Here is a 144,179-nt window from a genome sequence, read left to right as displayed (position 1 = left end):
ACATTCATTTTGTTTCTGAATGCAACCGAATGTATATAGGAATATATTAGAAAGCGCCCCCCCCCTCCAAGCCCATTTTAAGTATATCTCTATACAAATTCGGTATAAAATTGTCCGGGGACGACTCTGTTTGGACTCAACCATGACGTCATTTTAATATAGTGGAATGTGTATAGAAATAGCCGGAAAAAGGACTCGAACGCCCGTTTTCAGCATATTCTAATGCAAAATTGATTGTCCACAACATAAAAAAAGACATCATTTTTTTCTTGGATGGAGCTCCATTTGTATTAGAATATACTGAAAACCGACGCGAACGGGCGTTTTCAGTATATTCCAATACAAAATAGGGCAATCCACAACATAAAAAAAAGACATCATTTTTTTCTTGGATGGAGCTCCATTTGTATTAGAATATACTGAAAACCAACGTGAACGCCCGTTTTCAGTATACTCCAATACAAATTTGGCTGTCCACAACATAAAAAAAAGACATCATTTTTTTCTTGGATCGAGCTCCATTTGTATTGGAATATACTGAAAACCGATGTGAACGCCCGTTTTCAGTATATTCCAATACAAAATTGGCAGTCCACAAAATAAAAAAAAGACATCATTTTTTTCTTGGATCGAGCTCCACTTGTATTGGAATATACTGAAAACCGACGTGAACGCCCGTTTTCAGTATATTCGAATACAAATAGAGCTGTCCACAAAATAAAAAAAAGACATCATTTCTTTCTTGGATCGAGCTCCATTTGTATTGAAATATACTGAAAACCGACGTGAACGCCCGTTTTCAATATACTCCAATACAAAATTGGCTGTCCACAACATAAAAAAAGACATCATTTTTTTTCTTGGATGGAGCTCCATTTGTATTGAAATATACTGAAAACCAACGTGAACACCCGTTTTCAGTATATTCCAATACAAAATTGGCTGTCCACAAAATAATAAAAAGACATCATTTTTTTCTTGGATCGAGCTCCACTTGTATTGTAATATACTGAAAACCGACGTGAACGTCCGTTTTCAGTATATTCCAATACAAAATTGGCAGTCCACAAAATAAAAAAAAGACATCATTTTTTTCTTGGATCGAGCTCCACTTGTATTGGAATATACTGAAAACCGACGTGAACGCCCGTTTTCAGTATATTCCAATACAAATTTGGCAGTCCACAAAATAAAAATGACATCATTTTTTTTCTTGGATCGAGCTCCACTTGTATTGGAATATACTGAAAACCGACGTGAACACCCATTTTCAGTATATTCCAATACAAAATTGGCAGTCCACAAAATAAAAAAAAGACATCATTTCTTTCTTGGATCGAGCTCCATTTGTATTGAAATATACTGAAAACCGACGTGAACGCCCGTTTTCAGTATATTCCAATACAAATTGGCAGTCCACAAAATAAAAAAAAGACATCATTTCTTTCTTGGATCGAGCTCTATTTGTATTGAAATATACTGAAAACCGACTCAAACACCCGTTTTCAGTATATTCCAATACAAATTGGCAGTCCACAAAATAAAAAAAGACATCATTTCTTTCTTGGATCGAGCTCTATTTGTATTGAAATATACTGAAAACCGACTCAAACACCCGTTTTCAGTATATTCCAATACAAATTGGCAGTCCACAAAATAAAAAAAAGACATCATTTCTTTCTTGGATCGAGCTCTATTTGTATTGAAATATACTGAAAACCGACTCAAACACCCGTTTTCAGTATATTCCAATACAAATTGGCAGTCCACAAAATAAAAAAAAAGACATCATTTCTTTCTTGGATCGAGCTCCATTTGTATTGAAATATCCTAGAAATCAGTTCGAACGCCCGTTTTCAGTATATTGTAATACAAATGAAATGACATGAAAAATGCAAAAAGAGGAAAATTAGCCTACCTTGACGGAAATTCTATTCCAAAAGGGGAAAACTTGTATCCAGGTCGGCCCACAGCACGGCCTGAACTCAAGCGAAACTCGATAGGTTGAAATCGATCCATTAAATAACATTCTTAACAAACAGTAAAGTTTTATTCACATCGAGTCGGCTGGGAAAAGTTTCTGAAAAATAAATTACCCCCCTTTTTAGTCTGAAAATTTGAAAATTGATGTCTTCAATTTTTGAAAAATTGAAGACATCAATTTTCAGACTAAAAGGGGGGTATTTTTTTTTCTTTTTTTTTTTTTCAGTCAGAGAAATTTTTCTCCGGCTCTCAGAAATTTTTCCGCACTCGACTGGATGAATAAAACATCCCCGTTTCTTTAAGAATGGGCTCACTGTTAACTATTTCAGCATTAGACGTTTCGCGTCCAATAATAACACATCCGGGTGTTCAAGAATGCAGATGCACCTACTAGATTTTCTACAGAGAAGCTTGACTGGATGGAGAGTGGATGACTTTTTCCAAGATTCTCGACTTTGGACCGTCAAGAGGTAAAGGATCTTTTTGTTTTTTTTTTCTTTTAAGAAAATTTATGGATAGATTTATTTCTTTTTAAATGGACCTAGAAAAATAGGACAAAGTTCTTCTCCAAGATTGGATGAGAGAGGGACCCAAAAAAATGGGTCTTGGAAGGAATCGAATGCATTTGCACTCATTCCTTCCAAGACCAATTTTTTTTTTGGTCTCCTGATTCGTCTCTCTCTTCTCAGTCCATTTCCATAAATATAGGGAAAGCGGAGAACCTTTCCCTACTTATTTCTAAAAATCTTTTCTTTATTTTTTTTCTCCTGAGTTTATGTATATATCAATTCAAATATTTTTGAGAGCGGTCATCCCAATTCTCTGTCGTCTTTTCGGTTTCATCGTCCCAGCATTCAGTGGACATAGTCTCAGTCGATTTTGGAGCATGGGTCGTCCGTTCATTGTCCCAACATTCAGTGGACATAGTCTCAGTAGATTTTGGAGCATGAGTCGTCTGTTCATTGTCCCAACACTCAGTGGACATAGTCTTAGTGTATTTTGGAGCATGAGTTGTGCGTTCTTTGTCCCAACACTCAGTGGATTTTGTCTTTGGATCCTCTGAAGATATTTTGGGGGTCTCATGAGATTCTTTGGAAGGTTCGTCCCAACAGGCTGCTGGATCGTAATGGGGAATATTTTCAGGTATGTCTCCCCAACCCTCCGTCTTCCTCGAGTTATTGGAGGAAGTTGACGACAAAGAAGAAGTAGAAGAGCCCATCAAGTGGAAAGGCGTATGCTCATCCGGATGTTCCATCACTTGGAAACAGGACAGATTATCCCATTTCTGGATGAGGTTATCGTACGCTTTTGGGGACGGATCCTTCTCTAACTGATCGTAGGCCTTATCAAAAGCTTGCAGAGGATTGTCTGCTTCCTCCTGAATCCTCTCCTCTTTCTCCGTTCCGTCTGGATAGACGTGATTGATATGAAAATCTCCTTCCGTAATATGCCATCGATAGTTGCGCACTTTGTTTTCGGCACAATGGAAATATTTCCTGCTTTGATGATGTCGGGCACATTTTTCCCGATACTTCCAAATGATTCCATCTGGCACATAAATTTCCGTCACGGGTTTTTGATAATCCAAGGCTTTAGCAAAGAATTTAGCTTTCTGGCATCCCACCACATAAATCGTGGAGAAGCTGTGAGTGAGCGATTGGAGAATGCGTCCTAAATGGTTGTAGGGAATATGACCCTCGTTCCAACGAAGTCCGTGCCGGTTTCTCGTCAGCCAGGCATTCGTCTTTTGGTTTTTTTCACTCAGTTGGTGGAAGGGGTAAGGAGGAGCAAACGTCAACGATCCCACGGTCAAAAATCTTTTGTCGCATAGCCCAATTCTTTTAAAACGTAGGTAAATTCACCCTTCTTGTGGTTGTAGGACTGGAAACCCTCTAGATCGAGCACGATAAAGTTTTCTGAACACGCCATGGCGATGAATACGGTGATGTCTCCCACAAACAGGAGCAAAAGAAGAATCGAAAAGGTATATATGTATAACAGGGAAGATCTAGAAAGGGAAAAAAACAATAAAACGTTTTAGAGTCGTCGTCTTGAAAGAGACATTTTTCTTTTCAAAGGTTTAAGAAGAGAGTGCTTTTTAAATGAAGTTAAGATTATTATGATTATTAAAAAAAACAAAGAATCAAATCGAGTTTATAGATAACCATATTCATAGGACCAAAGGGACTTACCAGCTCAGTTCACGTCTTCTTCTGTTCTCTGAAGAAATCTCGCGGAGGACACACATATTTATACTCGCGCGACATTTGTCGGGATCGCGACCCCATCTAAATGTCAGGGTCATTCCAAGCTCTTAAAAGGATCGGAATGAAAGAAACACTTTGATAAAAAATATATTTATGAAAAGATATCTGAGGGTCATGAGAACATTTTCTCTCCCTACCCCCCGCCTATTTCAAAAAAAAAAATAAAAAGTCTTTCTTGGATCGCGTCAAGATTACAAAACAACTCACAGGACTTGTTTATCTCGATCTCGTCAGGGTCACCGTTTCACATAACAAGATGGATGGACCCTGAACTTTAGACATGATAAAAATTAATTCTACCCGCCTTTTGTCTGGGAATAGGGTCTCACCGTCTCTAAAAATAGACCAGATCCCATTCTTGGAAGTGTATTCTTTAGGAAAGGAGGAGTGATGGTCTATTTTTAGAAAGTGTGAGACAACATTCCCAGACAAAAGGGGGGTAGAGTTAATTTTTATCATGACTAAGACATGATAAAAATTAACAAAAAGTTTTTTTTTTTTTTAAGGCTGAAAAATTTTTCTGAGAGAGCTGAGAAAGATTTTTCTTCCCAATCTTTTTCGACGATGAAAAGGGAAAAACTACTGATCCGATCTCCCTACGCTTTAGGGAAAAAAACAAAAAAAAATACTTATGAAATATTCATGTGTTGAAATTGACTATTCAAATAAGTGACATTTTGTTTCTCATTGCAACTGTTCAACGGCGAGTCCATTCGTCTCATTCTTTGGGGTAGGGGATGAAAGTACAGCGGTTTGTTGAAATCGATGATAGTTTCCTCTTTAGTCGGCGGAACTGTAAATCTATCCCGTCTTAACTCTTCTAATCTCTTTGAAAGTCTTTCCACTTGCTCTGCTAAGGTTTCCTCGGTACTCATGATCTCTCTTAGTTTAGGGAAGTCTTGACGTATTGGCTAGAGAACAGAGGGTCTTTTTCTCTCTATACATATATCATGTGGGAGCGTGTGATTTATAAATCCTTGTGAAATCTTTCTACGTCTTGTGTAACTTGGAAGATTCGTCTTGTGTATCTTGGAAAATTCTTCTTCTTCTCGTCGATTGGGGTGGAGTTATGGAAAAGAAATGGGATTGGAAAGAAATCAACATATTACAAAAAAAAAGGAACTTTTTTTTCTATTTTTTTCTCTAGGGATTTACATACCATTTTATTCATGAACATTCAAGGGCTCTCTCCAAGACCAAATTTTAGAAGAGGACCACAAAGAGTACACTTAAGGATCCTCTTTCAGGTCTAGGTGAGATAAGGGTTGAGACCAATATTCTTGGGTCTCTAAAGCATCCCAACTTAGACATTTATTATTATTATTATTATTATTATTATTAGAAAGTTCATCCTCCTCCTCCTCTTCATCGTCGTACGAGTTCTCCTGGGGAGATTCTTCCGCCTCCTCTTCGTCTTCGACAGCTTTGCTCTCGGAGGGGTAACAATGTAATTTCCGGAAAACGTAACTACCCTCCATCAAATGGTATCGAAAATTTCTCACCTTGTTCTCGGCACAATGAATCATCTTTTGGAAATATTGGTGTCGCGTGCATTTCGACTTGTTCCGCCACTCGGTTTTCCCTGGGATGTAAAACTCGTAAACGGATCGCTGGCAGAGCTTGCTGAAAAATTCGGCTTTATCGTATCCATTGACGTAGATCGCCTCCACATTTTCGGTCAGTATTTTCAGGATCGTAGGAAGATGCTCGTAGGAAAGACGACCCTCGGTCCATTGCAGGCCGTGTCGATTATTTGTAGTCTGGTTGACCACAGCTTGATTGCGGGACGATAAGTCATCGTAATGGACAGGAGGGAGAAAAATCATGGATCCGCATAAGGTTAAATCGCAAGTGATGTAGCCCAGTTCTTTCAAGATGAAACATATATCTCCCGTCTTTGGATCATAACAGTGAAAGTATTCCATGTCCAGAACAATGTAGGAATCTTTGAGAGGTTTGGCACTCAAAATGTCCATCTTGTTCAATTGAGGAAAAAAAGAAAACAAAATTCTCTCTCTCTCTCTCGCTGTGTGTCCTGAAGGAAAAAATGGATAGCGTTCTCTCGCCGTCTCCTCTTTTATAGAGAGAGAGAGAAGGTTGCACGTGACAGGTCGTATGAATTCTGGGAAAGGTCACATTCGTATATATATTTGTTTTTGAATAATATCGTGCGTATCTCAATACACATCCATCATAATAATAATAAAGGTCACCATGGAAAGAAAAAGAAATAAAAAACATGGAACTCATGTACGACTTTGAAGGTTTCTACGATTCTCAAGGAGCCTTTATTGTGAAAGAATTGGCTTACGTCACATTGGACGGTATTCTCGAGGGGTATTTGTTTTTAAATCCCCGTTTCCATGGCAAATGCTCACCGAGAAAGAAAAACGAACCGCTGTGTGGGCGAGTGATTATAATCATGGCTTGTCGTGGTACGAAGGAGAAATTCCGTACAGTTATTTTCCATGGGTGTTAACGATGTTGACGGAACCTTTTTCCATGATTTGGGTGCGAGGAGAAATGAAACGGTGGTTTTTAGAGAAATGGTTGCAAAGATCCATTTATTGCATTTCGGGATCGACGCAAGAGATTCTCAAATACAATGGGATCGAACACATGAATTGTCCTAACCATACAAAAGGTTTTTTCCATTGTGCTCTACAAAAAGCGGTTCGGTATCATTATTATTTAAAGACACAGAGAAGAAATTCGCAAGGTCGATCCTGCACAATTCAATCTTGACAGAACTCATTAAAAAAATACGTATATCACGTTACTTCTTCAACAGCACAGATGGTTCTGAAGCGAAACTTGGAATTTTGAAATAATAGATCAGGGAGAAATCATTCTTAATAAAATGGTAAAGTCTCGAATCGGCTGGGAGAAAAAAAATTTCTCAGAGCTGAGATAAAATTCTCTAATGAAAAAAAAAAAAAAATTTTGGTTAATTTTTATCATGTCTTTAGACATGATAAAAATTAATGACCCTCCCTTTTTGTCTGGGAAGGATGTCTCACCCTTTCTAAAAATAGACCATGACTCATCCTTTCTCTAATGGCAATCATTCCATGAATGAATCACGATTTGTTTTTCAAAAGAGTGAGAAAACATTCCCAGACGAAAAGGGAAGAGGGTCGTTAATTTTTATCATGTCTAAGACATGATAAAAGTTAACAAAAAGTTTTTTTTTTTTTTTTTTTTTTTTTTTTTTTTTTTTTGAGTTGTAGAATTTTTCTCAGCTCTGAAAATTTTTTTCCAGCCGACTCGAGACTTTACCATTTATATTTACGAATAGTCTTTGGATTATTTATTTATTTTCTTTTAAAAAGAAAAATTCTGAGCTAGACCTATCTATTGGCTTAACATTCTGGTCATAGAAACAGTCTAGAATCTCATTTTATTTTTCGACGCTAATGCACGGATTCTCCAATCAAAAGGGTTACTATAAAGGGATTGGTTTGAATGCATTTATCTGCAAATGTTGAAGAATTCTGTTGTTGAGAAGGGGGTATATTATTATTATTATTATTATTATTATGATTATGATTGTGGCAGATTCGTTTTCTACATGGAAGTCTAATCTCCTCCGAAGACCTTTTCTGGGGATCGTCGACAGATGGTTTTTCAATAGGAATCGTTTCCCTCGGATCCTCAAGAGATAGAGAGGGGTCCTGTCTTGAGACATGGAGCGGTCTCTCCTCCTCCTCCTCCTCCTCGAGAAGTCTTGAGAAAGGGAGAGGATTTTCGGTTCCCTTATTCTTGAGGGGTCTTGACAAATTGAGAGGTCCCTCCTCTTCGAAAGAGAGAGAAGTTTTGGTTCCCTTATCCTCGAGGGGTTTTGACAAATCGAGAGGTCCCTCATTTTCGAGGGGTCTTGATAAATGGAGAGGTTTTTCATCTTCGAGGGGGTTTGATAAAGGAAGAGGTCCCTCCTTCTCGAGGGGTCTTGAGAAAGGGAGAGGTTTTTTATCTTCGAGGAGTTTTGACAATTGGAGAGATTTCTCCTTCTCGAGGGGTCTCTCTTCCTCAAGGGGTTTTGAGGAAGGGAGAGGTTTTTCATCCTCGACGGGTTTTGACAAACGGAGAGGAATCTGAACAGGCTTCTCCTCATCCCTATCATTATCGAGGAGGATGAGGATAGGCTTTTGGAAAGGTTTTTTCTTTTTCTTCTGAACAGGCTCCTCTTGATGCTCGGGGAGAGGGATGGGGTAGTTGTTCCACCATTCTATTTTTTATTGCTCGAGGATTTTTTCAAAAGTCGTGGCCTCTTTAAGATGAGACGAAGGAGGAGAGTCCTCGAGAAGAATATAATAGGTATTCTTCCCAGTCTTCTCGATCGAGAGAGGTTCGTGCAAACATTTGTGCAACCATTCACTAAAATGAACGAGAATCCCTTTTGTCTTCTCAAGACGATCCATAATCCTATTCATTTGCGAGACGGTTAGAAAGTGGGACGTGTAAAGATATTTGGCTCGTTTCATTAACAAAATTTGTGCATCCAAAGGTGGAATGTCACGAGCCATCAACACGTTTTCGTCGGATAAAAATTCGTCCCGCATCTTTTGATAACTCCCCACGGTATGATAACCCGCACATTTTGAAAAATCGGAGGCTTTCAAGTAAACGACTCCTTGGATGATATAAAAGGAAAGATCAACATATTTATATTTGAAAGGAATACACGTAGTGAGCTGGGGATGCCTCCTCATGATCCACTTGGACAAAAATACGACTTTGGGGCTCTCCCCTTTTATTTATAGAGAGAAAGAGAGTATGACCTTCCCTTCCCTCCTCCTCCTCTCTCCCTGCTTCCTCTATCTCTGGACGTCCTTGGATTGGAAAGGATGACTTTGAAAAAAAAGAGAAGGTCATGGTTGGATAATTTTTTGTTTATTAAATTATAACTTTCACTTCCTCATTCCCACACACATTCATCTTTTAAGAAAAGAAAAAGAGGTCATGGAGATAAGATTTCTTGGAAAGAAGAGAGAGAGAAACAAAAAAAACAAACAAAACGGCCGTCATAGAGCCTCCATGTGTGTCTGTGTGTGTCTATATATATATAAAAAGACGAGAGTACTGGGCGAGATCATTTCTTTTTCATTGGGAACCATGTCGCTATTAGACGTTTTTCCAACTCAACGGATTTCGAACGGGGACGATTTGAAGACGCTAAAGCAAATCTCCAACTTGAAAATGTTTTTGGCGTGTCATTGTGCGACATTTATTCCGCATTTACCACCTCATCAAGCGATCGTTTCTTTCAACCAAGATGTCGAATCCTCCAACCTGCTCGTTCAGAATATATACAGAAATTTATTCGAATCGCAACAAACGAAAGAGGAATCTCCCTTCTCTTGGAATCGGATGGATCGAGCTTTGAGACGGCCCATTCAAACAGACAGGTGATATACGGATCCGCGCACGAGTTTTCGGTGGAAGAATATTTTTCTCACGAAACGATATTTTACGTTTGGAGTGAGAACGACGGCTGAGGACGAACTTCATATTGTTCAAACCACAGCCGCTCCTCTCGCCTATTACGAATCATCGTCCCCCAATCTGAAGGAAAGAAGTTTTAAAGTCAGCGACAGGATGAAATATAAGAAATATATTCTAAGACCTTTTCAAAACTATGTCGTTCCCCCGAAAACGCAATATCTCATCGTCACAACCCAGAAGAGTCTCTTTCTCGTCGATCGGTGCTCGTACTCGCTTTGGAAACAATTGAAAGAGGAGATTTCTTTCCAGTTGCCGATGATGTTTCAAGAGAAAGAAGAGGAGAACCCTCCGCCACCTTTACCCATCCCTTCCTTATATGATAAGAGGAGCTGGACCAAACCGTCACGGCCCGAAACAAAATCGACCCGGCAACGGAATGAAATTGAAGTCATCACAATTGAAGATGAGGAGGAAGAAAAAAAATTACCTCTTAAAAAACGGTCGACTTACCGGAACCTACCTGGCGTGCAAGATCCGCTTCAGAATCCAGAAGCTTCTTCTACTTCTTCTTCCCCGACTTGTTCAAACAGGCAGCCTCTTTCGGACTCCTCACAGACAGAACCTCTTCCAGTATCCTCTTCTTCTTCTTCTTCTCAAACCTATCCCGACATCGTAGAGGTAGAATGTCAGACGGGTCCACAAGCTTCAAAAAGTCCCGACATCGTAGAGGTAGAATGTCAGCCGGGTCCACAAGTTCCAACAGGTCCAGAAATCATGGAGGCAGAATCACATCCGGGTTCACAAGTTCCAACGGGTCCAGAAATCATAGAGGTAGAATTGCAGCCGGGTAAACAAGTTCCAACGGGTCCAGAAATCATGGTGGTAAAATCGCAGCCGGGTCCAGACATCCTAGATCCCTCCACTCATCCCAAAGAGACTCCAAGTGTTTCAAGACAGCCTTGTGAGGATCCAGCCCTTCCCGTATGGAATGATTATATGGACTTACAAAATTTGGTGCAACAGGAAGGGGAAGAAAATAATCATACGGATGGGTGGGTCAAAGACTGTTTAGATCATTTAACCTCGAATGAAATTGAACTGTTATGGAATTGCATTTCTGAAATCACATCGGAAATGGGATAAAAACCAAAACAAAAAAAACTTTTTTTAATAACAAATTGGAGGAGGGTCATGATGTCAATTAAAAAAAATATTATATAGAGTCCAATCTTGGTGGTTCACATCAGTTTTCCAGCATGAGGTGATCCACGTTTCCCGAAATATGGATCCCATTCCAAGAGAGATTGTGTAGAGCCTTCACTTCAGTTCTTTATTTTTCCTACCAAGAGGAGAGGGTCCCCAAAGGGCTACTCATGTCCAAAGAGAGAAAGTGTAGAGCGTTCATTTCAGTTTTTTTTCCAATTTTAGGGGAGGGAGGTCTCAAAATGTCACCCCCATTTTCAAAGAGAGATGGTGTAGAGCGTTCATTTCTGTTTTTTCCAAAGTTAGGGTGTTTTCAAATGGTTACCCATTTCAGAGAAAGAGAGAGAGAGAGAGACGGTGTAGAGCGTTCATTTCAGTTTTCCAAGGTTAGGATGGTGGTGGAGAATCCTCCAAAATGGCTACTCATGTCAAAGAGAGAGAGAGAAAATGCGTAGAGCGTTCATTTCAGTTTTCCAACATTAGAAGGTTCCAAAATACCTTCTGAATTCAAAGAGAGATCGTGTAGAGCGTTCATTTCCAGTTCTCCAAGATCAGAAGAAGAGGGTCCGCTTTTCCCAAAAGGGCTTTCCGTATTCAGAGACAGCGAAATGCAGACTTCAGTTTTCTCCCTCCCCGAGAATAGAGGGTCCCAAAATGGCTTCCCATTTCAAAGAGAGAGGGAGAGGCGTTCATTTCCATTCTCTAAGATAGGGTCGTCTGCATTTTTCCCAAAATGGCTTCCCGATTCATAGAGAGAGAGAGAGAGAGAGTAAAAGGGTGTGTAGAGCGGTCATGTTCATTCTCCAAGATAGGGTCGTCAGCTTTTTCTCAAAATGGCATCCCCCCATTCAAAAAGAGATCGTAACCAATTTTTTCCAGTTTTTTCCAAGATGGGGGGGGGAGAAGAAAACCTAGGATGGAATAACACGACACACAGAGAGAAAGAGAAAAAAAACGCCATCTTGTCATTTTCTGATAGGGTACCGGTGTTCGAATACTTTTGTGACCGACTGTACATCTTCGATTACATCGTAAAGATCCTCCTTTATTATTAGCATTTGCATTTTGAATTTCCATGTTGAGTAATTGCTGGAATTCAGTTTTCAATTTGTATTTGACTTGAATTCAACATTTTTGTATCGTCGAAAAATTTATTTTCGGTTTTAATATGAAACTACAGTTTAGGTTTTACCTTTTTTTTTTTTTTTTTTTTTATTTAATTAGCTATGATCTTTTCATCAGTCTCATAATCTTTTTTGTAAAACATTTCATAGCCTCGAAATTTCACAACAAATTAATAAAAATAGAGAGCAAAATGATTCTTCTTACCTTGTATCCAGCGCAGCATCAAGCGAGATCATACCTAATTAACTTGTAATCCAAAATAGGTGTAGACGGAAATTGTAAGATCACAAAACGCATTCTTTATTATTACATGAAAAATAGATAAAAATTCGTTAGTATTCCAAATACATATTGAAAAAGGAGTTATGTTATAGAGAGTATCATATCACTGTCCTATACAGAAGGAGTGAGAAAAGTAAGTATATAAAGAATAAGAGAGTTACACAGTTAACTCTTTTGCAGGGTTTCCAGTTCATACAGTTTATCGTGCTATTGGCGACAGTCCATCACTATATGCATACCAACACCCCTACTTGATGGGCAGAATCGCCATTTGCAGCGATTGTGGAACACAGGCTTGCCTAGTGGTTTGGTGAGTAGATCCGCAATCATGTCGAAGCTTCTGCAGTAGTCTAGGCACAGGATCCCGTTTTGTTGAAGTTCACGCAGGTAGTGGTATTTCACGTCTATATGTTTTGTTCTGGAGCTATTTTTCTCCGTTTGTGATAGTTTGATGCACGATTTGTTATCTTCATAAAGAGTAATCGGCAGATTTTGTTTTAGTCCTAGATCTTTAAGCAAATTTAACAGCCATTGTGCTTCTTGTGCTGTATTAGCTGCTGCAATATATTCTGCTTCAGTTGAGGATAGTGCAATTGCAGTTTTGACGTTTGCTGCTCCATGAAATGCAGTTATTTCCTAGTTTGAATATGTATCCGCTAATGGATTTTCTTGATGTTCTGTCATTTGCCCAATCTGCATCCGAATATGCAGTTAGTATAGGTTCTTGAATTCTGTTAGAGACCAACTTAAAGTCTTTAGTTGTGTGCAAGTATCGAATGAGTTTCTTGACAGTATTCCAATCGGTGTTTCGAGGTTTTTCGTTTCTTCTACTCAGTAGATTGACTGCACATGCTATATCTGGTCTGCTGATTGTTGCAATATATAATAATGCCCCTACTGCTTGTCTGTATTCTGTATTATCCTCTAGAAGATCATCTTCAGCTTCTAGTTTGCAGTAATTTGTTTCCATTGGCGTATATGTTGGTTTTTTGTTCTGAAGTCCAAACTTTTGAACTATTTCTTCGATTTTATTCTTTTGGTTTATGGCAAAAGTTCCATCTTTAAATCTTTCAATGTTTATGCCGAGATAGTAGGTGACTTCTCCTAGGTTTTTGATTTCGAATTTAGCGTTCAATTGTTGGATTGTTTCTATTACATCTTCTTCTCTTTCACTTCCTACAAGCATATCATCTACATATAATATTATATATGTGAAGTTTCTATTGATATTTTTGTAAAACAAGCATGGGTCTGCTTTACTTTGTTTAAATGACATGTTTAGAAGTATTTTTCCAATTTTCAGATTCCAAGCTCTAGCGGCTTGTTTTAAACCATATATAGATTTCTTCAGCTTGCAAACTTTATTTTCATTTCCAGCTTTTGAGTATCCTTCGGGTTGAGTCATGTAAATTTCTTCTTCTAGTTCTCCATGAAGGAAAGCTGTTTTGACATCGATATGTCTGACAGACATATTCTTATACGAAGCTGCACATAGGAAGGCTCGTAGAGTTGTGTATGTTACTACAGGAGCAAAGGTTTCATCATAGTCAGATCCAAACTTCTGGCTAAATCCTTTTGCGACTAATCTGGCTTTGTATCTTTCAATTTTTCCTTCTGCATTGAGCTTTGTCTTGAAAGACCATTTGCATCCTATTGGTAAATCAACTAATTCCCAAGTGTTGTTTCCTCTAGTGAATTAATTTCTTCTCGAACAGCTGTTAGCCATTTTTGTTTTTCATTTTATTCCAAACTTTGAATTTCCTTCCAGGTTTTGGGTTCGGAGGAGATTGGATATTTGGCATGGAATCCGTAGCGATCAGGAGGTTTACCTTTTGTGAATCTGTTCGATCTTCTGAGTTCCAAAGGTTCTTCTTCGTGTTCTGATATTTCTTCCTCTTCGGGTTCTTCTATTTTTATTTCCCGTTTTGAGCTTTCTTCCTTAGAATTTTCTTCATCCTGATTTAAAGAGATGCATACAGGCTCATTAGCTTCAGTGTCTACAATAAATCGTACAGATCGACTTAATATAATTTTGTCTCCAGGAATTAAAATTCTGTAGCCTTTACTTCTGCTGTCGTAGCCGACGAGTATGCCTTCTACAGCAGTGTCATTCAGTTTAACTCTTTTAGATTTCTGGATGTAAGCAAAAGCCTTCCACCCCAAAGTCCTCAGATGAGAGAGGTTGGGTTTCTTGTTATTCCATAATTCGTATGGAGTTTTTGCATTTGGTTTTGTAGCCATACGATTCTGTAAATAATTTGCAGTCAGCACTGCTTCGACCCAGTATCTGTGAGGTTGACCTGAGTCAGCTAAAAGACATCTTGTCATCTCCATCAAAGACCTATTTTTGCGCTCACTTACTCCATTTTGTGCTGGACAATACGGTACAGTAAGCTGGTGATTTATAGCATGTTTTATAAGATATTCTTCAAGTTCCTTACTTGTGTACTCACCACCGTTATCACTTCTTAGCGTTTTTACCTTTCTCCCGAATTTATTGTTTGTAAGAGCAATAAATTGTTTTAGTTTAGAAATTACTTCATTTTTCTTTTTCATTAGGTAAATCATTGTGAACCTGCTGTAATCATCAATAAAAGTTACGAAGTGTAGGTATTCACTGACAGACGGTGTTTGTACTGGTCCTAAAACATCAAGTGTGAACGAGTTCTAGCGGTTTAGATGCTCTGAATTTTGATTGTTTGGGAGACGGAAAATCAGTTAGTTTACATTTTATGCACTGAATGCATTTGGTATCATGTTTACAATTATCTAGTTTAATTCCTTCAGCGAGTTCTTTGTTTACAAGTTGTTTGATTGCGTCATCGTTTCTGTGGCTGTCGCGTCTATGCCAAAGTTGAACACAGTTCTCATTTTTGCACTGAAATGCTATATGAACTGATGGTTCATTATTCCTGTCTATTGGTTTAATTTGGTAAAGATTATTAGTTGCGTGACATTCTAAACTGATCTCCTTTCGCGATCATACGTTTATTTCCTTCAAACAGAACGGAAAGTCCTTTTTCTGTTATTTAACTGAGATTAAATTCGTTTTTAATTCAGGAGCGTATAAAATTTACGATAATAGAATTTCAGTTATTTTTTGTTTAGCATTTAATGTTTTAAAACGGACAGTTCCTATCGCCGTTGATTTAATACATTGCCCATTCGCAGTTATAATATCTGACGGATTTTATGTGTTTACATTCCGTGAAATATTTCTTATTATTTGCCAGGTGATTACTTGCTCCGCTGTCGAAAATAAAACCCTCGGATGATTGATGTACGGTGTAGTTAATAGACATAGCGACGCTGTCACATCTGGATTCGATTTCCGGTGTTTTAATTTTTGTTTGTTGTTGATTCATCGCGAGGTTACCGACATGCTTTGCTTGGCGTGTTTTAGAATCCGCGTATGTTTTCTTTGAGCTTTGGCGCGGTTCATTTCTTTGTTTCGATTTTAGATGATAACACTCTGATCTAAAATGATTATTTTTATGACAATATGAGCAAAACTTTTCTCTCTTTGTCTTGTTTTGAAATGAGGCTTTAAATGCCTTTGAATCTGATGAATTATTTTCAACTCTCTTGTTAAATTCGTCAATTAATTTCCCTTTTAAGAATTCTGGATTCAGTTCCGATTCTGCTCTGGCTTCAAGAGCCGTAATGAGCGTATCGTAAGAACTAGGCATTGAACAAAGCAAAAGTGCCGAAACGTGTTCGTCTTTTATGTTCTCACCTATTGAATTGAGTTTATCGACTAACTCCAGTAATGTGTTTATATGTGTTTGCATATTTCCGTCTTCTTCAAGCTTCAAACTGTAAAGCTTTCGCAAAAGAAATAGTTTAGTTGAAAGATTAGACCTTTCATGTACTTGTCTAAGCTTTTCTCAGGTGGCTTTAGCAGTAGTTTCATGTTTAATGTGAATTATTTGGCTGTATTCGATAAATAAATTTATCATCGCACGACATTGCCGATCCCGCTTACTCCATTGTTCTATAATGGGGCTAGGAGGTACATCTTCGATTACATCGTAAAGATCCTCCTTTATTATTAGCATTTGCATTTTGAATTTCCATGTTGAGTAATTGCTGGAATTCAGTTTTGCAATTTGTATTTGACTTGAATTCAACATTTTTGTATCGTCGAAAAATTTATTTTCGGTTTTAATATCAAACTACAGTTTAGGCTTTACCTTTTTTTTTTTTTTTTTCTTTTTTTTTTTTTTTATTTAATTAGCTATGATTTTTTCATCAGTCTCATAATCTTTTGTTGTAAAAGATTTCATAGCCTCGAAATTTCACAACAAATTAATAAAAATAGAGAGCAAAATGATTCTTCTTACCTTGTATCCAGCGCAGCATCAAGCGAGATCATACCTAATTAACTTGTAATCCAAAATAGGTGTAGACGGAAATTGTAAGATCACAAAACGCATTCCTTATTATTACATGAAAAATAGATAAAAATTCGTTAGTATTCCAAATACATATTGAAAAAGGAGTTATGTTATAGAGAGTATCATATCACTGTCCTATACAGAAGGAGTGAGAAAAGTAAGTATATAAAGAATAAGAGAGTTACACAGTTAACTCTTTTGCAGGGTTTCCAGTTCATACAGTTTATCGTGCTATTGGCGACAGTCCATCACTATATGCATACCAACACCCCTACTTGATGGGCAGAATCGCCATTTGCAGCGATTGTGGAACATAGGCTTGCCTAGTGGTTTGGTGAGTAGATCCGCAATCATGTCGAAGCTTCTGCAGTAGTCTACGCACAGGATCCCGTTTTGTTGAAGTTCACGCAGGTAGTGGTATTTCACGTCTATATGTTTTGTTCTGGAGCTATTTTTCTCCGTTTGTGGTAGTTTGATGCACGATTTGTTATCTTCATAAAGAGTAATCGGCAGATTTTGTTTCAGTCCTAGATCTTTAAGCAAATTTAACAGCCATTGTGCTTCTTGTGCTGTATTAGCTGCTGCAATATATTCTGCTTCAGTTGAGGATAGTGCAATTGCAGTTTTGAAGTTTGCTGCTCCATGAAATGCAGTTATTTCCTAGTATGAATATGTATCCGCTAATGGATTTTCTTGATGTTCTGTCATTTGCCCAATCTGCATCCGAATATGCAGTTAGTATAGGTTCTTGAATTCTGTTAGAGACCAACTTAAAGTCTTTAGTTGTGTGCAAGTATCGAATGAGTTTCTTGACAGCATTCCAATCGGTGTTTCGAGGTTTTTCGTTTCTTCTACTCAGTAGATTGACTGCACATGCTATATCTGGTCTGCTGTTTGTTGCAATATATAATAATGCCCCTACTGCTTGTCTGTATTCTGTATTATCCTCTAGAAGATCATCTTCAGCTTCTAGTTTGCAGTAATTTGTTTCCATTGGCGTATATGTTGGTTTTTCGTTCTGAAGTCCAAACTTTTGAACTATTTCTTTGATTTTATTCTTTTGGTTTATGGCAAAAGTTCCATCTTTAAATCTTTCAATGTTTATGCCGAGATAGTAGGTGACTTCTCCTAGGTTTTTGATTTCGAATTTAGCGTTCAATTGTTGGATTGTTTCCATTACATCTTCTTCTCTTTCACTTCCTACAAGCATATCATCTACATATAATATTATATATGTGAATTTTCCATTGATATTTTTGTAAAACAAGCATGGGTCTGCTTTACTTTGTTTAAATGACATGTTTAGAAGTATTTTTCCAATTTTCAGATTCCAAGCTCTAGCGTTTTGTTTTAAACCATATATAGATTTCTTCAGCTTGCAAACTTTATTTTCATTTCCAGCTTTTAAGTATCCTTCGGGTTGAGTCATGTAAATTTCTTCTTCTAGTTCTCCATGAAGGAAAGCTGTTTTGACATCGATATGTCTGACAGACATATTCTTATACGAAGCTGCACATCGGAAGGCTCGTAGCGTTGTGTATGTTACTACAGGAGCAAAGGTTTCATCATAGTCAGATCCAAACTTCTGGCTAAATCCTTTTGTGACTAATCTGGCTTTGTATCTTTCAATTTTTCCTTCTGCATTGAGCTTTGTCTTGAAAGACCATTTGCATCCTATTGGTAAATCAACTAATTCCCAAGTGTTGTTTTCTCTAGTGAATTAATTTCTTCTCGAACAGCTGTTAGCCATTTTTGTTTTTCATTTTCTTCCAAACTTTGAATTTCCTTCCAGGTTTTGGGTTCGGAGGAGATTGGATATTTGGCATGGAATCCGTAGCGATCAGGAGGTTTACCTGTTGTGAATCTGTTCGATCTTCTGAGTTCCAAAGGTTCTTCTTCGTGTTCTGATATTTCTTCCTCTTCGGGTTCTTCTATTTTTATTTCCCGTTTTGAGCTTTCTTCCTTAGAATTTTCTTCATCCTGATTTAAAGAGATGCATACAGGCTCATTAGCTTCAGTGTCTTCAATAAATCGTACAGATCGACTTATTATAATTTTGTCTCCAGGAATTAAAATTCTGTAGCCTTTACTTCTGCTGTCGTAGCCGACGAGTATGCCTTCTACAGCAGTGTCATTCAGTTTAACTCTTTTAGATTTCTGGATGTAAGCAAAAGCCTTGCACCCCAAAGTCCTCAGATGAGAGAGGTTGGGTTTCTTCTTATTCCATAATTCGTATGGAGTTTTTGCATTTGGTTTTGTAGCCATACGATTCTGTAAATAATTTGCAGTCAGCACTGCTTCGACCCAGTATCTGTGAGGTTGACCTGAGTCAGCTAAAAGACATCTTGTCATCTCCATCAAAGACCTATTTTTGCGCTCACTTACTCCATTTTGTGCTGGACAATACGGTACAGTAAGCTGGTGATTTATAGCATGTTTTATAAGATATTCTTCAAGTTCCTTACTTGTGTACTCACCACCGTTATCACTTCTTAGCGTTTTTACCTTTCTCCCGAATTTATTGTTTGTAAGAGCAATAAATTGTTTTAGTTTAGAAATTACTTCATTTTTCTTTTTCATTAGGTAAATCATTGTGAACCTGCTGTAATCATCAATAAAAGTTACGAAGTGTAGGTATTCACTGACAGACGGTGTTTGTACTGGTCCTAAAACATCAAGTGTGAACGAGTTCTAGCGGTTTAGATGCTCTGAATTTTGATTGTTTGGGAGACGGAAAATCAGTTAGTTTACATTTTATGCACTGAATGCATTTGGTATCATGTTTACAATTATCTAGTTTAATTCCTTCAGCGAGTTCTTTGTTTACAAGTTGTTTGATTGCGTCATCGTTTCTGTGGCTGTCGCGTCTATGCCAAAGTTGAACACAGTTCTCATTTTTGCACTGAAATGCTATATGAACTGATGGTTCATTATTCCTGTCTATTGGTTTAATTTGGTAAAGATTATTAGTTGCGTGACATTCTAGACTAAACTGATCTCCTTTCGCGATCATACGTTTATTTCCTTCAAACAGAACGGAAAGTCCTTTTTCTGTTATTTAACTGAGATTAAATTCGTTTTTAATTCAGGAGCGTATAAAATTTACGATAATAGAATTTCAGTTATTTTTTGTTTAGCATTTAATGTTTTAAAACGGACAGTTCCTATCGCCGTTGATTTAATACATTGCCCATTCGCAGTTATAATATCTGACGGATTTTATGTGTTTACATTCCGTGAAATATTTCTTATTATTTGCCAGGTGATTACTTGCTCCGCTGTCGAAAATAAAACCCTCGGATGATTGATGTACGGTGTAGTTAATAGACATAGCGACGCTGTCACATCTGGATTCGATTTCCGGTGTTTTAATTTTTGTTTGTTGTTGATTCATCGCGAGGTTACCGACATGCTTTGCTTGGCGTGTTTTAGAATCCGCGTATGTTTTCTTTGAGCTTTGGCGCGGTTCATTTCTTTGTTTCGATTTTAGATGATAACACTCTGATCTAAAATGATTATTTTTATGACAATATGAGCAAAACTTTTCTCTCTTTGTCTTGTTTTGAAATGAGGCTTTAAATGCCTTTGAATCTGATGAATTATTTTCAACTCTCTTGTTAAATTCGTCAATTAATTTCCCTTTTAAGAATTCTGGATTCAGTTCCGATTCTGCTCTGGCTTCAAGAGCCGTAATGAGCGTATCGTAAGAACTAGGCATTGAACAAAGCAAAAGTGCCGAAACGTGTTCGTCTTTTATGTTCTCACCTATTGAATTGAGTTTATCGACTAACTCCAGTAATGTGTTTATATGTGTTTGCATATTTCCGTCTTCATCAAGCTTCAAACTGTAAAGCTTTCGCAAAAGAAATAGTTTAGTTGAAAGATTAGACCTTTCATGTACTTGTCTAAGCTTTTCTCAGGTGGCTTTAGCAGTAGTTTCATGTTTAATGTGAATTATTTGGCTGTATTCGATAAATAAATTTATCATCGCACGACATTGCCGATCCCGCTTACTCCATTGTTCTGTAATGGGGCTAGGAGGTACATCTTCGATTACATCGTAAAGATCCTCCTTTATTATTAGCATTTGCATTTTGAATTTCCATGTTGAGTAATTGCTGGAATTCAGTTTTGCAATTTGTATTTGACTTGAATTCAACATTTTTGTATCGTCGAAAAATTTATTTTCGGTTTTAATATCAAACTACAGTTTAGGCTTTACCTTTTTTTTTTTTTTCTTTTTTTTTTTTTTATTTAATTAGCTATGATTTTTTCATCAGTCTCATAATCTTTTGTTGTAAAAGATTTCATAGCCTCGAAATTTCACAACAAATTAATAAAAATAGAGAGCAAAATGATTCTTCTTACCTTGTATCCAGCGCAGCATCAAGCGAGATCATACCTAATTAACTTGTAATCCAAAATAGGTGTAGACGGAAATTGTAAGATCACAAAACGCATTCCTTATTATTACATGAAAAATAGATAAAAATTCGTTAGTATTCCAAATACATATTGAAAAGGAGTTATGTTATAGAGAGTATCATATCACTGTCCTATACAGAACGAGTGAGAAAAGTAAGTATATAAAGAATAAGATAGTTACACAGTTAACTCTTTTGCAGGGTTTCCAGTTCATACAGTTTATCGTGCTATTGGCGACAGTCCATCACTATATGCATACCAACACCCCTACTTGATGGGCAGAATCGCCATTTGCAGCGATTGTGGAACATAGGCTTGCCTAGTGGTTTGGTGAGTAGATCCGCAATCATGTCGAAGCTTCTGCAGTAGTCTAAGCACAGAATCCCGTTTTGTTGAAGTTCACGCAGGTAGTGGTATTTCACGTCTATATGTTTTGTTCTGGAGCTATTTTTCTCCGTTTGTGGTAGTTTGATGCACGATTTGTTATCTTCATAAAGAGTAATCGGCAGATTTTGTTTCAGTCCTAGATCTTTAAGCAAATTTAACAGCCATTGTGCTTCTTGTGCTGTATTAGCTGCTGCAATATATTCTGCTTCAGTTGAGGATAGTGCAATTGCAGTTTTGAAGTTTGCTGCTCCATGAAATGCAGTTATTTCCTAGTATGAATATGTATCCGCTAATGGATTTTCTTGATGTTCTGTCATTTGCCCAATCTGCATCCGAATATGCAGTTAGTATAGGTTCTTGAATTCTGTTAGAGACCAACTTAAAGTCTTTAGTTGTGTGCAAGTATCGAATGAGTTTCTTGACAGCATTCCAATCGGTGTTTCGAGGTTTTTCGTTTCTTCTACTCAGTAGATTGACTGCACATGCTATATCTGGTCTGCTGTTTGTTGCAATATATAATAATGCCCCTACTGCTTGTCTGTATTCTGTATTATCCTCTAGAAGATCATCTTCAGCTTCTAGTTTGCAGTAATTTGTTTCCATTGGCGTATATGTTGGTTTTTCGTTCTGAAGTCCAAACTTTTGAACTATTTCTTTGATTTTATTCTTTTGGTTTATGGCAAAAGTTCCATCTTTAAATCTTTCAATGTTTATGCCGAGATAGTAGGTGACTTCTCCTAGGTTTTTGATTTCGAATTTAGCGTTCAATTGTTGGATTGTTTCCATTACATCTTCTTCTCTTTCACTTCCTACAAGCATATCATCTACATATAATATTATATATGTGAATTTTCCATTGATATTTTTGTAAAACAAGCATGGGTCTGCTTTACTTTGTTTAAATGACATGTTTAGAAGTATTTTTCCAATTTTCAGATTCCAAGCTCTAGCGTTTTGTTTTAAACCATATATAGATTTCTTCAGCTTGCAAACTTTATTTTCATTTCCAGCTTTTAAGTATCCTTCGGGTTGAGTCATGTAAATTTCTTCTTCTAGTTCTCCATGAAGGAAAGCTGTTTTGACATCGATATGTCTGACAGACATATTCTTATACGAAGCTGCACATCGGAAGGCTCGTAGCGTTGTGTATGTTACTACAGGAGCAAAGGTTTCATCATAGTCAGATCCAAACTTCTGGCTAAATCCTTTTGTGACTAATCTGGCTTTGTATCTTTCAATTTTTCCTTCTGCATTGAGCTTTGTCTTGAAAGACCATTTGCATCCTATTGGTAAATCAACTAATTCCCAAGTGTTGTTTTCTCTAGTGAATTAATTTCTTCTCGAACAGCTGTTAGCCATTTTTGTTTTTCATTTTCTTCCAAACTTTGAATTTCCTTCCAGGTTTTGGGTTCGGAGGAGATTGGATATTTGGCATGGAATCCGTAGCGATCAGGAGGTTTACCTGTTGTGAATCTGTTCGATCTTCTGAGTTCCAAAGGTTCTTCTTCGTGTTCTGATATTTCTTCCTCTTCGGGTTCTTCTATTTTTATTTCCCGTTTTGAGCTTTCTTCCTTAGAATTTTCTTCATCCTGATTTAAAGAGATGCATACAGGCTCATTAGCTTCAGTGTCTTCAATAAATCGTACAGATCGACTTATTATAATTTTGTCTCCAGGAATTAAAATTCTGTAGCCTTTACTTCTGCTGTCGTAGCCGACGAGTATGCCTTCTACAGCAGTGTCATTCAGTTTAACTCTTTTAGATTTCTGGATGTAAGCAAAAGCCTTGCACCCCAAAGTCCTCAGATGAGAGAGGTTGGGTTTCTTCTTATTCCATAATTCGTATGGAGTTTTTGCATTTGGTTTTGTAGCCATACGATTCTGTAAATAATTTGCAGTCAGCACTGCTTCGACCCAGTATATGTGAGGTTGACCTGAGTCAGCTAAAAGACATCTTGTCATCTCCATCAAAGACCTATTTTTGCGCTCACTTACTCCATTTTGTGCTGGACAATACGGTACAGTAAGCTGGTGATTTATAGCATGTTTTATAAGATATTCTTCAAGTTCCTTACTTGTGTACTCACCACCGTTATCACTTCTTAGCGTTTTTACCTTTCTCCCGAATTTATTGTTTGTAAGAGCAATAAATTGTTTTAGTTTAGAAATTACTTCATTTTTCTTTTTCATTAGGTAAATCATTGTGAACCTGCTGTAATCATCAATAAAAGTTACGAAGGTGAAGGTATTCACTGACAGACGGTGTTTGTACTGGTCCTAAAACATCAAGTGTGAACGAGTTCTAGCGGTTTAGATGCTCTGAATTTCGATTCTTTGGGAGACGGAAAATCAGTTAGTTTACATTTTATGCACTGAATGCATTTGGTATCATGTTTACAATTATCTAGTTTAATTCCTTCAGCGAGTTCTTTGTTTACAAGTTGTTTGATTGCGTCATCGTTAATGTGGCCGTCGCGTCTATGCCAAAGTTGAACACAGTTCTCATTTTTGCACTGAAATGCTACATGAACTGATGGTTCATTATTCCTGTCTATTGGTTTAATTTGGTAAAGATTATTAGTTGCGTGACATTCTAGACTAATATGATCTCCTTTCGCGATCATACGTTTATTTCCTTCAAACAGAACGGAAAGTCCTTTTTTCTGTTATTTAACTGAGATTAAATTCGTTTCTAATTCAGGAGCGTATAAAATTTCCGATAATAGAATTTCAGTTATTTTTTGTTTAGCATTTAATGTTTTAAAACGGACAGTTCCTATCGCCGTTGATTTAATACATTGCCCATTCGCAGTTATAATATCTGACGGATTTTATGTGTTTACATTCCATGAAATATTTCTTATTATTTACCAGGTGATTACTTGCTCCGCTGTCGAAAATAAAACTCTCGGATGATTGAAGTACGGTGTAGTTAATAGACATAGCGACGCTGTCACATCTGGATTCGATTTCCGGTGTTTTAATTTTTGTTTGTTGTTGATTCATCGCGAGGTTACCGACATGCTTTGCTTGGCGTGTTTTAGAATCCGCGTATGTTTTCTTTGAGCTTTGGCGCGGTTCATTTCTTTGTTTCGATTTTAGATGATAACACTCTGATCTAAAATGATTATTTTTATGACAATATGAGCAAAACTTTTCTCTCTTTGTCTTGTTTTGAAATGAGGCTTTAAATGCCTTTGAATCTGATGAATTATTTTCAACTCTCTTGTTAAATTCGTCAATTAATTTCCCTTTTAAGAATTCTGGATTCAGTTCCGATTCTGCTCTGGCTTCAAGAGCCGTAATGAGCGTATCGTACGAACTAGGCATTGAAGAAAGCAAAAGTGCCGAAAAGTGTTTGTCCTTTATGTTCTCACCTATTGAATTGAGTTTATCGACTAACTCCAGTAATGTGTTTATATGTGTTTGCATATTTCCGTCTTCTTCAAGCTTCAAACTGTAAAGCTTTCGCAAAAGAAATAGTTTAGTTGAAAGATTAGACCTTTCATGTACTTGTCTAAGCTTTTCTCAGGTGGCTTTAGCAGTAGTTTCATGTTTAATGTGAATTATTTGGCTGTCTTCGATAAATAAATTTTTCATCGCACGACATTGCCGATCCCGCTTACTGCATTGTTCTGTAATGGGGCTAGGAGGTACATCATCGATTACATCGTAAAGATCCTCCTTTATTATTAGCATTTGCATTTTGAATTTCCATGTTGAGTAATTGCTGGAATTCAGTTTTGCAATTTGTATTTGACTTGAATTCAACATTTTTGTATATTCGAAAAATTTATTTTCGGTTTTAATATGAAACTACAGTTTAGGTTTTACCTTTTTTTTTTTTTTTTTTTTTTTTTTTTTTTTTTTTTTTTATTTAATTAGCTATGATCTTTTCATCAGTCTCATAATCTTTTGTTGTAAAACATTTCATAGCCTCGAAATTTCACAACAAAGTAATAAAAATAGAGAGCAAAATGATTCTTCTTACCTTGTATCCAGCGCAGCATCAATACCTAATTAACTTGTAATCCAAAATAGGTGTAGACGGAAATTGTAAGATCACAAAACGCATTGTTTATTATTACATGAAAAATAGATAAAAATTCGTTAGTATTCCAAATACATATTGAAAAAGGAGTTATGTTATCATATCACTGTCCTAAACAGAAGGAGTGAGAAAAGTAAGTATATAAAGAATAAGAGAGTTACACAGTTAACTCTTTTGCAGGGTTTCCAGTTCATACAGTTTATCGTGCTATTGGCGACAGTCCATCACTATATGCATACCAACACCCCTACTTGATGGGCAGAATCGCCATTTGCAGCGATTGTGGAACATAGGCTTGCCTAGTGGTTGGGTGAGTAGATCCGCAATCATGTCGAAGCTTCTGCAGTAGTCTAAGCACAGGATCCCGTTTTGTTGAAGTTCACGCAGGTAGTGGTATTTCACGTCTATATGTTTTGTTCTGGAGCTATTTTTCTCCGTTTGTTATAGTTTGATGCACGATTTGTTATCTTCATAAAGAGTAATCGGCAGATTTTGTTTTAGTCCTAGATCTTTAAGCAAATTTAACAGCCATTGTGCTTCTTGTGCTGTATTAGCTGCTGCAATATATTCTGCTTCAGTTGAGGATAGTGCAATTGCAGTTTTGACGTTTGCTGCTCCATGAAATGCAGTTATTTCCTAGTATGAATATGTATCCGCTAATGGATTTTCTTGATGTTCTGTCATTTGCCCAATCTGCATCCGAATATGCAGTTAGTATAGGTTCTTGAATTCTGTTAGAGACCAACTTAAAGTCTTTAGTTGTGTGCAAGTATCGAATGAGTTTCTTGACAGCATTCCAATCGGTGTTTCGAGGTTTTTCGTTTCTTCTACTCAGTAGATTGACTGCACATGCTATATCTGGTCTGCTGATTGTTGCAATATATAATAATGCCCCTACTGCTTGTCTGTATTCTGTATTATCCCCTAGAAGATCATCTTCAGCTTCTAGTTTGCAGTAATTTGTTTCCATTGGCGTATATGTTGGTTTTTCGTTCTGAAGTCCAAACTTTTGAACTATTCCTTTGATTTTATTCTTTTGGTTTATGGCAAAAGTTCCATCTTTAAATCTTTCAATGTTTATGCCGAGATAGTAGGTGACTTCTCCTAGGTTTTTGATTTCGAATTTAGCGTTCAATTGTTGGACTGTTTCCATTACATCTTCTTCTCTTTCACTTCCTACAAGCATATCATCTACATATAATATTATATATGTGAATTTTCCATTGATATTTTTGTAAAACAAGCATGGGTCTGCTTTACTTTGTTTAAATGACATGTTTAGAAGTATTTTTCCAATTTTCAGATTCCAAGCTCTAGCGTCTTGTTTTAAACCATATATAGATTTCTTCAGCTTGCAAACTTTATTTTCATTTCAGGCTTTTGAGTATCCTTCGGGTTGAGTCATGTAAATTTCTTCTTCTAGTTCTCCATGAAGGAAAGCTGTTTTGACATCGATATGTCTGACAGACATATTCTTATACGAAGCTGCACATCGGAAGGCTCGTAGCGTTGTGTATGTTACTACAGGAGCAAAGGTTTCATCATAGTCAGATCCAAACTTCTGGCTAAATCCTTTTGCGACTAATCTGGCTTTGTATCTTTCAATTTTTCCTTCTGCATTGAGCTTTGTCTTGAAAGACCATTTGCATCCTATTGGTAAATCAACTAATTCCCAAGTGTTGTTTTCTCTAGTGAATTAATTTCTTCTCGAACAGCTGTTAGCCATTTTTGTTTTTCATTTTCTTCCAAACTTTGAATTTCCTTCCAGGTTTTGGGTTCGGAGGAGATTGGATATTTGGCATGGAATCCGTAGCGATCAGGAGGTTTACCTTTTGTGAATCTGTTCGATCTTCTGAGTTCCAAAGGTTCTTCTTCGTGTTCTGATATTTCTTCCTCTTCGGGTTCTTCTATTTTTATTTCCCGTTTTGAGCTTTCTTCCTTAGAATTTTCTTCATCCTGATTTAAAGAGATGCATACAGGCTCATTAGCTTCAGTGTCTTCAATAAATCGTACAGATCGACTTATTATAATTTTGTCTCCAGGAATTAAAATTCTGTAGCCTTTACTTCTGCTGTCGTAGCCGACGAGTATGCCTTCTACAGCAGTGTCATTCAGTTTAACTCTTTTAGATTTCTGGATGTAAGCAAAAGCCTTGCACCCCAAAGTCCTCAGATGAGAGAGGTTGGGTTTCTTCTTATTCCATAATTCGTATGGAGTTTTTGCATTTGGTTTTGTAGCCATACGATTCTGTAAATAATTTGCAGTCAGCACTGCTTCGACCCAGTATCTGTGAGGTTGACCTGAGTCAGCTAAAAGACATCTTGTCATCTCCATCAAAGACCTATTTTTGCGCTCACTTACTCCATTTTGTGCTGGACAATACGGTACAGTAAGCTGGTGATTTATAGCATGTTTTATAAGATATTCTTCAAGTTCCTTACTTGTGTACTCACCACCGTTATCACTTCTTAGCGTTTTTACCTTTCTCCCGAATTTATTGTTTGTAAGAGCAATAAATTGTTTTAGTTTAGAAATTACTTCATTTTTCTTTTTCATTAGGTAAATCATTGTGAACCTGCTGTAATCATCAATAAAAGTTACGAAGTGTAGGTATTCACTGACAGACGGTGTTTATACTGGTCCTAAAACATCAAGTGTGAACGAGTTCTATCGGTTTAGATGCTCTGAATTTCGATTCTTTGGGAGACGGAAAATCAGTTAGTTTACATTTTATGCACTGAATGCATTTGGTATCATGTTTACAATTATCTAGTTTAATTCCTTCAGCGAGTTCTTTGTTTACAAGTTGTTTGATTGCGTCATCGTTAATGTGGCCGTCGCGTCTATGCCAAAGTTGAACTCAGTTCTCATTTTTGCACTGAAATGCTACATGAACTGATGGTTCATTATTCCTGTCTATTGGTTTAATTTGGTAAAGATTATTAGTTGCGTGACATTCTAGACTAATCTGACCTCCTTTCGCGATCATACGTTTATTTCCTTCAAACAGAACGGAAAGTCCTTTTTCTGTTATTTTCTTAACTGAGATTAAATTCGTTTCTAATTCAGGAGCGTATAAAATTTCCGATAATAGAATTACAGTTATTTTTTGTTTAGCATTTAATGTTTTAAAACGGACAGTTCCTATCGCCGTTGATTTAATACATTGCCCATTCGCAGTTATAATATCTGACGGATTTTATGTGTTTACATTCCGTGAAATATTTCTTATTATTTACCAGGTGATTACTTGCTCCGCTGTCGAAAATAAAACTCTCGGATGCTTGAAGTACGGTGTAGTTAATAGACATAGCGACGCTGTCACATCTGGATTCGATTTCCGGTGTTTTAATTTTTGTTTGTTGTTGATTCATCGCGAGGTTACCGACATGCTTTGCTTGGCGTGTTTTAGAATCCGCGTATGTTTTCTTTGAGCTTTGGCGCGGTTCATTTCTTTGTTTCGATTTTAGATGATAACACTCTGATCTAAAATGATTATTTTTATGACAATATGAGCAAAACTTTTCTCTCTTTGTCTTGTTTTGAAATGAGGCTTTAAATGCCTTTGAATCTGATGAATTATTTTCAACTCTCTTGTTAAATTCGTCAATTAATTTCCCTTTTAAGAATTCTGGATTCAGTTCCGATTCTGCTCTGGCTTCAAGAGCCGTAATGAGCGTATCGTAAGAACTAGGCATTGAACAAAGCAAAAGTGCCGAAACGTGTTCGTCTTTTATGTTCTCACCTATTGAATTGAGTTTATCGACTAACTCCAGTAATGTGTTTATATGTGTTTGCATATTTCCGTCTTCTTCAAGCTTCAAACTGTAAAGCTTTCGCAAAAGAAATAGTTTAGTTGAAAGATTAGACCTTTCATCTACTTGTCTAAGCTTTTCCCAGGTGGCTTTAGCAGTAGTTTCATGTTTAATGTAAATTATTTGGCTGTCTTCGATAAATAAATTTATCATCGCACGACATTGCCGATCCCGTTTACTCCATTGTTCTGTAATGGGGCTAGGAGGTACATCTTCGATTACATCGTAAAGATCCTCCTTTATTATTAGCATTTGCATTTTGAATTTCCATGTTGAGTAATTGCTGGAATTCAGTTTTGCAATTTGCATTTGACTTGAATGCAACATTTTTGTTTCGTCGAAAAATTTATTTTCGGTTTTAATATGAAACTACAGTTTAGCTTTTACCTTTTTTTTTTTTTTTTTCTTATTTAATTAGCTATGATCTTTTCATCAGTCTCATAATCTTTTGTTGTAAAACATTTCATAGCCTCGAAATTTCACAACAAATTAATAAAAATAGAGAGCAAAATGATTCTTCTTACCTTGTATCCAGCGCAGCATCAAGCGAGATCATACCTAATTAACTTGAAATCCAAAATAGGTGTAGACGGAAATTGTAAGATCACAAAATGCATTCTTTATTATTACATGAAAAATAGATAAAAATTCGTTAGTATTCCAAATACATATTGAAAAAGGAGTTATGTTATAGAGAGTATCATATCACTGTCCTATACAGAAGGAGTGAGAAAAGTAAGTATATAAAGAATAAGAGAGTTACACAACTCTTTTGCAGGGTTTCCAGTTCATACAGTTTATCGTGCTATTGGCGACAGTCCATCACTATATGCATACCAACAGAAACGTCATTAAGATAAAGTAACAAGTGAAAGTTCGGGAAGTACCACTGCATTCCTTGAAAAAATTAAGACGATAATTATAATATTTTATATTAATATTTTATATATATATTTTTCAACGCATTCCTGAAAAGGTTTCTGACATTTTACCTGTAGACAATTGTTTTTTTGGTCTCTTGAGCTCTTTCTAAGCTCAAACCAGTAAGACTACTGGACTGTGGAAAGTAGTGGAAGAGGAATAGAAATCCATAGCCCTGGAAATTTTCCGAAAAGATCTTCTGTCATTTGAATCACTTTGGAGATTTATTGTCCAAAAAAAAAGGGTATCAGATAAAATATTAAAAAAGAATACTCTTTGCATATTAAACTTTAATTAAACAGCCCCGAAATCGTTCTAAAAATGTGTAAACACCCCCGGTACGTGATGGAGTTTCTTAAACTCAGGCTCTCACGTTTTATTTAACTAACAAAAGAACGTTTTAAAACGTGAGAGAAAAAATGCTTTGTATCTGGATTTTCAAGTGTGGTTCGCTTAAAGTTGTATCAGTTTTATGAGATTCATGATTTGAATCATAATGCAGTAATGATTCCATAACGCTCAAAAGAAACGCAAATAAAATAATTGAGGCTATTTTTGTTCTTGCAGGAGTTCCGCCTACTGATTTTGAAATTGCATATAAGAATAATATTTTCGAGCCATTGGCAACTGATACCTTGGACGGCTGCATAAATGGAATTGGTCTCCTACTGATCTTCTTCATCCCGCTACTTTATAGCCCATAAATTTCTGCGATTATAAAGAGACGACTGAAATGAGTTTTCATATGGTTTTCTTTACAGATGGCAGCAACATGAACAGCAAGGTTGGCCTTGCATTTGTTCTTTTTGAAGGCCATTACGAGATTTGTTACTTTAGACACCGCATATGGAATGAATGCACAGCTTCTCAAGCAGAACTTCTGTGTATTTATCTTGCCGTCAAAGGGATCAAGGATAATGGGACAACATCCTCAAGTTACCTTATTTGTTCTGATTCTCTTTCTTCTCTTCAACTTTTGAACAGTATTACCAGCTGCGACAAATTAGGTATCGAAACTCTGTTAACTGTCAGTTCTCTTAGAAATAGAGGAATTGATATCCGCTTTGCTTATGTGCGTGCTCATCACGGTTTCTATGGAATAAAAGAGCTGATTTCTTAGCTAAAGATGTCTTAAATTTACTCATTGATATGAACATTAGCATTCCAAAGAACTATTAGAAGTCCTTTCATTGTAAGAAGCTTTTAGCTAAGTGGAATGAGGAATATATTTCATCTTGTAATGCTGAGGTCACCAAAAAGTTCTTTCCTTCTATTTACCATAGACTGCATTCCGAGTTTATTTTAAAGTTTCTCAGTTTTTATCTGGTCACGATAAATTTGCAAGTTACCTGTTTCGTTTTAATATAAGATCAAAAAATTTATGTGAATGCTCAAAAAGAGTACCTCAGGATGTGGAATATTTGATTTTCTTATGCCCTACATTTGTTGGCCCTAGATTATGCTTGCAGAACGATTTGAAAATGTTCGGAGTGATTTGACCAGTTAACTTATCTGTTTGCGCTAAGTCCAGACTGTTGTTCTCTGCTTTTGTTCGTTTTATTTATGCATGTAAGTTTTAATGTTTTACTTAATTTACTTCTGTAAGCCCCGTGTTGTAGTACATATGGGGTGCACGGGGAGTCTGTATGTTTTCAAATTAAAAAATAAGAAAATTTTAATCACTATACATATTTATAATTCAGCTAGCTATATATACTTACGTTTACCGTGCATTGAGTAGATATACCAAATACATTATTACTTTTAAATACATTATTTTTTATTTAAATTTCCGAGCTAATCTAAGCCGTCGTGTTTCCCTTTGCAGATTTTGCATTTTAGGATCATTTTGAGTTTTCTTTAACTCGCAACAACAAATACACAAATGAAAATATCTTTTGCTGAATAAATATCTTTTGCTGAATTTTATAGTGATAAAAACATTTTAATGCTTCCCTTGTATTTTATTATATATTTTAAAAGCAAATTTAACATGAATGTATCCTCACTGAGGAAATCGTAAGAACTTCTTTGAAGTTGCGTTCATTGTAACTTTGTTGAAATTTTAGAATAAAAGCTACGGAGATGCATTGCTACTTAGTGTTGTGTTATAAAGCTAGATAGGGAACGACGAATAAGCGCACGAGTTCTCTTTAACGAAAGAATAAAAATCAGTGGTTGATTAATGCTTCCTACGCAATTTTTTTTTCCTACGAAGGCTCGTTTACTTTCACTTTGCTATTCGTGGCTTCTGTTTGAAACATTTATCATTCTTTTGGCGACTACTATTTCCACCAATATGTTCCTGTAATCATATCACCAATGTCGTATCGCATTAGATTATTTATCGGATTATCTATTGAAATTTTTTATCTTTACTGAATCATAGGGTAATAATCACTTCAAATTTAACCTTGGTTGTGGGATTGCATAAATTGTTTAAGCTGTATGAATGATATTTGCAAGACATGGACTCCAATTTGGAGTTAAGGTAAAATACACTACATATCTGGCATATATTACTAGTCTTCTAGTCTTCAAGCAACAGAAATTATCTCATTTTTGAAATATAACTTAGTGGTTTCAATTTAAACGTAAAATTAAAGCGTTATTGCACAGAAATTATGCATGGAATGTTAAAAAAGTTAGCTGCGACCTTCTACCTTTAAATATTGATTCTAGACATATTCTTATAATTGCAGGTTTTTAAAAATAAAGTGCAGAAATTTAAGACAACAATTTTAAGACTGTCTGTGGCAAAACTAAAAATTCTTTCGTAAAAATCGTGCATGTTAAGAAAAACTAATGTTACTACTACTAAAAAAATTACAAGTATATTATAAGATTCAGTTTCAGTTAGTAAAATTTCATCTACGCTTTCATTAACAAAAAATGAAAAATTACGTACTTTAGTAAACAAAATATAAGAAATACACGTTAATTAAAATCACAAAAAAGAGGATAATTTGCAAATTTAACTTTAGCTTTAAAGATTAATTTAGCCTTAGCTTAAAAGAGGATATTTAGTTAAATTTAGTCTAAGGGTTCCCAGGTCGGTATTATCCTTTCAATTCAGTAAAAAACAGATCATTCAAAATTCTAGATAAGCAAATAAAGAAAGGTTGCTTACCTTTATGATCCGCTTTCTTCGATTCTGGTCCGCCGCTTTAGTAGACTCCGATTTGGTTCCAAACTCATCTAAAATTGGCACTCTTTTGTATGAATCACTTTATTTGACATTTGACACAAAAGAGGAACAATATCTAAATCATTACACTATCAAAAAACACTTCTAACTACTTAGCATCATTGTTCTACATATCTAACAGCGTCATTAGTCTACTGCGTCACTGTTCTAAAAGCATACACTTATCGTTGCCAGTTCTCAAAAAACAAACTTTCTTTTTCAATTCTCGTCGGTCTGGAGGCTCAATCCGTTCCCCAAGAGCGGAGCGTGCGTCGTTCGCGACACACTTCCCCGATGAGTTTCACCAAGTTGAAACTCAGCCACAGTCTGGTTGGTTGAAAGTTCATTAGGTTTAATCGTTCAGGAGTTCGAATCACTCGTCCACATCTAGTTGTTTTGAGGGGATTCTGATTGAGTTCATCTGACTGATCTTTGTCAGTGGCACGAAACTCTGTAGATCCAATAGAAGTTGTAGGCTTATCACACATTTTTTGATCAGAACGCTTCTTTCTCAAACAGTCTCCTATATTATCCGTTTGTAAATGGACTTCCAACGGATAAATTCGTTGTATGGGTCGAAGGATTTCGTCACTTTTGGTGCGTAATTTTACTAAACGAACTACACCATCATTTCCTGGGATGAGTGTTATAATTTTTCCTAGAGGCCACTTAATTCTTTTCTCAGGTGTTTCTATTAACACAATGTCTCCAACCGATAGTTTAACATATTTCTCTGTTTTTAAAATATGGTTTTTCAGTTGTCCTAAGTATTCAGTTCTGAACCGTTTTCTTAGATCTTCTCTAACCTTCATCTGATATGCATACCGTTTTTGTAAGTATTTGGCATCAATAATATCTAGATCTGGAATGCCACTTTCTTTTAGATCACGAAAAAACATTGCAGGTGTCAAGGGTTCCAGTTCCAAGTCCTCGGAAATATAAGTTAATGGTCTGCAATTTAAGATATTTTCGCAATCACAGAGGATCGTATAGAGTTCTTCATATTTCAGTGAGGCATTACCTAAAACTTTTCTGAGAACGTTTTTCATCAGGCCAATCATTCTTTCCCAAAATCCACCCCACCAGGGAGAAGCTGGTGGGATAAATTTCCACTTAAACGGTTGACAACATGATTTTTAATGAGTTTATCCCAGTCAATCATTTTTAAGAGCGAATTTGTACCAATAAAATTACTACCGTTATCAGTGTAGACAATTTCAGGTCTTCCTCTGCGTGCTATGAAACGTCGGAAAGCCAATAAAAAGTTATCTGTTGACAAAGACGTTAAAAGTTCAAGATGAATTGCCCTGTATACAGCACATGTAAATAAAACGATCCACGTTTTCGATCCATTTTTTAAAAACAAAGGGCCAGCTAAGTCGATACCTGTCACTTCAAAAATAGAAGAATCTTTAACGGTTGACAACATGATTTTTAATGAGTTTATCCCAGTCAATCATTTTTAAGAGCGAATTTGTACCAATAAAATTACTACCGTTATCAGTGTAGACAATTTCAGGTCTTCCTCTGCGTGCTATGAAACGTCGGAAAGCCAATAAAAAGTTATCTGTTGACAAAGACGTTAAAAGTTCAAGATGAATTGCCCTGTATACAGCACATGTAAATAAAACGATCCACGTTTTCGATCCATTTTTTAAAAACAAAGGGCCAGCTAAGTCGATACCTGTCACTTCAAAAATAGAAGAATCTTTAACACGGTTCTTTGGCAAAGGTGCGGATTGTACCGTGGAGGGCCTCGAATCAAATCTTCTACATTTAGTGCAGTTTTTCAACACTTTACGAATAGTTTTACGACTTTTCAAAATCCAGAAATTTTCTCGTAGCATTACCATTAAAGTCTGAGTTCCGCAATTCATTTGTTGTTCATGTTTTTCCATAATCAGTTTAGAGACAACTGGATGTTCAGGAGGTAGGATTACAGGTGTTCTAAAATTTTCGAAGTCTTGTCTCATTAATATTCTTGACTTTACTCTTAAAAGACCAGATGAATCAACAAATGGTTTTAAATTTCGTAAGCGTTTATCCATTTCTGTTTTAAAGGAGACCCTTTGCACAGTTTTCCAAACAAGGATTTCAGCTGCATTCAATTCTTCGATTTCTAAGTTCTTTGACGTTGTTCTGTTTTTATCTCTGCAGTTATCAATATACCTTTTTATCCAGGCTGTAACTCTAATTATTTTCTCAAAAGAAGAAATTCGTGAGAAATGCGAAAATTCTTCATCTACATTTGTTAACGAGGATACAACTGTTTTTCTTCTTTCTCGATCAATCATATCTTTGTCAGGAGAAATATCACAAGTAGGCCAACACTCTGGATTCAACTTCAACCATGCTGGACCTTCATGCCATCTTTTGGCTTTAATAGTTTCAACAGAACATCCTCTTGACGGAATATCCGCAGGATTCAAGTTGCCAGGAACATAATTCCATGCATCAGGATTAGTAAGAGTCGTATTTCTTTCACTCTATTCATAACAAATACACCCCAATTTTCGTCATTCTTAATCGAGTACAATGTGTTCCTTGAATCTGTCCAATAAAACGTAGGTATATTTTCTTCCTTCAAATCTTGTTTTATAGATTTCATTAATCTTGCACCAACAACACAAGCTAATAATTCTAGTCTACAAATTGATGTGGGCTTTAGAGGAGCAACTCTAGATCGTGCTTGAACTAAATGACAAGAAACTTCATTTTCATTTTCATTTCTTAAATAAACGCAGGTTGCATATGCCATTCGGGATGCATCACAAAATATATGAAAGGATAATTTCAATTTAGAATCAATATTAAGCATCATCTGTCGAGGAATTTTTATTTCTGTTAAACGATTTGCATCATTTTTTCATTTCATGTATTTCCTTTGAATTTCTTCAGGAAGAGCTTCATCCCAAGTTACTTTTAATTCCCAGCAGTTTTGTAACAGAATTTTAGGAATTAAAATTATAGGGCAGGTGAATCCAATAGGGTCATAAATTTTATGAATTTCAGACAAAATTGTTCTTTTGGTAACAGGTTTGTTTTTTGATTCATTTAATCCCTTAATATCACAACTTAATGTGTCATCATGCAAATTCCAAAGAAGTCCCAAAATGTTGACCGTTTTAGCTTCACAAGGATCATCGAAAAACTCATTCTCATTTAATTTATCAAGCTTCGACTGTTCTAAAATGGGTTCAACAACAAATGCATCCCTTTTATTTTGAGGATAGTTATATGCCCACTCTTGTAATTCAAATTTAGCACTTGCCAAAATTTCAGTGGCATCATTTTTTAACTTCTTTAATTCTGATTCATCATTCACACTTGTAACTAAATTATCAACGTACCAGGATTCTACTAATTTATTAGCACTCGCACGATAATTTTCTGGTACTTCATTCATTAATTTCGTTAGTGTTGCATTTAAGAATGGACTGCTGGTTATTCCAAAGACCACTCTTCTATGCCTGTATATTTTCAAACGCTCAGAATTTCCCTGTTCCCACCATAAAAATCTTAAATAATCTCTGTCTTTAGGATTAAGTGCTATCTGCAGAAAAGCCTTCTTAATATCAGCGCTCACGCCAATTTTTCCTTTCGAAATCTATTTATTATAGCTGGAACAGTATCAATCAAATGTGGACCCTTTTCCAAACAGTCATTTATGGAGGGTGATCCTTTAGTTCTTACGGATCCATCGAAAACCGGTCTTATTTTTGTCGTGGTGGAATTCATTCGAATAACAGCACGATGGGGTAAATAATGAGAGGGGTTATTAACTTCTTCCTCAGGAACAATCTCTATTATTTTATCATCTTCCCAAGATTTAAAAATTGCGTTATAATCTTCTAAAAATTCCCCATCCCTTAAATTCTTCACTGTGCTCTTTAATCTCTTTTCTGCTATTTCTCGATAGTTTGGAAGTAGGGAACGATTTTCAATCCAAGGTAAACAAACTTGAAACCTTCCTTCTTCATCTCTTTTCACATTGGAAAGAAAATGTGTCATTGTTTGTTTTTCTAATTCCCTTTTAGTTTGACTTTCTGAAGGGTCTAATATCCCAAGAGTATCAAGTTTCCATAAATCAGAAATTTTACTATCTGATACTAACATAGAAAATGCATAAGAACAATCATATTAATTTCCATTTCTACGGGAATTTTCCCCATGATACTCCAGCCTAAATAAGTTTCAATGCAAACTAATCCACATTCTAACTTCTTTATTTTCCCTGTAAGCAATTTTCCCGCTATGTCTGCGCCTATGAGGATATGAATTTCAGAAGGAGAATGCTCGAACAACAATTTTTATGCCTACCTTCAACATCATTCAAAAATATGTTATGGGTTTTTAACTCATTTAAATAAGGCTCAATTGTGGAATATCAGAACAAATATTCGCTTGATCAAAAGCTTTGAAGTTACACTGATAATCGTTTTTGATACTACTTAAACGTACAACGAACTGTTTATGAGTTTCAACCACTTCAGTTCCTCCGAACAGACTATGAATCACACTGCTTTCGTTAATACATTCGTACCGCATAGCATTAGCTAAGAATTTAGATACATAGCTTCGTTGACTCCCAGAATCAATTAAACAGCGGCAGTATTTTTATGGACCATTGCCACGCACTCTTACAACTAAAGTTTGTAATAAAACTTTCTCTAAACATGATTTGTTCGTCAAAATTGAGATCCTTCTTATTTGATTTTTTCTCATCTAAACTATTTCTGTCACAGATTAAACTGTTGTGTTTCCACCCACATGAATCACACTTTATCTTTGAAAAGCAATTTTTTGCCAAATGGTTACCCCTTTTAAGGCATAAATAACACATTCCGAGTTTCCGAAGTGACGCCTTTCTGTCTGTTACAGACTTCGGGCAAGCTTCGGAAGTATGTTTTTCTTTTTCTGAATCCTCGCAAAATATGCAGCTGTTAATTGAAACCTTTAACACAGCAGCCGTTAGAATAGAAATTTTATTTATTCTTTTTTCTTTAGGAAATTGGCTCGAATTATGGTTTTTATTTTATCTTGAATTTGTAGCATGGATTCGCGGCACTCAATTTCCGTTTTCAAGAACTCTAATAATTCGTTTACATCGAAATTATTTTTCGATTTTCTTTTTCTTTGGAAATCAAGATTCAGTTCATTCGGAATTAATTTTAATAAAACTGGTGGCAATAACGTGCCATATGTGCCAGAAGTTACATTAAGTGATTTTAAACTTCTTATCTGTATTTCGATATCATCATACAACTTACGTAATGCAAATATGTTGTTAGCATTCCTAACAGGTTCTAAATTTAACAGTTTTCCCAATATGTGCATTTATAATTAAATCTGTTCGACCAAAGCGTGTTTTAAGTAACTCGATTGAGGCAAAATAATTTTCACTTGATAATGCAAAACCACTAACAGCATTACAAGCAGCACCTGATAAAAATGATATCAAATAATTAAATTTGTCTGTATCTGTTAAATCACTATTCTGATGCATCGCATTGTCAAACTGGTTCCAAAATGATAACCAATTAACAGGATCGCCATTAAATTTATTGATCGATAATTTAGGCAATTTAATTTTTGAATGAGATACAGAAATATTTGAAATATCATTATTCACAATATTACCAATTGTATTCGAAACAAGAATTTCAGGTTTCCTATTCTCTTTTAACATAAATGTTAGTTTTGATTTCATGGAAATTATTTTCTCGGAATAAACTTCACAAGTTTCAAATTCCGATTCATATTCAGTAGCCTCAATTAATTCTTGTATTTGTTTATCTAATTCTTTTAGGCTGTTATGTTTTGAATCTAATAAATCAATATTTTCATTAAGAATACACAAATCGTGTTCTGTTTCTTGGAAGTATTCTTTACAATTATTTATCAACTTTGTTGTCATACTCCTAACTACAGTTCGTCTTTTCTTTAATTCTTCTATTTTAGTAGACATGTTTAAATATTTCAGATAGAAAATATTTCAAATCAAAAATCAGTACTCTCAAATCATAAATAAACTTCTCAAATCAAAAGGAGATATTTTTTAAACATTCCTAAATCTTTCACTTCAATATAGTCTACATCGGCGGTCCCTGTTCGGGCGCCAAAAAATTTATATCGTTTCAATTCAGTAAAAAACAGATCATTCAAAATTCTAGATAAGCAAATAAAGAAAGGTTGCTTACCTTTATGATCCGCTTCCTTCGATTCTGGTCCGCCGCTTTAGTAGACTCCGATTTGGTTCCAAACTCATCTAAAATTGGCACTCTTTTGTATGAATCACTTTATTTGACATTTGACACAAAAGAGAAACAATATCTAAATCATTACACTATCAAAAAAACACTTCTAACTACTTAGCATCATTGTTCTACATATCTAACGGCGTCATTAGTCTAGTGCGTCACTGTTCTAAAAGCATACACTTATCGTTGCCAGTTCTCAAAAAACAAACTTTCTTTTTCAATTCTCGTCGGTCTGGAGGCTCAATCCGTTCCCCAAGAGCGGAGCGTGCGTCGTTCGCGACAGGTATGGACTTCTTGGAGGTCGATGAAATTTGACAGGGTGTCAGTGATGATCAAGGGGTCGATAACCGAATACGCATCTGTAATTGATCGGCATAGTCAAGATTCCATTCATTACAAAATATTGTTTATAAAATTAATAATTAATTATTTATTGATACAATTTATTGATCATGTAGTAAGGAAGAAATTCAATAAAATTAATATAATGGGAAAAAATACACTAAAATACTTCAATAAGTTTTTTAAATTAATAACTTTTTTAAATATATAAATTTTTTTACGCAACAAGTGTATTATTTTTTATTTCCAATGGTAGTGAATAAAACAAACATTATGCAAATAGAACAGAACTCTGTGAATATATAACGTAAAAGTCAGTATCTTATCATTTGATCTCTAGCTCTCCAATACAGTCAAAAGTGGTTAATTCGGACACCCATAATCCGTATCTATAATCCGGACCTCAAAGCTACAAACTTTCTGCGCATGCGTCGCGCTGACGCATGCGCGTAAGACCTTTGCGGCTGCGAATTTGCGTGTGCGCGTGCGCAAAATACGTTTACGAATGCGCGTTTAATGTATAACGGACGGGACAAGCTAAGCTAAAATTATCTAATTATCTATTTCAAGTAATGTTGCAGATTGCGTTGTTCCTTAATCTTGGAATTGGATCCGGCTTATTATTTTTTGCAGACTGTTAGAGCAATTTTATAACAGTAAGCTTGAACTTTCGTTTATTTCAAATAGAATTTCCGATATATATTTACTAATATGTAAAGGATATACAAAGCGAAAGTATCTTTCGGAGTCCATTAAACAAAAAGTGGAATTGCTGCAAAAAATGGATAAAGGCATATCCTTTGTTTATCTTTAACTCCGCGGAGCGCAATGAATTGGAAGTTGATCTGTCAACACTATCCTTATCTTAAGGGCAGATGTTTTTATTTTATTTGGCTTATAATTGCTTACTAAATGTGGTATTACCTCTCGATGTACTCCGTCTTTGATATGATTTAAATCAAATGCCTCGTCATTATAATTCGCTTCCGATAGCGAAGAAAGTGACATAGGTTATTGAAAACGAAATAATTTCGATTGACAAATTAGTCGGTATTCTCGACACAGCAATTATAGGACTTGAACAGCGGAACTTTGTAACTGAACAAGAAATTATGTCTGTTTATGGAATTAAAGAGAATGTATTATCACATAAAAAACGAAGCAACTTAAACAACTTACATTGAAAGAAATGTTTAATAAAGTAAACAAATAAATATTAAGCTTTTTTTTTTTTTTTTTTTTTTTGTAAATTTTGATACCCTTTAGATCATAATTGTTCTTTATTTCGTAAATTACGGTTTCATATTTTTTTTTAATTTTATAATTTCTGCATGCCATTTTACCAGATTTAAACTGATGATCGATAATCCGGAATCGCCGAAGTCCCGACGAGTGCGGATTAACGACTTTTGACTGTACCTCTCTTTCTCAAATGCTCCATGCAGCGCCGGGCACCTTCTTTGAGTAGATCCTGCCCATTTCTTCATTTAACTCTTAGAACAGCGGTGGGTAACTACAATAACCACCTTTTCTATTGAACGTCTTACTCACTCGTGTGAGTGGCTTTCAAGACTGACCGTTTCTCGAGTTCCCTTGTAGCTCACTAGATGGCAATCAAGAAACATAAGCCAATAGTTGATGCAGCAATTCGTCTTCAAGAAAATAAGCATCAGCCATCGAATACAACATCACGACGATGTGCATCCTGCAGCACTAAGTATGGTGGTGTATTTAATTATGGCAAAGCACACTAGAGCTATCTGCCTAAGGGGATGGATGCCTTCGTGGAGGACTTTCTAAGGGAAACTGGCTCGTATACACGTTACACATGGGGAAAACCACGAAAACACCCATGCAGCCAGCTCGTTCGCGGGATTCGAACCTGGGACCGAACTACCACCTGCAGCATTAAGAAAAAGCTCGTAAGAACAGTATGGGAATGCAGCGCATGCAAAGATGCACTGCTTGAAAAAGAAAAACTGTTTCCATGAGTAGCATAGAGACTGATTTGTAAGGATGTGTTTCGTGGGCTGTGGTCATTGATACTAATCACCAGGAGTGGTCATTTTTTTCACGCGTCTTGGACAAAATATGTGTAATTGTCGCAAATAATTTCATCGTAACACCTAATATAGTAAATAAAACAAGAGTTTTGCTGAAAAAAGTTAATTTGCCTTTTCCTGCCTTTCAAAGAGTTAAGCCACAAAGTGGGCACTTTGAGATAGGAATGCCAAAACGGTGCAAATGGCTCTCCAAGCAATCGTGACCAGTTTCAGATCTAAAACTGGCCACAGCTAATGCTCGTGATTTGTCTGGTAATTTCCTTTCTAAGATGTCCCTCCAGGTTTCGGTTGAGACAAGTATCATTAGGTTCACTTCTCCAGTTTTTTCAAACATTTATGAATGTATAGTTTTGCAGAATGGTAAGAACAATTTGTAGGTATCTTTTGAACAATTTGAGCACCTTTTTTTTTTCTGCAAGTTTGTCGGCCTGATCGTTACCATAAAGTCCACAATGTCTGATAATCCATTGTAGAACAAGTGAACAAGTTCTTTACGCCCTAGTCTTAGTTTCTCCAAAAGAATCTAGCGTTTAATAATTTCCTCAAAGATTGGATAGGTTCCTGATCTAATAGCCTGTAACGCCACACTGGTGACCACTTTGACCGAGATGAGGACCACTTTGTCATAGTTGAAATTTGGGGCATTAATCTCATTACAAATAGCTATTTCCGCGCCATTGAAAGTTACAGCGTGCTAATGTAGTAGACCTTTTATCCAGTTTAAGAAACATCGCCAGGCTGCTACGCAAGAAGGTACGCTCAACAACGTACGCATATGTAAAACAAACATTATTGTAACAATGTATTCTTAGTGTTTAAACCTAGATGTAGATAAAATGCACCATGGTGTTTAATTAGTGCATAATATTTATGTAAAAGCTACAGTGCGTGCATCAGTTGTAGAGACATTAGGTATTTTTTTGGAAACAGGCAAGATGAAAAATTAACAAAGACTTCGACGGGAATCGAACTGCGGACCTCTGGAATACCGGCCCAGTGTGCAGACCACCACATCACGAAGGTACGTCAAGAAGGTGGGAGAAATACTTTATGTATTTCCCCTTTTAATGAGCGACTGGGGTTTTTAGGGGACTCAATCGCCAAATCCTGGGCGGGGAGAAATCATCATCCACCACCCTTTTAGTTCGGGCGCCACTGTAGAGACCTTAGATTTTTTTGGGGGGAAGCAGAAAAGATGAAAAATGAACAAAGCCTTCAACGGGAATCGAATCGCGGACCTCTGGAATACCGGCCCAGTGTGCAGAGCACCACACCACGAAGGCACGTTAAGAAGGTGGGAGAAATACTTTATAGTATGCAATTATTGTATTGTGTAAAATGCTTAAATATTAGTTTTAAATGCTCAGATATCAGTATAAGCATCAACAGAAGTATTAAACTCCTGACGCCGCGCTTCTGGGGCGCGAAAGAGTTCTCGCGTTGTACAGTTGCGGATTCCGGAGGGTATCCGAATAGTCCTAGTAAGCCTCCCGGGTGTCCGGACCCGTTCTCACCTTCACCTGCAATATAAAAAACGTAAGATATAAGAACAGGACAAGAAAATACGATCAAAAGAGCAAAAAGAAGGCAAAACTGGAATGTAAAACAAGAAATGGAGATAAATATTTTTAAGGAGGTAATTTAAAAATTAAATAAAGCAATTTTATACTAAATATAAAAAAATTGCATCAGTACATAAGCGCAGCTGTCACATTAATTTAAATCGAACTTTCGTGAAATCAGAATCTGCGATATTTTGTTTATGAAAACTTGTTTATATCTGTAAAACTGAAAATAATAATAATCCACAAATAATTAAACATAAATCTAATAAACCATTTATAAGAATCTTAGTTTTACTAACGTTTATTTTATTTTAAAACTTTACTGTCCTCTCACATTTTTCACTTCCGGTCAGAATAAACGCGTTAATCTGTTTATGCAAATTGTGCTTGCTAACGCTTAAATATTTAAGTTGGGGCTTTTCCCTGAGAACAGAGTTAGGAGAGAGAGAGTGAGCTTTCTTGCCACTTTATTTCACGCGTGCTTTCAGTCAGTTGCTGTCCGCCATTAAGGCCAGAGGTTTAGTCCTCTTGATATCTAAGACGTACTGTAGTTTTCCGCAGTTTGCGTACTAAATACGTAATAATCTGAAAGGCCAATCTTAGTGTTATTCATCTAAAGTTCGAGTTTAGCTCTTATTTAAATTTAGTTAGCTAGTAGTTCTTATTTTCTCACCTTCAGACCACAAGTGATTGGTCTTTGCATCCCGAAGTGCGGGAGCACCTGTAAAATGTGGAAAATAAAGGGTAATTAATTCATTCTCATCTTTTTTATTCCTTCTACAATTTGCAAAACATAGTCTTCAGTAGATTCACTGTTCTTTTCAGGACACCTACATGTTCCCTAAACAGATTAGAAGGAATAGTAGTCCTGATACATTTTCTTCAGATTTTTGCACATATTCTTAATATAATTGCTATCTTTTACGTGTTGAATTATAATCTTCTATAGATGGACAATTATTTGTATTATGATTATGTTTTATACGATATATTTCTGAGAAATACCTCAAAATGAAGAATTCCTTTAGAAGAAAAAGGAACTCCATTATATTAAGAAAATAAATAATGAAAGATCTTCTCAAATGTATGTATACTTCTCACATTGCGATAAAACAACAGTACATAGAGCTATCGAATTTTGAATGACTTAATCCTCCTACGAATATGGGCATGTGGAGGACAAAATTTGGAATTTGTTTTATTGTCGATTTCATATTTTGTAAAAATTTAACAAATTTTTGAATAACAAACTCAACGATTTAAAAGCGAGCAATGGCAACACTCTACGGGGAGGGGGAAATATTTTTATTTCCAACGCGCGGAACTGTGCATCGGAAATTCCAAAGATATGCTCATTTTAAAACTATTTTGCGACATTGCTATTGAACTGAATTTTATGATTTAAGTGCAAAGAACATGATATTTAATAAATAAAGGTAACACACAAAACGTTAAAAAAAACGCCTCTTTGGAACGTAATTTAAAATCTGAAACTTTTTTTTAAAATATTACTTGTTGAGATTAACTGGAAAGAACGAAAACAAACAAAGCCAAAGTTTAAGTTACACAGATGTGAACAGAGGGCACAAAGCTTTGATTTAGTGAAGCAAAATACTGAAGCATAAATAAAATTTCACGTTTGAAAACGGGTGGTTGTTAGAATATGTTCACAGTGTTTATAATACATTTTGAAATAAAAAGCTTTTAGGATTCTTTCAGTCTAAATAAAACAGACTCAAAATGTTCGACCATAAGACGTGAATGTCTGTTCAGAACTGAAACTACTATCTCAATATATCTACAAAATTCCAAAACATTACTTTTTTATATTTTGTTAAAATTCCGTACAAATATTCTGTATTAAATTCCAAAGGTTACTTATTTATATAGTATATAAGTCAGTATTTTTTCTCTTTCTTACGCTAATTATTTCTTACGTTAATTATTTAGGCTGACCTATACAAATAAATTAAGGATATAAATCTGATGTGGACACCACAAGATTTTCTTGTACCGCCTATTAAATTATGCACATTTTCCGGTGCACTTCCTTTAAGCCCTTGACTACGAATTTAAAAAAAAATATCCCGACTTCTATCCAAGCGAAGAAAATATGTCATAAATAAGATAAATTTAGCATTTGGGATTTGTTTGACAAACGGTTTTTAGCCAAACGCTGAGACACATGTATCCCAGCCGTAGTTAATAGTGGGATACATATGTCCCACAAGTAGCGATCGACTTACTATAAACAGCACCTATTACTCTGGAAGAACTTTTATATGAAATAGATTTCCATCGTGTGGTGCATGGTAAAGCATTCTTTGCATAACCCAACATTAAACACTAGGCAACTCATATTTGTTCTTTCCTCTACGTTCATTTGTGTACAAAGAGTACAGCGGTGTCTTGATTTTCCAACTATTGGGAAGATGATCCCCAACATTCAGGAGTCTCTCCTTCTCCTGAATACATTTTGATTCTCTCCCAGTGGCGTAGCGAGTATAACTGGCGCCCGGGGCAAAATAGCTTTTTAGTGCCCCCCTCCAGAAAAAAACACTTACTGTAATATAATGTATAGAATATATTTGTAGTAAGAAAATAATGCAAACAATAATAAAATGCTGAATCTGCCATAAAATACTCTAAAATATATTAAGAATAGTCACTACCTAACTAGCTACACTAGCTCGGAAATGTATTTGCGTCGACGGAAAAATCAGACATACGATGATCTAGAATTAGTTAAAAAGGTATTATTTATTTTACATAGTTATATAATTGTTTTTAAAAAAAGTACAATTTTTAAACAATTAAAAGATAAATATATATTATAGATAAGTAGGTACATTTATTAATAATAATATAATATTATAATACAATTAATTACTATGTGTACATTTTTCTTGCCTTGGATGAAGCAAATTTATCAATTACTTCATCAAAGTCGATCATTTCAAATTTTTCTCTTTCCGCATTTAAGGGGACTCGTACACCTTAAAACGCATAAGATGTTCGAATAGGAGACTGTTGCAAGTAAAAGCAATTACTACCAACGTTTTACAGATGACTACATAATATAGATGCTTTCTGAAATAGTAATCAAAAAGTTTGTGTTGCCACAAATATTTTTATAATTTAATCCGCTTTGTGACAACATTTTTCGTCATGTTTCCAACTTGCGCGCGCAGTTTAAAACAATCTGTTTCATAATTTAATTCCATATTTAATATATAGCTTTTATAACATTTGGAAACTACTGTGAACCTAAAATTCTAAAAATTTCATGTTAAATTTTTATTTTATTTGCAGTTGAGTTTATAAAATGTATTTTATTAACAAAATTTGTAATGTTTTCGTCCATAAAATTTTTCAATATTAAAATATTCATCAGATTGTTGGTTCAGTTAGAAAATAGTGCCCATATAAAGAAGTTCATCAAATTTCAAGTATGAACCATTAGCCATTTTTAAAATATCATGCGCGCAAGGTGGAAACATGGCGAAATATTTTGTCACAAAGCGGATTAAATTACAAAAATATTTGTGGCAACACAAACTTTCTGGTTACTAGTTTCCAAAGCAGCTATATTATGTAGTCAGCTGTAAAAAGTTGGAAATAATTGGTTTTAAAATAAATAAAATATCCCAATTTTTGCAACAGTCACATATTCGAAGATCATGAGGGGTTTAAGGTGTATGAGTCCCCTTAAAAATGTTACATGACTTAAGCGATCTCGTCCCATCGTTGACTGTAAATATGTCAAAATTTATTTTATTTGCTGAACGAACGTTCATAACTAGCACTTGATAATGAAATAGTAAGGAGTATTTGAAGTGCGACTCTTAGGTTTGGAAAAACATTTTCTCCAAAGATCTGTAATGGAGTTTTAGATTCAGTTTCTTTAATACTGCAGAGTAACATCTTGCAGTCACATTCACTACCGAAAACAATTAGGGGATATTATGAGTTCGGTATGAAATAACCATATAATCGACAAACTTTTTAGCAAAAGGAAATAGAAGAGATTATAAAGGAAAATTATAACGTTTACTAATTTGGGCCGTCAAACAAGTAGAGCTGCAGACATGCGAAATGGAAGAGCCCAAAGAACAGGAGAACAAATCCAGCAAGATAATACTGATATGCGTGTGAGCATGACGCAATTCCGTCAAGCAGAATTGGAAGATGCACGAATTGAACGAAATGAACAAACAAGATTAGAACAAAGACAAGCACGCCGTTTCATAGTTAACATATGCAGAGCAAATGAGCAACAACACCAACAGGTACACCGATCATTTACATCTGATTCATTCCTGCTTCTAAAATTAGAGTGTGAGTCCGATATTCAATATTATGCTCATTCAAAAGTGGTAATCGGTGCTATGGACAAGGAATGCCCTCATTGTAATGCTCTTAAATTAAACAATGAGCCAGCCGGGATGTGTTGCACATCAGGAAAGGTGCAACTACCTGAAATTGATACATCACTTGAACTATTGAACGGTTTACTTATCGGCACGGATCCAGAATCTAACCTGTTCCTGAAGTCGATTCGAATATTCAATTCATGTTTCCAAATGACATTGTTCGGAGCAACAGATATAGTTAAAAATAATGCTGCAAATTATCCACAATTCAATTAACTATTCAAAATCAAAGGCCAAATTTATCACAAAATGGGCCCATTTCTGCCAATGCCAAACGAACCACATAAATGTTTACAAATTTACTTTATAGGCGTTTAAATTCCGGAAGCGCACTTGCCAATCGCGTGGATCCACGTTGTGGATATAATAACCTCAATTCATTTTTTGCCAAACGCATCGTCGAAGAGCTGGACGCTCTATTGAATGAGCACAATAAACTGTTGAAAATATTCAAATCGCACATGCACAAATTACAAAGTGATAATCACGCTATTGTCATCAATCCTGATAAAACACCAGCTGGAGAGCACATTCGTAGATTTTCAATGCACCTGTACTTGACGGCGTTGCTGGAATCATGGTTGGCAATCGTACAGCTACACGAGAAATCGTGATTCGTAGAAGAAAAAATAATCTCCAGTTCATTGCTGATAGACACCGTTCATATGACTCTCTCCAATATCCGCTAATATTCTGGAAGAGACAAGACAGATATTGCATAAATATTAAACAACGAGATCCCGTAACAGGTACTTAATTCATTATGAACCTGATCATTACTCATTTAACAAAAAAAACTTAATTTATTTGAATTAATATTTATGAATATATTATTACAGGAGCCGAAAAAAACAAGAACGTTAGCGCGAAGGATTATTATGCGTATCAGTTGATGATTAGACAGACATCAGGACAACGTCAACACAGGACAACGTCATTCTACGATGTCGTGAGCGTTGTCAACAATTCATGGTCGACTTGTACGTGAAGATAGAGAGCGAACGACAACGATACTTGCGATATAATTAACAAAAGCTGCTTGCGGAAGAATACATTCACTTGCGAGACGCTATTGTCAAAAACGCCGACGCCGCCGAAATTGCCATCATCATCGTACATAAGGCAGTCCACGTCATATGCACAGGATGCTCTTACTTTTGTGCGCGAATATGGACGACCGTGTTTATTTATCACGTTCACATGTAATCCTTAAATGGGCGATGATTACATCTTTGCTATTGCCTGGCCAAAATGCAATACATCGTCATGACATTACAGCACGTGTGTTCAGACAAAAATTAAAGTCTTTAATAAGTTTCTTTACAAAATTGCATGTATTCGGCCCCACACTTTGCTGGATGTATTCGGTTAAATGGCAAGAGCGAGGATTACCTCATGTACACCTTTTGGTTTATTAATCGTTTTCCATCCTGAAGAAATCGATAGTATCCTTTTTGTGGAAATTCCAGATCCGTCTACTGATCAATTGCTGTTTGATATTGTTACAGCAAACATGATTCATGGCTCATGAGGTAATCTGAATCGTTTATCGCCTTGCATGGCAGATGGAAAATGTACCAAAAGTTTTCCTAACAATTTCACTAACGATGCGATCACAAATGTCAACGGATAACCAATATATCGTCCAAGAAATCCCGATAATGGAGGGCAATCATTTATTTAAAATATCAACAACACGGACATTGACAATTGTTGGGTGGTGCCCTATTCGCCTCTGCTGAGCAAAACATTCAGTGCTCATGTTAATGTTGAATTCTGCAGTTCAGTAAATAGCATCAAATACATTTGCAAATATGTGAATAAAGGCAGTGATATTGCTGTATTTCGAGTTGAAAATAGCAATGTGAATGCTCCTCCAGTGAATAACAACGATGAAATAACGCTCTACCAAATTAGCCGGTACATCAGCTTCAATGAAGCTGTTTAGAGTATCTTTGGTTTCCCAATTCATGAACGGGATCCATCAGTTATTCATTTAGCCGTCCATCTTGAAAACGGTCACGAACGAGACAGCGATTGATCATGCTATAAATCCATCAAAAACTACACTCACCTAATTTTTTGAATTGTGTAATCGTGCGGATGCTTTTGGTGTCGTTGCACGCACATTACTCTATTCAGAAGTACCACGCTATTTCACATGGGCTCAAACAAAAGAATGGCTGCCCAGCAAGCAAGGCACACCGATTGATGCATGTGCCAGTTTATTCAAATGAAACACCTTGGGGTGAGTATTTATAGTCAATCCAAGGAAGACTGAACGCTTTTATCTTCGACTGTTGTTGGTTAATATCACCGGCCCATTGTCATTTCAAGATATACGTAAAGTGAATGGACAACGAATGGATCTACCATGTTTTTCACACGGACAATTATACGTGCCATGCTCTCGAGTGGGCAAACCATCCAGTTTGTTTGTGTTAGCTAAAGATGGGCTAACAAAAAATGTTGTACACTCTATTGAATTAAGAGATTGATATTTTTAGTGATATATATAATTTTAAAGAATAAATTAAAAAAATAAATATTTGGTGTTTTGTTATTTTTATATTCCGTCATCGTTCACAGCGCTCCATGCCTCTTTCACTCATATATCACATCCTCACACACTTACAATAAATTGGTTATTCTTTTTTACCAAAATATTCCCTAGAGATAATTTATATGGCAAAACAACGTTTACCGGGTAATCTAGTTATATCTATAATTTCAAAATTGAAAATAAAAAACGATTGTAAAAGTCGTATTTGAGTTCCCTCCCTTTTGATCAAGGGCGATTTAAAAACTTTTTTTAACGTGTTGTATGGAAATATCGATAGATGGGCCAAATCCGTAAAATAATAGTATTAAAAGGAAAAATATTACAAAGAAGTGCAAAATAAATTTATGCGCCTTAAGGGGACGGTGGACTTTAAAATAGGTAAACATTAACCAAAATATTGATTTTTTTTACTCTCGTAATATTCCACATACGTAACTACATCATAAGCAAAAACCCGAGTTCAAATATTCTAATTTTTAAAGAAGTTACAAGCATTTAAAATGTGTAAACAGCGTAAACTTTGCCCTTTTAATTTTGGAGAAAATGTAAAAAAAAATTATTTCAACAGCTATTTACTGATGTTATAATTTATATATTTGATAAAAAGAAGTGTTTATTTCTTTAAAAAAGGCTAGAAATGTCAATATTGACAACTATTAATGAATTAATTATATAAATGCTATAGGAGTAGAACAGGAGGAAGTCAACTCGTTTTCCCTACATGTTGCAAAAAAGCGTGATCAACGTCGCTTGAACCAAAGCAAAAAGAGAAGTTTACCTACTTGGAAATAAACATAAATAGTAAAATTATTGTAAAACATTAAAAAATAACGTAAATATAACAAATGAAGGTAAAACATATGATGCGGGTGAATTTTAAAAGTTTCATTTGATATAATGCATGAATTGTTTCTTACCTCTAACTTCAAATCACATACCAATTTGCGATATGTTTATTTTTCTCAAATTTAATATTATGAGATTAAAAATAGTTCAATGATACGAAAAGTGTTATCCAGTCTCTATATATTCATATTTAAAGTTAATTTGCCGTTTCTCATGACCATGTATTAAAGGTAAGTTTGAAGAAAAATTTTAAATTCGGTTTTCTCAAAACAAATTTTTTCGCAGGTCGTATGCCTTAAAAATGCTCCATGTGTCTCATTTTTAGTTTAAAATGAATGATATTTGGAAGACACTATCTTGTTATACGTTAAAGTAGATCTGTGTATGCATTTTTTGGATATGAAGTTAATCTTGTGATAATGTTTAACAAAAGGTGACTTTTTTTCCCAAAACTAGTTTTAGTTCACAAAAACCCTTTTTAAAAATTTTTTATTCATCATATTTAATAACGGATAAGTTTGAAGAAAAATTTTAAATTCGGTTTTCTCAAAACAAATTTTTTCGCAGGTCGTATGCCTTAAAAATGCTCCATGTGTCTCATTTTTAGTTTAAAATGAATGATATTTGGAAGACACTATCTTGTTATACGTTAAAGTAGATCTGTGTATGCATTTTTTGGATATGAAGTTAATCTTGTGATAATGTTTAACAAAAGGTGACTTTTTTTCCCAAAACTAGTTTTAGTTCACAAAAACCCTTTTTAAAAATTTTTTATTCATCATATTTAATAACGGATAAGTTTGAAGAAAAATTTTAAATTCGGTTTTCTCAAAACAAATTTTTTCGCAGGTCGTATGCCTTAAAAATGCTCCATGTGTCTCATTTTTAGTTTAAAATGAATGATATTTGGAAGACACTATCTTGTTATACGTTAAAGTAGATCTGTGTATGCATTTTTTGGATATGAAGTTAATCTTGTGATAATGTTTAACAAAAGGTGACTTTTTTTCCCAAAACTAGTTTTAGTTCACAAAAACCCTTTTTAAAAATTTTTTATTCATCATATTTAATAACGGATACACAAAACTTTTTGTCAAGTCTTTATAACTAACTTAAAGGAAAAATTAGGAAAAAATATTGAAAATTAGCGCGCAAGAAGCATTTTAAATCTTTAATCAAAATAAGTAATTATTTGTTTTAAAACTTTTTACTTTAAAATAAATTGAAATTTTAATCATATATTTTATAAACTGATGTTATAATATGTATATGTACAAAATTTCTTGTCAAAAACTTAAAAAACTAATTTTTAAAGTCCACCGTCCTCTTAATACTAATATTAGTGGTTTTATTGATCTATAAGTTTTATTTTAATCAATTGAAACACCAGAGTTATAATAGGTTAATTGATTAACTCAAGGTCTATCCGCCTTTGGGAGGGTGACTTCGAAAAGTACTTTCTAACTGCCTCGAAACTGCCTGGTATCCATATTGGTTATTTTATCAAGTACTTCACTGATAGACCTTTGTGGCTTTCGCGGCGACAAGAATTATGATAAGGGGTGAAATCAGTTCTGAAAAGCCAGAAGATAAAAAATGAAACATAATTTGGCGAAATTCTTCATCAAAGGTTTTCGCCAAAACGGGTTTCAGCGTGAGGAAAGCAGTTCCTGTCGTGCTTATAAAGCAAACGAACATCTGAACGTCTAAAAAGTATTGTAAAAGAATATGGTTGGTCCCTTACCTGTTAAAGTCATAGTGATAGGAGAATCCAGTAAGTGTGCATTTCGGATCTATCACTCTTTTCAAAAACTATTTTTTCGTCTATCTTCAGTTTACTATTTTATATAATACATTTCTCATGAAAAAAGATGACCTTTGTTCATTTAAAATGGTTAATTTAGAACTCATAAAAGATGAAGTATTGTTTGTTTATTTAGTTTGATTTAATTATTTAATTATGTTAAATTCGTTTCATCTAAAGTACAAAGATTGATTTTTTATTATTCTCTTCAACATGAATTGCTTAACACTAAAAATATGAATTCTTTAGAAATTATTACACGAATTCAAAAAAAGTATTTTTTGTTTATTTGTTTGAAAATTTGAGTTTAAAATCGAATTTTCTTTTAAAAAAACAAATTTCACAATTTCAATGGAACGTAATCTTTATCTATTTTGATAATAAGTTCTTTAAAATTCTTATAAATCGATTTTAAAGTCGGTCTCTCTGCTACGACTTAGATCTGAAGAACGCTTTTATCTTATCTGAAGAACGCTTTTATCTTAGATCTGAAGAACGCTTTTATCGAAAACTAGCCGCTTCAGCAGCCAGGTACCTAGAATAGTTATAGAAAAGAATACATAATGGTTTTAATGACTCCAGTTAATGTAATTTCAGAAAAAGATATAATATTTCTAATTAGATGTCTCGTGATTTAAATGCATGGTTAATTAAATAAATCAGATGAAAAATAGAAAAAGTATTTTTAAAAATGTCTTTACTGGTTTTAAATCGCCTAGTTTGTTCCTCAATAATTAAGTTTGAAAGTTACGTTTCACTGAATGGCAACACAATGGTGCGTTGATTTGATAATTTTTCTGATTTGTTAAGGCCCGTTTTCACTACTGCGAACGAACGCGTTGCGTCAATTCAAGACACTCCTACGGCATCCGTACAAGCGTTTCCACTGCCGCGTATCCGTAGATTATTTTCATTTTCCGCCGCTAGGTGTCACTGTAATATTTTGGCGCCAAACAACCAGTTCGTGAGTTACAACGTTGAACATCTGAATTTTTCCCGCTTAAGCGAGTATTGTTTGTTTTGCATTTGATATGGATCCTGACGTAAAACGCAGAAAAGTTTTATTTACTAAATTCCATGTTATTGGAATTTTTTTTTCTGCTTATGAACTGCGAAAGTAAAGTACGTTAGTAATTTTTAGATAAGTAAGGTTATAAAGCATTATTATGAATATCACTAATTGCATAGAAGCTGAAGTAAATTAAAAAAATTTCTTTGCATTTCTAGAAGCCTTAAATATAAATGAAATAATATATATATTATTAAAACTAAACTGTACTGTTACTGAAAAAATAAGCAAATAAATAAATAAAATAAAAAAGGTAAACGAATTAAAAAATAGTTGGTACTTTAAAAATACAGAGCAACTGTAAAGAAAGGTTCACAATATTTACACAAAATTTGCTATGCTTGTATACCGCTGATCGCTGACTTCAGGGTCATAGCTGGATAATTTATTAGAAATCTCGTTTGTTTTATAAGTTATATTTTATGCGTAATCCATAAAATATTATTTTTAATTAAAAATTTTTTAATTCATATCTCTTTTTATAGAATAAATTCTAAAAATAAGCTTCTTTATATATACACACATTAGGTAAAGAAAATGGAAATAATTAATTAATTCCTGCCCTTCTGCTGGAGAGGACTGAATTTAAAAGCAATTATTACAGTAATTTTTTGTTAAAAAATGTTTAGGGCATTAATACTGTCTCATGCTAATTGGTAATGAAAGTTTAGAGCCGTAAACATCCCAAAAGTCTGAGCATATGTATGTACATTCACATAAAAGTGAAACGAAAAAATATATACAGTGGCTCCCAAAAGTGTTCGTACACTTATGATTTTCATTGAAATAGGGCTCTATCCATTCATTAAAAGTAAACTTTCTGAATGAGATCTTAATAATAAGATCTATAATCTATTCGTAACAAAATTACATGTAATATTGTTAAAATATGGTGAAACTTTATTTTTAAGAAATTAATAATCAAAAACTGACAAACATTTTATCTCACAAAAGTCTTCGTACACTTCAAAAGAATCTTGACATATTAGTAAATATTTCCATTTTTCGTTAAATTAATATTTAGTAGGATATCCTTTAGCATCCACAACAGCTTTTAAATGTATGGGAACAGATTTTACTAGTTTTTTTATGATTTCTGTATCAATGTTCATCCATTCTTCCATCATGACTGTTTGAGTTAGCTTTTCGTTTTGATGTCGTGTTTCCGTACTCTAACCTCCACTTCTTTCCAAATGTGTTCTATGAGGTTTAAATCTGGCGACTGAGGTGGTGTTTTCAAAACCTGTGGGCAATTATGGAGACACCACAGGCGAACGTTGACAGCCGTATGCTTAGGATCCTTATCATGATTAAAAATAAAGTTGTTTCCAATACCCAAATTTTGGGCTGATAATTTTAAATTGTCTCTTAAAATATTTAAATAAAAAGAATGATTCATTACGCCATCAATAAATACCAAATTACCTAGTCCTGATGCTGCCATGCACCCCTACACAAGAACACCTCCACCGCCATGCTTAACTGTTCCTACTAAGTTCTTAGAATGAAGTTCCTCATTTTTTCTTCTCCATACAGTTATTCGACCATCGGAACCAAAAATATTAAATTTGCTTTCGTCAAACAATAGGACATTATTCCAGTACGTTTCGGATGTATTTATCATTGATTTTGCGAATGAAAGCCGAAGTTTTCTGTTTTTCTCACTTACAAAAAATTTTTTACGGGCAGAATGCCCATGTAATCCAGCTTCTCTGAGAACTCGTCGAACAGTTTCAGGTGAAACTGAAGCAGAAACCTTTGCATTAAATTCTGCAGAAACTTTTATAGCACTCAAACGTGAGTTTTTCACAGATTTTCTATTAATAAATCTCTCGTCACGTTTAGATAACTTTCTCGGTCGACCTTTTTTTACCTTGTTTTCAATCCGATTTTCTTCTTTAAAGCGTTTTATCACATACTGCACTGTAGAATGGGATAAATTAACTAATTTAGCGATATTTCGAATTGATTTACCACTACTATGGTGAAAAATTATCAATTTTTGAATGCTGTTTGTAATTTCTTTATGACTGCGACCCATTTTTCAATAATAAATAGAATATTATGAAGTGAACAATAAAAAATTAAAGCAAACGATTTTTTAAATGCGTAATGCAAAAGTTAAAAAAAGCGGCAAACAATAATTCTAATTTTGATTTTATCCAAAACTATTTCAGTGTACGAAGACTTTTGTGAGATAAAATGTTTGTCATTTTTTGATTATTAATTTCTTAAAAATAAAGTTTCGCTATATTTTAAAAATATTTCATGTAATTTTGTTACGAATAAATTATAGATCTTATTATTAAAATCTCATTCAGAAAGTTTACTTTTAATGAATGGATAGAGCCCTATTTCAATGAAAATCATAAGTGTACGAACACTTTTGGGAACCACTGTATATATATATGTACAGGGTTTCAAAAGAATAAATAGTAAAGTTAAATTAAATTTAAATAATTCTCTTAAGCCATTGCTGCAAGGAATGAAATTTGAATTTAACAAACATACTCTATTCGTAAAAAGCAAATTTAAAGTTAATTAAATTTAAATGAAATTTAATGCAAACAAATAAATGATTAATTATTGATGCGAACTAATCTACAGTATCATTTAAATTCTGAGAGCATATGTAAATAAAGTGTCAAAATCCATGAATAAATATCCTAAAAAAATTAATCCTAAAAAATTTATAAAAATGCATAAGTGAATAATAATAGGATAAATAAATATTTGGAATTATATATTTATTCATAGAATCTGATACTTGCACTTGATTTACATATAATATAGGAAATAATTGTCAAGACAAATTTTGCTTTTTCATGGAATTATAATTTTTGCCGCTGATTTTCTTGAACGCCTGATTTTATCTGCGAATAAGTACTGTAGTTGCAGTTATCTTATTTTTCTTATCTTTTTTTTTTAACTAAATTCAGCTGATTGCTGACTTTTTCAGCACGCAGACTTCTCGCTATAATATTAATTCAGAAATAAATATTTTTTGTCAAAACATTCTTTCCCTAAACGAGCGTTCATGGCTACTTCTGCCGCCATTAATTTTTGGTGACTACACCTGACTGCTCCTTTTTTACCACGTGACCCCAACGCATGCGCAGACATACGGATAGAAGCTGAACATTGTTGAACTCCATCCGTACATCATCCGTCACCGCACATCGACCGGATTGCAGATGTCAATCAAAGTGAATCCGCTCGCTAATTGGAGAAACGCATACGCACCGCAACGCATACGCAGCAGTGGAAACGGGCCTTTAATCAGAAAAATATATAATATTTTAATTAGACATCTCCTGATTTAAATGCATGATTAATTAAATAAATCAGATGAAAAAATAGAAAAAGTATTTTTAAGAATGTGTTTACTGATTTTAAATCGCCTAGTTTGTTCCTCAATAACTAAAATTAAGTTTGAAAGTTACGTTTTACTGAATGGCAACACAATGGTGCATTGAAGATAAAAAATTTTTTTATTTCAATTAGTGGCAACATATTACTTAGTGACGTAAGTGGATAATGCACTTTCTTCAGATCACATTACCAGTACGCTTCACTTTATATGGCTTAAAGCATGGTCTTCCGCCTATAAAGTGTCGCATTAATTGGGAAAACTATGCTTATCACCTTGAAGAAAACATATCTGCTACCACTAAAATGACTAATAACGGCGAAATTCATGATGCCACAGTCTATCTTAGCAGTAAAATCAACGAAGTCATCAACCACGCCAAATTTATTCCAAAGCAGACTAATTATACGTTCCCACACAATGTTAGACAGAAAATTACCGAGAAAAATTTATCAACGTTTCCACTCCACCCAAGACAAAAGAGGGTTTAATGCTGCCAATCAAAACCTCAGAAAACTTATCCAAGAGTACAGAAACAATTTCTGGGATAACTTCATTGAAAGTCTTTCGCACACCGACCACTCTGTGTGAAAAGTTGCTAAAGCTCTCCGAAGCACTCCCTCTAATATTGGACCCATTCTAGATGACAACAATACCAAAATTTACGATCATAAGAAAATTGTCAACCTCTTCGCTGATAACTATGAACAACAGTTTAATATAAATAATTTCCCACACCCGAATGATATCAATATTATCAATCACGTGACCGATTGACTTCCTCTGCAAAGATCCTGAAAATCAAAACAACCCAACTTCTCCCAAAGGAATACAGAAAATTATAAAGAAACTTAATCCAAAGAAAGCATCTGGATGTAACAATATCACTAATAAGGCCCTGCAATACCTCCCAAGGAAAGACATCGTCCTTATTACAAATATTTTTAACGCATGTTTAAGACTTAATACATTCCCCAAAAATTGGAAACACGCCATTCTAACTGTCATTAAAAAGCCTGGCAAAGCTGGAAATCTCACAAGTAACTTTAGACCGATCAGTCTTCTGCCTGCGATTGCCAAACTTTTCGAAAGGCTTATGGAGTCTCGACTCACCACTTTTATTAATGAAAATAACATCATCAAAGACCATCACTTTGGATTTCGCCAGGGATTCTCAACGACTCAGCAGATCGCCCGAATCGTAGAATTCATAGGTGAAAATTTTAATAAAAAGGAAGTAGTTGCAGCTATTTTTATGGATGTAGAGAAAGCCTTCGATAAAGTTTGGCATCACGGTCTTATCATCAAGCTGATGAACTAGAATTTCCCACCTGCCATCATCCATATAATCGCTGATTTTAAAGAACAGAACTTTTCAAGTTAAGATTCAAGATAATTATTCCACCACAAGAAAAATTCACGCGGGTATACCACAGGGGTCGGTAATTTTCCTGCTTCTCTATAATTTATATATTAATGATCTTCCTAATATTGAAAATATTCTCACTGCATGCTATGCCGATGACACGGCACTTTTATGTCACTCACTTAATCCTTATCATGCAAGAAATAAACTACAGAATGCCATTAATTACATTTCACCCTGGTTTAAAGGATGGAAATCTTAAATTAACTCCGAAAAATCAAAAGTGATTTACTTTAAAAAAGGAAATATCCCTCAAGACTTAGAAGAAATTACGATGGGCGGACAAATCGTGTCACGTGACCACCAAGTAAAATATCTAGGTGTTTATCTCGAACAGAAGTTAACTTTCAATTTTCATGTTAATTATATCAGAGACAAAGCACAACGTGCCTTATTGAGCATATACCCTTTGATGTGCAAATATTCGAAGTTAAATATCAACGCTAAAAGAACACTCTTATCTACAGGCAATCCGATTCATAATTCTATATGCCGCTCCGGCGTGGGCAGCTACTGCACGTTCAAACAGAGCAAGGCTTTAAAGTTTTCAGAGTAAAACTCTCAGATTCCTATCGAACTCTCCGTGGTTCTTTAGGAACATTGTCATCCATAATTCTCTAAAAATTTTACCATTAGATGCCGAATTACTAAAGATTACATTCAAATTCTACGAAAAATGTGATTCCTCCACTCACGAAGTTATTAAAAACATGGGAGAGTACGACTATCTAATCGAACAGCCTCATAAACGACCCAGAACTATACATCATAATGTTAGATGGTAGTTCTTGTATATATTTTGTTATTTTCAACTATTTAATCTAGATTTTGTTTCATCTTTATCATCATTTTCATCTTACTATGGACTTTGCCCGGTACCAAGACTGCTGACTTTATCATCATTAAATTCGTATATCACGTGACAGTCTACTTCCCTATGAATATTAAAATATAGGTACTTTCGCCTCAGACGAAAGCAGAAAAATTTCTGGGACTTGTATATATTATTTTCCATTTTTACTGTACGATACTGTGTCAAATCTACGATAATGTGTAAAAGATATGCCATTGCGAAAAAGATATGCCAAAATTATTAGTTGCTATTATTGCTTATCCAACGAAGACTTCATCTGTGGCCGATATATGGCGTCACCCTGATCAACTTCTTCACTACTGAAGACTTTGCACTTTTATGACAAGTGCACAGAACTTTTCCATTTTATGGAATTTAAAAAATTTAGGGGATAGATAAACATGTAGTGGTAAAGGCCTTCGGGTTGAACACCACTTAACGAATTATGATCTCCGAAGTAATGTCTTCCATTTTACCAAATACCATCAGTCTAGTGCGAGAGGAGATAAAAAAAAGTGCTTTATTTAGATCAGCGTTGCCACAGCTTGCTTTCATATCGATGAATTTGTTAATCAGAAATTCGTTAAATTCGTACAAAATGTGAAGTAAATTAAAAAACGAATTCGAAATTCAAAATTCGGGCTTTGAGATGCACGTGTTCGAGTGGAGGACTATGCATATTCAAAATTTGGTGGATCATGGTACCGTTGTTTTGCCGTAGTGCGAAGAATATATATACAGTGGCTCAAGCAATTGAGAATACACCTTACTTTTACTTGATAAATCTAAATTTTTAAATATAAAATACACTATCAAGAACAGCAAACACGTTTTTATTTTTACACATACGAATCGTTTAATTTAAAGTAAAAATAAAGAACAATTAAAAAATTCTAAAATGAAAAAATTCAGATGCATTTTAAAGAATTTTCCAATGAAATTGTTGTGATATCTCACATACAAAGAAAGTGTCAGTAATTTGTTGCATGTCCTTTGGCTTTTATGATCTCTTCCAAATGTCATGGTCGACAAATTCGACCAATTTTATGGTCGTGTTGTTTTAAATATGCTTTAATTCTGTGTTTCTGGACCGCTGTTTCGAGCGGGGTCCACAGAATTTCTATGAAATTGATGTCTGCGGAAAAGACACGACATTTTGACGTTATGAGCCGTGTGTTTGGGGTTATTGTCGTGCTGAAATATGAAATTTCTATCGAAACCTAACATTTTAGCACTTTTAGATCAATGTGAAGTACATCTCCAAGTAAATCATATGACTCATAATGCCATCTATAAAAGTAAATTTCCTACTCCAATTAGAAGCCATACAACCACAATCCATAACGGATCCACCCACCACCGTGTATAACTATAGGATGTAATGTTTGGATCCGAAACAGTGTTAACCTCCCCCCCCCCGATACGACCGTCATTGCCGAAAATGTTGAATTTACTTTCACCAGTGAATACAAGTTTCTTCCAAAAGTTATTCATCTTCAATTGATGAATTTTTGCAAACTCTAAACGCTTTCCTGATTTTGCAAGCTGATGAATAGTCTCTTTCTACTACTTTTACATCTAGCTTGTCTAATTACATTTCGCTCAGTTTCAGCACTTCTGCCAATGATTTGAGAAGTTTTTGCAGCAAGTTTTATTGCACTTACTTTAGGATCAATGTTGATATCTTTCAAAATTTTCCTTTTGGTGACATCACTCAATAACTTTCCTTCCTTTTCCACTTTTATTTTCTATCAACCCATCACTTTTAAATTTTCCAATCATTTTCTGGACACACATGTGACTCCTACTAATAACTTTAGCTATTTCAAGGTTTTCCTTTGTTATATAGTTAGTACGAATTTCCTTACGTCAATACTGATTTCTCTTCGAGAAGCCATTTTCTGTTTAAAAGTATGGCTTTAAGTTGATGTAACAAACTTCACAAAGGTTTAAGATAACTGTTTGGGTTTCATCCCAAATAACATACACTAAATAAATTCGCTGGTTCTATTCTTTATTAATTCTCATAATTAATTACAATTAACTCATAGCTGTGACTAGCCCTCTCACACCGTCTATGGCGATTCTCAAACTCGTTTGATCATCACATTACAGATGCGCATGCGTCGATTACATTACAGATGCGCAGGCGCGAACATGCCGCCCCGCGTTGCAATGCTTAGTATTCAACTATTGTAATTAAGATATAGCATAAAAAAATTAAACAAGTATATCATAACAATTCTGAATAAGTACTATTACATAAAATGATTATTATAATTAGACATTTACCATATACATTAGCGTACAACTCAAAGCAACACAATATAACATTTCAGTTACATAATGACATTTCATGTGAAGCACATTCAATACTGTACAATAACTATAAATACAATACTCATTTTTGTATTGGTAAGACACATAATTTGGTAATTGGTCGTTTGAAAGTTTCAGTTTTAGTTTTTATATTACACACGCGAACCTTTCCATCTTTACCATAAAATACTTCTATTATACGACCAACCGCCCAATTACAACAAGGCAAATTATCTTTAATTAAGACCATGTCTCCAATTTGTATATTTTTTTAGAACTTTGCCATTTAGATTGATTTTGTAAATAACTTAAATAATTGGAGTTCCATTTTTTCCAGATAATTTGTACTAATCTTGTGATCTGTTGCCACAATTTTAACCTGTTAATGTTAACTTCCGTGATATCTGGCTCAGGGATCGAATTAATTGCTCTACCAATTGAAAAATGCCCAGGTGTTAGAACCTCTAAATCATCAATGTCCTAAGACAAGGGTGTCAATGGTCGGGAATTTAAAATTCCTTCAATCTGAATCATAATTGTTAAAAATTGTTCAAATGTCAATTTTACATTACCTACGATACGTTTGAAGTGGTACTTAAAAGATTTAACTCCAGCCTCCCAAAGGCCTCCAAAATTGGGTGCGCTCGGAAGGAGAAATTTCCATTCGATATTCTCAGAACTCAAATAACCGGCTAAAAGGTCATCTTGTTCGTTCATTAGTTTGTTTAACCTTTTTAATTCTGTATTTGCACCTACAAAATTCGTAGCGTTATCACTAAATAGTGTTAAACTTTTACCTCTTCGTGCAAAGGAACGTTTCAAGGTAGCTATTAATGCTTCAGATGTTAGGTCTGTTATCAGCTCTAAATGAATGGCCTTAGTAACCATACAAATGAAAATGCACACATAAATTTTTTGATATATACCTTTTCTCTGGTTTTTGTACTTAATTAAGAATGGGCCACAGAGGTCAACTCCAGTACAATTGAATGTAAGATTAGCTGCGATTCTTTCCTTGGGTAAATCACCCATGATTTGCTGAGCTACAATGGGATTAGCTTTAAAATATATTATACAATTTTTTACAATTTTTCTACAAATATTTCTACCACTTACAATCCAAAATTTTTGTCTTATATGATATAACAAAGATTGAGGACCCACATGCAAATATTTTAAATGATAGTAATTAACTATTAACTCTGTTAATTTATGTTTAGAAGGCAGAATAATAGGAAATTTTTTCTCATAATTTAAATTGCTATTTTTTAATCTACCTCCAACTCTCAACAGTCAATTACTGTCAATGAAAGGGTTAAGACTTTTAATAGAACTATTTCTTGGAACAATACCTGATTTTTTAAGGTCATTTATCTCATTTATAAAATACTCACCCTGTACTAATTTTATTAAAGTTTCTTCAGCTGCCCTCAATTCCCCCACTTGTAAATTACTTACCTTCTTTTGTTCTTGCTTACAATTCTTGTAAAACCTAAAACAAAAACTTATAATACGAATTAATTTTAAATACTTATTACTGCAATTCAATAAATCATTAACAATATTATTCACATTCAGATTTAAACATTTCGATAGTTCAGAATCAGCAAAGTTTTTAAGTTCATTATTGTCCTTTTCAGTAATTGCTTCAGGTATAACTCTTATAGGGTACTCATCCTTCATTAAGAAGTCAGGCTCGTTCCACCACAGTTGACTTAGTTGCAGTTTTTTGGTCGACATACCTCTAGATATGAGATCTGAGGGGTTTTCTTCAGAAGCGATATGATGCCACTGTGCTATTTCAGTCAGATCCTGTATCTTTGAAATCCGGTTTGCAACAAATGTCTTGAGCAGATGTGGCTCTTTGTTGATCCATGACAGCACAGTCATAGAATCGGTCCAAAGGTGAATAGCAGTAAGCTCCAATTTTAACAATGATTTCACTCGATGCATTAGTTTAGCTAATAGCACTGCTGCGCAAAGCTCAAGTCTTGGGATTGTAGTCTTCTTTAGGGGGGGAGACACGCGATTTACTGCACACAACCTCACTGATGTATGGTTTGTTGCTGATGTTGCTTTACAGTAGATAACTGCTCCATAGGCGGCCTCTGAGGCATCACAAAAACCATGTAATTCAATCTTGATTCTATCTGGTAATAAAATACATATATGGACTTCAATGTTGTTAATTAGCTGCAAGGTAGTGGAGAATTCTTTCCACTCTTTAGCCTCCTTTTCTGGAAAACATCATTCCAGTTCAATTTTAACAGCCATAATTTCTGCATAAATATTTTTGCTACAATTATAACTGGGGAAACTATACCCAATGGGTCAAAGATGCGAGATATGACGGATAACACTTGCCGTTTCGTAACCTTTACGTTGTCTTCGATTTTAACGTTGAAGCTCAAACAATCTCCTATTGACTTCCATAAAATACCCAATGCTTTTAGATTCTTCTGATTTACCAAAGGGATATATTTTGTCGTTTGTTTGACACAGTTCAGTAGCATTACTACACCACTTATGGAGTAACATACCTCCACTCTCCAAAATGCATATTAACTGATTTTGAAGTTCTATCGCAGAACTTAGCGACTCAGTTCCAGATAGAATATCGTCCATGTATATGTCTTCCCTCAGTGCAGGTGCTGCTAAAGGAAATTTATCTCCTTCATCCTTTGACAGCTGTACAAGTGTTCTCATTGCTAAAAATGGTGCACTCACAGTTCCATAGGTAACAGTGGTTAGCTCAAAGTTTTCAACTGGCTTATCAATGGCTTCTTTCCATAAAATCCTTTGCAACTTCCACTGATCTGGATGGATAGAAATAGCTCGATACATCTTTTGTATATCAGCAGTGAAAGCAAAAATATATTTCCTGAATCTCAGCATAATTGAGAATAAATCATCTTGTATCACACCTCCATTATACTGTATAGAATTTAGAGTTTCCTTTGGTTGTCAAAGAAGAAGCGTTAAATACTACCCTCAAGGGAGTCGACTTAATTTCTCTTCTCCCATATATAGTCCAATATGAGGAATGTAATATGAACCTCGTTCCTCCTCCCTTTCATTCGCCTCAACCATATGTCCTAACTGTAGATATTCTTTTAAAAAATCTGAATGTAATTTTAAATATTCGGGATTCTTTACTAAGCGTTTCCACAAAGAATTTACTCGTTGCAATTTGTTTAGAACTTCCTAAAGTGTCCGGATCCTCCTTTAAGGGCATTTTAACAACGTACCTACCGGTTTTATCTCGTGTATAATATTCTACGAGATGTTTCTCACAAATTAAAAGTTCTTTGTTTTTGGGTTTATCAGTTTCAATATTTTCTAATTCCCAAAATTTTCTAAGAATTTTATCTAAGTTGTCTTCTTCCTTTATCAACCCACAATGAACCCTGTTTTCAGTCTCTGTTGGAATACTTCCAGACACGATAAAACCAAAAACTGTATCTTGAAAAATAAGATCAGGATTATTCATTCGAAGACTCCGTTTCAAAGGTTCATAAAAAACTCCCGCTCCCAACAACATATCTACCTGAACTGTACTCAGGAGCTGGTTGCCTTTATATTTAATAACAAAGATTATCCTCACAAAGATATTTACTTTATTATATATTTATTAATCATTTTGTTGCTGTAGAGGAACGATCTGGCTCCAAAACATTTTAAATTCTCAATCACAAAGATGTAAGATCTGTTACAGCAAGTACACAAAATAATAAAATACTCAATTCAAATTACGTAGGTCGTGAGTATAACGCGCTAGCAGCGCCTCCTGTCGGCAACTCTTAATCACTACTGAACATACTCCCGACCTTGAACCTTTACGAGTTTCAAAATAATATTACAATTAGTATACACTGTTTTAAAGCACAATATAATAACAAACAATTGTAAGCAATAGCAATACAATGGTTCCATTTTAAAAGACACATTAAATCATAAATGCAATATAAACACTATAAAGAAACACATTACAATACATAAATCTAATTACAATTCACAGGAAGAACACAAATGTCTCTCACATTTCTTTTTAACATTTTACCACCTGGTAATACTATGTTAATCACTCGAACTTTTTTATCCTTTCCAAAAATTATTTCTGCAATTCTACCTGTTAACCATTTTGTACTGGGCATATGCTCATCCTTGACTAACACAAGTGAGCCTACCTTAACATTATCTTTAGCAAACATCCATTTACTACGTTGTTGAGGGTTATTTAAATAGTCTCTCTTCCATAACTTCCAAATTTGTTGACTATATTTCGTTATTTTTTGCCATTTTGACAGCCTATTTTCTGGTATCTCAATAAGTTGGGGTTCAGCTATTGAAGTTAAAGGCCTCCCTATGAGAAAATGTCCGGGGGACAAGGTTTCAAAATTATCAAACTTGGATGATAAGGGAGTAAGGGGTCTAGAACTTAATACACTTTCAATTTCTAGAATTACAGTGAGAAATTCTTCAAGATACAGATGAGCACTGCCAATAATTCGTTCCAAATGAAACTTAAAAGATTTCACCCCGGCTTCCCAAAGGCCGCCGAAGTTTGGTGATTTAGGAAGGATAAACCTCCACTTAATGTTTTTACTTAGCAGGTATTTAGTCAGTGTTTCATCTGGGTGTTTACCCAATTTATGTAGTTTTCTGAGCTCAATGCTTGCACCCACATAATTCTTTGCATTGTCACTGAATAATTTTGCACATTTACCCCTGCGACTAAAAAATCGTTTCAAACAAGCTATAAAGGCATCTGAAGTAAGATCAGAGACAAAATCTAAATGGATGGCTTTGGTGCTTAAGCATACAAATATGTACACATACACTTTGTTCAGTTTTCCCTTACGCTGATTTTTAAATTTAATGTGGAATGGTCCACAAAAATCAGTTCCAACATTACTAAATGGGTAAGAAGGTGTTACTCGTTCTTTGGGCAGATCACCCATTATCTGACTCTCAAAAACAGGTTTGTTTTTAAAACAAGTTATACATTGAAAAACAACTTTACGACAAACATTTCTGCCATTTAAGACCCAAAATTTACGTCGAACATGATACAATAATGCATTTGAACCAACATGCAAATACTTTAAATGATAATATCTCACAATTATTAAAGTTAATGGATGCTTATCTGGCAGAACAATTGGATTTTTGTACTGAGGTCATAATGTTTCAGTCTGCCTCGAAACCTTAGAACATTGTCTTTATCTAAAAAACAGTTTAAAGATTTGACCTTGCTATTGCTGGGCACTGAGGCACCTCTCTCAAGATGTTTTATATCATCTACAAACTCACCTTGTTGGATTTACCTAAATAAATAGAGTTCCGCTCTTCTCAACTCGCTAAATGTAAGGTGACCTGTAAGCTTTTCATTTCTAACATTATTGATAAATCTAAATACATAGCACATAACATGAACAATAGTTAAATAATTATTACTCAAGTAAATAATATCATCAACTATAGAACTATAATTTAAAACAGTAAAGGCAATAGGAGAATGATCATTAGAGTCATCAGTTTTCTTTAGTTCATCAGAAAAGTCATCTAATGAAATTAGAATGTCATTATTTTCTACCGGAACATCAGTCTTTTCTCTCAAAAATTGGGATCCATGCCACCAAATGTCACTGTTCAATAAAATGTCAGCACTGACTCCCCTGCTGAGGAGATCAGCTGTATTTTGCTTCCCAGGGCAGCGTGCCCAGGCACTGGTATTACTTCAACTCTGTATTTCGTTAACTCTATTGGCAACAAATAATTTCCATCGTTTCGTAGATCCTTTAATCCAATAGAGAGTTATTTTTGAATCCGTCCAAAAGAACACTAAGGAGGGCTTTTTTAAATCCACTGATTTCTTGACTTTACTTGCTAGTCGTGCGGCAAGCAAAGCACCGAGTAATTCTAGTCTCGGAAGAGTGATTTTCCTTAGTAGTGTCGCTCGACTCTTGCTAACCAATAAATTCACTTCGATGTTATTATACTTCACAACTCTTGCATAAATAGCAGCACCATAAGCTTTTTGGCTAGCATCGCAGAAGCAGTGTAGTTCTAAGATATCGGTTGGCTCTTGTATATTTAAACTGAGCACTTTTCTAGGAACTCGTAACCCTGAAAGATCAGGAACCTCGGAGCACCACTGAAGACTTATTTTTTGTATATCTACAGGTATTTCTTCATCCCAAGAAAATTTCTTCATCCATAAGACTTGTAGAATGAACTTTGCACGAATAGTAAACGGCGAAAGCAACCCAAGCGGATCAAACATTTTCCCAATTGTACGTAGCAGGAATAGTTTGGTACTTTCGATTTTAGACAGACTGTCCACTAGGCTCTGCTTTCCCAATATTAGACAATCTTCAGCAGGATTCCACGACAGACCCAAAACTTTTATAGTGTTGACTTGTTGCTGTGTGTCGAAACCTTCACGTGTCCAACACTGCATCAATGTATTGTCATTCGTAGTCCATTTTCGTAGCACTTGGCTCATAATTGATGTAGCATGAGTAGAGATCTCAAAAGCATCCGACACATTATCAGCTCCAGAAATAAAATCATCCACATACAAACAACGGTCTAAGCATTATGTTGTAATCGGAAATTCTTCAGAGTGCTTTCTCAGGTGAGTTTTCAAAGTAGCAGTCAAAAGGAATAGACTGCTCGTAACACCAAAAAGAACACGATTAAATCTGTAAACTTGAATTTTACCATTTTTTTCCCACAGAAAACGAACTGCATCTCTGTCCTTTTCGGCTAATAAAATTTGTAGGAAAGCTTTCTCTATGTCTGAAGTAAAGGCGACTTTGTTTAATCTGAAATTAACAAGAATGTCGAATATGTTCGAATTCAGGTTTGGCCCTGACCACAGGCAATCATTTAGACTTAAATGCTTAAAGTTATGACTGGAACTGGCATCAAATACTATTCTCATTTCTGTAGTTGAACTTTCCTCTCTAAAAACTGGTTGATGTGGCAAATAGAACATAGGTTTATCAACAGGTTCCTTAGGACATCTAACTTTCTCTATAATATTCTTATTTTCATAGTCTTTTAAAGTTTCAATATACTGCAAATGAAGATTTGGATCTTTTTGAAGTCTACGCATAAGTAAATTAAGTCTGTTTTTAGCAACAATGAAGTTATTATTGAGCTCTCCCCTATCTCTTTTCCATGGTAACTGAACCTCATACCGGTTATCTTTAAAACGAACAGTTTTTTCAAATGTTTCTAAAGATTGATCTATCTCATTTTCACTGGGATCATCTTTAATTCCTATAGACTCAAGTTGCCAAAATTTTTTAATTTCATTTTCTATATCACTATAATTATTAATTAATCCACAGTGAACTGCTCGCGTATTTTCAGTCTCTGAACCTAAAATGCTACCAGTGGCTATAAAGCCAAAAACAGAATTTTGAAATCTTAACTCTGAATTGGGTACTTCAACTTGACCGAATTTTAAGATCTGATAAAACACATCTGCGCCTAATAATGCATCAATTTTTCCTCTTTTATAAAAGTTTGGATCAGCAAACCTAATGTTTTGAGGAAAATGTTCAGTCGGAACTTCTATATTATTGATTGGTATGGAGTCTGAGATTTTAGGCACGCACAAAAATTCTAAACTCATTTCAAAGTCAATACCGTTTGAAACAGAAGCACATACTTTAGAATTAATACTTATTCTCGTGTTATTTAATCTAGAAACCGCAACAGATATTTTTTCTCTTTTAATCCCTAACGAATTAGCACATTCAATCGTTAAGAATGACGTCATCGAACCTACATAACACAAAGCGCGAACTGATTTTAATTCACCATAACAATCTCTGATTAAAATATTCGCAGTAGAAAGTAAAACATTTTTGGTCTGACGCATTCCGTTTACAGCTGTGCCGGCGAAAATACTTTCTTTATTGGTAGAAGAAGAGTCATAAACAAATTTTTCAGCATTCGGATTGAGACTGACTGTCGTCTTCTCTCCCCTACTTCCGGCTTTGAAATATGAGCACTTTCGGATTTATTTTGTTATCCCTTTTCGAAATGTAACAGCGTTGAATGCTTTCGTGAACAATTTTGACATCGATAATTAGACGAACACGTTCGAACGGAATGGTTTTTCAAACAATTAAAACAAAGCTTATTTCTTTTCACGAATTCACACCTGTCATTGACAGAAAGATTTATAAATTCCGGACAATTATATAATGAATGGAATTCTTCACCACGGCACTTTATGTATTTCAAATTTATATTTTTTGTATTAGAAGTGGATATCATACTCGTAAGTTTTTTATGTGGAGAATTATTACTCTTTTTTACCTCCTTTATTTTACTATTTTGAAGCGTTCTCGCTTTGCTTTGTAAAAACGAAAGTAATTGTTCAATCGTATCAAATTCTTCCGAGTTTTTTAATTCCTTTTCCCACCAGTATCGAGTCGATTTATCAAACTTATCCACTATCAAATATACAATCATTATTTCCGATAAGTTTTCTACTTTGTAGTTTAAAATATTTAAAGTTCGAATACATTCGTTCGTTACATCAATTAAATTTAGAATAGAACTAGATGTCTCGCTAATACTCGGCTAATTCAAAAGCTTTTTTATTATAGCATTTAAAAGCTCACGTTTATTCGAATACCTATCTTCTAAAAGTTTCCAAGCTATATCGAAATTTGTATCCGAAATAGAAATAGACTGTATTACTCTCAGAGCTTCGTCCTTACAACTAGCTGTTAAATATTGCAATCTCATTGCATTACTCGAAATAGATTTGTTTTCTATTACACTAGCTTTAAACATATCTTTAAACATATCTTTAAACATTATCCAATTCTCTATTTTACCATTGAATGTCGGTACCGATAGCGTCGGTAACTTAACATCCGAAAACACATTTGAATTATTATTACTCGGCACAGAAGAAACAGAATGTTCAGAGTTCATCTTATTTTTTACTACTGCTAATTTACGTTTAATCATCAATAGCAACTCATCAACAATATCATCCTATCTTCTTTATCCTCAACATATTTATCCAATTCTTCGGGTTTACATGCTTCGAAAATTGAATAAAATACAGATTATAGTTCGTTAGAAATTTCATTAGTTTTGGTTTCAAATAGCTGCAACGCAACTGAATCTGAAACACCTAATGACGAAACAACTTTATCTTTATGCCGCGTCAATGAACTTTTTAACACTCTTTTTCTAGTTTTTAGAGCTTGCATATTTATTACAGTTATACTCTTCAAATTTAATAGAGATTAAAATGGGAGAGCTCACCTTCGATTCTCGACGGACCACTTGAACTGTACTCAGGAGCTGGTTGACTTTCTATTTAATAACAAAGATTATCATTACAAAGATATTTACTTTATTATATATTTATTAATCATTTTGTTGCTGTAGAGGAACGATCTGGCTCCAAAACATTTTAAATTCTCAATCACAAAGCTGTAAGATCTGTTACAGCAAGTACACAAAAGAAAAGAATACTCAATTCAAATTACGTAGGTCGAGAGTATAACGCGCTAGCAGCGCCTCCTGTCGGCAACTCTTAATCACTACTGAACACTACCCTTTCTGGAACATTAAATCTTTCATCTGCTAATTTTAAATTAGGAAGATCTTGCACTGAAATTTTAATTTTGCGCGAAGGTGTTAAATCAGCAGTTATTTTTAGAATTACTAAAAAGTCCAAATTCTTTATAAAAGTTCCTTCTTTATTGCATATCGAAGCATTAATTTTATGCTTTATTGTTAAAGTAGCATCATTTATTCCCGAAACGAAAATGTTTGTTTTTTCTTTCTCTAACTGCAAATGCTCAATTAGATTCCGTGTCAAAAAGTTCGACATACTGCCCCCGTCCAGCAGACACTTCACTCTATGTTTTTTTTTCCTCGTTATGAATTAGAAATCATACGACGGTTGAAAGCAGAACTGTACTCTGTTTATTCAAATAATTGCTAATAAATGCCTTTTGAACGAACTCCTGCGCATTAACATTCAAGGTCGATGAGTCATCTCGTTTGGGAACGTTGCAGTCAGATACATTTGTTTTGTTTTTATTTTGTTCCGATGAAGAACATTCTTTCTCCTTTACAATATTATTTGCTTTCGGAAAGTGAATAATTTTGTGGTGCCGTTATTGACAAAAACAAGAATATTTCGATGTGCAATTTGATATGAATGCATGTGTAGACAGTTAAAACATAATTGGTAAAAGTTTACAATTGGGTGCCCCTTGTTTATTGGCGATTCTTTTTTGAAGCCAAAATACACAAAACCGCTACACAAAACCAAAATAAGAAGTCGAAGAATTGCATAAGATCTGTGTCCATGTACACATCGATCTGTTTTTACTTAAAAAAAAAATCCTAGAATTGCACAAACTAGGCATTGCGCACTGCCTTAAATATGTCCATGTACACATCAATCTATTTTCATTTAAATAAAATCGGGAAGCTAAAACAAAGTTAAAACTATCGTGGTAACCAGAAGTGAGGTTTCATCGCCAAATTTTTTTAAAAAATGTCGCCAATCGAAGGGGCACCCAAATCTACACTAAAGCTACATAATTTATTAGATTTCACAACCTGTACTCTTTCTTGTACCGGTAATTTTAAATACGATGGGTATTTTGCCAATCCGTGATTCTCGTGGCATAAAATACAGTTCTCTGTTTTAACATCTGATAAAAACACTTTAGCTACACTTTTTGAGCTTACGATTAACATGAGAGTTCTCATTAAGAGGTTTTCCTCGTGACGTGAAATATAAATCTATTTCTTTACCTAACTCACTAGGTGAAAACCATGAATCACCTCGCTTCACTGCAATGTGAGAAGCTGTCCCCGTATCTAAAGATTGGTATAACCTATCTGAAACTATTAGTTGTTTGATTGTCTCGAAGTCAGTTACCTTCCTTAGTTTTAAATAATAATCCCTGGCAGTTACTAAGCGTGAAGCAAACTGCACATGAGTTTCATGTAGTTGTTTAACAGTTTTTCTAAAGTTTTCTAAACACGAATATGGTGTTGACTGAAACTCCTTCAGAACTACTTCTTTTACTTTTTCATAATTCGCGATATCCTTATCATGTAAATAGGTTATTATATTCGAAGCTTTGTCTCCTAACAGATTTAACAGAATTTCTGCTGTTTAGTCCTCCGAAACATTTTTTGTAATAAACGCTCGTTCTAATGACGAAAAGAAAAATCCCCAACTCTCAGGCCGTATAGGAATTTTTACAGTTAAGGTTCTGATACTTTTTATTAATTGATCTAGTGACTCAGATTTTGTTTCGGTTTCGCTTACACCATCAAGTTTAGTTTCTGCTTTAAGCTTAGCCAACTCTAACTCATTCTTTGATCTCTCAAGTTTTATTTTTTCTAACTCGACAAGTTTTTGCTCTTCCTGTTTTCTAGTTTCGATAATAGAGTCTGCTATCTCTTTTATTAAATCTTGTTTAGTTTTAAAAATTTCACTATTCTCAATAATATCAGTCAAATCTGCTATAGTCATTTTTTCGTCAACATTTAGATTTATTTCTAAGGCAATAAGCCTTAAATCTTCTTATTTAGCACCCTTAGATAACATTGTTATTTATTACAGAACAAGCACAGAATGTACAGAATTAACAAGAGAGGAATCATTTACCTCTGCAGTGATTCACTTTTGATGAATATCCTTATCCAAAATCAGGAATATTCGTTGAAAAGAACAAGCTGGGAATACTGGCAAACACAAACATTCCTGTGTTCTCAAAAACGAAACACTATTTATTCACGCACAAAACTCACGCTCCGGTCGACTACGACCAGATATGTTTGGGTCTCATCCCAAATAACACACACTAAATAAATTCGCTGGTTCGATTCTTAATTAATTCTCATAATTAATTACAATTAACTCATAGCTGTGACCAGCCCTCTTACACCGTCGATGGCGATTCTCAAACATGGACCTTATAAGAAATAGACTAACCCAAACGGGTTTTCTCCCTCGTCTAAGGCGTTGCTGGCTGTCACCTTGATCACATTCGGAGGTGTAGGTACGACTTGCAGAAATTTAACATTGGTTGCCTGTTGCAGCGTGTATAATTGTCAAGAAAAAGCTGGTTGTAGTGCCTCATTTTACAAATTACAATTTCTACATATTTTTATTTTTGTAAAAATTTAGCATATTTATCAAGCATAATTAAAGTTCCAAATAATTATAAAGCTATTGCATGCTTTCAGAACTGGATATTTTTTTAGCTTTTCCTATGCTGTAAGGAAATTTGTAACTACTTCTTTTAGAAAATAATATTTTGAATCTAAACTAATAGAAAATTTCAAACAAGCAATTTTCTCTTGCAATTTTTACGCTTTTTATTGATGTAAATAAGTAAAAAAATACTAAATTATTTAAAAACGAATTTTTGAAAATTTTGTTTAAAATTCTAAATTGTGCTGCTTTTTTTAAATTGTAGATGAATATTATAGTATAATTTCTATAAAGGAATTTTATTTCAATTATATTTCATAATACATCATAGTGATAAACACTTTTGACACCTTAATGTTTATACATTTAATTCTAATATTAAAATTGTATTTAACCGTAATAATTAATTTTGCCTGTATTTTATAGTGATTATTTTTTTAATTTATTTTTAGTTCTGCATAATATTTTTTTAATTTACTGTTAATTTAATTTATTAGCTCAAAGCGGCATTTTGCGCTGTTTTACTATAAATGTCCATGTCTCCTTGCAAATTGTTGTTACCAAATATTATCGCCTTATATTATATTTAAAGAAATTAAATAATGAAGAATCTGCATGAATACATGTATGTTTCTCGCACTGTGACAAAAACGACAGTATCTAGAGCCATCAAATTTTGAATAATATAATCCTCCACCCGAACATGGTCATCTGGACGGCTGAATTTCGAATTTCTTTTAATCTATTTCATATTTTGTAAAACTTTAATGAATTTTTTATTTACAAACTCAACGAGTTCAGAGACAGCAATGTACGGAAAATAAGTTTTATCTCCAGGGCGGAAATTCTAAAGATATGCTGTTGTCAAATGTATGAGGTTTACGGGCGAAGAACATGATATTCAGTAAATATAGGTAACACACAAAACGTTAAAAAAAGGTTCCTTTTGGGCGTAATATAAAATCTGTGTGCTTCTAGATTTTATTTTACCTTTTATTTTTCCCTTCATTATACTCAGAATATTTTATGCTCCGAATTTTATAAATTACTAAACTAAATATCCCCCTTTAACGTTAATAAGTTAATGATGATATAATCAAATAAAGGATTGTTTTGTAATGTTATTATAGTTTTGAAAATCACTGCCTGATAATGGTCATTAATTTAAAAAAAAAATTACCAGATCTTGCTTCATTTTGCCTTATTTATTTCAAAGCATCACGTACTAATCTTATTTAATTTTACGTTATTTGTACACAAAATTAAGTTCAGAAATTTTCTGCCTTGAGTTTTTACCGTTTTACCAAAGTAAAGATGTTTGTACAAGAATTACGCGTGAAAAAATGCGCGAAATGCAGTAAAAAGTGCTTTAATGGAAATATTAAATCCTATTTGGAAAAAACTGTGGCTTTCATAATCTCATCACTATACAACGTATCACATTTAATAATTAAAAAGAGTTATGTGATACAATCGCCATAGGTTTCAGGGTTAAAGTAAACCAGATCGTCCCTACTCTTTCTTGCCGACATGTCGGTGACGCGCGCCCCGCCTATTGGGTTAGTCTATCTCTTATAAGGTCCATGTTCTCAAACTCGTTTCATCATCACATTACAGATGCGCATGCGTGGATTACATTACAGATGCGCAGGCGCGAACAATAACATTGCGCAATATTACATTAAAATAGAAGCCACGTAGAAAAAATATAGTGGTAGTTAAACATATTTTTCCTTGGTGTATTCTCAATTTTTTGAGGCAAAAATCTGCATACGTTTGTTTAAAATGCTTCTGAAATTTTTCATTTTAGGATTTTTTTTCGTTGGTTATTCTTTATTTTTTCTTTAAATTAAATCAATTATTATGTGCAAAAATAAAAACATGTTTCCGCTTTTTGGGAATGTTTCATTCGTATTGAAAGTTAGATTTATCAAGTAAAATGTATTCTCAATTTTTTGAGCCACTGTATATATAAAAAAAAAGATTTTCATTATTTATTGCAAGTATAAAATGTGGAAATCAAAAATAAATGCATTTTGCCACTGTATATATAAATAATGACTTTTCATTATTTAATGTTATAAGTATAAAATGTGGAAATCGGGAAATCAAAAATAAGTGCATTTTGCCACTGTATACATATAAATAAAGATTTCTCATTATTTAATATTACAAGTATATAGAAGTGGAAATCAGGAAATCAAGAATAAGGGCATTTTGCCACTGTATATATAAATAAAGATTTTTCATTATTTAATATTACAAGTATACAATTTAGAAATCAGGAAATAAGTGCATTTTGCATTTCTAAACGTTGCTCATTAAGGTTGACAAGTATTTTTCTAAAAGGGCAAAATAGGCCGAATTGAAGAAACTAAGAAGCAATTTTCTGAACTAATTTATACTGTAATATATATATTTTATTTATATATAGCACTGGCTTATTACAAATTTAAATATTTTCATTTTCTATATAATTTAACTAGCCTCATTTGTATATTTACAATCACTTTTCTTTCGTTATTTATGTTTGTTTTTTGAAGTAGCTGGAGGGTGTATGCATGCATTTTTGTGTGCTTGCAACGAAATCTGCTTTTGATTTCATATAGATTTTAAAACTGCATTTGATTTCATATCAAAAGTAAAATCAGCGAAGTAGCATAACTACCGGTAGATAAAAAAAATTAAATTTGTTTTTAAAAAGCACATGTATAAAAAATCGAATCTACATTATTATAAAAACAATCTGACAAAACACAGCATTTTTCGCTTTTGTATTTAATATTTGCTAATTTATAATATTAGAAAAATAAATTCAAAAAAGGAGAAAATTTTCTGTAATCCTGCCGAATTCACCTACATTTCTCGCTACCATACAAGATTTAACAGACTGCAAACGGCATCACTGTTTGTAAGTAAGATTTTGTTATCACTAAAGTAAGATTTTGAGTAGGATTAGCACGTTTGTTCCAATTACTAGCCCTAATGGGCTATTAATTTCGTTTTGGCATTTTACGATGGTTCATTATAAACGACGTTTCACTTTTCAAATTGTTGCCGTAAAATATTAGAGTCCTACATTATATTTGTTGAGAATAATCACACGTACTCCCCGTTCTTGTTTTAATGTCATGTATTTTAACCGTAACTGTTTTATACTTTTGCTTAGGTTGATCTGGCAACAGTTGTGGTAGTTCTTGGTCATGGTGTGATATGTAGAAACGTGCTATGCCATGTGCGTGAAATTCCATCTTTTAATAAAGCCTCTACTTAATTATCATCGGCCTATGATTCACCTTTTTTAAATCTTTACAGCAGAGCGTGGTTCTGATATTGAACACGCTAGACGCGAAGCATTTATATTTGTTTTGTGGAACTTATTTGTTTGGAACAGAATCGCGCGTTAAGTGAAATTTGAAATGGCAGCACGTGATGAGAACGCAAAGTATTGTGTCGAGCCGTTTAACGGTAAAAACTTTTCTCTGTTTAAGCGCCGTGTTGAAGCTGTGTTTGCAGCCAAAGAACTTGATAAATATTTAGACGTTGAAGCGGATGAAACGAAAGTTGCTGAAATCAAAGATGCAAAAAAGGCTTACGCATTGCTGCTAACCCTTCTAGATGATGCCATATTGGCGACCATGTCGAGTGAATCTTCTGCATGTGAAATTTGGAGCAGTTTAAAGAATAAATACCATAAGGTGAGTGCAGTTAGTCAAATATTAGTACGTAAGAAATTATCGACACTGAAGATACGCCGAGATTGCAGTATGCAGTCACATATTAACGAACTGTTGGCGATCGTAAATGAACTGCGGCTCTCGGGTGCTGAAGTCAAAGATATGGATGTGATTATTTATTTGTTGATGTCGCTACCTTCTGAGTACGACATTATTAAATCGACGATTGAGAACCAGCCAAATGAAATGCTTACGCTGGACTTTGTTATGCAAAGGCTCTTGAATGCTGAAGAATTGCAAGGTGAGAGAAATTCTTACGATTCTCGTATTTCTGGCTCAAGTAATAACGTAGCTTTTAGCGCTGATAAGCGTGATATCATCTGCCACAAATGTAAAAGTAAAGGTCATATTGCCAAGCTTTGCAAGAAAAATTTAGTTTGTTTTGGATGTGGACGCTCAGGGCATTACAGGAAGGATTGCAGATTTAAGCATAAATCAGATTATAGAGAATCGGCTGCAGTAACATTCATGGTTGGTGAGCCTGTTGGAAATTTAATTCTGGATTCTGGAGCATCTACACACATGTGTAATAAAGGTGAGTGGTTTGAAGAAATTAAACCTTTTTCTATAACAGTTGCATGTGCTTCGAAAAATGAAGTTTTAAAGGTAGAAGGTATAGGTACAGTACCTGGAACATTAAATGGAAGAGAAATATTGCTTAAAGATGTGTTATATGTGCCTGAGTTGAACGGTCAATTAATATCTGTGAAGAATATTCAAAAAGCAGGTTACAGTGTAATTTTTAAGAATGATGTAGCTGTTATTGAAAGAGGAATGAAAAATTTGAGTTTGCTAAACTCAATGAGAAAGAATAGTATGTGAGTCAATTTGAACCAGTTAAAGCTTCAACATACATTGCAAATCATAGTGCAGAATTATGGCACAGGCGCATCATCTGATAAAATATTAAAAGCAATGGGTTTGCCAGTATCTGAGTCACCTTCAAGCTTTTGTGAAGAGTGCATATTATCAAAACATTCCAACACTCCTATGAACAAAGGTCCTAGAAGCAGAGAGCATGTGCCAATAAGAACTGACATATGTGGTCCCATTGATCCATCCACTAGGGAAGGTGAAAAGTATTTTGCTACAATCATAGACGATTTTTCTAGATTTACTGAAGTGCATCTCTTAAAGCACAAGAGTGACATAAATGAAGTGTTTAAATTGTTCCTAAAGCAGAATCCTGATGTCTACAAAATTCGGTGTGATAATGCCAAGGAATACGTGTCTGGTGAACTAGCTCGTTATTGCAAGAAAAATGGTGTTATGATAGATCCTGCTTCTCCATATTCACCTCCTTTAAATGGTGTGGCTGAGAGAGCCAACATATATCTTTTAGAGAAGGTCGGAGCTCTAATATGTGAAGCAAAGCTTTCTAAATCCTTCTGGGGATATGCTGTACAGGCAGCTGCATATCTTAAGAATAGAATTCCAAATCAGACTGTTGAAAATGTACCTTATGAGCTCAAATATGGGAAGCCGCCTGATTTGAATATTATTAAGGTGTTTGGATCTGATGCATACATGAGAGTTCCTGATAACTTAAGAAAGAAATTGGATCCAAAATCAAAAAAGATGATTTTTATTGAATACTCTACCATGGGTTATCGTTTACTGGACCCAGTCACAAATCATGTTGTGGTTTCTCGAAATGTATTGTTCAATGAAGAGAAAAAGAAATGTATCTCAGTTCAAGATGATTTTTCCATAGAAAGTAAAGATCCTGCTAAAGATGAAGTAGTATGTGATTCAAGTGATGTAGAAATCCAGAAATCTTGAAGAAAGTCATGAAGAAATTACTAGGCAAAGAAGAAATATAAAATTACCTGTAATGTTTAATGATTACTTTGTGTATGAAGCTAGTGTGGCAACTCTTGATGATATATGAGGATATAACATCATTCATTGCCAAAAGAAGAGCAAGTCCTATGGAGGAAAGCCATGGATGAGGAAATAGCTTCTCGTAATAAAAATAAAGTGTGGGAGTTAGTCAACTTGCCAAAGGATGAAAAGCCAATATCCTGTAAATGGGTGTTGCGCATCAAACGAAACAATGTTTACAAAGCTAGATTGGTTGCTCGTGGCTTTGAACAGAAGCCAGGTATTGATTACTTTAAGACCTATGCTCCTGTAATTAGTACATCATCACTTCGACTTGTGCTGGCTATCATTGTTCAAAAGAATCTTGAAATCTATGCATTAGATGTAAAGACTGCATTTCTGAATGGTGATCTCCAAGAAACAATCTACATGGAACAACCAATGGGCTACAGTGACAACAGTGGTAGTGTGTGCAAGCTTCTTAAGAGTCTTTATGAACTTAAGCAAGCACCGAGGCAGTGGTTCAAGAGATTTACTGATTTTATAATTCTGTTAAACTTCCAACAACTTAACTGTGAAGCATGTACTTTTGTAAGAAGAACTAAACAGAGTGAAATATTTATTGTGCTGTATGTGGATGACTTGCTAATTGCTGGTTCTAATGATTCAGAGGTAAAAATTGTGATTGAACTACTTAGAAATGAATTTGAGATGTCCAAGGCTGAAGTTGCAAATGAATTTCTAGGAATAAGTTTTGAATATTCACTGAACAAACTTACTTTAGACCAAAAGTCTTATGTTGAAAAATTGTTAAATAGATTTAAGAATGTTAGATTGTAAGCTATCTGATATTCCTTTAGTGCCAAAGTCAACTTCATCAAATTTTGTGAATGGTGAAGATTTCATGGCCCTTATCGTGAACTTGTAGGTGCTTTGCGGTATGACAACTCGTCCTGATATTCTGTTTTCTGTGAACTGTCTGAGTCAGATACAAGAACAACCCCACTAACAGTGCTTGGGCTGGTCTGAAGCAAATTCTTCGATATTTAAAAGGGACATCTGAACTGAAATTATTATTTTGTAAATCTAATAGTGTTGATATTATGATAAATGTTTATGTTGATGCTGATTGGGGGTCAAATACAAATGATAGAAAATCTATTTCAAGGTACATTATTTTCTTTAATGATTGTCCTGTAACTTGGTCTGTTAAAAAGCAAACATCTATTGCTCTGTCCTCTACTGAAGCAGAAATTTTGGCTTTAGCAGAAGCTATTCAAGACCTAACTGTATTTTATAATGTATCTAAAGAAATTTTAGGAGTCAACAATATTAAAAGTTTCAGTTTATGAGGATGATCAATCTGTAATTAAAGCAATATTGAATGAATGTAATTGTGCTAGACTAAAACATTTGGACATTAAATTAAAGTATATTAGGGATATTGTAAAATTGTATGATATAAATCTTGTATATATTTCTATTGAAAATCAGTTAGCTGATTTGTTTACAAAATGTTTGCCTAAACCAAGATTATGTTATTTAAGAGATAAATGTAAAATAATATGCGATTAAGGGAGGGTGTTGAGAATAATCACACGTACTCCCCGTTCTTGTTTTAATGTCATGTATTTTAACCGTAACTGTTTTATACTTTTGATCTGGCAACAGTTGTGGTAGTTCTTGGTCATGGTGTGATATGTAGAAACGTGCTATGCCATGTGCGTGAAATTTCATCTTTTAATAAAGCCTCTACTTAATTATCATCGGCCTCTGATTCACCTTTTTTAAATCTTTACAATATTTGAAGAAGTTAATTGCATGAATGCATCAATGTTTTTCTCACAGTGAAAATACAACGTCAAATTTGAGACAGACATCAAATTTTGTATAATAAATTTTTTTAGCAAATTGGGTAAATCACATTTGGCGTTATTATCGCTTACAACAAATATGCCAAATTTCAAAACACGCCAATATGTAAATTCACATATATGTTAGGAAACTTTGAATAAAAAGCTCTAGTTTTTTGCAGGTATGCTTAGGAATACATATAGGTTAGAATTCAAAAATGCTTTCGAAAAATTGATAAAAATTACAAATTTTAAAAGCAAATCACAAAAAAGCTGTGAATTTTATTTGGATTCAACCTGAATTTCGAATCATGAAAGAAGAAATCAAGTAAGTTTAATATAAAAAAGACATATTAATAAATATATATCAAATTCAATTAACACTGAGGAGCTAAAATTTTGATAAGCTAATTTTTTTAAAAACTACTCGTGCGATGTTTACAAAACTTGGCACTTTATCATAATCTGAGTCCTAGCATCGAAATATATAAAAAGTTAGATATGTCGTTTCAGAAAACGTCCGCTTTTGTCAGAATACCCATGTTAGAACAATGCTGTATGTAAATCTAATACTCTAAATCGCGCTTTCGAGTTAGAGTATTAGATTTACTAAATTTTTCTCCTTACATATTCCTCAACAGATTAAATGCATTATTTGAATTAAGCATTAATGTTACGTAACATTTGTATATTTTTCAAAGGTGTCGGCAAGACATGCCTTATGAAGCGATTTACTCAAGGAAAATTTTCTGGTAAGTATTATTTCGAGAATATTTATTAACACACCCTTGTATTTTTCAATAAATGATGTGAAATCTTATAATTTTAACGGTACTTAAATATTAAGTGCTAGCCACACTGATGGATGAGCAACTGCCGAATTATTTTGTCTTGGTTTCGAACTCACGTTATCTGCAGCCAATTCATTCGTACTAAGGATTCGCATAGGGGGCCTTAATAGGATCCAGTTTCCCTTAGAAAGTACTGCCCAAAGGCATTCCTCATCTTAGACTGATAGCCATCGTTTGCTTTGCCATATTCAAGGAACTAATCGCTACCACCCTGGCGCAGTCTCGCGTATTTTCGCAACCATCTTGACGCAGTTTGGCGATTTTTAACGAGAAAAAACTATTATGGGTTGCTATAAAATATTTATTACATACATGTATAATTTACGTTTTAATTAGGACTTAAGAAATGGGCACCAAGATGGCCACCACTACGAATGTCCCCCAAGATCTCCCGAATTCACGCCTAATAAATTTCTCTTAGAGATATATTAAAAACAATATTTATAGGAGGCTAATTTTGCTAATATCTCAAGTTACGAACTACTTGATGAAGATAGACTTCTTCGCCCATTCGGCGCTCACTTGTTACAGTCTACCTAAACCGACCGAAGAGAGCTCAGCTTACTCACTCAGTAATTCGCAAGCTCACCACGTTTCGGTTTCTACAAACTTCTTCATGTGTTGCGGACAGCTTTCCACACTTCCCTGTCATTCTGCAGCTCAGAGGTAAGAAACTTCCTACCTCCATGCTGCAGATGCCCCAGACACGGCTTGCTGATCTCCGAAGCCCAGGGCTTCACTTTTTTTTCTTTTACAAGCTTATCTCAACTGGAGAAGCTTCATTTTTGGACTTTTACATACGTCAGGACCGTAAGGGGAATCTGGAAAGAGCAGGAGTAGTGCATCTCTTGCTGCATGCCAAAATAACCAAAACGTCCACAGTGTCCACAGTCCACAGATCCAAAGTATCACAGGACCGCATTATGGCTGCTTTGGTAACCACCTGCAAAGGAAATGTTACAATGCTTGTGAGACAAATTGAAAGATTTTAAAATCCTTTTGCGAAATGCATTTTTTTCATTTGCGATATTTTACAAAATACAGCGTTTTGAAACCCGAAGAACCATTTGTAATAATCTTGTACTTATATATTTGTGGTAATACTTTCTACAAAAGACATCTAAGAAACTACTTGAAAGAACAGCACGTTTAATTACATTTAAAGTATTTACATTTTTTAACAAATAAGTTAGTATAATTAGATACAATTTTATTTATGTCTTTATCGTCTTCGTTCTTTTCTTAATTTAAATCTTGAGTTTTTACTCATCTAGTTGCCAACCGACAAAAAAAAAGTAAAACATTAAAAGAATTTACGATGAGCAATCTGTATGCCATCTGGTATTCAACACTGGCACTATACATATTTAATACAATATGTTTGGCTTTAACGAATGATTAAACAACATATCGTTTCGACAAACAAAATTCTTTAATTGTTTTACCCTAAAGCCGTATTTCAAAATTAAATACATTTGTTCATCCGATTTAAGTATAACTCAGGTTCAGAGGATGTTACAAAAATAGCCAAACTTTATGTCAATAGGAACTGCATATTTAAAAATCAGGCGTATTTAGCCACAACTAGATTCGCCAAGAGCAGCAATAAGATACTGGTTTAATAGTTTCAGAAATAGTACTATATACTAGTTAGTTTATCAAAATCATTATCCTCATACATAAAACCAAGCACGAATTTCAATGAATTTTATCATTGGTCACTTAAGCAGTTAATATTATAAGTTTAACTTTTGAAATTTATACGAATTTGAAAAAACTAATTTTTTAAATGCAATTCAGAAAAAGCACATTAATTTTGATTTTCCAGGACAGGAATTCATATTTCATGCTTCATTAATGAAGAATTTTCTTCGAATATTAAATACAGATATAATTTAATTTTAATTAGTTTAGTTATCACTTTTTTTCCACTGTGTCGGTCTGGTATTCGCATTAAACACTGCATGGATATATTTTATTTGAGGGAAATGATAATTGGGGAAACCGAAATTCACCAGGTCGTTTAAAGAGAAGGGACCCGGATGAGGGTGAAAACATCTCTTTGACATCTTTTTCGATTATGATCCATATTGCATTATGAAAGTCATCATCTGTCTCTAGGCGCAACATCAGGTCAATATCTATCTGTAGGAGTAAAGATGTTATTTTAGTGTTCTCCATTGAAGATATGATTTGTTTTATTTTAATGCTGTAAAGCACTTAAGAATTATCTCTGATCTGTGTAAGAGGAGAGAAGCCTCTGTGGAAGAATTTCTAAGGAAAACTGACTCGTATCTACGTTACACACGGAGAAAACCACGAAAACTTCCATGCATCCAACCCGTTCGCCAAGAGTGACTTCCCGCTTCGTTGCTGGTGAGCTTGATTGAAAAGGGTAACAAAAGAAAAGGGCTTATGCAAAATGTATTCTGCGATCAGAAAATTCGAAGCAGTGAAAAGAAATAAAAAAGTTGATCTAGTTCTCTACAAATAGCTACATTACAGTTAACTAATGTTTTTTACTCTCAGTTTTCCGATCCTTCAGTTTCAATTCCAGCGTTGTGCAAACATTATTACATTTAATTTTCGTGCTTTATAAAATATTTTTAAAAATCTGGTTTCAGGTTTCGATGTAAAAACCTTGTACTAGAGCGTCCACTACCTCATTTTGTTCCTTGGCCCTAGTCGTAAAACTTTCGGTAGAAATGCGAAATGTATAATCTGGATTACATGTCAAAGAATAGAATTTGAAGCATTTTCTTCCTGTGAAGGCCCACTAGTGTTTCGAGTGTTTAGAACGCTGAATACTGGTAGTTCGAGCTGGCTTGTTTTCAGATCCATGCGAACGTTTCACGAAATGTAACCATGCCTTCATGGTATGTTTCGTGGTTTTATCTATGTGTAACATGCATACGAGCTTGCTATCCCCAGAAAATCCTCCATGAAGGCATACCTTCTCATGGGCAGATAAGCCCTCATGGCTTTGCCATAGTCAGATAACGAAAAAGTGAATCTGCCTGTGTATTTGAAGTGGTCTTTTAAATGTGTGTGATTTCCAAAACTAGCTCTAAGTGGACTATGAGGAATATTTTCTTATTAATGCCACGTGTAAAGCAACAAATTATCGAATTTTCCGTTCTGTTTTCTGTTACCTTTAGTATATGTAGAATCCTTGTTCACAGAAAATGTTTAAAATGCCTCGTGTAAAGCTACCATATTATCGTATTTTCCGTTCTGTCTACTGTTACCTTTAATATATGTAGAATTCTTGTTCACAGAAAATGCTCAGCCAACTGTTGAAGTTGAAGTAGCAACCGCTTATGTTCAAGTGCAAGGATTCCATGTTAAGCTAGAAATCTATGACACCCTCGGGCAAGAAAGATTCGGCAAGCTTCCAAATATGTGAGTTCCCTTTTTACTTTCGTTATTCATCAAGGCCGTCCTAGCAGATTTTAATATCTCACACACATTTACTACTTTTACTCACTCTAGATTTTTATCTTTTAAATACCTTTTGTCTCTCCGATGTTGAGATTTAATGAGCCTACGAGCGGCCAGGGCTGACCAGCGGCTGAACGGTAAAGTCCGAAACGCTGGTAGTTTTGTTCGGGGTTCGAATCCTGGCGAACGGGCTGGCTGCATGGGCGTTTTCGTGGTTATCCCCATGTGTAACCTGTATGCGAGCCAGGTTTCCTTAGAGAGCTCCACGAAAGCATCCCTCCCCTTAGGCAGATAGCCTTCGAGTGCTTTACCGTAATTAAATATACCATACCATACATACCAGCGGCCAAGCGGTAAAGTGGTTGAACACTGGTATTACCCGCATCGTTTAATCTGGTATTCCACTTCACCAAGCCGTTTAATCTCGTATATTTATTTGCAAGAAAGAATATTTGGTGTTTACAAGAATTGTTTAATTGAACGATCTCCAATATAGTACATGCATTACAACGACGACGGCGTTTAGGAGTTTAGGAGACACAGATTGAACCTTGTCTCCAAAATTAGCGCCTTTGTTACAGAAGACAGAATGCCGAACATCTTTCAAAGTGTATCCGAATCACTCGATCTTTCACTTTGTTGTGCTGCATGTATAACAGTTAATGTTTATCCATTTCAACATATTTTGAAACTAAAAAGCATTATTTCTCATAAATATACATTTTCACTGGGTTTCCAAATTCACATTCCACTAAACATTCCATCACGAAAATCGTGTATTTTGCTATGTATTTACCAAGGTACACCTTAAAATTGCGGCCATCAATTGCCTTACATTAAAAGGCTATTAGAAGTATTTTATATGAAACACGTGGTACATTATTTGATGTAACTTCTATATATGTTCTTGCTTTGCATAATGAAATATTGAGTTGTTCGGAAATTAATTTCCTTTTTTTTCCCAACAGAGGGCTTAGTGTTATTTTTGCACAGCCAACTTCACACTTAAGCCGCATAGTCATTGATAGCTGATATAGCAAGACTAAATTAATAGCAAGACTTGTTTGTGAAAAGTTCGATTGAGTCTACGAAGTAGTTTTTGGTTGGTGCCCTTTCAAATATGGAAAATGAAAAGCAACATTTTCAGCATATTTTACTTTTAATTAATAGCAAGACATGTTTGTAAAATGTTCGACTGATTGTACGAAGTAGTTTTTGGTTGGTGCCCTTTCAAAAATAAAAAGTGAAAAGCGGCATTCTCGGCAAATTTTACTTTGTTACTATCGAAAAGGTAAAAATGCTGTTCAAGTTGTAGGGTTTATATTTATTTTAAGTAACATTTATTTTAAGTTTGAACTATCTTTCCTATCAAGCCTTACTTTCCCCTGCAACTGCCAATGCCAGAGTATGTAAATTTTAGTAGAACGCGCAAGGATTCAAATTATCAGCGGAAGTATTCTGAGTTAAATAGAAAGGAAACGAGTTCGATATGTGCTGTTCTTACTTCACGAGCGCGGAGGTAGTCAGCCAGAAATTGAAGAACCCCGCGTTTCGGCCTGTGTGCTTGCCTCGGAGAATTGTTAATCGTTCAACGTGATATTCAAAGTTTGCTAAATTAGCAGCGGTATTGTGAAACGCAGTGAGGTTAGTTACTTTTAAAGAGCCTCGTAGTTAGAGTCTTGTTATTATTTTCTTTTCAGGTTCTTATTTTTATTTTACCGCCGGGTCGGCGTAGTTTGTGAGTGTCAAGAGCACGCAATTGTAATTAAGTTGAATAAAAAGGGACTTAAACCCTTAGCAAGACTCTGTCTATTTTCCAGTTTCAACAGTCACCTCTTGGTTGCGTGCAGGTTGGAGGCGCGCAACTCTACATTGGCGCCCGAACACTTATCGAACTGAAATGGCCGAAAATCGGATGGAAACCGCGGGACAACACCAAGAAATGGCAAGCCAACTGGAAGGATTTGGATACCTGGTCCAGACGTCGAGAGCGTCAATTAAGCCAAACGTCAATTTCGACAGAAAAAATTCGGTGGCGATATTTCTAGAAGGCCTAGAAAATCACTTCCAGCTCTACCCTGTGCTTGAAAGACAAAAAGTTGCCATCGCCACATCTGCACTAAGAGGCCTGGCCGCGCTATGGTGGAAGAATATAGGCAAATTTGTATTAGGAGAATTTGGAAGCCAGACATATACATTTGAAAATTTCAAAAAATCGTTAGTAAAGGCCTTCCCCATAGTGAAAGATCAAGCAAGGCTGGAAGCCGAACTATATAGTTTCTATCAACGGGATATAGAAGAGTTGACGGACTTCATTTTGCGAAAAATTAAGCTGACGGATATGCTGTATGGGAAGAAACCCGACGCGGAGATTATTGAAATAATCTTACCAAGATTGTTACCTGCTGTTCAAGACTACTTCGAAATTAGAAACCCAAGAACATTGCAGGAGCTCTTCGAATTGGCGGTGAAGTTTCAAAATCGCAGAATAGCGGGAAAAGCTAGAAGTACATCGTATTTTCAAAGTACCCGAAGGAAATCTTCAAATGAGCAAACCAGAAATGCAAACCGCTCTTATGGGGGAAAGAGCTATCAAGCTAACTCATCGAACCTCGAAGGTCAAGGCCCAAAAAGAAAATTCGAAAGAACATCCGCGTACCCAGAAGGCAGAACTTGAAAGGAAAGCTTTAAACGAGTAGAGGGGCCTGTGAAAGCGAGGGTCCAGACCCCGGAAGTTTTTAAAAAACCCTCAAAAAGACATTTAAATACGGTCATCGTAAAAAACTCACATCTACCAATTATACAAGTCCTGGTTGGCGATGTACCAGTAGAAGCCCTCATCGATACAGGAGCAGAAGGAAATTTTATGATCGAAACATTCTTCAAAAACAATTTTTATAGGGTACGATTATTTAAAACCAAAAATACCAAAATTATAGCGGCGCAAGGAAAAACCTGTCACTGCATCGGGAAATTATCATTAAACATACAGGTAAAAGAGGAAAGCCTCAAAGTATTAATTTTTGTAGTGAAGAATCTGCAAAATCCTCTTATTTTAGGTATGGAGTTTTTAAGGGCCGCGAGGGCCAAATTGAATTTTCTAGAAAGTTCAGTTGTGCTGGAGATGGACCAGAGGGTGGTGGAACCGGTGGAACAACCGCAAGTGGACCTTAGTTATCTGAATGACCATGAAAGTCAAGCCATCCAGCAAGTGGTGAGTAATATTTCTAACTTGTTTTCAGAAAAGCCTGGTAGTTGTCAAATAGTTACGCATGAGATACAATTAACTGCCGAAAAACCTTGTAGGACTAAACCATATCATTATGACAAACAAAAAGACGTAATCATCGAAGAACATATTCAGGAGATGTTAAAGAATAAAATAATAACGCCCATAAATAGTGAGTACGCGAGTCCAGTCGTACTATGTAGGAAAAAGAACGAGTTTCCTCCTTCGGATAAAAGGGCTTGGAGGTTTGCTATCGATTACAGAAACCTAAATAGTATTACTAAATTCCCAGTTTACCCTTTGCCGGTTATAGAGGAAATTATTAGAAAGATCAAATCTACAAGATACATGTCTACTTTGGACTTAACGTCTGGCTACTATCAAATAGCTATGAGACCCGAAGACATACATAAAACCGCGTTTATAACAAAATCGGGCACTTATGCATTTTTACGCATGCCCTTTGGGTTGTGTGGGACCCCATCAACATTCCAGAGAGCTATGGACATTGTTCTAAAGCCTGTCCTAGGAAAATCGACTTTAATCTATCTAGATGATATAATTATAACGAGTAGTACGTTGGAACAACACATTAAAGATCTAGAAGAAGTTTTTAAATTATTAAAAGAGTCCGGTCTTACAATTAACGCCTCAAAATGCAAGTTCGCAACTAAAGAACTTAAATATCTCGGTTATAAAATTTCGCAAAAGGGTATAGAAACGCAAGATTCAAAAATAAAAGCAATCAAGAATTTCCCACCGCCCAACACCGCCAAGAAACTTTCTTCTTTCCTTGGGTTATGTTCTTACTATCGGTCTTTCATAAAAGATTTCGCTAATATTGTTGAACCACTCTTAGTAATTAAAAGAAAGAGAAGTAAATTTACGTGGACAGCGGAAGCAAATACAGCATTTGAAAGATTAAAAGAAGCGCTCATCAATGGCCCTGTTTTGAAATTCCCGGAGGGGGACGAAAACCTGGAAATTGCAGCAGATGCATCGGACTATGCGGTGGGTGCGGTTCTTATGCAAAATAGCCATCCTCTGGCATTTTTTAGTAAAACATTGAATCAAACACAAAGGAATTATACAGCTACAGAGAGAGAAACATTAGCCGTATTAATGGCTGTACACAAATTTCGAGTTTATTTCGGCAAAGCGCCAGGACCAGTCTTTTCGGATCATGCGGCTGTTGGTAGATTTTACTCGGGGAAACACCTAACGCCCAGGTTAATAAGATGGGCTTTAAAACTCCAAGAATATAATCTAATAATAAAATATAAACCAGGTAAGGAAAACAATGTAGCTGACGCACTTTCTCGTATAAAACTGGACGATGAAGGAAATGAACTTAAATGCCCTGTGTTGACTTCAAAAATTTTAGATTCTAGAGATACGATTATCACTGAACTGAAAGCTGATCCTGAATTTGGAAATATGTATGCATATTTGAAAGACCCCGAAAGCTCTGAGCACACAGATATCGATGCGATAAGAAATAGAGCTGAAAACTATGAAATAATAGATAATTTATTATTTTATACGAAAACAACAAACGAAAATCTCGAGTACAAACCAGTCATCCCAGCCTCGCTTCGATTAAACATTTTGAAGGAATTACACGACGCGAAAACAGCGGGTCATTTAGGGGTCAGAAAGACTTTAAAAATAGTACGCGAGGCGGTATATTTCCCGCAATTATACAAAATAGTAACTGCGTATGTCAGGTCCTGCAATCAATGTCAGTTAATAAATGATATTAATTACAACCCGACCGGGTACTTAAATAGCATTCGCGCTACATTTCCGAATGAAATTTTAGTCATAGATCTTCTTGGTCCCTTCCCCCAGAGTGAGTTAAATAAAAATCGTTTTCTTTTAGTAATAGTAGATCATTTTTCAAAATGGACAAAAATTGTTCCACTTAAACGCGCGTCAGCCAAAACAGTCGCAGATGCATTCTTACACAGATACATTTTAAAATACGGTGCACCGATAAAAGTCATTAGCGATAACGGAAAACAATTCATTAGTCAAATATTTGAAAACATATGCACTGGACTTGGCATACGCCATATCAAAATGGTTCCGTATAGACCACAGGCAAACATAGCAGAAAGAGTGAATAAAACCATCATAAAAATAATTCGCAGTTACGTTAGCACACATCACAAGCGCTGGGATGGCTACATAAATGAATTAGCATATGCTTTAAGAACGGCAAATCACGATACTACGGGAAAAACCCCAGCAGAATTATTTTTAGGCCGAAAGTTAATTACGCCTTTCGATAAATTATTCTTTGTGCAACAAAGAGAGCAAGAGTTTAAAGAGAAAGATTTGCAAAAACTTATTGATCAGGCGCTTAAAAGCTCGGATACGGCAAGAAATAAGCAAAAAATGTATTACGATAGAAAACGCCGTGAAGCAGATTTTAAAGTTGGGGATAAAGTATTGAAGCGAAAATTTTCTTTATCAAGTGCCCCAGACAATTTTACTGCAAAGTTAGCTCCAAAATTTGAAGGCCCCTATGTAATTCAGGAAATCAAAGGAGTCGTATTGTACCTTAAGAACGAGAGAGGGGAAATCTGTAAAGCAAGTCTCGACCAGGTGAAAAAATACTATAATCCAAATGATTTTGAAATCCTTAAAAGTTTCTTGCAGAACTCAAGTCTAACAGAAGTAGAAGGTCCAGAAATAACAACAACTGTTCCACCACCCAAGAAGCAGAGAACTGAAGAGAGACCTAGCCCTTCTACAACCCAGACGACGGTACCAGAAAGAAAAAATGAAAACTTTCAAACTCCAGCATTTAAGAAAAATAAGAATGAAAAGCCACGGCGCAAAGAAACCTTGGTAAGGAGGAAAACACCACCTACATCGTATCGCAGTAGAAATTATACATCAAGGAGAACGGTCCCAGGGCCAGAGAGTCAGGTGCAAGCAAGACCGCCGTTCCGGAAACTGAAAAGACAGCAGGAGGAACAAAAATACCAGGAACAACAGAAGAAATTCAAGAAGGACTCCAGACCGGAGGACGTCAAGACCAGCCGTCCAAGAGAAAAACGAAAAAGACAGCAACCCGACGATTACTCCGCCAAAAGGCCAGCATGCAGAGGACGCAAGAGAAAAACTAATGTGGACGACACTTGGAGGTCAGTAAGGAGACGATTGACGTCCATGAAACCTATAACGTGGGAACAATTTTGCCAGAAAAGAATGACGGAGTTTCAATCATCGAAAACTCAAAGATAAGTTAAAATCTTCTATAAAATTTTTTCTTTTGTTCCGAAATGTTATGCATAAGTACGAAGTTCTATGCTTTGACGAAAGTCAATATGTCTCGGTTGAGACTTAGTTTTGTTTTACTTTATTTAGCTAAGGCAAAAGTATTATTTTCTTTAAGTACAAATCTAAGAACAAGCATTTTCTGTTGGTCGAAAGACTAATTCTGTTATGTTAAAGCCAAAATTTGGCCGAAGATAAAAATAACTTCGTATTCTTGTATTAATAAGAATTTTAGTTTCAGTGCCGCCAGCTTGGCGAAGAATGAGTAAAGTAAAAATTTATTTTCTCTTATTCATTTTATGGTAAATTTTAAAAATCATATGTATTAAAATTTTGTAAATATACGTAAATACTTGAAAGTTATGTAAAAGTAGAATTTAGTCTAGAAGCATAAAATTTTAGATTCTAAAAGTAAATGCTTAAAAGCAATGAATTCAAATTTAAGTATTAAACTGTAGATAAAATCATGCTTTAGAGCGAAAGCCTGCATGTCTAAAGATGAATGAGGGGGAAGTTAGAATGAATGTGTTTTGTAGGGTTCTCCACCTAGATTTGAATTTTTAAGAATGTTAAAGTAGCTCATCGAGTTGTAGAAGGTCGAGTAAGGTGTGTCTATTTGGTCGTTGAATTCTAACAAATAATGGTGGTTAGGGGAAGTGTTGTAAGACTAAAACACGAATATTCCCGTTTGACACCACACATGGTGGAGAACCAGGGTAAAGTTAAATTAATGCTTGAAAAATTGAATGAATGTGAATTAAGCAATAACTAAGGAAAACGAATCGTTTAAAAACAAAAATTTATTTAGTGTCAAGAAAGTGTAAATTATAATGTATTTAGAAAGATACTGATACTTATTCCTTCCAGATGCTGGAAGGAAAAGAACAAGATTGATTGATGAAGTCCAGGAAAAGTTGCTGTAAGAAGAGAGATTTATATAAGTATCGACAGAAATTTAGTATACATTTTGTTACATAAGATTTTTTTTTGTGTAAGCGAGGCTCTTGAGAGTTAGTTTAGAATTATAGAAACTTTACAACAGGTCGTTTGTAGGACCTGCTTCCAAGTTTTCCAAATTCTGGCAGCGGCAAATGTAGGGTTTATATTTATTTTAACTAACATTTATTTTAAGTTTAAACTACTTTCCTGTCAAGCCTTACATTCCCCTGGAACTGCCAATGCCAGAGTATGTAAATTTTAGTAGAACGCGCAAGGATTCAAATTATCAGCGGAAGTATTCTGAGTTAAATAGAAAGGAAACGAGTTCGAGATGTGCTGTTCTTACTTCACGAGCGCGGAGGTAGTTAGCCAGAAATTGAAGAACCCCGCGTTTCGGCCTGTGTGCTTGCCTCGGAGAATTGTTAATCGTTCAACGTGATATTCAAAGTTTGCTGAATTAGCAGCGGTATTGTAAAACGCAGTGAGGTTAGTTACTTTTAGAGAGCCTCGTAGTTAGAGTCTTGTTATTATTTTCTTTTCAGGTTCTTATTTTTATTTTACCGCCGGGTCGGCGTAGTTTGTGAGCATCAAGAGCACGTAATTGTAATTTCTTAAGTTGAATAAAAAGGGACTTAAACCCTTAGCAAGACTCAGTCTATTTTCCAGTTTCAACAGTCACCTCTTGGTTGCGTGCAGGTTGGAGGCGCGCAACTCTACAAAAAAAAAAAAAATTAATAAATAAATAAAATTATCCGATGTGTATGGAGAAGTTACTGGTAGAACGCCAGTGTCAAAACTCTTTGCATAATTTCGATACGGCGAAGATGCACCACGTTCTGGAAGATCAGTTGAAGCTGATGGCGAGCTTAAGAACATGGAATCCATATGTTGAAATTTGAGATTAAATCTTTGCTTTTTCAAATGACCATGAATGATCGAATTCGATAAGTTTAATCTCTCAGCGATCTCACGAGTTGTTATTCGTCGGTTTGCATCGATTAATGCAGTACTGTGTCTTTTTCATTTTCAACTCACCTTCCAGAACGCGGTGCATCTTCAAGATCAAAATTATTGCCGGATCGAAGTTTTGTAGACCAATTTCGGCACTGGCGTTCTGTCAGCACATCGTCTCCATACAAAATCTGATAAATTTTTCTTTGCTTGAACGCAGTTTTACATTTTCGATAGTAAAAAAAGTAAAATATGCCGAAAATGCCGCTTTTCACTTTCCAAATTTGAAAGGGCACCTACCAAAAACTACTGCATAGAATCAATCGACCCTTTTCACAAACAAGCCTTGCTATATCAACTGTCAAAGTATATGATAAATGTGCGGCTCAAGTGCGAAGTTGGCTGTGAGAAATACAATTCAGGCCTCTGTTGGGAAAAAAACGAAATTACTTTCCGAACAACCCAATAGTTTTCTTTCGAAATATTATACAGCAAACTAATGCTAAAATATAAATGGGTTACACGATTTTTTATCACCAATGCTAAATCTTAGAATTTACTAAATGTGAATCGGTTGTGACGATATAAGAGATTTTGTACAAAATATCAAACAAAATCACTTACTGATTAGAGAATTCGTTCATGTTAGTAACAAGTTCAAACGGACTGGCTATCTGCAAAACGAGCACCCACTAAGATTCATTAAAATAGAAGTCAGTTGCATCACTAGGGAGCACTTATTGGACAAGTGTAAAAGTAGTAACTATAAAACTGAGAGAGATTCTTTATATGCTGAATGTATTCTTTTCCTGTATCATTCATGGTTGTTGAAATATGTATTTTCGAAACCACAGGGAGAATTATAAATCACACTTTATTTAAAAAATGGTTACATAAGGATCATACTTTAATTCATATATCAGCTGACATTCTTTACATTAATATTACTTCAAACAATTAAGATATCCGTTGCAACTTAAATTTATGTGTTAGCATTTTATGAGGACAGGACAGGACTAAGTGTGGGAAGCACCAACACGTTGCCATTGGCAGCACTGGTGTCGCTCCTTCACACTGTCTCGAGAAGAACACCTCCACAGGGCGCACTTACGCCACGCATCGGTATTAATTAAAAAGTTACCATTAGGGCACACAGATCTTGTGGTACAGAGCATGGCCGGGAGATACAGTTGCTGATGACAATTGCATTACAATACAATACCACACATTACAGTTGATGATGAAATATAAATATATGTACACAAATAAACAATTAGAACTGAATGAAAAAAAACATTATTATCTTGGTTAAGTTATTGTGATATTAATGAGATGTTTTTGGTCCAGTGTAATACATACTTGTGATGCAGTTTTTAAATACTTTGTGATTTTGCCGTGTTTTTGTAAACATGCAAAACATTAATAATAAAAAGGCCAAAAAAAATGTTTTGTAAAATCATCTTATTAAGAAAACTGAACATTGATATAATAAAATGAGAAAACACAGAAAAAAACAGAAAACTGTTGTGCCAATACTTAACGCTGCATCGAAATTCTAAACGTATACTGCTATGCTGCTAAAATTTTTGTGATTTTGCTGTTGAATTGTATATGGTGTAAGTGCAATGAAAATTATGCGCAATAATAAAGCTAAAGAGACAAATAAAAATGTGTTAGTGAGTGTAACAGCAGACTGGTAGACTGCGATCTCAGCAAGAATGTAAAAAACCGTAATAAACTCTTTTCGGCGACCGCTGAAATTTAAAACGCTTCAAATTTTTATTTCATTTTTAAAATTTTTGCGTCTTTAAATTAATACACTTTGTTAAAATATGAATGAATTTTACAAATCTTTGATAATAAGAATTTAATTTATATATGCTATATCGTTTATCTGCGTATTATGTTATGTGATATATTTTTATTCATGAATAAAAACTTTAACAATGCTATTGTATAAATTAAAAATTTTAACAATATTATTATAAAAATGTCGTTTGACTCAAAATTAATGTAATATGTTAGTTTAACACAATATGAGCTTTTGTTTCACCATAAAAACACGTCTCATCCTTTTATAATTGCAGTTTGTATCGAAACACAGATGGCATTATATTGGTTTGCGATTTGACCAACGCAAAATCTTTCTTAGGCTTGGATAGCTGGTTGGCAGATGTCAAAAACTATTGTGATGATGATGTGCCAGTTATTATCGGTGAGAAAAATTTATTTGTTATCTGTAGTGCCTATTATTATTAATTAATGAAGAATCTCTTTGTATGTATGTATGTTCTTTATGTAGAAAAGCTGACACCTAAAGCCATCAAACTTTCAACATCAAATTTCCATCCGAACGAATGAAATCCAAAGCCGGGATTTTGAATTTGCTTTTTGTTTATTTCAAGTTTTATGCGAACTTAATTAATTGTCGATTAATAAACTTAGCGATATGTTGCCACTGATTGAAATAAAACATTTTTTAACTTCGTCGCGCTAGTGTGTTTTTATTCGGCAAAGTGTAAAATATTTATCTTCTTTATTTAATCAACGAACTGGGTAGGTTAAAGGGAATGTGTTGCCACTGCTAAAAATAAAATACTTTTATCTTCCACTGGCCAATGCGTTACCCATTTGGCAAAGCTTAAAATATTTAACTTTCAAGTTTAATCTATCTGTTACTGATTAACAGACTAGGCGATTTAAAAGCAATAAACACAGTTTTTAATAATACATTTTTTCTTTTTATCGAGACTAGGCGATTTAAAAGCAATAAACACAGTTTTTAATAATACATTTTGTTACTTTTTATCGGTTGGTTTAAAAAAGAAATGCATTTAGTTTATGACGTAATATTCTTATTAAATTACATTAGCTTTACTCATTAAAACATCACTTCGAAAGCACGTATTTAAATTAATTTAAAGTTTCTTCAAATTATGTATGAGACTCATATTGGTTAGGTGAAAAAAAGCTAAAAGTACTTCAATAAATTAACAGTACGTTTAGTATTACGAGTTTGAAATATTTCTTTCTTTGAACTTTTGTGGCAACGTTGCGCAGGCGCGAGCGGAGATCGTCTAGGCAACGAGGAAGAGAGTTTTACTCTCGACCTACGTAGTCATTAAGAAACGATGCTTCTGTTCTCGGTAAAACAAAAATGTTCTCTCCACAGTGAGTTAATTTAAGGCAGTCCAATGGGAAATGGTTAAAGTTAAATGCTTTATGTGATTCAGCATCAATGCGAAATTTAATAACTGAGGAAGCAATTGATTTATTAGGCTTTCACAGATCGAGATGAAGGGCAGATTTAATTGGATTGAAAAATACTGTAGTTCCGATTACGGAAAAAATTTGTACGCGCATAGCTAAGGACGAATAATCTTTCAGTGAGGAACTCGAATTTTTAATTTTGCCAGAAATTGCTAGAAATGTTCCAGCTGAAAAAATAAGATGTCAAAAATTTTAAATTGCCAGAAAATATAAAGTATACTAATCCTAAATTTTATTTACCTAAAAAAAATATCGCTTCTTTTGGGAGGTGACGTGTTTTACGAATTATTAAGGGGAAACCAAATCCAGTTAAGGGGTAATTCTATCACTTTAATTGAAACAGTTTTCGGATGGATGGTAACAGGTTCTATTTCCGTCGTGTCTCCAAGTAATTCTTGATGTTATTTTGTACAAGATCGTGTTAATGAGGGTTTAGGACAATTTTGGGAATTAGAATCAATTGGTGTCCTCCAAAGTATACACTCAGATGAGGAAGATAGGGCCATAACACTCTTTAAGAATTATGTGTGTTATAAGGAGGGGAGGTACAAAGTTTGGTTACCATGGAAGCGCGACTTTAAGGAATTAAACGATAACTTAGCAGTTGTCAGGAGACGACTGGAACATTTGAATAGAAAATTTGAGAGATGCTCAGAACTTTATAACGACTACAGAGAGATACTGAATGATTATGAAACTCAGAGTATCATCGAAAACGTTCCAAATGACTAGGTAGAAAGTGATAAGCCCCTGTTTTATCTACCATTTTCAATGGTTTACAGAGACTCCGTCAGTTCCAAGAAACGAATCGATTTTGATGCCAGCGCACATGAACAGGGTGAACTTTCTCTGAATGACTGTTTATACACTGGACTTAGCCTTAACCGTCTGATATTCAACATGCTTGTCTTCTTCCGTTTGAATGCGGTGGTCGTCTTAGCAGATATCGAGAAAGCGTTTCCCAGATATCTTTGCATGAAAAGGATCGAAATGGAGTACGATTTCTGTTTCCAAGTAAAAACTCAGGTACAAATGAACATTATGATATCCAGCTTTTCAGATTTTGGCGTGTTCTGTTTGGCGTCAACGCCAGTCCTTTCTTGCTGTCTGCCACCATTAAAGAACGCATCGAAAAGTTTCGAGAGTTGCATCCCGCGACGGTGGAAATGCTTGATAAATGTCTATATGTCGACGATTTTGTTGGCGCTCTCGACAACGTCTCATCTGACTTGCAGATGTCGTGTGAAGCCAAAAGGATTATGGCTGACGCAAGAATGAATTTATGTAAATGGAGTTCCAACAGCAAGGAACTGTTACAAATATGGGAAGACAAGAGGTTCAAGATCCATCCCATTCATTCAGAGGCCAATCCTACGGACAAACTGCAAAAGGTCCTCGGTCTTCCGTGACACGTGCATCAAGACTACGTCACTATTGATGTGAAAGATTTACTGGAGTATAATAAAGGATATAGTATTACAAAAAGAACTGTCTTAAAAACAGCGGGGAAATTGTAAGATGTGCTTGGTCTTCTAACGCCGTTTACAATCAGACTCAAATGTCTATTCCAGGAACTGTGGCTTAGGAAGTGTTCATGGGATGCAGAACTTCCAGCAGACCTTCTTCAAACGTATACTCAATGGAAACTTGAGTTATCTGATATTGCGAACTTACAAGTCCTCCTCGACGGTAGCCTAGGTGATGCCAACGAACTTCAAATCCACGTCTTTTTCGATGCCAGCGAAAGGGCATACGGAATTGCAGTATACTTAAGAGTTAAAAATGTTGACAAAATCTCAGTAAACTTAATTGCTTCGAAGAGTCGTGTTGCCCATTTAAAGAAACTGACTCTATCAAAACTTGAACTCACGGGGGCATTGCTCGCAGCCAGATTTGCGAAAGAAGTAGAACAAATTGTAAAACGAAAAGGGACACATACAGTTCATTTTTGGACAGAATCCCAGATCACATTGTTCTGGATTAAAGGACCTCATCATAAGGATCATCGATTGGAAACAAACGAGTGAAAGAGATTCAGGCTCTTAGTAATCCTGAAGCTTGGTCACAAATACCTGGTAAACTGAATATAGCTGACCTTGTATCAAGAGGAGCTGGTGTAAAAGATCTTTTAAAAAATGAGACCTGGTGGTCAGGTCCTGAATTCTTAAGAAAAAATGAAGTAGAAGGAGATATGCCTGTATGTTTTGCTGTAACTAACCAGAATGTTTTGTTTCATAATGATCTTAAAATTACTAATAATTTTTCTAAACTTATTCGTATAGTTTCTTATGTTTTCAGACTTATTTATAACTAGAAATCCAAAAGACGAGAAAGGTGGGTATCTGAAGTGTCAAGATTTGAACAATTCAGAATTTGTTCTCTTAAAATTTGCCCAAAGTGGGTATTCGGAAGAAATTTCTGCCTTAATGAAAGGTGAGAATGCAAAAGGTAAAAGTAAATTAGCTTCTCTTAATTGTTTTCTTGATAAAAATAGGCTTATTCGCGTTGGAGGATGAATAATCATTTCTAGTGTTAACGATAACGTTAAACATCCCATTGTTCTCTCATCTAAACATCCCTTAACTTACATGATTGTAGAGTATTTTCATTTGAAATATTTGCATGCTGTATCCCAGACTTTGCTGTACCTAATACGTCAAAGGTATTGGCCGTTAAACGGTAGGAAATTGTGCAGATTGGTGATACACAATTGTGTCACGTGCACAAAGAACAAACCAGTCGTAGAGCAACAGTTGAAGGGCCAACAGCGTAAGGAACGCATAGACCCTTCTCCTCCATTTACGGTTACCGGCATAGATTTTTGCGGACCCTTCTACGTGAAATTCAAAGGGCAGAGAAAAGGGGTATTGAATAAGATATATGTCGCAATTTATGTATGTTTTTGTACTAAAGCAATACATCTAGACTTTGTGAGTGATTTAACATCAACAGGTTTCATTGCTAGTTTGAAAAGATTTTTCTCTAGGCAAGGCAAGGCTAAGATTTTCACTGACAATGGACGAAATTTCGTTGGCGCAGATGCCGAGCTAAAACGACTTCTAAAAATTGTAATTTCTCCAGATGAACAATTGGTTCAATATTTCACGGAGGAAACAGTTGACTGGCATTTTAACCCTCCAGGATCTCCTAATTTTGGAGTGTAGAGAAATATGATGTCATACAGCGATAGCAGCGCCCTCACCTGAAGTAGAAGTTAGTTAGATGCTAGACGGGAATGGCGCATTAAGCCATATCCTTTGATTAGTAGAATTTTCCGTATGTTGATTAAGTAACGAATTAACTGTACATATTGTAAATAAATACTTAACTTAACCTTGCTTTGAATCAATTATAGATATAGATATGATGTTCTTCATATAGGAAGATTGATTTTAGATACGGTAAAAGTTTCGCCTTAGAATTTAAAACATCCTTTCGCGACATGGAGGATTGTACGTAGCCGGCGTAAAATCCTTTCAGTATCATTTAAAACGCATAGCCGGAATTTCTCATTTTACTCTGGAAGAATTCATTACAGCATTAGCGGAAATTGAAGGAGTTCTGAACTCCAGACCATTGACTCCATTGTCAGCTGATTTTGATAACTTTCAAACCTTAACCCCGGGGCATTTCCTTATTGGGAGACCCATCACTTCCATCGCAGAACCCCCATTTACAGATATCAATGAAAATAGGCTTAGCAAATGGAAAAAGGTTTCCAGATGCTCTCAAAGAATCTGGAAGATTTGGAAAAGAGATTACTTAAATAATCTGCAACAACGCCACAAGTGGCAGTTCAGTAAGAATAACGTAATGGTTGGGACCTTGGTGCTGGTAAAGGAAGAAAACTTACCATGCAACCAAGTGGTTAACAGGAAGAGTAGGAGAAATATTCACTGGAAGTGATGGGCAAGTAAGAGTTGTGAACATACGCCTGCCACAAGGCAACATACTTAGATCTGTACGATATATCTGTGTGTTACCTGTGTATGAATTATTGTATTTAAGTTTCATTTTTATATTTAATATTACTATTGTACTTTGTAATTGCTGTATAACTTCCATTTAATTTTATATTGTATTGTTTTATAAATGATAGAAATATTGGATTAAGAATCCAATCGGCGGGGAATGTTACGAGTTTGAAATATTTCTTTCTTGGAATTTTTGTGGCAACGCTGCGCAGGTGTGAGTAGAGATCGTCTAGGCAACGAGGAAGAGAGTTTTACTCTCGACCTACGCAATCATTAAGAAACGATATTTCTGTTCTCGGTACGAAACAATGTAACTGTAATTTGTGTAATTGTAAATAATTCTGTTCATTAAAGTTTGTGTTGCAAAACTAACGTACAGTCTACTAATTTGATGGGGGGGGCCCACCAGCGGCCGAGCGGTAAAGTCGCTGAACACTGGTAGTTCGGTCCGAGGTTCGAATCCCGCGAATGGGCTGGCTGCATGTGCGTTTTCGTGGTTTTCCCCATGTGTAACGTGTATACGAGCCAGTTTCCCTTAGAAAGTCCTCCATGAAAGGCATCCCTCCCCTTAGGCAGATAGCCCTCGTGTGCTTTGCCATAATTAAATACACCAACACCAACACCAACACTAATTCGATGGATACACGAAACATTTAGTTTAAAATGAACAATAAGCATTCCGAATATTCGGAACTCTTCGGAACTAAAGCCACGAGAGTTGGTGTTGTTAACACTATATCCTTTGTCAGAAAAGTTCCAGGACATTTTATTATTATTATTATTTATTTCTGAGTTTGCAGTACTAAAAAGGAACAAACGTTGTTTTTAGTTTACCTGGTATATATTCTTACTTGACATGACCTTGGACATGTTTCCACGCAAATTTACTAGGTGGTAGGGCTGTGCTTAGCAGCACATTGTTCGGATTGTTGTTGCAGTCGTTAAGGTGACACAATCGATGCTGATTATGAGCAAAGAGTGAACATTAAGTTCTGCGTTAAGCTCAGGAAAACCCCTACTGAAACATGGAACATGATTATCCAAGCATATGCAGGTGAGGCACTTTCAAGAAGTCGTGATTGTGAGCGGCACAAAAGGTTTCTTGAGGGCAAAGATTCAGTGCAGGACGACCCCAGAGCTGGTCACCCGTCTATAAGTAGGTGCCAATACAAACGTGGGGCGTGTAATGCAGTTGTTGCAAGAAGACCGTCGTGTAACTGTGCGTATGATATCAGAAGAATTGAATTTGAATCGTGATGTGGGACTAAGATTTTACGCAATTTTAGGGAAACGGAAACTTAATGTAAGAATCGTTCCTCACTTACTAACAGATGAACAGAAAGAATAGGCTTGCCAGTGTTCAGAAATGTTCAACCGGGGCACCGGAATGCTTCCCGGCGTCGCGGGTATTCAAGGGTACACACCCTTGGCGGGTGTTTAGAGTGTTTATAGAAGGTCGTTTATTCTCAATGTTATGAATAAATGGTTACTTAATAGGAACCTAAACCATGGGCAATAATAAATGACACAAGCATATAAATTTAAATATTTTATTTCTTACATGCTAATATTTATAAGTTACTTAAGTAAGAAGAAACACTTTAAATGGGGAATACAAATTTGAACAATATTTACATGTACTTTTCATTGGCTAAAAATTTTCTTACAAAGTCTTTTTTGGTTGTAATCTGGTTGCAAAAATCTTCACAAGCTAATCCGATATTAGTTTTACATGTCATCAAGCCTTTAATCCTAGATTCCTTCATCAAACCCCCTATCATCAGTCCTCAAACAAAATACTCTCAACTTGAGCTGATGTCCCAGGTAAGAAGAAGGCCTACTGAAGAATCTTGATCAGATTGGGGGCTGTTATGTGATTCTACTTGAAGTTATCAAACAGCCTGAGCCATTTCTTTTCACTTGAAGTAAAAAAAATCTCTGGTATACAAGACGATACGATGACAATATTATTTATTGGCAGGTCATCACTCTTCTATAGTTATCACCTTTCATCAGTTATCTATGATGAAAGTATGTCAGTTATCTCTATATTGATAACTATCTTCTACAGTTATCAGTACAGAGATAACTGACAACGTAACTATCCTAAATAATACTTCACAGTAAATTATTTTTAGACATTTTTAATCATCTATAAAATCAAATTTAATTTTTACCGGGACGAGAAGTAAGTTGGCCGGGCCAACTGGATTTTGTCTGAAAACCAAGACTGTCCCGGTCAAACTGGAACGTCTGGCAAGCCTAAATTATTGCGAAACTATTGGATAGAGTCCCAGCCGTGATCTCACATTTGTGTCAAAGATTATTATTGTGAGTTTCTCTTGTTTCTGTGAGTGAAAAGGGGTGTCGCACCACTATCGAACTCCATGAGAAGTAAGTTTCTCTGTTACGGAATGGCAACGAGAGAGATTGTTGTTCAAAAAAGATGGATGATCGAACTGCGTTGTAACGATCATTTTTGTGGATGTTGCGTATTGTAAAATGAACCTATTACACTGAGCTAAATAGTATTAAAATGCTATACATTAAAAGATCTTTCATCTGATCTAAATTTTAACAAACCGCTCATTATTTTCTCTTAAACTCACAATGTTCACGACATTTCTGGCGCCCCCGGGGGGCGTGTTTGTTCGAAACATGTTGGATGAAAGAATAGATAGGGTAAGTTGATTACCTTATACTTCCGTTTTGAAGTTATTGATTATTGTTTTACTGAAGTTTAAAATACTTTTCTTGCCTAATTTTTATCTGAATATTTTAAACTTTTATGACAAAATGGAAGTGATGAAAAGAAACAAAACTGCGCAACGTTCATCTTTTACTAAAGCATATAAAAGACTAGATGAAATTTTAAATAATGATAATGTTGATTATGAAGAAGCAGAAATGTGTTTTTATTTGTTCAAGAAAAAGGCAGAAACATTAGAATTGACGCACAGTGCTTATTTAGATACTATAACAGATGATAAAGAATTCGAAACAGAATTTGAAATAACAGAGGACTATCGAGAAAAGGCTGTTAGGATACAGTTAAAATCGGAACAATTTCTCGATAATATTAAGAGTAAATTAAACGAAATCCAAAATACATCGTCAGAGAGTAGTCAGAAATTAGTTACTGATGAAAATACATGTAAAACTTTGTGCCTACGCCTACCGAAAGTAAAACTGTATAAATTCGTAGGTGATTTAAAAAATTGGCTTACGTTTTGGAATCAGTTTAAAAACATACATGAAAATAATAACTTAACGAATGCAGACAAATTCCATTATTTGATACAGTCAACAAAAATTAAATCAGAAGCTAGAGATATTGTAGAATTTTTTCCTGTGACGAACGAAAATTATCCTTTGGCTATAGAAAGCCTCACTGAGAGATATGGCCGTAAAGAACTTTTAATTGATTTTTATGTTCGAGAGTTAATAAAACTTGTTTTGGATAACGCAGGGAAAAAGAAGCAGGATTCTTTGAGTATTTTGTATAACAAACTTTCAACGCCACTTAGAGCCCTGAGCAGTCTTGGTGTAACGACTGATCAGTGCGGAACAATTTTATATCCTCTTGTGGAAAGTGCTATACCTATTCATGTATTGCGATCAGTTGAAAGACAACGAAAAATTACTGAATCTGAACGAAACATTTCGAGTTTTCATGCAATAATTGAATTTCTGTAAAGCCAAGTTCAATCAGAAGAAAAAATAAAATTAAGCAGAGCGGATATTTTTTCTATGTCTGATCGTAAGCACTTGGCAACTAGCCAAAATATTCCTTCCGCGCCGGATTTGATGAATCATGAAGCAATACCTTCTTGTTCATTTTGTTTAAAAGATCATGAAACGCGTAATTGTAAAAAGGCGTTTTATATTCCGTTAGATGAAAAAATGTCTGCGGTAAAAAAGAAAGGTTTATGCAGAATATCCTTGGTTAAAGGTCACCTCAGTAACCAATGTCGATCAAATGTTAAGTGTCAGATCTGTTCAAAAAGACATTTTAAATTTTTTGTCCTAGTCTTGAATGTAATAAGTCTAGTGAAATGCATAACCAGGAAAATGATGAGAAAAAAGAGAAAACAATCGATTCTTTGCATTCGCGTGCTACGAATGAAGTTTTCCTTCAGACCTTGGTGGTAAACATAGAGGGTAAGAATAAAAGGCGTAAAGTTAGATTAATGATTGATACGGGAAGCTCAAAAAGTTATGTTTTAAAGTCTACCGCAGAAGAAATAGGTTTTGACTTGCAATGGGAGGAAGAATTTAGTCACTCTTTATTTGGTGGAAAGAAAACTGAAATTTATAAACATAAATGTTACAAGATTTATTTGAGTAGCCTTGATGGTAATTATTCGTGTAAATTAGATGCTGTGGACCATGATATTATTTGTAATGATATTTCAAGCATAAGATACGGTTCTTGGATTCGCGAATTAGGAAATAAGGGAATACGCTTAACCGATACCCAAGGGAATCCATGCCCTATTGAAGTACTGTTAGGGGAAGACGTTGCAGGGAAGTTATTTACTGGGAAACGAGAAGAACTAAGAACAGGTTTAGTGGCTATAGAAACAAAATTGGGTTGGACTTTGATGGGTTAAGTACTGTAAGGATCCTAAGTTTTACTAACGTTTATTTTATTTTAAATCTTTACTATCACTTCTTATTTTCTACTTCCGGCCAGAATTAAAAGTTTTAACTTATTTATGCAAATTTGTCTTGCGAACGCCAAGTACTTAAGTTGTGGCTTTTTGCCAAGCAAGAGAGAGGAAGGAGTGATTAGAAGCAGGCCGCTTGCCATAGTAGTTTTACTCGGTTGCTGGTTGCCTTCAAGGCCAGAGGTTTAATCCTCTTGATAATTTTAAACGTATCGTACTGTTAGCAGTTCTCTGTACTACATACGGCTTTTTGTTAATATACGGCCAATCTTAGAGTTAGGCACTTGTTTATTAATCCAAAGTTAGTTTAGTTAGATTTTTAGTTAATATTTTTTATATTCTTACGTCCAGACCACAAGTGGTTGGTCCCTGAATTCCGAAGTTCCAGAAATCATTGTAAAGAGAGAAAAATAAAGGGTTTCGTATACCCTTCCTGTGTGTATTGTCTACTTCCCAAATTTATTGAACATAGCTTTAATAAGCTCCCTCTTTCGAGTCAGGACAGTGCATGTTCCCAAAGCAAGTAAGGAGGAACACAGAACCTGATAGTACCTCAATCCGAACATCAGCACAATGTAAATATGACTATAGTTTCTATGTTATCTCAAGAAGACCTGCCTATTTCATCGTTGTGGGACTTAGAATTATTGGGTATCCGAGATCCTGTTGAACAAAAAACTAAAGAAGAGTCTAGAAGAGCTGTTATGGTTCATTTCCAAGAAATAGTTCGTCAATTAGAAAATGGTAGATACGAGGTTGATATGCCTTGGAAGATGGAGCATGCAGTCTTACCTGACAATTATGACCTATCTTTGAAAAGACTCGAGTATACTACGAAGAAGTTGGAAAAAATCAGATATCGTGAAAAGTATCATGAAGTCTTTAATGAATGGCTGCAGGAAGGAGTGATTGAAGAAGTTTCCCTGAAGGAATTGTCTTTACCCGTTGTTCATTACCTCCCACATCGTCCAGTCATTAAGGAAACGTCCTCACTATCTTCCATGAAAATTAGACCCGTTTTGATGCTTCGGGAAAGTTTCCTAATCAGCCATCTCTAAATGATTGCTTAGAGACTGGAATTAATTTGATTGAAACTATTCCTTCTATTCTAATACGATTTCGCTTACAAGAAATTGGTGTGATTTCAGACATCAGAAGAGCTTTTTTACAGATATCTCTAAATGAAGAAGATCGAGATTTTTTACGCTTTCTTTGTATGGTGATGATGGTAGAGTGAAGACATTTCGTCACACCCGTGTGGTATTTGGCATTAGTTGTAGTCCATTTTTGCTGATGGCGGTTATTGAACATCATTTATCCAAAGAAACGTGGAAAGAAAAATATTCTGAAGAATTTCTTAAAAAATTACAAGATAGTTTTTATGTCGATAATTGCGTAACTAGTGTACAAAATAATGCCGAACTAGAAATATTCATCGAATCTGCAACTAATGTAATGAAAGAAGGAATGTCTGATCTCAGAGGATGGGAAAGTTCTGGCATTCCTGCATTTTCAGAAAGTACAACATCACTTAGGACTGATTTGGGACAAAGATTTAGATACCTTAGAAATAGACACCGAATTTTTGAAATTTGATGAAAGAGAAAAGGTAAGGTAGAGAAAAGGAAAATACTTTCACTAGTTAGTCGAGTATTTGATCCCATAGGTTTCCTTGCACCTGTTATGATTCAGCCTAAGATTTTGCTGCAGGCCGCTTGGAAGAGCAAAGAATCATGGGATGATGAAGTGAATGATGAAATAAAGAAAAATGTTTTAAAATGGGGAAAACAACTGAAATACTTCAAAAATATAAAAATTCCAAGATGGTTAGGTGTGATGAAGGAATCCAATTTAAATATCCATACTTTTGTCGATGCCAGCAAGACAGCTTATGCGGCATGCATTTTCTTAAGAAGTGAATCCAGTATGGGTTCAGTGACTGTTCAATTACTTCAAGCCAAATCACGAATATCTCCAACGATGACTATTACTATACCACGTCTTGAATTTATAGCTTCTACCATAGGTGCTAGGCTGTTTAGTTCTGTGAAGCAAGCTCTAAAACTTCCCAACATCAAGCCTTACTTTTGGACAGATTCTTTCACAGTTCTTGTATGGATAACTCGTCGAGAACAGTGGTCGGTATTCGTTACAAACAGAATAAGTGAAATTAGAAAATTGACAATTTCGGAAGATTGGTTCCATATTTCAACTGACCAGAATCCAGCAGACATTTTGTCAAGAGGTTGTGGACCTAGGCAACTTCAGAAACGCAAGTGGTGGCAAGGGCCAGCCTGGTTGAAGAATCCAAAGGAGCAGTGGCCAAATTCAGCTGTAAATATTAACGAGAAAGAAGTAGAGATACAGAAACGAAAGTCAGTCATCTCTGCTAGTAACACAGAGCTAGAGTCATAGTAACACTAGCCAGAAGATTCTCTAGATTTTCAAAGATGATTAGGGTTATGGCTTGGATACTGCGTTTTCAACCAAAGGCCAAGGACTTAAGAAAATGTAAGGAACTTCAAAATGAAGAATTGGTTAAATACACAAAGGACTATTTTCCGTGTAATACAAAAGGAATGTTACTCTAATGAAGAAACACGAAAAAATTTGAAAGGTCTTCTAATATTTGAAGATGACGAAGGAATTTTACGATTGAAGTCCAGATTGATAAATGAGGAAGAATAGAAAGATTTATTTCTACAATAATTCTACCATCAAAACACCTGGCAGTGAGAAGATTTATAGCCCAAGAACATATTGCTAACAAGCATGCTGGGACATTAACTCTACTGACTATTTTACGGGAAAGATTTTGGATAGTGAAAGGGAAAAGAACTGTCCGGAGTGTTATCAAAGAATGCTTAACATGTACAAGGCAAAAGGTAAAACATTTTGAGGTACCTTTTCCGCCTCTTCCAAAGGGCGAACAGAGGTAGCAGCAGTTTTTCAAGTATCAGGTGTAGATATAGCTGGACCTCTGTTGACTAAATCTAAACAAAAGGTGTGGATAGTACTTTTTACTTGCGCCGTATTTAGAGCCGTCCATCTTGAGCTAATACCTTCACTAAGTACCAATGACTTCATCCAAGCTATGCGTAGGTTTGTAGCCAGAAGAGGACGAATTTCTGTGATGTATTTAGACAATGGTACTAATTTTACAGGACTAAACAACGCTCTGAAACAATTAGATTGGACTACAATTGAAAGTGAATTTAGAGTCAACGAAATTCGTTGGAAGTTTAACCCATCCTCTGAAACAATTAGATTGGATTACAATTGAAAGTGAATTTAGAGTCAACGAAATTCGTTGGAAGTTTAACCCACCCTCCTCTCCATGGTGGGGAGGCTTCTGGGAATGCTTGATTGGGATTTTGAAAGATCTTTTAAGAAAAAATCTTGGACGCTCTTATTTGTCTTACGAGGAAATGCAGACTCTCGTCTGTGAATGCGAATCTATCATGAACAGCAGACCGTTAACTTACATATCCGAGGAACAAGATCTGAAGACCTTGACCCCCTCAATGTTTCTTCAGGACATTCCATTAAATGATGTTCCTGATTTGGATCAAACTGAAAAGACTAAGATTGTTTTGAGATGGAGACATATTCAAAAGGTTCGTGAAAATCTAAAACTAAGGTTTAAAAGGGAGTATCTGGGTTTCCTTCGTTCTTCAGTTAACAAAAGAGAAGATAAAATAAATGTAGGTGACATAGTGTTAATTGGTACAGATGATAAAAAAAGGCTCCATTGGCTGCTAGGGAGAGTACTGCAACTCTTTCCACGAAAAGATGGAATCATCAGACTTTTGAAACTGCGAACTGAAAAGGGAAACATATTAAGACCAATCCAACGACTGTACCCTTTGGAATTGACCCCAAATTACGAGCAAGTCGTATCGGAACCTCAGAAGGTTCCGGAAGTGATAGCTGAAAAACCTGAGCTTAATACTGACTCTAATGAAACTGTTCGCGTGTCTCGCTCAGGACGAAAAGTAAAACCAGTTAAAAGACTGGATTTATAAACTTCTAAACAAACTTTTGAACTTTCTGTGTTTGAACTCTAAAATATTGATTTCAATTTGCATTCTAATATTTTGAAATATTTCAATTATTATTATGTACGTTATTGTTATCTCAAAATTGTATGTATGTATTATCATTATGTTACTGTTTTGAATTTGTATCCCCAAACTCAAGGTGGGGAGAATGTCGCGCCACTATCGAACTCCATGAGAGGTAAGTTTCTCTGTTACGGAATGGCAACGAGAGAGATTGTTGTTCAAAAAAGGTGGATGATCGAACTGCGTTGTAACGATCATTTTTGTGGATGTTGCGTATCGTAAAATGAACCTATTACACTGTGCTAAATAGTATTGAAATGCTATATATTAAAAGATCTTTCATCTGATCTAAATTTTAACAAACCGCTCATTATTTTCTCTTAAACTCACAATGTTCACGACAAGGGGACTGAAAGGTAAGCTTCATCAAGATTATTGCAGACATTCAACGGGCTGTGACAAATGAGCTTACAAGCATCGCAGTTGAAGATTTACCCGCTTGCTTCTGAGATCTCAAGAAATATTGGCACTTGAATAGATAGCCAAGGGGACTACATTGATAGAAGCTAAGATCATTACTTAGTAAATGCAATTTCTTATTTTTTACGACCTTTGTCCTGAACTTTTCTGACAAAGGTTGTATTAAAATTTGTGCTCGTTTGTTCGTTTATTTTTAAATCATCGCCTCTGAAACGGAGGGGGAGTTGAGTTGCGATTACCTCGGATTTCAAAAATTCGTGAAAAGTCATTTCGACCATTCTCATGTCCGTACGACTTTAATCAGCCGAGACATTAATTAAAAACTCTGGAAACGCTTATTTTCGCAGACTCCACGTTGCTTTTTCCGCTGAACTTCATTGCTCTTCGGTGTGGAAGTACTTAAGTACGAGGTGAATTTTAAAATTGCTATCCGTTTTTTATAAGCAGAGGCAGAATATAATTTTTTATGGAATTACGCGGTTATTCTATTCCTCCGTCACTTTTTCTCTCATTTTTGACAGTGATATTTTCTATGAAATTTTATTCAAAAAGGCTGAAGTTAGTCAAACCAACATATAGCTCAAACATTGAGATTTTTGCAAGACTAGAATGAACTGAAGCTAGTCACGTTAAGATAAAGCTGAAATACTTTGAGAATATACAACTTATTTCATTCATATTTTTAAAAAAATTTCCGGTGTATATAGAACTGATTTCATTCATACTGAAATGTTTGTATACATTTTCTTTTTAGGTGCACATAGAAATTATAAATTTTGCTTTGACCCTCTAATATTGTATTTAATTTGCGCCAAAAATATTATCTACACGTATGTTTCTTTTGTAGCCGGTAACAAGATGGATGAAGCAAATAAGAGGGCAGTCACTCAGAAAATGATTAGAGATTTTGCAAACGAAGAAAAATATCAGTTCTTAGAAACAAGTGCTAAAGACAACATCAATGTCGAACTGGTGAGTGTATAGAAAATTTTGTAACAAATCAACAATACTATTTTGAATCAGATTTTTCACCCGTATATGGTTCCACAAGAGTTGTGTCATCCATTTGTAGGTTATAAAAGTTTCCTTTTATTCACAGAGGAGTTATTAAGTAATAATTATTATGTAGCACGAAAACCATAAAACCTTGTTTTACTTAAGAAAATCTGCTTGAAACAAAATTATAAGCATTTCCATTAATTATGAGTAGTGTGTTAAGTATAGTGATTTTTCCCAGGCATGTAGAAAACATATCTTGGTTTCTTCCTATGTACAGGTGAGTGAAAGTGGGCAGGACACAACAATTCACCAATGGTCGTATAAGTATAGTCCCATCGCACTAGCTGTGTTTAACTTCGTCCGAGGGTCTTCCACCCTTCTTCCCCAACTGCCAAACCACTCGAGAGGATTTTCGGTTTCCCGGTGCTCCCCTGCCTCAGAGACACTAAAGCATCCATATGTTATAAATTTTGTACATAGATAGATTATTTCAGTGAAATTATATGTGAAGTTGTTGTATTTTTCTGTATAGAAAAGCTGAAAGGAATGATGCTGTGCCGGAAAAATAAGAATACAGGGGCAGGCCTATTTAATATTGAGAGCATAGCTATCTCGCTAAATTGGCGAGATATCACCAAACTGGCAACGGTTTTGGCGACTAATTGCAAAAGTTGCCAAACTTGGCGACCATTTGGTGATGTTTTGGTCCGATCCTTATATCACCGTGATAGGTGTTGTAATTGATAACTACATATTAGCTGTAACCGTAATTAGGCCCTCTTGTGCCTTGCAGTAATTTCGAGAAGTAGAAAGTACTAGAAATATCTAGCGACCGGGTGATAACTATATAAGGCATGTGCTCTCATTTATTGTTATTCGCGTTAATTCAGCATTGTATTCTCGGGGTAATGAGATATCTTCGCTCTTTGCATCGCATTGTGTTTAACGTTCATAATAATTTTGAAATGTAACAAACTGATTATATAATACTCTGCGATACTGTTAGCACCCGTGCGAGTATTTCTATTGAATTTTTTTTTCTCTGAAGTGCTTCTTTTGATAAAATAAATTTTATTATTCTATCATCGGACCTGTGTACATTCAATCTGTTACGGACCCGTACGCACGCAACACGTACTTTCTTCGGGATTCGAACCCAGTCCATCAGTACGGCAGCCACTATATTTATCAGGCGGCTAGTGGTTTCTTCACAGGCTTTCATACCTCCAGTCAGAGTTTCCAGAAATGTTTCAACTAAACATAAGAAGAATCGAAACGTCGCAAAAAGTATCACATGACGTCGGATACCACGTGGTTTTGGTAAGGCCACAGTTTCGTATGTTAATATGACCTCTTACGCCATCGCAAAATCAGCCTCCATTGGTTTCATAAATTACGAACTGTAATTCGATTCTTGGTCGTTTTAATTATATAGCTTAATTTTGATGAAAATTTTAAAACTGTATAATGCTAATAAGCCATTGTTTAAACGCTCATTTTTACTTTAATTAATTATCAGTTGATTTAGTTTTTTATGTTAAAATGAATTTGTTCATAGACATCGTTAAGTGCTTCCTCAAGTTTGGATTGTTAGCGTTTTTCTACTAATTTTTTGAGTTGGTAGTTCCATTTTCTAATTCATTATACTTTGCTTTATTTTTAATTGTTAATGCTTTTCAGTGTATTTTGTTTTATGCTTGTTTGACTTACTTAATTTAGTATGATTTAGACACTTGGCAGTGTGTCAGCCAAATTCGGAACAAACGGAAAAGAAAACAGCGAGATATCGGCCATATGTATCTTACACAAACCATTGAGCTACTTTCGACACATCCATTACTTAAAAACTATTAGACCTAAAAACTTGCAATTTTGTATTTCTAATAGCACCTAAAATCCCAAATTTCATTAATTTACCTCTTATAGTTATATAATTATTAAGGTCTGAAACACATCATTTTTATCACTCACTGACTGAGTGATCAAAAACCAAAACACTTCTATATGACTTAGATACTTGAAATTCGGCATCAAGATATATCATTGGGCATATACAAAGAAAAAAAATCTAAAACTTCAAAAACCTACATTATTATCGACGTTAAACCAACTAAAACTCAAAAGGAGCATTTGACAACGTCACCAATAGATGGCGTTGCACCGATCGCCGGTTTTCGCTCCACTCAGATGCTAATCAACTTTGCCGAAGGTGAATAATAAAAACCTGTTTGTAATAGGTGAAATACTAGCGCAGAGGTAGAGTACATGACTGGCGCTTTTTCCATTAGAGGGTGTGGCCCCAACTAGAGCAGAGCCCACCAGCGGCCGAGCGGTAAAGTCGCTGAACACTGGTAGTTCTGTCCGAGGTTCAAATCCCGCGAACGGGCTGAATGCATGGGCGTTTTTGTAGTTTTCCCCATGTGTAACGTGTATACGAGCCAGTTTCCCTTAGAAAATCCTCCACGAAGGCATCCCTTCCCTTAGGCAGATAACCCTCGAAGCTTTGCCATAATCACACACATACCTAACTAGAGCGATAAACTAACTACAGCGATATCGCGAAAAGAATGTAAATTTTCAAAACGCTGTCGTTTAATAACTCAAATTTAAGTAACGAAACAGGTGCCAGACGCAAATGAGAAAAGGAAACGTGAATCTACACTTTAAAATAAGATTTGTACATTTATATTGTTTAATAATAATAAAAAAAAGCTGTTTAAACTTATTGTTTACATTTTTACATCCGTTTAAAAATCTAAAACTTCAAAAATCAGTATTATTATACTAGAAAGTCCGGCGGTCATACGAAATGACGCTGTTCTAGATATTATAAATTGTAATTAAAATGATTTGGCAAAGGTATATGCTAATTCAAACTGAATTACCCAGGGCAGGAGGCGAGGACGCCCCTTTGCTTATTACCCCACGGGGTTTCCCCTTTCTACTTGCTTAAAGTAGAGTGCAATGAAGGAAACCACTGGCGGTACATTTCTTAATAGCTTAGACGATTTTTTAATAGCTTAGACGATTTCTTAATAGCATAATTTATTTATTCCGCTAGCTCAATAAATAAAGCTGATTTAAATAATAAAATGTTCATTCACATGTCAAAGATCTCTTTGTACACAACATTTCTTGTGTAGATCTTTCCATTATTTTTAAGCTTGCCTTGCAGATGAACATCCATTATTTTTAATTTTACGTCTGTTCTTTCACGAACTCTTGAACAGGCAACATAAAGTCGACCGTGTCCAAATGCAGGCTCAGGTAAAAAAGTTCCAACGCGCCTAAGCGTTTGGCCCTGAGACTTATGGATGGTCATAGCAAAGGCAAGTTTGACAGGAAATTGTCTACGTCTCAACTGAAACGGCAACCCTGTGCCGTGGCAACTTCATCCCATTGGCTAGTACAGTTACGCAAGCAACCAATAAACTACCGGCGACAAGAAAGACACTTAAGCCGCATATAATAAAGATAGTATTTATTTATTTCATTTTATTTGTTTATCATCGTTGCCGGTTTTTTGCCGGTTGCATATTTTCGAATTCTATTATATATAGATGTTAAATTTATTTATTAAATGTTAAATGCACGTGATCTTGTATTTTTAATTTTTCCGGCTTAGCTTTCTCATAATATTCGTCACCCGCTGCACTGCACGGGGAATAAAACAATTTACAGTTAGGCAAGCAACCAATAAACTATCGGCGGCAAACATTTAAGCCGCATATATATAAGAAACTACATTATTGTAACTATATTATGAGTTAATCAAAAAGCCGTAAAGCGCTATACAGAAAAATATCCAGTGGTAAATAAAAAGGCTGCTAACACTTATCAACCAAAGAAAAGAACTACCATTTACTGGCGAAAACGACGTAGTTGAAAGAACGTTTGGAAGCAAAGTTGGCAGATACGTTCTTCAGCATCGTAAAAATACATGAAACAATAAATTATTTGATCGACTTCAAAACAAAATAACTATTATAGTTGAAAAATTTTAAATCATCTCCTGAGATACAAACACAAAAGATAAATTTACCATTCTTGCAGAGGAATTCTAAACATCGAACTACCGAAGAGTTTTACGATTATGAAAGATCATACAAGGTATTTGGTGCACAAGAAACCATTGAAATAAATGAAGAGGGTCAAGCTAGCATATTTAATTTACAGAATAAAAATAGACCAAATAGAATGTCTTGGTCTTGTGATCCTAAATTATATCTCTTAGATGAACATTTTATAATTTTTTTATTTCATTTTCATAAAAAGAAACGAATGCGGCGTAAACGCAAGGGGAAAAAAATGAAGGTCATGTATTTGTTTAGACGCTTTTTAAATTAAGTGTCTTAAATAAGAACATGCCGTTTAATTTAGATTTTCAAAAATTAATGATATCATAGCAACAACATAAATATATAAAGTGGGCCAATTTCGGAAGAAACGACGTGTGATGTAGTCGGTCTCACCGACAAAAGAGTTCAGATCTAACGGATGGCAGTTCCATTAATCATAGCTGTAGGAATGTACTGTTCTTCAAAAAACAATTTATTACTTTTTTGATATCGGATTTCTATTTTCTCTATCATGTCTTATTATTGTGAATTTCATTTCTTTCTTTTCATTTCTTTACTTACTTCACTAAATGTTTTCGAATTTATTTTAATTCATTATTAATTTACCCCTTTTCATTTGATTTTTAATTTCATTTTATCAATTATTATTAAATTATTAATATTTTATCCCTTTATTTAATTTTTCATTATTTATTTGCTTTATCTAATTTTTTATTTATATGTTTTTTGTTCCCGTTTGTGGGGGCTTTCGATAGAATTTCAGCGTGTCTAATTTTAAAAATTTATGCCTGGCTGTATTATTAGAATATGTTTTCATGTATGAGAGATAAAGAATAGATCTTTAGTAAATTAAGAAAAGAGAAATATCTCTAAAGGTAAGAGAAAAACAGCAATAAAATATTAAATCCCTTGATAAGTCACATGTATGCCTTTATTAAACAGCTGCTTTAATCAGTCTTCCCAGTATACAAACAAATAAAAATAACATAAAACTGATAAATTTAAGTAAATATATATATATAAAAGAAAATCTAAAAGGTTTCAGATTTTAAATTGCGTCCAAAGGAGCGTTTTTTAACATTTTGTGTCTTACCTTTATTTCTTAAATATCATGTTCTTCGCACTAAAACCATATTTCAGTTCAAGAGCAATATGGCAAAATAATTTTAAATTCATCATATCTTTAGAATTTCTGATACACAGTCTCACGCGCTGGGGATAAAAATGTTTTTTCTGTACAACATTGCCATTGCTCGCTTTGAAATCCTTGAGTTTTTTAATCAAAAATTCGTTAACGTTTTATAAAATAGGAGATCGATAATAAAACAAATTCCAAATTTCATTGGGCTTCCAGATGCCCGTATTCGCAGTAGGATTAGGTCATTCAAAATTGGATGGCTCTAGGTACCGTTGTTTTATCACAATATGAGAAATATACATACATATATGCAGATTCTTCATTTTTTAATTTCTTCAAATATAATACAGGCCGATAATATTTGGTGGCAACAGTCTGAAAAGTTATAAGTTGAGGTTGTTATATTTTCATCTCGTCTGCTTCCAAAAATACCTAATGTCTCTACAGTGGCGCGCGAACTAAAAGGGTGGTAGAGGATGACTCTCCACCCCCAGGATTTGGCGATTGGGTCCCCTAAAAACCCCAGTCGCCCTTTAAAATGGGAAGTATATAAGGTAGTTCTCCCACCTTTTTGGCGTGCCTTCGTGGTGTAGTGGTTCTGCACGCTGGGCCGGTATTCCAGAGGTCCGTTGTTGGATTCCCGGCGAAGGCGGTTGCTAATTTTTCATCTCGTCTGCTTCCAAAAATTACCTAATGTCTCTACAAAGTGAAGCGGACATTCAGAGTGATTCGATGCTAAATCGAATAGTACCTCAAGGACAATAGTCCCTCACAAACAATAGTCCCTCAAGGACAAAGCCCCTTTGGACAATAGTCCCTCAAGGACAAACGCCCCTCAAGAACAAAGCCCCTTTGGACTACTAAAAATTTTGGCATAATTCAGCGTGAAGTTTTTGTATTGCGTGAAGGATATTTTAAATTGCATGTGAAAGATTACATGAATACCATGTAAAGAAGATAGGGATTTCTTAGTTAATTTCATACAAAAAGCACAGTCACAGAATAGAGAATCTATTACGTGTATTGTGAAACTGTAATACGTCCAAAAAATACACGAAAAGCTTGCTTTTAATAATAAACGAATCTGCGAACATTCCTGAAAGCAGAAAAATTTCATTTTTATAACTTCAGTTTATCCGAAAATTTATTAAATATATTTAACTCTATTTTTACGTATTATTTGAAATATATTTTCTCTGTTTTCTCTTGGGATTGAAAATAAACTTACTTGCATGTAACAGAGTTCATCTTTTATCTGGCGCTAGGATAGCTGAATAATTGATTAACGTAATTTATTAACTGATTATACTTGGAAATAAATCATTGTGCGACATGCATCAATCAGGCAAAATTGAGTTATGACTCTATGATATAAATTGTTCGCAAGCTTTATCTGAAAAATTCCATATCACCATTTCAGACCTTAAATTTGATGAATTTGCAATTTTTACTGTGTGCATTCATAATTTTACATGCTGTGCAATATTTAACCATATATTAACACGCAAATATTTTAGCAAACTTTCGAATACATGCAATTCTAACTTCATTCACAAACACATTTTTTCCAAATTTGGTGTTCAGCAGCATGGCTTTTACAAAATCTCGGGATACGCCCCTTTTCTGTACACGAGAGGTTGGGTTAATTTGATGTGCGTGCTGTTTCATATTTTGTAAAACTTTAACGAATTTTTGATAACCAACCTCAACGATTTCAAAGCGAGCAGTGGAAACACTGTACGGAATAAAACATTTTTATCTCCAGCGCTCGAGACTGTCTATCAGAAATTCTAAAGATACTTTTTTTAAATATTTTTAGCCCAAATGCTCTCAAAATGTGTATGTATGTGTAAATGAAAAACAAAACGCTCCTTTGGGCGTAATATAAAATCTAAAGGCTTTCACATTTTTTTAAATTAGTCCAAAGGGGCAATTTGCCCAGAAAGACTATTAATTTCGTTTTGCCATTTTCCGTTGATTCACTTTCTGCGTTGTTTTACTTTTCAGATTGTTGCCACCAAATATTATCGCCCTGTATTATATTTAAAGAAATTAAATGTTAAGGAATCTGAATAAATGTATGATTGTTTCTCGCATTGTGATAATACAACGCTATCTAGAGCCATCAAAATTTGAATAACGTAATCTTCCATATAATATGGACACGTGGAAGCCCTAATTTGAATTTGAAATTTGTTTTATGATCGATTTCATATTTTATAACATTTCAACGAATTTTTGATTAACAAATTAAACGATTTCAAAGCGAGCAATGGCAGTACTGTGCGGGAAAAAAAACATTTTTATCTCCAGCGCGCGAAACTCTGTATCAGATGTTCTAAAGATATGCTCATTTTAAAAGTATTTTGCGATATTGCATTTGAACTGAATTTTCTAGTTTACGTGTGAAGAACATGATATTTAATAAATAAAGGTAACACACATGTTAAAAAAAAAGCCCATTTGGGCGTAATTTAAAATCTGAACCTTTTCAGATTTTTTTTTTTTTTTAATTTGTTTTTTTTTTTTTTTTTTTTTTTTTTTTTTTTTTTTTTTCCCAGGTTTTCTTTAGCCTTCTGAAGGAGGTTTTGCAGAAAAAAAACCTAATTCCTCCAGGTCCTGTTGCTGAAATGCGCGTTGTTCCTAAAAAGGCCATCCAAAATTCGGAATCCCGTTTACCTGAGAAACTTCCAGCAGAGAAGGTAGACATTATTTCCTTGAAGTTACACAATTTCAAAGAATCGACTCGAACTGAAGTGAAAAGCAGTGCTGCCCAAACTGGGGAAGAAAGGCGCCCATGCTCGTGTTAAGAAAAAGAAATGTATGTTTATTTTTAATGAATAAATTAAAAAAGTTAAAAATAATGTATATACCAGTGTGGTCCAGCCCGCTTGCCGCCTTCTTATTCATTTTGTTGGCCCTTGCCCTTCTTACTGGAGAAAAAAAAATGTTAGTTAAACATTTAGAAAAACAAAAGACCCTTCTTACTGCTTAAAATAATAATAAACAGAATAAACTGTATGTATAAAAAACAAGCAGTGTAAAACAGTCGCTAGGATGGGAACTAGCTGGCGAACCTGCACTGCAGAGAATACAAAATAGCAGATTTAGCGGGAAACCGCTGACATTGGCAAAGCTGTCCATCAGATGACAATTTCTGTCATTTTCTAAACATATATTAAACTAATGATTTATATGCTATTCATTTTCTTTCTTTAATGTCTCTGGCCCTTACTCTCCTATACTAACGTTTGATTGGCTCTCGGGTAACTAAAGGTTGGACCACACTGGTATTATGCGTAAATTACTGCTATTATGCGTAAATTAATTTATGATTAGCTCTAGATATGTGTACTCACATATTAGCGCAACCACCTTGCCGCAGTTCGGCGATTTTTTTACGGAAGGGAAAGTATGATGAGTTACAACTTCAAAAAATTATTATTGCGTATTTTTATTTTTAATCCAAAGGCGCTTTGTACCTGAAGAACTATTGTTTTCCTTTTGCGATTTTGCGTTGAATTACTATAAACGGCGAATCACTTTTCAAACTGTTGCCACCAAATGTTAGAGTCCTGCATTATATTTGAAGAAATTAAATAATGAAAAATGTATGCATATTTCTCGCATTGTGATAAAACAACGGTAGATGGAGCCATTGAATTTTGAATGACGTAATCCTCCTACAAATATGGGCATGTGGGAGATGAAATTTGAAATTTGGAGTTTGTTTGCATTTCCTCGCTAGAAAGTAAATCAAGTTAAATGAAGAGAGTACTTAAACAGGCGAAACGAGAAGGTTACAGAAAGCATGATTTCGCTAGTTAGCGGACGTTGCTTGTTCTGTCCTCTCCAGCTGTTAATCTTAGCTGTGGCTACGCATTGTAGCCGTTTAGTAAGTCTATGGCCGGTGCAGAGAGTCAGCCTGTTAGCTTTAAGTAAATTGTGCAGTCTAGTCTACTAATTACTACTTTGAATTTATTGTTAACTTATATTTAAGTTCCCACCTCAAGTACGCAGTGTTATTATGAGTACGACGTACACTACGAAAAAAAAAAAAAAAAATGGGACAATTCTCCCGTTCTACTGGGCCGATTGACGAAATTAAAAGTGCGTTTTTCATGTCTCGAAAGCGCGACTTAGTATATGTGTTAGATTTATATATAGCATTGTGCTAAAATAGGTATTTTGACTAAAAATCGGACTTCTTTTTAAATGACATGCCAATGTTTTTCCACATTTCGATTCTACGACTCAAATTATACCAAACTGCCAAATTTCATAAAAATCGCACGAGCAGTTTTTAAGAAATTAGCTCTCAAAATTTGAGCTCCTCAATGTTAATTGAATTTGGTATATAATTATTAATCTCTCTTTTTTTATTAAGCTTATTTGATGCTTCCTTTCACATTTCGAAATTTATATTCATTCCAAATAAAATTCCCTCATATTTTGTGATTTATTTTTAAAATTTGTATTTTTAAATAATTTTTATAAATTTTTCGAAAAGAATTTTGAATTGTAACCTATAAAAGTTTTACCACCATCTTATGTATTTCTAAGTATACATGCAAAACATTAGAGTTTTTTATTCAAAACTTTCGAAAATATACGTGAATTTATTAATATTGTGAATATAAGTGAATAGCGCGTTTTGAAATTTTGCGTGTTTGTTGAAAGCGATAAAAAATGACATGTGTTTTAGGCACTTTGTTTAAATTATTTGAAAGTAGGAACGATGTGACGTTTTTTCCCTCGCGCGCAATGTAAAAAGGGAAGGAAAATAGGCTGCCATAAATTAAGAAGTTCTCCAAGTAAGGCGTAAACTGAAAAAAAAAAAAAAAAAAAAAAAAAAAACGCTGGGATACATTTTTTTAATTTCTTCGTAAATTTCGCACCAAATTTTACAAAATGTAATATTTAGGCATAATTTGAGTCGTAGAATCAAATATGCAAAAAAATTGGCATGTCATTTAAGAAAAATTCCGATTTTGTGTCAAAATCTCTATGTGCAGTGTACATGCCTTTTTGTTGAAGAATTTGAGAAATAAATGGGCAATTTACACCTTTTGCCTGTGTTGTTACTAACATTCAAGTGACTTGATCTTAGTAGTAAGCCTGTGCAAGAAGTCGCCAGGCTTACTACTAAGATCAAGTCACTTGAATGTTAGCGAAAAGAGTGAAATCTTACATCTTCTGCAAATTATCAGCAATAGGACTAAATCTCTGATTTGCTGTTTGAATGGATACTGCATAAAAAATTACATGATCCTTAAAATTTTTAATAATTTTATATCAGTGTTAGTATTGGTATAAATACACACAACAAATACGTTAATTAGAAACTTAAATATTTAAAATAATATTTTTATAAATTGTAATATTCAAATACAAGAAAGTAGGACGAATAAGAATAGCAAGTAGACTTGACAGCTTTTGCTTCAGAATTAAAATAAACAGTATATTTAATTGGAAAACCAAACTCAACGTCTACTGATCCTAGATAATAAAATTTCACATCTATTTCCATTTTAGGTAACAAAGTCCACTGCTGGCCATTTAAATTGCAACACCATGAAGGAAATCAAATACAAAAAAGATATTTATGACACGTAAAAAGTATGGTATGAAGACAAAATGATTCAATTTGTAAGTATTTTGGAGGTTTACAGGGGTGCGAAATTAGTAAAAACAGCTGCCATCCCTGTCAGCTAAAACGGCCGTTACCCCATTAGGCATGGAGTCAAACTGTACGTGGATGACAGAAATGGGCAATTTATTCCATGCTGCTCAAAGTCTATGCCACACTTCATCAACCGTATTAGCTGTAGAGAGGTGGCGAGCCAGTCTCTCAGCAACCCACGACTAGATGTTTTCAATGGGAGATACATCTGTAGACCGTGCAGGCCAGAACAGCAGTCGAATACTGCTGTTCGAGGAGGGTAAGAACACGACGTGCAACATACGATCTTACATTATCTGGAACATGGCGTTGGGGGGACTCGAAGATTGGACGCAACCATTGTACGTAAGATGTCAGAAATGTACCAATCTGCATTCAAATTACCGTCGATCCAAACTAGAGATGTGCGTGTCGTGTACCCAATGGCTGCCCAAACCATCATACCAGGTGAGGGGCGCCTATGCCGATATCGAACGCAAGCAAGCGACGTACGGTCTCCTCGCACATTCCAAACACGTATACCGCCATCAGAATACTGCACTTAGAACCGGGACTCGTTTAAAATTGCGACTTTGTGACACTCCTGTACCCACCTTTGTCGCCTGCAGCATAGAGAGAGAGACGGCGATTTTATGCTGCATTGTCAAGGGAAGCCGGAGTAATGGTCGTCGTGTTGATAGTCCACGCGGCTGCAAACGTCGACACACCGTACGAGCGGATAATAGATATGCTTCAAACATGCCTATTTCCTGACTAATGGTCCTTGATGTGTTTGTACGGTTTTGCAGGGCTGACCTCACTATACGTCTGTCCTCTCGAACGTTAAGATCCTGCATGCCGTTTAATATGACCCTCAGCAGCCCATTGATTCGATGTTCGCATGACAATGGTTAAATGTATACCAGTGCGACGAGCGATACCATGGAACGATAATCCGCACTCTCGATAGACAACGATCCTGCCTCACTCGAATTTCAAAACTTGCTGGTAAGTATTTCATCTTTTTATTCGAGGCACTACAGGACATTCTGAGAAAACTCCGACCTTACTTACCTTTCCGAATGAGAAATCCACTACACAACGTTTCTTTAATGCAGTGCTTCAGATGTCGTTTCTGCCTCCTGCGTCATCTAAATGCGCTGAAATACTAATCAATTGCATATCCCAACTTCTTCCTTTCGTGTGATTTTTTGACGTTCGTCAGGACATTCCTTCCTGGTGTTGTAGTTTTAATGGCCAGCAGTGTATTAAAAAATAACGCAGTAAATCAATTTTGATTGTAAATGTTTTAATATTTTTTACCCGATTCGATTTTAAAAATGAATTGAATGCTACGCTAGTCGTCTAAGGATTTGTTTAATTTATAAATGAATATTAATAAATTAATTAATTTCTCTTGTCAATGTTTTAATAAATAAACAAATGACTATTATGAATTGAAGTTAACACGGCGAATGTTATAGCTGTAATAAATAAATATTTTAATAAATAAAGGAATGGATGAATGAATGGTAAATAAAAATAAATGAATTTTGATTGCAAATGTTTTAGTATTTTTTACACGATTCGATTTTAAATGTGAATTGAATGCTACTCTAGTCTAAAGTTTGCCTTTTTGTTTAATTTATCAATATTAATAATAAATAAAAGAGTTTTGATTGTAAATATTTTAATAAGTAAATAAATAAATGTTACGAATTGAAGCTAACACGGAGAATGTTATAGCTTTAATAAATAAATAAATGAATGTTTTAATAAAAGAATAATTAAGTGAATGAATGCTAAATAAAGATAAATGAATTTTGATTATAAATGTTTTCATTTTTTTTTACACAATTCGGTCTTAAAACTGAACGCTACGCTAGTCTAAGCTTTGCTTTTTTGCTTAATTTTATATTTTACATTGGCATTTTCCTTTTCTAATTAAAATTTGAATACTGTTTTCAAGATTTCGATTTACTTTTATATAATGAAGTAGTTTAATTCGCTATCTAATAATTAGTCTAATTCAGGTCCACTAGCGGCCAATAGGTAAAAGCCGCTGAAAAATGGTAATTCAGTACGGGGCTCGAGTCCGGGCTGGCTGCATGGGCGTTTTTATGGTTTTCCCCATGTGTGACGTAATCCACGGGGCATCCCTCCCTCTCCGTATAGTGCCTATCGGCGGAGTTCTTAATAAAAAAAATAATTATATTCTCGTAGAAAACCGTAAATTTCGTGCAGTTTTTCCTCACCATTTCATTCACCAATTTGTTTGTTGTCGCCAATTTGTATTTGTGCTCACCATTTGTTTCACATATTCACCAATGTTTTTATTTTTATTTCAGGTTCTTCTTTTAACAAGACTGTTTTTGTGCTTCACAAGTAAACTATCTACTACCAACAACTACTAGATTTTTATTAATTATATTAATTTGCTAAATTTTTGTAAGTGCTTTATTTTCATTGAATAAATTTTGATTTTATAGGTGCTTTCATTAATTTTTGCATAGTATAGAATATATAGAAATCTTGATAAAAATACGTGATTTAAATTTAATTAATGATAATCAGTCAAGTTCAAGTAATTTCACAGAACGACAGCCCCACCAGTGTCCGAGTGTTTAAGACCGTTAAAAGCTGGGAGTTCGACCTAGGTTCGATTCCAAGTGGAAGTAATGCATGCATAGTTGGTTTTCGTGATCTTCGGCATGTGTAACCTTTATACGAACGTTTTTTTTTTTTTTTTTTTTTCCGTAAAACGCTCTTCACAAAAACATTTCTTCTCTAGGCGGATAGCCCTGGTGTGCTTTGCCACATTCAAATAAATCAAATGATTTCATTGAAATATTTCATCTGGGCTCCCCATGACATCGTTATACAGCCTACTAAATTGTACACATTTTTTGCTGCACTCCATTTAAACGTATTTCCTCTAATTCGATCAATTCAGTTCGCAAGTCGAGGCAAGGCGAAAGTGCATAAAAACTGAATATTCATTAATAAATTTAAAGTACAGAAAAACCTAGAACACCAAATACAGTTTAAAAAAAAATTACGATTAGAATCACATTTTCTACATAAAAACAAACAATGCTGCAGCGGGTAGGAGGACACAATTTTCGGTGCACAAAATTGAATGTTAACTTTTGGTCACACTGGGCAAAATGCACAGCTGCCATGTGTAATTTCCAGATTTTGAGATTATCAGCTACAGTTATAGTATAATCAATTAATTTGAATTTTATATTTTGTCTTTTTTGGAAACATAGAAAGTTTGCAAAAGTAGGCTTTGCGTACCGTAGGTTGAGAAAGTTGAGATAGTTAAACATATTTGAAAATAAATTTTCTCTATTTCTGCAATAAAATACAAAGCAATGAAACAAATTTCCTTAAAGAGTCTATTCAAAAGCATGACAGAGTTCTAGTTTACAGTATGCTACGCTGCATTAATGATGACATAGAAACGGCTGATCATCGGTTTTTAGAAATGAATTCAATTTTGTTTTCTGCTTTTTACGAACAAATATATCAATTTTCTTTTTCTGTTGCTATTAGAAATAGAAACTTAGTTGCAAAATCCCATATAAACACACAGATGTGAAAATATAATTCATCGTAAGTTCAAAAATTTCCATACATGTATGCGCATATACATTTTAAAGAATGAAGTCATTATAGGTTGTAGAGACATTAGGTATTTTTGGAGCAAGAGACATGAAAAATTAGCGACCGCCTTCGCCGGGACTCGAACCACGGACCTCTGGATACCGGCCCAGAGTACAGAACCACTACACCACAAAGGACGCTAGGAAAGCGGGAGAAATACCTTATAAGGTATTCAAATAAAGTTAAATACACACGTAATAAAACTATTTAAATTAATTAGCAATGTAGACGTATTGTAGTTGTATAAAATATTGTTACGTTGTTCTCTTCTGACAACAGCTGTTACATTATTTTCTTCCTTCACGTTCGTACGGGGTTCGTGTGGATTTGGAGTGAATAATGACAATACTACTTGATGAAGTATCGAAACACTTTTTACTGGCCAGTATTGTCAGGACAGCTCCAAAACGCGTTTTTACAGTCGTCAATGAACTACTATAAACACGCTGACACGATCAGCGACACAGCCTCCAGGTTATCAGGCTATGATGGTGGAGACAGCTTCACGGCAAAGTACTAGAGTACAGCTCCCGACTCTGCTTGGTCGTTCTCGGAACTCCACGTACTATCGAGACTCTCCACACTACAACTCGCGATGCACTCGACGACATACAGAGCACAGCTACCGACTCTTCGGTTCAGTCGCTCCCGGAGCTCAACACGCTCTCCCGACGATGCGATAACCGCGATACACTACGAGACTCTTTCGGTGCACTCGACGACCCACTCGGCACTCGCTGCCCGGCTGTCAACTCGATCGACTCCGCAGGGATTGACTCGCTAGATGAGACACCAACTCGATACTAACTCTCCGCGTACCAGCAGGGCTTATATAGCTTTTGCTTTGTGTTCGAGAACATTCTGGGCTAAACCGGTAAGAATTCGTTCCAGAAGGTTTTCTATCCGTCCATTAGCATATCGCTAAGTTTGTCGTCAAATGGATGATTTCTCGCCAAATGTGGCAACCCTGCCTTCCTTGTTATTTTATGGCAACCCTAAAACTGCTTTGCGGGAAAGCTACCCCACCGCGCCTGTACATTTCGTAACAACATAAATACATTACTATTAAATAATTTTAAAAAATCAATTTCTTCTGACTGATTTTCTTCACTAAAAGAGCAATTTAGTAAATCGACTTAAAAATACACTATTCCTAAATTTTTACTTTATACGGATGCTATTTATTCACAATGCATAACATATTGTGTGGTGTAAACAACGTTCGCCGATAACATCACTGAGAAAACAACGCAACGTGAAAACGTAACAGTATAAAAAAGAAGGAGAAAACATCGCATTTCTAATGCATTGTAGTAGAAAACGTCATTGAAGATAGAACGGTTCGAGTTTCGCAGTTTAAAAACATGGTCATCGAAAATATCGGGTTAAAATATAAAGCACCCACAAATCATGCGCATGACTTACAAATAACCGCAGACATTCGTTTTCAGGCTTTAAAAATTCGCATAAAGATTTTGACCGCAAGAAGGAAATGAATATTTTTACTTTTATATTTCATATTTTGAACTAACTAATAAATTTTTGCTAAAATTAAAAATCAATCTTAAGCATTCAAAAGCTGAAAATTAGTAGAAAAATAATTCATGTGTTACGAATTTTGTATGTATGCAAATAATTTCAGTGAAAAGATAATGAAGTATACAAAAGATAATGAAAAGTGTCCGAAGAGGGTGAAGCTCTGCCGGAAAATTAAGATTACAGGGGCAAGTCTATGTAACATTGAGGCAAATGACTGTCTGGCTAAATTAGCGAGATATCACCAAGCTGAACGCAACAACCCCATATATCTTGGGACTGGCGTCATAAAATATGAAGAAAAACTCCATTTATTTCCGAACTTTCAAAAGGTTTTCTTTTGCTACTGATTCAAGTTCACCAATGCTCAGAACATTAAGTTCTTCATTTATTTTCTAATTCCCTGGGCAAATCTTCTCTTTTAGAAATCTCATTTTAGAAAGTGTTCCCACATCTCACGCAGGAGATTTTTCACTGTGGTTACAAACGGGCTAACACTTCCACATGGATCATATGTCTTTGAAATGACTCTCAGGATGTGCCGCTTGGTGATTTTACCATCGATAGAATCACTAACATTTTTCAAATCTAATTTAATTTTATCCTCAGTCGGATCCCACTTAATTCCCAAGAAATCTATCCCTTTCCAGAAATCAATATATACAGTCCGGGACAATTAGCTTTTAACTTCCTCCGACGAAATCCTCCGAATATCTCTATTGCAGTGGAGGTCAACTGATTAGCATCCTGAGCGGTACTGTTTCCATAACACAGATCGCCAGCACATTTCAATGAAGAATTTTTATTGAATCCCCATCTAGAAACCATAAAAGTTTAAGATAATCTTCTATCTTCCTCTGCAGTCTGTGTCATAAGAAAAGCTTTCTCTAAATCTCCGTAAAATGCAACTTCATTTTCACGAAATTTAAGAATTATATCTAATAATTTTGCATAAAAATTAACTCTCGATTCTAGAGACTCAATTAGAAATTTATAATTTTAATTTCCCTTGCTGCTACAGTCATAAACAATTCTAACCCGAGTAGTTCCTTGTCATCCCTAATTACCGCTCTGTGGGGCATATAATATCCTGAATTTTTATCTTCATTAGCACATTTCCCCACAAGCAGACATTCTAATTGTTCCAATATAATTTTTAGAACTGTCGTAAATTTCTCGATTTTTAATTACTTTGTAAGGTTTATCCTATGTTGTTAACAGTTATTTTTAGTTAAAGCCACTTTCCTGTCGCTCCTTATTTCAGATCACAATTTCCTACCAGAATGTGTTTTCAGAATCGCGGTTAAATGCAAATGAAGAAAGATCAGTAGTTAAAGTCGAAGTTCCACTGACTTCGTTAGAGGGCCAGATATTCTGATAAGCGCGCGTTCGCCTTTTGACTACACTCTCTCTCTAACCTATTAGTACGCTCGGTCCTTGATTTTTCAGGCCCTTGATAGCTTCGCCGTTTAGTTAGCGTTTAAGGAACAAAGTCCTGTAGAATTTTGATAGCTTCGGCTAGATTGTTTTAGTTGAGCATTAGTTAAGTTGGATTTCTTAGTATTCTTGAGTTCAAGCTCAAGTGGAGGCTTTTCTGCACGTCCTGAGAAAGAGCCATCTGTAAACTTTATTGTGAGCAATAAAGGGTAATTAACCCTTCTTGAGTTTCTGTTTTCTGAGCAAAAGCGATGATTCGCTTACCATTCTCAAGGTTCCACACACTTAGCTATAAATTCTAAGAAGGAACTTTATAAGGTTGCGCCTTAACGAATTAAAATGCAGTTTCGCAACCTCATAATTACTCGTAGAATGCAGCTGCGGTTCCCATGTTTTCTTTTCACAACTACTTCTTCACATCTACAAATTTACCGTTACCCATTAAATTCCAGGGAATTTTCAAATTTTTCTATCAATTGATTATTCCTTTCAGAAAGGTTTTATTTTTCTTATTAGTCCAAAAGAGTTTTGTCCCTGAAGGACTATTGTTTTCCTTTTTGCGAATTTGCGTCGAATTACTCTGAATGTACGTTTCACTTTTCAAACTGTTGCCACCCAATATTATCGCCCTGTATTATATTTGAAGAAATTAAATATTAATGAGTCTGCATAAGTGAATGTATGTTTCTCGCATTGTGATAAAACAACGGAACCTAGAGCCATCCAATTTTTGAATGACGTAATCCTACTGCGAATATGGGCATCTGGAAGCCCAAATTTGGAATTTGTTTTATTATCGAGTTCATATTTTGTAAAATTTGAACTTATTTTTGATTAACAAACTCAAGGATTTCAAAGCGAGCAATGGCAACGTTGTATAGAAAAAATATTTTTATCTCCAGGGCGTGAGACTGTGTATCGGAAATTCTGAAGATATGCTCAATTTGAAATTATTTTGCGATACTGCGCTTGAACTGAATTTTATAGTTTAAGTGAGAAGAACATATTTAATAAATAAAGATAACACACGAAATGTTAAAAAACGCCCCTTTGGACGTATTTGAAATTCTTCGATCTCCCAAATTCTTTTCAAATCGCACAAAATAGAAGAAGAGTCCGTGACTAAACATATATTTTCGTAATTATTAAGTCAACTTATTATTTTTCGTTATTATCAATGAACTCATTACTTGCTTCTCCCGCCAGTAGCCAACCAAAACAGGAATTAATCGCAGTAATGCGTTCCTTTAAACTTTACTCTGTAATCATAAACAACATCCAAAAAAGAATCGCGTCTTGCGAGTATTTCCGTTTGATAACCGCCAGAATATGAATCGGTGAAACGAAACCTTTCTTTTCTTTCAGCGCATTCCGAACAGTAGTTATATCTGGAATTATCAATGTCATATTAGATACGTTTTCCGTTGCAACTGCCTCTAATCGCTTGCGATTTCGAACTTTGATCCGTATTGCACAACGTCAATGATACGATCCCGTATTTCCTCTCCTCTCCGTTCGTAGCGTATTGGATTGAATTTTAATTGTTTAACTAATCGAGATGAAATAAAACTTCGATCACTGTCATTGTGCAACATATGATTAGTTAAAACCAATTTTTTACCCGAAACGCCAAAACTGTATAAGTTTGTAAGAAGGCGTTATTTTTGGTACAAATATTACTATAAGACACAGAAATATTTTGGGCATTTTTGTTACATTAGGCATTGAGTTATTCAATACAGTTTCGCTTTCCGCTTGCTTCTCGTAACCGCCATCGTAGGATTAACAGGGTTATTTTTTCTACAGACTGACTCATGACGGCATTTGCTAGAGCATTTTTTACACGCAATTTTTGCTTTCCATTCGCGAGTCATAGTATCCTTTAAAATAGTACCAGCACCTACCTTCAGTCTTCAGCTTGGTTATTTTTTTTTTTATTCTACATCAACGTTTTACAGTTTACAGAATCGTAATAGCCATCACAGAATAAATAAATATTTTTTATTTGTGTATTTAACGTTTGAAGAGGGAGATAAGGTTTGGGGCTTTTTAAATGGTTTTTTTATTAAGTTAACAAAAGGTTCTTTACATCCTCCTCTGGACTTTGTCGTACTTAAGACTTGAGGATAATTCCTCACACAGTCTTCTAGTGTTTCGTTAGTTTATGCTTCCGAAGAATACGAGACGCTACAGCTGTAACAGTGTTTTCCGAAATACTAGATATATTATGAAGTGAAGGGGTCGGCTGAACATTTCCTGGGTTTAAATCTTTATTCTTTTATTCTTTAGTTTATTAGTTTAATCTGAGCAGACAATATTCAATATTTTTCATTATATTCTTCCAATCCTTTTAATTCACTTTGAAATTTTTCCTCGTCGTCTATGAGTGCTTTACCTCTAAACCAGATGTTTTCAAAATTTATTATTTCCTGTCTAAAAGCTCCAGTAACTCTGATAATGAATTTAAGTTTTCGGCAGCTTCATCGAGCTTTTAAACTCTGTAGACTCATTCGAATTTATTTTTTATTTATTTATTTATTTATTTATTTATTTTTTAAGCAGAAGACATGAAAAATGAGCAAAGACCTCGCCAGGACTCGAACCTGGACCTCTCAAATACGCGACTATTGTGCTGTCGTTACACCACGAAGTCATGCAGAAAGGAGGAAGAAAATACCTTAAAACTCTTTTAACTAGTTTAGTATAACTGCTACAAATGTTACATATCTATTCAATTATTGTCGAAAGCCTATCCATATTAACTCAAAATATATAAGCTCAAAAATACCTTACCTTCACAGAAATTTGTAAAGTATCCAAGCTTCTCAGACTTACGTATAATAACAGGCAATATTACTTCCGATATTCCACTTTTCCGAACGTTAGTTTTGAATTTTGGGGTTCAATGTGGCTAATAGTGCATAGATGTCCCTGTTCTTATTGTAGTTGGTGTGACTTATCTCACTTGTATAATATAGTTACGTTAGAAAAAGCCCACGAAATACATCGTGGCAGGGAGTGCAAGATTGTGCCTGTCGTTGGCAAAAGCCTTCAGCACCATACAGGTGACCTGACGACTTTGCTCAGTCCCGCATCTAATTTTGGTGGAGACCACCGCGGGTGGTCGGGTCCGAGGGTCTTCCACCCCTCTTCCCTTACCACCAAATTAAAAGAGAGGACTTTCTCTTCGCCATGTTTGGAGTACCCATCATGCACACCATTTACACACACACACACACACTATACATTTACAAACGTCCATGTTATTATGTTGTTACTAATCTCTCTTGTCTGATATCACAACAAGCCCCACGAAATTCAGCCTGACAAAGAGACAAGATCGCGCCTGTCATTGGCAAGAAGATCCTTAGGCACCATACCGGTGACAATACGTTGCTCATTTCAGCCGCCAATTTTGAAAGAGATCACTCCGAGAGCAAGGGTCTAAAACGGCCTCCCACCCCTCTTCCCCTACCATAAGGTCTCGAAAGGATTTTCGGCTCGCCGCATATTTAGAATGCCCCCCCATGCCGCAGGAACACTATATATTTACAAACATCCATGCCTTCTTCAGGATTCGAACCCGGGACTTTCGGTACGGCAGACAACGTCGCTAACCACTATGCCGATTTGGCGGCAGAGAATTTTCTTCAAGTTAACAACAATAACGTTTATTCACAATAAAAATATAACAATTCAAGATACGTTATAAGGGATTTCAGCCTTTCTCGCACCTACAACTTTCATATCCTGCCTGCCACTGGCTATTGGAAGGTACACAACACCCTCTAGCCAAACGGCGCGGGAATTATGTAACAGATGAAAATCAACCGTGTTTTTTTCCTAAATTAACACCCGGTCTTATATTTATTAAGTTTTGCTACAAAAGACAAACTAGTTTCTATTGATGGGATGATGAATTTATTGAAGTAACGGGTGGCCATAATTAAACTAACAGTGCTCACAGTGTTCTGTAGCGAGATCTATTTGCAAGAATGACGCCACATTTTGTAGGAAGATTAAACAAGACGGGGGACGAACGATTCCGCGAAAAAAAAATTAGTTCCAAAAGTCACCACTGGGGGAATAATTGGCGCTGGGTAATAGAAAATAGAGTGTTAACAAATGCAAATCAATACGGAAATTACCTTTTATTTTGCATTCAAATGAGGTTCGATGTGGCTGCCGTTGTTGTGGACCACATATTGCATTCTGTGCACAATATGCACAACAGCAGAATGTAACATGTTTGCAGGAATCTCCCGTACAGTCCGTGATATGTTATCCTTCAACGTAGCCAGGTCTTGGACCACTCCTTGATAGACCTTGGACTTAAGGTAACCCCATAGGCAGAAGTCGCATGGGGTAAGATCAGGCGACCGAGGTGACCATGCAGTTGGAAAGTACGGATAATGACTCTTTCTGTTGTGAATTTCTGTCGTAGCATCTGTTGCATCCGTACAGCAACGTGTGGGGGGCTCCATCTTGCATGAAAATGATTTCTCCCAGGCATTGTCTTTGCTGAAGTGCCGGAATGACAAAGCTGTTCAACATGTGGCGATATTTCTCTCCGGTAACAGAACAGGTTTCCGGTCCTGTCGGGGTAATGTTCTCACAGAAGAATGGACCTACGATAAATTCCGTTGTGAACCCGCACCAAACAGTTACCTTTGGTGAATGTAAGGGAATTGCTGTGATTGCATGTGGTGATTTGTCATCCCAAGTTCGGCAGTTCTGGGTATTCACAGTTCCATTCAGGTAAAAGTGGGCCTCGTCTCCCCATAAGATCATCCATCACGGCCAAGCATCATCCACCTCCATTCTGGCAAGAAAGTCAGTCGCTTATCATGGTCGGGGTACAGTAATTCCTGTACACGGCTGATCTTGTACGGATGGAAGTTGATAATCTTTCCTAAGATTTTCCATCCGTACTGTAAGGCATATCCAAATTCCATAAGTCATATCCATAATAAAAGGTAATTTTATTCCGTATTAATTTGCATTTGTTAACACTCTATTTTCTACTACACAGCACCAAATATTCCAATACTGGTGACTTTTGGAACTAATTTTTTTTCGCGGAATCCTTCGTCCCTCGTCTTGTTTAATCTTCCTACAAAATGTGGCGTCATTCTCGCAAATAGATCGCGCTACAGAACACTGTGAGCACTGTCCGTTTAATTATGGCCACCCGGTACATTAATTCCTTCAGGAATCATTATTTCATCAATCCGTCTTTCTGCATTGACGTTCTTAATGGTTTTAACGCGGTGAAAGCTGGCAGAACCCCACACTAGCATGCCTGTTTGCCATCTCCCAAAACAAAGCGGTAAAAATAAATCGACCGTCTTTCTTATTGCTGCTTTTGTATACCAAGTGTTTTTACGCTAAGTGCCAAAATATATGTAAGCGTGCCCTTTCGTAATCAGGGGAGCAAATGCATATCGCAGAAGTACCCTCCTGAACGATGCAACCCATAAACAATGCAGTTTCATCCATACCAATTATGTTCGACAGTTGGTACTTGGAGAAGTCGATGCCATCAACGAAACACTTGAACCCTTAGCCTGTCGAGTGATTTTCTGCGAATCCCTTTAAAACTGTGGCTAGTTTTGGACCGAACTTCCCGTAAAATGTCGCGAAAATAACCCTGAACCTCTGAAAATTGTCAAGCAGTTCTTTTGTTATTTCCCATCCCTCCCAGAATTTTACTTCAATGATTCCGCTAAGTGAGATTGATTACACTAGATATTGTTCGGTAGATGTGAGCTCTCAAGAGAACTGCAAAAGGCTATACACTCTGTGATGACCGTCTTAAGGGTCAGGGTACAGCTGATTGTTTAAGGGAAGGAAACTTAAAAGTTTCCTTCCCTTAAACAATCTTATCTCTACATATCTTCTCTACATATAATAAAAGAAAGAGTCTGTCTGTGTGTGTGCCTTTTGTTCGCGCTGCGCGTAAGCTAATAGACCCACGGCTACGAAATTTGGTACATAGGTACATCTACACAAGAGCCAGTGCACTTCGAAGCGATTTTTTCGAAATTCGAATTCGAATTTTTTTTATTTCATGTTTTGTGACGAAATCGTGTCATTTTGAAACATAATGGGCTATAGGAAAGCGAGATTTTACTCTAAACACTCCATTTTTACATCGTCATGAAACGTAGGCACTTAGCTATTTTACGAACTTAAAATAAATTTCGTGTTTCAATAAATCGATTAAATACGAATTTATTTAACAAAGGGAGCTTAACACTTTTTCAATGGGATTTTTTCTAAAAAAGTTTATTTTTAAAAATGTACAGTTTATTTTTCTTTGATTTTTGGACACGTTAAGCTTTCATCCTTGCGAATGCTTTTACAAAAAGAATTTTGGAAAAATGATAATATTTTGTAATTTTAAAAGATTTTTTAAATGAAGCTTCCGAGTACACTTCTCACATCTCACATCTTTAAAAATGTGATTTTGGCAACAATTTTCCTGTCTTATTGTTGTTGATAGCTTTTTGATGAAATCGCATCATTTTGAATAGTTTCATTCTTTTAGAAATATGGGTTTGGCAACAATTTTTCATCGTATTTCTTATGTCACTGTTCTTAAGAGATTGGTATATTTCATTTTCATTTTTATATAAATATAATATATATATATATATTTTTTTTTTTTTTGATAAAGCTGTTCTGTGGAGTAAAATTTTTTGTTTTTTTATGTTTTTTGAGTTGCTTTCATGTTATTTTTTGCTTATTTCCCTGTTTATAAGATATTGAAAAGTTTTGCACGATTTTTGTTCTACGGAAAGTTGGTTAATTTTTTAATTAGGATAACTAATATTTGTATTAAGAGATATAGCTTATTTCATTGTAATTTTTTCCCTTGAAAACATAAGATAAAATATCATTAATTATACTTTGCTTTTCAGAATTTTTTGTTTTTAGCATTCCTTTATTTTATTTATTGCTCATCTCACTGTTTTTAAGATATTGAAAAGTTTTGACTGATTTTTTTAGGAAACAAAGAACAAAGTTCTTAACCTCCTTTATATCATTTGAGTTCTTAATATTTTGCAAAGGGAATTTGGTTAATTTATTTATTAGGATAATTAATATTTGTATTAAGGGATATTGCTTATTTCATTGTAATTTTGTTATACGTAATAACTTTTTTTATGAAGTTGTTCTGCAGAGTAAAATCCTACGCTGTTTTTAAATTTAACGTTTGGAGTTCCCTTCAGCCATTTTTCCGGTACATTTAAAAGCCAGACGAAGGCTCGCAGCGAAGCTGCTAGTCTTCAAATAAATTGGTTTTAAAATTTACCCGGTTATATTTTAAATTATTACGCATTTTTAACCTAAGTAACCTAAATCTGTATGTCACTGATTATCACCGGAATTTCAATGCAGACTGATTAAACTGCTATCACTAAAATTATATTCTGACAAATATCTGGTGCAACTTTCATTCCTTCTGAGATATTGCTGAAAGATTTCGTATTATTTCCGATTTTCTGTATTTTTGTCATTAATCTATAATAATAAAAGCAAGTGTAATGTGTCTGTCTGTCTGTCTGACCGAGCTCTCCAGCCAAATCTATCGCACGCAGAGACCTGGAATTTTTTATACGGAAGCACAAAGGGGCTGGCCACCAGACCTCGAAGCCCGATTTTCGATTTTTGAATTAGAAAAATTTAAAAAAAATTATTTATAATTAATTAATCACGGTTTTTTTGACTCACTGATATTATTATTTGTTTTCAAATAACATTCGATTGTAACAATTGATTTCTTTATTCTAGCGTTAGTTTGCTGTTTTGACGATACATTAAATCGATTAATTACAATTCATTTCTTTTTTGTAGCTTGTGGGGGGGGGAAGAGAGAGAGACAGTCTACATGTCCTACACTACTATTCCTGCGCTATTCACTTATCTGCATTTTCTAAATGCACGGGCAACGCCGGGCGGGTACACCTAGTTAAAAATATTTAAAACTTTCAGCATTTTCCTATATTCTTCAACTGCATGCAACTAATAATTATTTTAAATAATTTCTTTTTTCCTTAATTATTACGTAGTTTTAAGAGAGTAATAAGCGAAACATTTGGGTGTTTTTTAAGGGTGATAATATTAATATTAAATTTGCATTTTACTTTTTCATATACATTCAAGATATTCAGAAAGGGAATTATAACTTGAAACCGTTTTCAGTGTATCATAAATTTGTTGATTCAAAATAAAAATTCTTGCTTTCCTGTCCAAGAAACACTAGTAAATTTTATCTGAAATAGGAAAGATGAGACATATTAATAACAAACAAAGCAATTAATTTGGAAGTCAAAGAACAAAAATCAGCGTTATATTTTCAAATTTTCACAGGACTAGTTTCGATGGTTTTACCGAACCATCATCTTCAGCTGCAAAAGCGCAAATGAACGAGATAAGATATAATGAAAATTAGATTGTGAAAATTTGAAAATATAACGCTGATTTTTGTTGTTTGACTTCCAATTTAATGTTTGTTCGGCTTGTTATTGTATCTTAATTAAACAAAGCAATGTTGTTACTTATTAGCTTACAATATAATTTATTCAATATGGTATTTTTGTAAAGAAAGAGTGTTGCTGTACATTTGGTAAAGTAAAAATAAGCATTTCATTTAATAATTATAAAAGTTATTAATTAATTAATAATTAATCATAAGAATATGAATAATTAAATATTTTTTCGGAGATATATTTTCCGGCGATATTTTTTTTCTAGGGATCCCAGCATGCATTTTTGAAGCATTATGCTCTAAATAAATGTCTTGTTTGAACATAGCATTTATTGTTGACAAATCTCCAACCAAAGGAAATACCTTACTAGGGAGGATATTCAAACAAAAATTTTTATTAGAATAAATATTTTCGTTATTTTAATACTACTAATAACATTACATTAGTTACATAAACTAATGTTACATACAAACATTAGTTTAAGTTCACTATAGTTGAGTGAATAAGATTGCTGGATGTTGGTATTTTCTTGTTGGCAACCGAACTGTTTAGCTGCTTGTGGTCTTTATGATTTTCCCGATGCGTAACGTCAATTCAAGCCAATTTTATTTAGAAAATTGCCCACGAAGGTGTTCTCTTAAAGCAGACAACCCATGACTTCTTAAAAACTGTAAAATATAATCTGTGGATATTTTCCGATATACGATAACACGAAGAGAATGATTTCCTATACAAAACATATGATCAGCGCTGTTATTGCGCGCCGTTTAATTAAATGCATCCATCTTATTCCTTACAATTAATTTTCCTTTTTTAAAGAAAGTTTGATTTCAGTAAAATGTACTATTTACAATGTGTCATTTTATTTTGCTCGTTTTTTATGCGAATATTCAAATTCAGATAGATATTGCGTAAGTTCAGAAAGCCAACTAGTCTCCAAGCGGTAAGATAGCTGAGCACCGGTAAATTATAGCGGCTGCATGGGAGGCTTAGGGGTTTTTCATAAGTACAATTGATTGGGAATTAACAGTTTGTTTCCCACAAAAAAAAAAAAAAAAAAAAAAAATTCTACCCTGAAGACTTCCTTTCCCTTAGACAAATAGGTCCTGTGTGCTTTATCATAATCCAAAATCTTAAGCGTATAAATCTTTTATCATAGCCGATGATGACGATAAAATATTTTCTATCTGATGTGTCAAGTTAGCATAATTGTATATTTCTAACGAAAATTGTTTGGCTCATGTTACCCTATAATGAAAAAAAGATTCAAATCGGTTTTTAGCTTAAACAGTATTTTCATTATTAATTATATCACGAATTTTATCAATAGTATTCTTAGTATTAATTGCAGGCATGTATTCAAGAATATAATATACACAAAGCTGTGTCTAATGATTACGACTAATTTTTATATAAAATTTTATAGTATAAAAATTTAGGTTCATAGGTTAGCCATATTTGAAAGAGTAGTTGTGTATTATAAGAAAAGAGAGAGAGAAATTTAAGAATCAAAAAATTTACCACGAAGTAATATAAAAATGCAATAGAATACAAAAGAGTACAATACTATTTCATGTTTTGTGGATATACTTGAAGACAGAAACACGTTTCAGCTGTATTCGTTCATCGGAGAAAAACTTTTCATATGAAGCTATTTTTTTCAAATCTTTCACTATACAAGTAATACAAAAGCAGTATAGGAATTTCTTTTCTTAATACCCAACCGAAGAGCTGAGGGGTCGTACAATGATTAACATACAATGGGTGCCTTGAATTATTTTGCTTTACATGCAGTTTCCTTATATATGTAAAACAAAATAAACTTTCACCCATTCCAAGATTTCAAGAACTCACAGAGAGAGAAATATCTATAACAAATTTTATTGCTGTCTGACTGATTGCTTCGGGAACGTCTTCCAACTCAAGCTTTCAAGCTTCAAGCTATTCAAATACGAACGCTTCTCAGCAAAGCCATTTGGACCGCATCTGCTTTGTTAAAGAAAACCTTTTGGGGGTAAAATCATCCACTTCATCGGGTTTTTCAAACAAAGCAGTCAGTGGTCCTTTTACTACCTGCTGACCTAGAGAAATTTCTCAGAAACTTTTGTTCGAAAAAAACGAGTTTTATATTTTTAAGAATTTCCATTCTGACAGCAAGATTTTGTTATTTTTCATATATAGATGAAAAGAAACTAATTTGTTTTTAATAAAGAAGAAAAAAATTAATAAGCTTATTTAAATTTTTTACACAGCACCGAGTAAGGAGACATAATTTAATTTACTTTATAAATATTTTTCTCAGACAATACTTTAGAGTTTTTCAAATTACGAGAATAGTGCGTTAGTGCATGCATTTTCAAATCAGATTTATTTAATTAATATATATAGATATGCCGAACAAGCACACTTTCGCACACATATACTGTATCTTAGTACATGCATAAAAATGAAATAAAATTTGAAAACAAGCAATTTAAAAACTACTGTATTGAAAAATTATTGAAAATTTGTTTTTACCTCATTTTTTTTTTCGTTATATACATTTACTTCAGTTTTTTTATATGCCTTTACTTAATTTTATTTTCTTATATGCATTTACTTAATTTTATTTTGTTATATGCATTTGTTAGTCTTTTTGAAAAATTTTTAGATTTTTTGAGTATGGCAAAGGAAACAAGACCTATCAGCCGAAGGCAATGAATGTCTCCATGGACGACTTTCTAAGTAAAACGTACTCATGTTCATGTTACACATAGGGCAAATCACAAAATTCAACCAGTTCGTTTGTTTGGGTTCGAATATAAGTCGAAATAGCGATAATCAAATATCTTAGCCAGGAGGCCATTGATTGGGTTTGACAGATTTGGAAACCTAATAAATAGTATTTAATAAATATAATATTATTAAAAGAATCGGATTTATATAAACCAAATAAAATTCTTATATCGAACACAACTAAAACTCGGTATAACTTACACTGATAAACTGATGTGACTGATAAATTAAAATACTAAACGGAATATATATAATTTTCTACATAGATAATTTTTTGTAATGTATTTCGCTGGGAATGTCTGGCCGCAAAATCCTGATTATATATACCCTTATTTTAAGGTTGTCACATATCTGATGGTTTGACTTTTACCTCAAAACACAAAGAATCCACAAAATTCAGTAAAATTAATAACTTTACTTCCCTGTTGAAAATTCTCTGAATCTTTTCAAATATAAAAGCACACGCGCTGTGATACTTCTTTGACGAAATGAAGCAATTCCAATGATGGAACACAGCAATAACTTTTATTTAACACTCAAAAAAATGGCGACATACAAACAAGAAGAGAAAACATATTCTAACATTTAAAAATAAATTACATTCTTCGTGCGAGAGTCGCACGTGGCACTCGAGTCTGGTTTCGAATATTGCCATTCACAAATAACTTAATGTTCATCTATTTAAATTATTTAAACTACAAGATTTTAATACTATTTAAAGCTGTTACAACCTCTCCCCCAACGGAGAGACTTTTTCCGAAGGGAAAAGTTCTGTAAAATTTGACAGTTTAATAAGCTCGGCTTGCTCAATTGCTTAAAGAGCAAAGGTTATTTCTCTTATAAATTTCTAAATTTCAGGCCAAAAAATTTTAAGTTTTAAACAATACTTTTACACTACATTTAAAAAGAAAGAAATGGAGAACGTTCAAATACATTAGTTGAGCATACATTAAACAATAAAATTAATTCTAAACGTGGTTACATACACTAAGAGTTACATTACTTAATTCTACTCAGAACATCTACGTTCTTGTGCAAAGATCCTTTGCGATGAATGACCTTAAAATTATAAGGTTGTAATGAGAGTGCCCAGCGCATCAATCTAGAGTTACATTTGGCGTTGGATTGTAGCCAGACCAAAGGATTATGATCAGTTTGAATCAAGAATTCTTGCTGACCATCCAGATAAAAATGCAGTTTCTTGATAGCGTAGATGATAGCAGCGCACTCCTTTTCAGTAGTACAATAATTCTTTTCAAACTTAGTAAATTTTTTGCTTATATACAAGATAGGATGTTCACGTTGTTCATCATCTAATTGGCATAGTACTATACCCATGCCATTGTCTGAGGCATCGGTTTGTATAATAAACCTTTTATCAAAATCGGGAGCATACAGAATTGGTTTCTTGCATAGCAACTCTTTTAAATTTTTAAAAGCTCTGTCACATATTTCAGACCATTGTATATTTCCTTTTTTTGTTACCCCCTTCAAAGCGTCCGTGAGGGGTGAAGCAATTTCCGAAAATCTCGGTATGTACTGGCGATAATACCCTACCAGTCCTAAGAAAGCACGTACTTCTGTTTTGGTTTTAGGTGTAGGATACTCCTTTACAGCCAGGATCTTTACTTCATCCGGGGTTCGTTGTCCTTGTCCCACAACATGGCCTAGGTATCTCACTTGATCTTGTGCAAATTTACATTTTGATGGTTTTAGTCGTAAATTTGCTTTCTGTATTCTCTCTAGAACAGAAGTTAAGTTTTTAAGGTGCTCTTCCCAGTTTTTTGAGTAAATGGCAATGTCATCCAGGTATGGTACAGCGAAACCTTCGCATGCAGCCAGGACTTTAGTCATAACTTTGCTAAAAAAATATGGGGCATTTTTTAATCCAAAGGGTAAACGTAGAGGCCTGAAACTTCCAAAACTAGTTACAAATGTTGCATATCTTTGGGCTCTTTCTGTTAACGGAATTTGCCAGTAGCCTCTAGATAAATCTAATAGGGTAATATATTTTGCTTTTGCTACAGTTTCGATACGTTCTTCAATATTAGGCAAAGGATAGTATTCAGTTTTAGTAACAGCATTGAGTTTACGATAATCAATACAAGGCCGAGGATCCTTTGATGAAGATTCTATCAAAATCATGGGAGATGTATAGTCCGATTCTCCCGGCTCTATAATTTTAAGATCGAGCATTTTCTGTATTTCCCCTTTGAGAATTTCAGTCTGTCGGGGTGACAGTCTGTATGGCTTTATTTGTATTGGTTCGTTATTTAATAGCTCAATATCGTGACAAACTAAGTTTGTTAGTCCAGGATTATTTGAAAAACAACCAGAATATTTCCATAAAATCTTTCGTAAATCTTCTATTTGCTCGGATTTCAACCTTTTCTCGAGTTCATTCTCTTCTATGATGTCCGAGAAATTTAATATACTTGGATTGGAAGGTAAACGAGGAATGTCCATTTCTAAGTCTCCTTCCACTTCAGTTATCATATTAATCATTTCTGGTCTTTTGTAATATGGTTTAAGCATGTTAATGTGATATACTTGATTTGGCTCATTTTGTTCCTCGAAACTTACAATATAATTGGTTTCTGAAATTTTCTGCTCTATTTTTCCAGGTCCTTTCCACTGTACTTCTAGTTTATTTTGACGATTCGTTGATAAAACAAGAACTAAATCTCCTCTAGCAAATTCTCTTTTCACTGCGTTTCGATCGTACCATGTTTTCCTCCGTTGTTGAGCTTCTTTCATGTTTTCCACGGCAAGTTCCTGGCATTTCTTCATTCGATTAATAAGTTTGAAAACGTAACTGACAACATTATTACTTTCTTCAATCGGTTCTAGCCACTGCTCATAAAGTAAAGTGACTGGCGTTCGTAGGTTTTTGCCATGAACTAATTCTGCTGGTGTAAAACCAGTGCTTTCGTGTGTGACTGTTCTGAGAGCAAAAAGAACTGATGGTAGATAATTCTCCCAATCCGAAGTCGCTCCTATACATACGACTCTTAACACCCTTTTTAGCGTTCTATGGAATCGCTCAACGGGATTACTCTGCGGATGATACACAGAGCTTCTTACATGTTTAATGCCGAAACGCTCCAAAAATTCCTCTGTCAAAGCACTGACGAAAGAGGTCCCCTGATCTGTTTGGAACACTTTTGGGAAACCCATACGACTGAA

General features: G+C 34.9%; 1 protein-coding gene and 4 pseudogenes across 3 annotated transcripts; 1 reads left to right on the top strand and 4 right to left on the bottom strand.

Annotated features, from left to right (window-relative positions):
• Positions 1-12,879: 12,879 nt before the first annotated feature.
• Positions 12,880-13,491, bottom strand: LOC146998119 (uncharacterized; annotated as a pseudogene).
• A 3,809-nt stretch (positions 13,492-17,300) lies between these two features.
• LOC146998118 (uncharacterized) lies at positions 17,301-17,696 on the bottom strand (annotated as a pseudogene).
• A 4,025-nt stretch (positions 17,697-21,721) lies between these two features.
• Positions 21,722-22,117, bottom strand: LOC146998117 (uncharacterized; annotated as a pseudogene).
• Positions 22,118-26,138: 4,021 nt separating this feature from the next.
• Positions 26,139-26,534, bottom strand: LOC146998116 (uncharacterized; annotated as a pseudogene).
• A 26,643-nt stretch (positions 26,535-53,177) lies between these two features.
• On the top strand, positions 53,178-125,573 carry LOC118179858 (ras-related protein Rab-30-like). 3 transcript variants are annotated; one of them, XM_085813441.1, is made up of 7 exons: positions 53,182-53,333; positions 82,748-82,798; positions 86,176-86,299; positions 96,833-96,960; positions 112,051-112,175; positions 119,981-120,240; positions 125,430-125,573. In XM_085813441.1, the coding sequence occupies exons 1-6, from the start codon at positions 53,288-53,290 to the stop codon at positions 120,227-120,229; spliced, it is 723 nt and encodes a 240-aa protein (XP_085669567.1). In that variant the 5' UTR covers positions 53,182-53,287; the 3' UTR covers positions 120,230-120,240; positions 125,430-125,573. The 3 variants fall into 3 exon arrangements, with proteins under 3 accessions (XP_085669569.1, XP_085669567.1, XP_085669568.1); XM_085813443.1 differs by lacking the exon at positions 119,981-120,240 and having other exon boundaries at positions 53,178-53,333; XM_085813442.1 differs by lacking the exon at positions 82,748-82,798 and having other exon boundaries at positions 53,191-53,333.
• Positions 125,574-144,179: the final 18,606 nt, after the last annotated feature.

This window comes from Stegodyphus dumicola, chromosome 3 (genome assembly GCF_044657685.1).
Source record: "Stegodyphus dumicola isolate Sdum_Otavi_A_Nest chromosome 3, ASM4465768v1".
NCBI classification, from domain to species: domain Eukaryota; kingdom Metazoa; phylum Arthropoda; class Arachnida; order Araneae; family Eresidae; genus Stegodyphus; species Stegodyphus dumicola.
This window is presented reverse-complemented; position numbering and strand designations above follow the sequence as displayed.

Coding starts and splice junctions, on each gene's coding strand:
- LOC118179858 (XM_085813441.1), top strand. CDS start 53,288: ATGGTTGGTCCCTTACCTGTTAAAGTCATAGTGATAGGAGAATCCA. Junction 86,300..96,832: donor TTCGGCAAGCTTCCAAATAT/GTGAGTTCCCTT, acceptor TTATAATTGCAG/TTTGTATCGAAACACAGATG. Junction 112,176..119,980: donor ACAACATCAATGTCGAACTG/GTGAGTGTATAG, acceptor TTTTTTTCCCAG/GTTTTCTTTAGCCTTCTGAA.